The following is a 106349-nucleotide window of genomic DNA, read 5'->3' as shown; positions in this document are numbered from 1 at the left end:
CTTCCGACATTCCACATGGAAAAATACACTTCACTGTTATTTGAGCAGTCCTAGTGTTACCTTTTTTCTTGAGCTTTAGAAAATCAGTTATGTTAATTTTTTTAATCTCTGCTTCATTTTGCTGTTATTTAAAGTTTTGCTTGCAATTTGTTTGTGTTTGTTGATGTTTTCCTGTCTGTATGCATGCTCACATTTATTGGTTCGAGAATGCCTTACCCTAAGCGCACTTCCAACCGACTAAACGTCGATTGCGGCGGTTGGTAGACCTAAGCGGCAGAAACGCGGCCGATTCGGGCATTATGTTAAAGTCCCCACGATCTTTAGGTTTTCAACCTCTACTCCTGTTGTCAACATGGACCAGTTATGGGACAGCAACTGTCTGTCACTTCTGGAATTGGTGAGTTTCTACTTTCAATTTTGATTTAGTAACTGCACTCTCTAGTAAAAGGTACATTCCTAAAAGGCAATTAGTCATATTTACACCTAAAGTAGCCGCTTAAGTTAGGCTTTACACAAAACCAAGAAATGGAAAGCAAATTAACATGATTCAAATAATCAGAATGTTTTGTTTTTTTAACTGTTAGTCTTTGAACTTAATCTTTCAGAGCCAGAGATGCAGCTGTTCCCCAAATCAAGTGCAGAGGGAATCAGCTCTACTGACATCGCTGAAGGCTACACACAAGGGATAGCAACTTTTATGAAAACATCAGCATCTAGTCATTAGGACACACTAAAGCTGTTCATTGTCAAGTTATGAATGAACCACCCTGTAATTTGTCTTAAATTTTTTTCATTTATTCTAGATGTGTTATTAGGCCTGACATGTTTAATGGTGTTTTTCAATTAAGTTTTTAAACTACTTAAAACATTTCTGTAAATAAGTACACCATTGCAAGCAAGCACATATTATGCGTTTTTATGCGCTACTTGGCGATCTTAGGGCCTTGGTGTTGCACCTAATTGTTTGGAATCCGGAAGTACAAAGCATGGGAAATTCCAGACTTATTGCGAAAAGGGACTTGGACACATGCACGTGGCATGTGGGGTCTTAGCCCGGCCGGTTGTTTCACATCTGGTGGTTGATCTTAAAGGTGCATCATTTGGTGTTATCACAAACTATGGTTGACCAAACGGGTTAGTTCCTAGTCTAGGCCATGGGGCTAGGGACCGCGTTCGGGAGTAGGGGGTGCCCCCCTCAGACGGGGGCATGGACCTGGGCGCTGATTTAATATAGTATGAGGGCCCTTATGATCTCCCGGGCGTGGTCGGGGCTGGTATCCTGGGACCTGCACGTGGTGGCCCTGCTTTTAACTAGCCTTACCAGGATGATATAGGTAAAATTATGAACCAAATAAATTAACTGCTTGCGATGGTGCATTTATACAATACCTTGCCTTTACTCTCATGAGTGTAATATCCAATGTACTACTGGCACAACTGTTTAGGTCATCAATTTTCTAATTGTGGTTTTTCAGCTGTACTGTTTGAAAATAGGTTAAAGTACATTGCTGTGCCAGACATTCACTCTTTTGGTCATTAAATTTTGGTTGCATGCCTGTTGCAACTAGTCAACAGAAAAAAATGTTTGCGTTCACTCTTTGGCTCTCACGATGAATAAAAAAATAGAGGAAAAGGGCATTTGAGAGAACTTGAGAAAAAAAATAATATAAGTGCATTGTCATGAATACATCTGTATTGTGTAAACAAATTGCTCAATAAGTTTATATATTCATGTTGAGTCTGTCTTTTTATTTAATCTTGTTCTTTTGACTGATTTGGGACCATTTTATTTTTCGGCCAATTTTTAAAAATGGGCCTTTTTGGGTCACGATTTTTGGTTTAAAAAACTGCAAGGGGTTAAACTTGTTCTTTTGACTGATTTGGGTCCGTTTTATTTTTCGGCCATTTTTTAGAAATGGGCATATTTGAGCCAGGATTTTTGGTTTAATAAACTGCAAGGGATTAAACTTGTTCTTTTGAATGATTTGGGACCATATTATTTTCTGGCCAATTTGTAAAAATGGGCCTTTTTGAGCCAGGATTTTTGATTTAAAACACTGCAAGGGGTTAAACTTGTTCCTTAGACTGATTCTGGACCATTATTATTATCAGCCAATTTAATGAGCCTTTTTGAGTGGATGTTTTTGGGTGCGGGATCGCAGAGGTCACGATTTTTGGTTTAAAAAACTGCAAGGGGTTAAACTTGTTCTTTTGACTGATTTGGGTCCGTTTTATTTTTCGGCCATTTTTTAGAAATGGGCATATTTGAGCCAGGATTTTTGGTTTAATAAACTGCAAGGGATTAAACTTGTTCTTTTGAATGATTTGGGACCATATTATTTTCTGGCCAATTTGTAAAAATGGGCCTTTTTGAGCCAGGATTTTTGATTTAAAACACTGCAAGGGGTTAAACTTGTTCCTTAGACTGATTCTGGACCATTATTATTATCAGCCAATTTAATGAGCCTTTTTGAGTGGATGTTTTTGGGTGCGGGATCGCAGAGGGGTTCATTAGGGCAGTTTTTACAGCAAACCATGTAAGGTATAGTCAAAAGAGGGCGCTATAACATATTTTTCATCGTGTGATTGCCTAACCGTTTCTGTTATAGCGCCCTCTAATGGACGTGAGTACTCGGCATCCAAAAGTTTTTGCTCTAGCGCCCTCTTGAGTGCGGAAGTACTTAGCCTCCAAAATACCTTGTAAGAGCGCCCTCCCCGGCTTGAAATTCATCGGCCAAGGCCGTATTCAAAGTCATTCTAAAGAACAAGTTTAACCCCTTGCAGTTTTTTAAACCAAAAATCCTGGCGCAAAAAGGCCCATTTTAAAAAATTGGCCGATAATTGAAATGGTCCCAAATCATTCAAAAGAACAAGTTTAACCCCTTGCAGTTTTTTTAACAAAAAATTCTGGCTCGAAAAGGCCCATTTTAAAAATTGGCCGAAAAATAAAATGGTCCCAAATCATTCAAAAGAACAAGTTTAACCCCTTGCAGTTTTTTAAACCAAAAATCCTGGCTCAAAAAGGCCCATTTTAAAAAAATGGCCGAAAAATAAACTGGTCCCAAATCAGTCAAAAGAACAAGTTTAACCCCTTGCAGTTTTTTAAACCAAAAATCCTGGCTCAAAAAGGCCCATTTTAAAAAAATGGCCGAAAAATAAACTGGTCCCAAATCAGTCAAAAGAACAAGTTTAACCCCTTGCAGTTTTTTTAACAAAAAATACTGACCAAAAAATGCCCATTTCTAAAAATTGGCCGAAAAATAAAATGGTCCCAAATCAGTCAAAAGAACAAGTTTAACCCCTTGCAGTTTTTTAAACCAAAAATCCTGACCCAAAAATGCCCATTTCTAAAAATTGGCCGAAAAATAAAACGGTCCCAAATCGGTCAAAAGAACAAGTTTAACCCCTTGCAGATTTTTTAACCAAAAATCGTGACCCAAAAAGGCCCATTTTTACAAATTGGCCAGAAAATAAAATGGTCCCAAATCGGTCAAAAGAACAAGTTTAACCCCTTGCAGATTTTTTAACCAAAAATCGTGACCCAAAAATGCCCATTTCTACAAATTGGCCAGAAAATAAAATGGTCCCAAATCAGTCAAAAGAACAAGTTTAACCCCTTGCAGTTTTTTTAACAAAAAATCCTGGCTCGAAAAGGCCCATTTTTAAAAATTGGCCGAAAAATAAAATGGTCCCAAATCAGTAAAAAAGAAAAAGATTAAATAAAAAGACAGACTCAACATGAATATATAAACTTATTGAGCAATTTGATTACACAATACAGATGTATTCATGACAATGCACTTATTTTATTTTTTTCTCTCAAGTTCTCTCAAACGCCCTTTTCCTCTCTTTTTTTATTCATCGTGAGAGCCAAAGAGTGAACGCAAACATTTTTTTTCTGTTGACTAGTTGCAACAGCCATGCAACCAAAATTTAATGACCAAAAGAGTGAATGTCTGGCACAGCAATGTACTTTAACCTATTTTCAAACAGTACAGCTGAAAAACCACAATTAGAAAATTGATGACCTAAAAGTTGTGCCAGTAATACATTGGATATTACACTCATGAGAGTAAAGGGTAAGGTATTGTATAAATGCACCATCGCAAGCGTTTAATTTATTTAGTTCATAATTTTGCCTATATCATCCTGGTAAGGCTAGTTAAAAGCAGGGCCACCACGTGCAGGTCCCAGGATACCAGCCCCGACACGCCCGGGAGATCATAAGGGCCCTCATACTATATTAAATCAGCGCCCAGGTCCATGCCCCCGTCTGAGGGGGGCACCCCCTACTCCCGAACGCGGTCCCTAGCCCCATGGCCTAGACTAGGAACTAACCCGTTTGGTCAACCATAGTTTGTGATAACACCAAATGATGCACCTTTAAGATCAACCACCAGATGTGAAACAACCGGCCGGGCTGAGACCCCACATGCCACGTGCATGTGTCCAAGTCCCTTTTCGCAATAAGTCTGGAATTTCCCATGCTTTGTACTTCCGGATTCCAAACAATTAGAGTGCAACACCAAGGCCCTAAGATCGCTAAGTAGCGCATAAAAACGCATAATATGTGCTTGCTTGCAATGGTGTACTTATTTACAGAAATGTTTTAAGTAGTTTAAAAACTTAATTGAAAAACACCATTAAAACATGTCAGGCCTAATAACACATCTAGAATAAATGAAAAAAATTTAAGACAAATTACAGGGTGGTTCATTCATAACTTGACAATGAACAGCTATAGTGTGTCCTAATGACTAGATGCTGTTTTCATAAAAGTTGCTTTCCCTTGTGTGTAGCCTTCAGCGATGTCAGTAGAGCTGATTCCCTCTGCACTTGATTTGGGGAACAGCTGCATCTCTGGCTCTGAAAAAATAAGTTTACAGATACAAAGTTGTATGGATGCCAAAAAGTTAAATTAGCAAAATACCCTGCAGAGGTATCAAATCTAGCTTAAAAAACAATGCATAATGATAATTTGCAATTTGCTTGCCATTTCGATTTTGTGTAGAATATACATCAGGTCTTGACTAATTTGCTTTTAAGGAATTTACCTTTTACTAGAGAGTGCAGTTCCTTAATCAAAATTGAAAGCAGAAACTCACCTATTCCGGAAGTGACAGATCGCTGCTGTCCAATGAAGGCTCCACATTAACAACAGGAGTAGAGGTCTAGGTTTAGGCTGAAGCAGACACTGATGAACTCATGCAGCGTAGTGACCTTAGCAGAATGCCCCGATGGGCCGCGATTCTGCAGCTTAGGTATACCCATGGAGCTATAGCTCCATGGGTATACCAACCACCGCATTCGATTTTGGGTCGGCGGAAATACGCTTTGAGCGGCAGGAGTTCACATTCACAAACAAAACAATTTAAGCATGCACACAAACAGGAACACATCAACAAACTCATACAAATTGCAAGCGAAAATATAAATCACAGCAAAGGAAGCAGAAAGGTGTTTAAAATTGAACAAAACTGATTTTCTTAAGCACAAGAAAAAAAAGGTAACACTAGGACTGCTCAAATAACAGTGAAGTGTATCTTGCCATGTGGAACGTCGAAAGCCTTCCTGTAACAAAACAAACAGTAGATGTAAAATAATTAATTACTTTCAACTGAATTGCTTTCACTTTAGAATTTTTATCAAAAATACTTGCAGAACACCAACAGTTTAGAAAAACTACTCCAAGAAACTTATGCGGATCCAGTATATTTTCAGTGTTGAATGTCTTGATTTGGATCAAGTTGATATTTTCCCTCAAACAAGTTTCAGACTTACAGAGAAATGTGGCACAAAGTGGCCCCTTTGTATTTTCCAAAGTTCTAGAGTTATTTTTATGAAACTTGCCACAATTGTACATTTTACAACTTGTCCTTACTTGAGATAAGACTAGTCTTAACTCTTCGTGAAATCCACCCCAGGTGACTAGCACTGCCACTTTCTTTGGAAAAACACGTGGAAAGTTTGTAGTAAAAGACCCCCAAATCATTTGTTTTATTTTAATCAATTGTCCCAAGGTCAAGCAAATGCTTGCCATGCTGGCAGCTGATCATGATAAGAACTATTTTTTTTAACAATTATTACCATAGATAAGTATGGCTTAAAGTAAACAAATGTAGTGGTGGTAAGATGCAGCAAGAAAAAGCTAGACACAATATATTTTGGTAGTGGGGATCCTTTTCTTTTTGGGAAAAGAGCATAGGAATTTTTTGCCAGCATGTGGCATCAACGTTTCCATATCCTCTTCTTATATGTCACTCCACAAATTGGTTGTACTTTATAAGATTGGAATGAGACCCTACTGGCCCAAGTCCTTAACCCTTCACTTTGGACACTGGGGAAAGTATTGGGATTGTAGGGTTTCAATTAACCTGTTTACAGAGAAGGTAGTTCTTTATGCCAAGATGTATGATGATAAGTGGGTCTCAGACATTCATGTTGACATGTTGAACTTTTGGAGACTGGAGCTGCAGGCAGGAAAATGAAACAAAAACATGGTTTGTTAAAAAAAACTAATAAAAATCTGACAGTTATTTCATTGTTGTATCACCACTAAAAGTTTTTTTTACAATCTAGAAAAAAATATAAATAAGGTATTTTGTGCTTACTCTCAATTTTTCTGGAAACAATACAACCTTGATTAATAATGAGGAGAGCTCAGAACCTTTATTAGTTTAAATGATCTCTGCTTTTCACCCTTTCAAAAGATTGTAAAAGAACTGCTGGATCCTTACCAATATTAATATGTCTTGATTAAAAAATGTAAGGAAAACTGTTATTAAATATCTTCAAATTTGAATTAAAATATGTATTAAAGGAGTAATTTAGTAAAACCCAGTGCCTCATCAATGTGATTTATCAATGTGATTTACTGTTAAGTGGAGCAAACAGCTTTAGGCTGAAAAAAAAAACCCAATATATGTTATGTACTCCAGACATTTGTTGATATTTTTGGGGGCTGGCTAAACTATCACAAAATGTATAACTGGGTTGGCACAAATTAGCCTTTTGTGGTAAGGTTTTACAAAATCTGTAAAAATGCAGCATCAGCCCAATTGAAAGATAATTTACAGTAAAAATTATCCATGTGTGCACTTGCTACAATTTCCCTACAGATTTGTCTACAGATATGCAAAAAGTGTGTGAATATATTTTTTTGTTAACACACATGCAATTATTTTTGTTAGAATACATTAGCCCCAGTAATAATAGCCAAGAATGTTTGGAATTAGGTGTGGCCTTTGTGTGAGTGTGTAGTGAAATGGAATTGAGTTGGCCAGGAGGGTGAATGTAGTTTGACCAAGAAACACCCAGTCATCAGCTGCATGCATGGGCTCAATTTCATAAAGCTGTTCAACAACAAAAAACTGCTTAGCAACTTTGCTAAGCAAAAAATGAGCGAGGCATCAGTTGTTACAATGTAAACTTTATAGAATTCTGACTGATAGCCAGTCTCAAGCAAGACTTTTCTGCTTACAGGCTTTAAGAAATTGGGCCCTGATCTATGACACTACATGCAGTGGTTTCACTTCTCTCATGAACCATCCCTTTTGCTCATTAGTAGTGCGAGACAGGGATTATTAAGCCTACTGGCCCAAGTCCTTCTGAATCCTTCACTTTGGCTACTGAAGGGATTGGGATAGTAGGGTTCCAAGTTACCTGTTTACAGAGAAGGTAGTTCTTGGAGCCAGGCTGTATGATGAGACTGGAGCTGCAGGCAGGCAAACGAAACACACCTTTTGTTCAAAACATCTAGCGGCCTCACAAAGTCATTTTGTACAAGAAAACGGGTATGCATAACATAGAGATTGATGTGCTCACTTTCTGAAACACTAGAGCTGCAATAAATCCTGGGGAGATTGAAATTGTACCCAGTCAGTTTGCCACATTGTTTACAATTTTGTATTTATAATTTTGTGGGTCTATCAGGTTTTTTTTCATCTCAACTTTTTTTTCCACTTCCAGATTGACATTCTCAATGGCCCAGGGTGCAAAAGTAAAAAAACTGGTGGAAAGTTTGTAGTCAGACAAAAAGACATAAACTGGAGGCTGTTGGTTCAATTGTCTTTGTTCAACCGAACAATAAAAAAAAAAACATACATGATTTGCATCTTGTATAATCACTTCTCATTCCTAGATTTTGTGTAATGTTTACATCAGGCCTAACTGATAATACTAATTTGCTTTTAAAAACTTACGTTTTACTAGAGAGAGCAATTCCTTAAGGGGACACCCTGCCTTGGACCAGGCGAGTTGGTCTCGGATGAAAAGGATTTGAAACATTGTGTTATGAAATGCATATTATGGTTTGAAAGATGTTTTAAAAGTAGAATATAGTCCACACAAATATGCCTTGAAATTACAGGGCTTTCCTTATGCGTTGTGAACTAACATGGCACGCCATTTTGACTCCAGACCGTGTTAGATCGCAAAATAAAAGGAAAACCGTGCAATTTCGAGGCATATTTGTGTGGCTCATTATATTCGTCTTTTAAAACATCTTTCCAACCATATTCATTTCATAGCAAACGCTTTTCATAAACCAATCCAAGGCAACATGTCCCTATAATCACAGCCCATATACTTGAAGTGTAGACAAGTTGAAGTGTTGAAGTGTTGAAGTGTAGACATCTTTGGAGATGGCAAGCCTTGCTGTAACAAAAACAAAGAGTAGACTTTGCAAATTAATGTTTTGATTACAAATCATTCAACACTTTCAAATAAATTGCTTTCACTTTAGAATTTGTATAACAAAATCTTACAGAAATCAAACTTCCTGAAACAATTTTCTTGAGGATCGGTGTTGGTGGACATTTATTATCAGTTAACACAAACCAACTTTTTAACTTCATTTTAGTTTTTTTGTTTTGCTTGATTTTGGTCAAATTGATACTTCCCTCAAACAGTCACTTAAATCAGGACTGGTCTTTTTTCAGAATAACAGGGAAGAGGGCAACGTGGTGATACCCTTTTTATGTTCCCACTGTTTGGGGAGCTTTTATGTATAATAATTAATGAACTGAAAACAAACTTTGTTTTTGTTTTTTTCACTTAAAGAGTGTAAAACAAATTTAAAAAAATAACAAAAATGGAGACAGTTAATTTGAACCCAAAGAGATTGAAAACCCAAAGATTTGAACCCAAAGATTTAAACCAAAATCCAAGATGGCTGCCGCAAATGGTGGCCATCATATTCCCACAATGGATATAACAGGTTGACACATTACTGCCACTTTCTTTGGAAAGACCCAAAAAAGTAAAACGGGTGGGAAGTTTCCAGTAAAAGACCAAAATAATTACTAAAATGTTTGTTCAACTGTTTGACCCAAGGTCAAACCAAAGGTTACCATGGTAACCGCTGACCACAATAATAACTTTTTGTTCACAATGCATGACCCTAGATAATTTGTTGAGTAAAGTCATAAAATTTGTTGGTGGCAAGATGCAGCAATAAAAAGCTAACAAATATGGTAGAGTGCACCCCCCTACAGATAAGGTTTAACTGAACTTATAGAGTTGTCGTTCCAATGTGGAAGTGATACAAAAAGAGCAGCATTTCAGTAGGAATTTTTGCCAGCATGTGGCCTCTATTTTTCCATATCCTCTTCTTATAATAATGTTACTCCACGCCAAAATGGTCTTACTTTAAAAGATTTGAATGAGACCCTGTAATGAGCAACTGTCATTTGAGCCTACTGGCCCCAGTTCTTCTGAATCCTTCACTTTGGATACTGAAGGAATTGAGACTGTAAGGGTTTCAATTTACCTGTTTACAGAGAAAGTAGTTTCTATGGTCAGATGGTTCGATGATTGGGTCTCATCAGTCTTGTTGACAGGTAGATGTTTTGGAGACTGGAGCTATAGGCAAAGGAAACAAACACACCTTATTGTTTAAAAGTAATATTTCTTACACTTATTTCATCGTAGCACCACAAAAGTAATTTTGTACAATCAATAAAACAGGACCAAATTTCATGGCTCTGCTTACCGTAAAGCAAATAATATCTTATGGAAGCAGAAAATTCCGCACTTTCATCAAGTGAATTTAACAGCTTAGCAGGGACTAAGTAAATAATATCTTATGGAAGCAGAAAATTCCGCACTTTCATCAAGTGAATTTAACAGCTTAGCAGGGACTAAGCAAATAATATCTTCATGGAAGCAGAAAATTCCGCACTTTCATCAAGTGAATTTAGCAGGGACTTTTGGCTTGTGCTCGTACGTACTCCAGGTTACTTGGCATTTTTGCTTACACAGCTAATGCAGAAATTTGGTGCTCAGCAAGCAATCGAAGAATGGTGATCAAGGCGATCCCCGGAGCATTCTATTTTGAGCCCATTTTGATCCCATGTGTTGGGATACAGTAAGTGAGGATACTTTCCTTGACAATTACAAAAAGTATACCCTACCTTTTAATTTTGACTACAGCTGAGGTGATTTAAAAGGAAGGTATATGTTTGGTAAATACTCTTGAAATGAATGGCAATAAATAAAAGTTCACCGATTTACAAATAACTTACAGGGTTTACAGAAGGTAGTGGTGAAAGACTTCTCTTGAAATATTATTCCATGAAATGCTTTACTTTTAGAGAAAACAGTAAAACAATATCAATTCTCAATATCGAGAATTACGGATTTATTTTAAAGACATGTCACGACACGACGAAACGTGCGGAAACAAGAATGGGTTTTCCCGTTATTTTCTCCCGAATCCGATGACCGATTGAGCCTAAATTTCCACAGGTTTGTTATTTTATATAGAAGTTGTGATACACAAAGTGTGGGCCTTGGACAATACTGTTTACCGAAAGTGTCCAATGGCTTTAACTTCAATGAGTAATATGCTTGTGAAAAATATTATCTTTTAAACCCACAAGTTTGAATCTGAGAAGTGTTTTGCAGAAACGCTTCTCACTAAGTTCGGGTGTTCCTATCAGACATATCAACAGCGTTTTCACGAAGTAGCACGCTACGTGCTTTAAGATTTTTTTATACATTTTAATTTTTTTGACATTTTTGTTGATAATGCATGAAGACCTACAATTCCGTGAAGTTTCAAAGCTTTTTTTTTTTTGGGGGGGGGGGGATAACAATCCAGTTCCATAAAAGTTCTCAAGGGGTTTGGAACCTGCCATACATTTTTATTTTACAAAGTTTTACATGATGACACCAACATAATCAAAACAAATTACCATTATGGGGCAATTTTTGTTTTTCCTCAAATTATTTGTAAAAATACAATTTTCCAAAATTTCTTGATATTATATTAAATTATGTGCCTTTGCAGTGAATGCTGTTAGTAACTTTGCCAATCACTGTTTTGTACACTTTTACATCTGTCAAATCAAAGTTGACAAATTGCATTTCAATTTGTACTTTCCTCCAGTGTGTACAAATAATATTCAAATAGTGGGTAAATATATTCATAAAGTTGTGAAGACATTTGAATATTGCAAGTAGCTGTTTGAATTAGCCCAGAAAGGTATAAGATTAACTAAGTATGTCTGGAAGAAGCCTTTTGTGTGAGTTGTGCAGTGAAGCACGGGTGAGTGGGCATGGAGAGTTGCAAGTGCCTAGACACACACCATACTAGTCTTTTGCTGCATTTGATCTATAATAAAACAAGAATGGTGTAACTTCACTCTGCAATGTTTAACTGTTGGGCACATGGCTCCATGAAATCTCCTTGGGATTTGTTCTACAAATAAGCAATGGAAGACTAAGATGAACTTAAGGAGCTTGAGGCCAACATTATGTGATGGAAAGCAGACAGAAAGGCAACTCATTCAACAGCAAACCAGTAAGTTAATTTGCTTTATTTGAAAACAGTTTTGTTTTCAAGCATGAAAGTGGAGATCCTAAACCTTGTAAATATGTTTTAATTTTAAATCACAGTATGTTTATTTAACCCATTGGTGAACAGACTAATGTTATTGTTCTAAATGTAAAGTAAAAGGAATCAATCAATGCAACTCATTTATGGTGCTTGGTGCTGTAGGCCTACCTGGTTAAGATACAGATCTAAACCAGTGAAATTATTGTTAGCCAAGGAGATAATCTTTGAGAATAAGCAACGTTTTTATAATTATAACCATGGCAATGGATTATACTGCAGTTTTGTAAACATCGTTTCCCATAGCCTTCTCAATCAGAACCATTTTGTGATAATTTAAAGGTATTCCTGTGCTTCATCTGGTCTAAAACGAGACGCCATGTTGAGATAATGGTCGCAAAACACGTTCAACCATGTTTTTCTTGAAATTTGTCAATAATGCCCCCTATTGATTATTACGTCAAACAAAATTGATCGTTCTAAACCACTGAATGGGCAGTATGTGGGTTGTAGTTTTGACCGATTCTCAGTCCAATTTGAATGTGTTTTTGGTGGTCGCTAGAGACTGCCTTGTGCACGTAAGAGCTAAATAATTAAAGTCACCTGGAAATATACTTTTTTTCCCCCCAAACATTAGAGTATATGTTTCTGAACAATAAAATATTTTTTTGAGTAATTGTTTGTAATGATTTATATGTTTAACAAAATTTATAAAGTTGTGGGGGGTCGACTCCGCCTACCCCTTTTGTGACGTCAATCGAGGCAGACTTTGCATCGATCGAACATCGAACACACGTGCAAGTACATTCAAGTCCTAGTCGTGAGTTTGCATGTTTCGAAAAAGTTTTTTTGTTGCATTTTTCCGGCAATGTCACTAAAGATGGGGTCAGTTTGCAAGTCTTTTCCAGCGCTGTGCAGCAAACACTTTGAGCCGTCGTGCTTCGAGAATCCGGAATACACTACACATTTTGACATGAAGAGAAAAGTTCTTTTCTAAGAGAGTACGCCATCCCGACAATTTTCCAGCTAGTGGGGAAGTCGAAGAAGGTACCTGAAAGACGTAACAAACCTAAAAGAGCATTTGCCTAACGTGAAAAAAATCAGGTATTGTTTCAACTTTGAGGGCATGTTTTTAACTTGCGCCAAGCGTCACTATCTTGTGTTGGCACTGCATGCGATTCATCGCGCCTTGATTGATGTCACGAACAGTACCCTCTCGGGTCGGGCTTATTTTCAAATTTGTAAATAACATGGACACCAACTTTTTCAAACCTTAGTTAATTGTTTATTCATATTCCACTTATCAAAACACATATTTTAGTGACAAAAGCTTTATTTTGACAAAATACCACTTCCAGGTGACTTTAACTGTCGAACACTGTCAAACTTTGCGAAAACTGCGCGGGGAGAACAAACAAATTCGTAAACGACGAGTGTCTCTTTATTGAAAATTTATCTAGGTCAAACAAATTGTCCCTTTGTGAAAACTAAAAATGCGAAGTAGTTGTTTTTTTTGGGCCCATGCCGGCACTTCAATTTAAAATTGGGAAGTCTCAGTGTGTCTGTTTGTGACAACATAAAGGGGGAATCACAACATGCAGTGAATTTTACCAACACACCATTTTTAGGGTGTCAACTGAGGGATTTAAAATGAGGGTAACAATTTGAAATTCTTTTATTGACACAGAGTACATTCATGACATGTTTCCAGTAATTTCCAGGCATCTTCACCTTGTTGACACATGTTCCCAGCATGGGCTCGAATCTGGGGTAAAAATATAATTTGTTTAAAGACCGAAGGGCTTGCGACTATAGCAAATTACTGACCAGAATTGTTTATACAAGACCAGAATAAAAATGAGAAAGAGCTTTCCAAAAAGTGTGGTGTTTTTTATTATTCAATTGAAAAACACAAGACTACTTTGAGTTTACTGAGCCGATGCTAAATCACTGGCCCCATGTTTGAAGTCCAGTGTCAAATTCGAGCCCTGTCAATGATTCTAGGTTCGCAGAATGTCATTCTTTACAAATAAGTTAAGCATGATGAGTACAACATACAGATTGATGATAGGGGGTTGAGGTGTAAATCAAGGTTGGCAACCTGTAGGCGAATTTGACAGACCCCCTAAAAAACTCTTACTATACAATACTTGTTTTTGGGGGGTGTATTTTCCCTTTTTTTTTTAATTAACAAAATGATAGTGTATAAAATGGGTTGTTCTAGAGGCCTTAGAAAAAACATTTCATTCAAGGGTGCGTCTTTGACTTTTTTTTCTCTAAAGCATGTTCACGCGTTTACTCTTTACCTCATTTAAACCTATAATTTTGCATATTTACAAGAAAAGTATTTAAATTTTTCATAGTTCTTGCTCAAGAAATTTGTTTTGCAAGCACAGGGCTCTTCATTAGGGTCATCATGTGGATTTGAGAAAGAAAGTTCTTATCATTGGAAAATATTTTTCTTTTCAAAGTATTGGCCATGAATTTAAATACTAATAAATATCTTGGAGAGTTTTCGCTTTCTGATTGGTCAAAGACTATTCATATGGAGGTTTTCAAGCAATTTAGAGACTGGCTTTGTGTACTAAACAAGCACATTGTGTAAAAGTTCAATAAATACTCGAGTCTTCTGATATATATGGAGTTTCAGTTGAACGCCCTAGATGGAAGTATTTTTCTTTAAAAACAAAAAATGAATTCCTGACCACATACCTAGTCCTTAAAATAATTGTTTACTTCATATACTTATCTTTAATTCAATACTTGTTTCTAAAAATGATTGTCAGCCAAAAGGTCATTAGCGAATATTGTTGCTGTTTCTTGATCTTTTATGTTGGGGTGTTGATTTGTTTGCTGTGGTGTTTCGTTTGTTTGTTGTTGATGGGGTTTTTTTTTTTTGGGGGGGGGGGGTGGGGGCAATTTCAGTTGGTTTGATTTGTGAATAAGAAAGAAGATATGGTAATAATTATTATTTTTTTCGAAAACATTGGCAATTAATGACATTCAACGCCACATATTTATTTTGATTTGTTTGTATGCATCATGTACATAAATTAACTTTTTAAGGGAAAACAAAAGTTTAATAAAGTTTAATAAAGCTGTTTGAAAAGCAGAGAATTGCAGGAAAAAAACACACCAGTTTTTTGTATTGCTAGGCAAATAATGATTAGGGCCACCAGTTGCAGCAATGTAAACTTTATGGAATGTTGGCTATAGTAACCAGTTTCTGTCAGGCATGCGTTTTCTGTGCCTATAGCAAATTGTTAAGCTTAGCCTACACTGACAGGGCCCAATTTAATAAAGTTGTCAAGCAGAAAATACTGCTTGACAATATTCTTTGCTCAGGCAAAAATTGAGTGGGGCACCAGTCAAAACAATGCTAACTTGTCATTGTTTTAGCAACACTTTTCTGTGCTAGGCTTTGAAAATGGGCCCACACATGGCACAGGCCCTACTCCTAGAACTATTTCGGTTTCATCCGGCTATCGTCTCCCATAACCTCATAGGTTTATATCTTTCACGCGTTTAACAATGATGGTTCAATCATTGTTCAATGAATTTTGGAATCGAAAATCTCTCTTTATTTTAATTTTAATCTCGACAAAATTAGGCTCTATGCTGATTGTCCCGAACGCATCGCGAAGTCACGACACGTGACGAGCGTGCCCATATTATTTTTTTCCCAGGACAAACGTGGAGAATTATCTACACACGTTTGTCCTAGAATAAAATTAAAAAAAACACTTGATCCGTGCTTTGCGTACAAAAACATATGGACACGCGTCTGGGAACCAGACGTCTGATTCCATGTTTTGTACGCAAAGCACGGATCAATTGGTTTTTTTTTATTCTAGGACGGACGAACGTGTGCGAAAATTATCCACGTTTGTCCTGGAAAAAAAAAATTATGCGCACGCTCGTCACGTGTCGTGAATTCGCGATGTGTTCGGGACAATCAGCATTTGTAGTGTAGTGGTAACACGGAGTATTTGGGAACTGAATTACGGTATGAATTTATAATTTTTTTATAATAGTTGGTTCTCTGGTCGCCCCCTTGGAGATTGAGATTTTAAAGGACACATAGAGCCTAATTTTGTCGAGATTAAAATTTAAAAATAAAGAAAGATTTTCGATTCCAAAATTCATTGAACAATGATTGAACCATCATCGTTAAACGCGTGTAAGATAAACCTATGACTCGAGGTTACGGGAGACGATAGCTTCTTTTGCAAAATGTGTTTAAATATATTATTTATGTTTGTAAGACTATAGTATTAAGAGCTGAATCGTCATGACACTATTCATGTCAAATAATTTTAACAATTCTCAGCACAATTTTGTTTTATTCAGTGACACCAGGCATGAGAAGCAAGAGCCCAATTTCACAAAGCCTGGTGGTAGGTACACAAATTTGCTAGCATAGACAAATCTTGCTTAGCGGGAACAAGAATACCAGCAGCCACTTTTCCATAAAGTTTATATTGTTGCGACTTGTGCTACACCCACTTTTTATTCAAAGAAAATTTCGAAGAAATATTTTCTGCTAAATAACCGGCTTTATGAATTTTAGGCCCAGTTTCAGAACAAACTCGCTTCACTTTGCATGCTCTTTTGGTTGGACGGGTTGTCATGGACGAATGTGAAAAAGTAAGTTTTAAAATTAAAAACTCAGCCTCAAAAATGTTAAAACTAAAGGTTACGGCAAACTCACACAAACGGAACGAAGTCCTTCTTTTCTAAAGGGCCCGTAGCACTTGAGCATGCTTTTAAAAGAATTTTAGTTGTGCAAAATACTTTTCAATTTGGAGAAGTTTCAGACAACTTATTTAATATTTGGTAATTCTAACCTGCACATTTCAACAATGTCGTCTGCGCACCGAATAATTGAGTCAACACATGTGGTTTTCTTTTTTCACTTTTCGGCCTGCGGGTTGTATTGTAAAATCCAACATTTCTTCAAATTCTGTGAATGAAAATTCTTTGCAACACTTCTATTCTGAAGACAAAAAAAATCTCAACTCACCTTCGCACTTTTGTAGTAGTTTGAACTTGGAAATCCGGTGAAAAGCTGAATTTCTTGGAGATAAAAGACATGGAAACTTTTCAAAGTCGTCCATTTTTTCTTTGAAATGTGCCAATCATGCAGATTTTCAACTACGACCCCGGCCGGCGTCCTCCGTCCAGCCCCCAGCCAATCAGCAACCAGCTTTGACAATTGAATAACAAAGCCGGACCGTCTAGAATTTTCTTGCACAACTTTTGCAACCATATTAGGTACTAAATGGGCGGGCCTTAAGGGATGAAACTATTTATTTGAAAAGGGGTGATCGGGTACGTCTTCTTGCATGGGGTAAACTCGTTAAATTATAAACCAGTGTTTACATGGTGAGACTATTATTGACTGATATGACCCTTGAAGAAAATGGAAGACACAAAATAATAGGTCTTAGATTTGTTGTCTTAAGGTATGGAGAATTTAGAAGTTGATCCATACAACAATCCTGAACAAATGCTGAACAAATTGCCCGTGACTGAGAAGTAGGTAACACTTGTTTTTGATAGACGTGTAGTGAGAAATTAAAAGTTTATCAATTGGATTATACTATTTGTATGGTTTCAATATCCCAAATCACTTTTCTTTTTGTAAGACAGTTTTTTCTTCGCTCTTTTCATATAATTATTTTTTAACAGATCAACCTTAATTTGATATCTGCGAATTCCCAATTTGTTTTCGGGTTATTTGGTCAGTTTCTTTTCACCCCCGTTGAACCAAACTTTTCCCTGCCATTCATCCCCATTATTATTATGGAAGGATCCCCTTCCGAATTCCCCACGTGGGTGCCCCAACACTTCTCTACTCTGTCCCTACCAAGTAGTCTGTACACTTTCTGTACAGCCTTTTGTTAAGTTGTATTAGCATTTGAAAAGTCAGGGAGATGATCAACCAATGTTGTTGTTTTTGTTTTACACGTGTTTGACATCACGATCGAAACATGGGACTGATTTCATAAAGCTGCTAAGCAGAAAAAACTGTTTGACAAATTTCTTTGCTAAGCAAAAATTGAGCGGGGCACCAGTCACAACACAACCTAATACTTTTCTGTGATTAGCACGATTTTTTTCTTCGTAAAATCTGAACAATCGTCAGTAAATATGCATAATTTACAACAAAACATCTTCAAGCCAGACAAGAACTCTAAGCCAGGATTTATTAATTATTCGTTGAACATATCAAACAATATTTACTCATTATTAGGTAGGTTATGTTGGTTCCATGACTGCATGGGCTAATACTCTCCTTGCCAATTTATAATAACTTGTCATGAAAACAATTTTTGAGTAAAACCATTCACAAGAAAAGGGGTCACATGGTTCAATCATATAACCCACACCAACGCCCCCCCCATTCCTACCCCAAAATATCAAAACATTGTTGTAATAAACAAAATATCGCAAGAATGCTCATTCACACCAACTTGTAAGTAAAGGTATGCTTTGGGTAATTTTTAAAGACCAGTACCCCTTACTAGGCGTAGCCTATCCCAACAATGTTATTAAAGCAGACCTGTGAAAATTTGGGTTAAATTGGTCATCAACGTTCCAAGTAAATAGCAAAAGAAAAAAAACACCCTTGTTGCACTTAGAATTGTGTGCTCTCCTGAAGATAATTACCTCTTTCTCCTAGACTAAACTACTTCAAAGGTAGTCATTTCTCACAATGTTTTATACTATCAACATGACACACAATTTAAAGGATAAATTGTGGCATACAATTTAGTTTTCAGCTGCCTTGAAAAATCATACGAAACTTTTTCTTTCTCGTTAGTAAGTTCTGGATAAAAGTATAAAAAACTTTGATTGCACTTTTGGTTTGGACCGAAATTATGGTTAGGTCGAAGTGAACATATTTTAACAAGATTTTTATTAATTCATTTCATCGCTCAGCGCTACCTCCGTATTGCAAAATATACATACAAGTAAGTGTAGAGGGCAATTTAACAAAATGTACATTATTCAATATTTTTTGGTAATTAACCTTTTGTTGCCATGGGAAATTTGTTTTTAAAGAATAAACCATTAATGAATGAATGAAGGAAAAAGAACAAAGACGTAGAAAGAACGTAAATATATTATGCACTTAATAAAGCAGAGGCAAAAATGGCGGAGTAGTCAAAAGGCCAAATAGAAATACTTTTATAAGAAAAGACACTTGACCAACCGAACTTACAACAAATCGTACAAGCAAACAAAGCAAAATCGACTAGGATATAACCTCACACAAACTTCTTTCAGATGTATAAGTTGGAAAAATACATCATGTAGTTCTGGAGTAATAATGTCATTACTTTCAATTATTAAGAAAACACAAATTTTACTGGAAACCTGTAACAATAAAATGATGTCAACTTGAAATAATGATTTGACAGATAGGAGGGTCGATTGTGTGCCATGTCCATTTAAGCTAGATGCAATCAGCACATTATATCATAATATTGCAAGCTTGCATAACTGATATATAATTCAAAACCCCTGGGTACATGACATTGAATGGTCACACAGTAGGAGGGTTGACTTTGTACTGTGTAGATGCAATCACCACACTCATAATACTAATTAGTTTGTCTGTCATTCAAAACCACAGTAGATGATCAGACAGTAGGTGGGTTGAAAAAGGTTGGTACCTCAAAAATAGCTTGTGTTGCACTTCATGCAATTAATCTTAGCATGTAGGTGGTAACTTGTGATTATAGCACGTCATTGTACCAGAACAGTATTCAAATCTAACTCGCAAATGGCTTTTAACCCAACACTTTTCACTGGCTCCAACTTATTTCACCATACATTCAAACAGTACACACTGGTACTCTTAACTTGTTCATGAGCAAGTTGCCTGGCACAGAAAACATTGTACAGTGTTTTTAAGTTCCACTTTCTATGTCACTTAAATTGGTGAAAAACAAATATCAGCTGCTTAATTGATAAGTTGCATGCCTGCATGAAACTTGATAATATTTAATTGCATAAATCTGGTATTCTCCCCTATAAAACATCCATCAAAGTTCAATTTGAAACAAAAATCCGAGAATCACACTCCCATTTAAAACTATATAACTATTTGTAACAAGAGAAAAAATAGTTATCCATAAAGATTACAAAAATACTATATCATTTTATCGTTTTATAGAATACAAATTACTCAGTCTCATCACTTTGGTATAAATCAGTGAAAAATATTATCTGATTACAATTGGTTTATGTCAGTCCTGATTTAGATTCTCCAACTCACTGGTTATCATCTTTTAGTTTTCTCCAATGACTCTAAGTATCTCTTGAATCTTCTTAGTGTGGACGTCTTGAAAGGACAGTCCGTCCACATTCCTGACATCCGTCCCTGTCATGTCAAAGAACTCTTGGCTGATCAGGATGTCTAACATCTGCCCCTCCTAAAAAGACATATGAAATGGTTCAGGTCTAGCTGTTGTATTGATGTGGTTTGGGTGTAAGTTGTGCCCAGTTTGGGTGACAGGTGTCCCCAGTTTGGGGGTCAGGTGTGTCCCCAGTTTGGTTTTCCGGTGTGCCAGTTTGGGTGTAAGTTGTGACCAGTTTGGGTGTCAGGTGTCCCCAGTTTGGGGTCAGGTGTCCCCAGTTTGGGGTCAGGTGTGTCCCCAGTTTGGTTGTCCGGTGTGCCAGTTTGGGTGTAAGTTGTGACCAGTTTGGGTGTCAGGTGTGCCCATAATGGCCGAGTTCGGGCGGTGTGTTCTTGGATGCTTGAGAACAAGACGGATCGCTGTTCTTGTTTCATCCGCTCAAACGACAATGTGATAAACGCACCACAAAAAGAGGTTCGGTACTGGTCATGTGACAACGTGGTTCGTCAGTTAAAAAGGATGTTTTTTAACAGTTGGAAACCCGACAGTAGAAAAGAGACCACTTTCATTATTTTCTTTGGGATGACTATTAACTTTCAATTTTTTATTTTATTAACTTTAACAATCTATTTGAGAGTCATTTTGCATCTAATTTACTTATTCTCTTTCTCTTCTCTTGTGCTGCTTTTTTGTAAAGTGTTGTTCTCGAAACCCCCGATGAAAGGTGGTGTGTGATCTTGTTCTGAGTGAATCATTCTCGGGTCATGTTCTCATCGTTCGGGCGTGAGAACAGCCCACTCGGGCCAAGAACACACCACCCGAACTCAGCCTTTGGGTGTCAGGTGTGCCCATTTTGGGGGTCTAGTGTGCCCATTTTGGGGGTCAGGTGTGCGCCCAGTTTGGGTGTCAGGTGTTCCCAGTTTGGATGTCAGGTGTGTCCTGACAAAATTGACTAAATAATTTGTCACTAATTCCGTCAAAATATAGGGGGGGGGGGGTGCAATGAAAATCATAAACTCTTACCCGCTCAACATCCGGCAATGCCTTTCTAGACCTCTCCAGCTCTTTCTCCGTCGGTGGGTACCCGACTGCCCTCCTTCTGTATCTATCATGGATAGGGCACCTACTGACTAGGTACAGGGCTGTAGCTAAGGCGTAACCACCCCAGTTAGATACCCCAGCAGTGAGTAGGTAGCCTGAGGCAATGGCACAGGCGATGGTGGGTCCATTGGGGATGTCACGGTGGATGATATCTTTGACTTTACCCATGCCCAGTTCATTGCCTCCATCTCCGATGCCTTCAGGGTTAAACAAAATATAAATTTATTTGTATAAATTTGATAGATTGATACGAGGTTAGCAATATAAAAATTATGAAGGAGTACAAACCTGAAAGTATGCTAGTTCACTACGATCAGCATGATTTAAGTTAGCAAGAAGCTACTTTTTCAACTGACAATATGTACAAAAAGGATTTTAAACTTTGCATTGTTGAAGTACGATATGGAAAGGAAACATCATGTAATGACTATCTCTAAATGAGTTGAGGTTGTTATGAAAAGATCTGTTGGTTGAACTCAACGTTTCGATCACTATGCTAGGACCGTCTTCTGGAGAAAGCTGTCTTTTTTTAACATTGCTGAGATGCAAGCGTGTCATGGCCGAGCGGTTAAGAGCACCGGATTTAAGCTCTGGTGTTTGATCAGCAGGGTGTGGGTTCGAATCCCGGTCGTGACACTTACTACGTAAAATTGGGAAGGTAGTGCTTTCTGCTCTACCGGCCAAGCTTCAGACTGATGATACCCAAGCCTACATCCGTATGGACTGTCAAAGGGGTCACCCTGTTTCAGCTCTAGGAGTAGGTGGCAATGGCCTCTAGACAAAACATTGTAGCCCACACCTTGAAGTGGCCTTCAGGCCTTGTGTGTCTGGCGACTTGCGTAAAAAATAAAATTAAATAAAAATGTCACACTGGCACTACATACAGAAAGCACCATGTGTTTCGCCTGTGTAAGGGTTTCTATCCCCGCCGTTCAAATGTGTAACCAAAGGAGCCTGTCATGCAACAAAACAACATGAAATGATGGGTGCAGAGCGTGAGACCGCCTACCTGCCCTAGTGGCAGTAGTAACTTGAATCAGCCCTTTCATGCACCATTTATTTTAATGATGCATTGATCATATGAACACATAAATTTTTAATTATTTTATTGTGGAAATGGCGACCCCCAAAACAGGTCACACAGCACACTCAAGAGTCCTCTTTCCTATTATGTAAACTATGTGGCTGTGTGATCTTTGTATTTTTATTTTACAACTATTTTTCTGAAGGGAGCGGTCACTAATGACCTGTCGGCGCATGAAAGAGTTAGCCAAAAGAAATAAGTTTGACACTCACCTGTGGTATGAACCAATGGCATCTCAGCAGCTGCCATGAACAACCAATCCACACCTCCAACCAGCTTGCTAATATCAATAGCCTTCATGGTGTAGTACCGTCCATCCTCTGCCCTGCCTACTCTCTCAATAGCTAGGAGATGATCGTACCGAGGGCTGCTACCTTTTAACATGAATGTCTTGGCTGTTTCCATGTTGTCTTCTTGTCCTTCAGGTGGGTACAGCACTACGGGGATGGGGCTGTGAAGAACTTCTATAGTTTACAAAGAGGATTACAAAAAAGGAGTGAAACCTTGCTGTGAAACCACCGTTAAATCTCAGTGAAGTGCAGGCTTTTATTTCTATTTCACCTTGCTTAAAAAAGGGAATTGCAAGTCCCTTAACAAGCGGCTTGTACTGAAATGCACACAGCACTGGCTGCAAGGTTGACCTACTTTCATTCACATAAAGAGATTTAAGTAATAATTATGGCTAGATATGATATCTTCCAATGTAATATGTTTACACGTACACATGTAGTATCCCCATTTCTAAACACAAAACTAAATGATAATTCTGTTGACATTTTTACTGACAAAATGTGATGAAAGAATGTAACAATATTAACAACTTGCTGGGCATTTCGTGATGATTATTAAGAAATGAATGGTCACTCAGTTGTTAAAACACCTTGAACGAAAGAGTGTCCAGACCATTGACTGGCCAGTGAATTCCAGCAAATGCTCTTTGCCCACTCAGACAGCTATAATTGGTGAATAATTCTCTGGAATGTCATTTCCCACTTCCCCCACTCCATGGTCTCATGGGGGTTATTAGTCTCTATTCTAAATGTAAACATTGGTCTCTACCCACAGTGTGCTAAACAGTACATTGCTGACCTGAAACAAGGTCAAACCAAAGGGCTGAGCAATTAACAAATTTATTAGGTTGACTTCCCCTCATTAAATAGTAATCTATCCAGCTGTGGTCCTAACCAAGGACACCATGAAAACATGGTCAATACACCTTGAATTAAACCACCCTTTACATACACACAAACCCAAGATGGATGTTTTGGGAAACACAGCACAGTAAAACAACATGAGAACAAAATGACTTATATGCTCTGCTAGTTAGATGTTCAAGATCAAGGTTTTCATAGTGTAAACAAATAAATAATAATTGATTATTTCAAGATGAGCATGAAATAGTGCTCTTAGGTCTTGTCTTTGAACTGGCACAGAATGCAAATCTCTTCTCAAAACTTATCTTATGTCACAGGTTTTCAAGGACTGTTTGTCTGTTTTTCTATATTTTTGTTTATAGTTTTTTTTTTTACTGTGCCACCACGGTGGATGTGTGCACATTACAACAGTCTTTATTATTATTTTTATCACAATTTTTTTATTTATAGAAAGAAAGAAATGCTAGAAGACCATGAAATATTGACATCAGTGAGGAAAAAAAAATCAGATTTATACTTACGTTTTTCCACCAACGTTTCCATCAATGTAGTCAGGGGTCCATAAAGCGTCTTATCAGCAAGCAAATCCACCTTCTTCCCGAGAGCTTGTAGCATCATGGCAATAGCAATTGCCCCCGGCGGTCCGTCATCCTCATACGGATTCCTGTTATTGATGAAACAGGGGAAGCCTGTTGTCACGGCAACTGATGAGGCATGGGAGAGAGCGAGGGCCGACTTCAGGAGATCACCGGGCACAACGAGATTTCCAATATTCCTGTTGCCTGTCGGTGAAAAAAAGAAATGTTACACGAATGTCCTTGCATGCCTCGAAATTAACCCATGGCACCAACAGCAATTGTCACAGTGCCCTGTGCTTCTGCTCTGGTGCCCTTTGCAAGGTTTACATTTTCCTCATTGCGTGCCCTTTACAAGAGGAAAATTGCTGTGCCTTTTTTAGAGCGAATTTCAAGGCCTGTCCTTAATCAAAGCAAGCTACACACATGAAGGGCCATTTCTACGTATTCATTGGAAAATCTTAAAGTCTAAGGGAAACTTTTAAAGGGGCACTAAGGCCAAAACCAGAGGCAACGGAGGTCATGACCTCCCTTGCCTGCATGTAATTCCAGGCCTGGCGCTGCTTCTGCCACAGTTGCCAGCATTATTTTGTGATGGTGTTGGTTAATGTTGATGGTTGTGGTTGTTGCTTGTTCTTTTTATGCTGCTGGTACCACAGTTATCCTATGAGTGAGATAGTCCAGTTGTGGCGGTGCTCTTGCAAGATCACTGCTCTCGCGCGAACTGCTGGTTGCCGACTTCTACTTCCCACTAATGGGACCGTAGTCATAAGAGCAGTAGGAGAATATCGCGGGAATCGCGGGGAGATTCAGAATAGAGTGGGAACGCTATCACTGCGACAGATATTTAACGACTTGTCCACATGTGTACAGCTATCTATGTTATGATATTGTGATTGTCTTCATTACATCCGAAGCTGAATTTAAGATTACTCCCCAACTAAAGAGTTACTGTTACCTAAATCTTCAGCCATAGCCACCTCTAATTGCTGAATCTTTCTGACGACCGCCTCACTAGTCACACTCGCCCAGTAAGGTTTCTCACTTAGAGGAATGACTTTAGGGTTCTCTTCTGGGTTGTCTTGATCAATGGTTTTATCATCAAGGTCTGTCGGGGCGTCTGAGATGTACATGCTTCCCGGATAGTGGGAGAAAGCTATCGGACATTCTAAAATACAAACAAATAAATAAAAATTGAAACATTTCAAACTTAATTGCTTAATTAAACTGATTAAGCAAGTTGCCTGTCCATTTCAAAGCAGTCAATCCCCTAAGTTTTATGTGGTGTACAACTGTGCACAGAACTATGTGTAAATGTATGTACTAAACAGTTACATTCACTACACGATCAAATTATAGGCTGGCATGGTTTTTTTAAACACCACGGTGGGTGATATTGAATGGTTGGACAGTAGGAGGGTTGAATGTGTACTGTGTAAGGTTGTAAATAGTGGCACAACTGTGCACATAAACATCTGTGTACTGTATAGATGCATTCACCACATAATCATATTGTAAGCTGGCATGGTTTATCAATTATTAAACACCACGGTAGATGATATTGAATGTAGGAGGGTTAACCGTGTACTTTGTAGATGCATTTACCACATGACCATACTCTAGGCTGGCATGGTTTATCAATCTTTCAACAGCACAGTGGATGATAAAATGGTCAGACGGTAGGAGGGTTAACTTTGTACTGTGTAGGGTGTAGGCTGGCATGGTTTTGTCAATCATTAAATACCAAAGTGGATGATATTGAATGTTCAGACAGTAGGAGGGTTAACTTTGCACTGTGTAGGCTGGCATGGTTTTGTCGATCAATAAATACAATAGTGAATGGTAATGAACAGTCAGACAGTAGGAGGGTTAACTTTGTACTGTGTAGGGTGTAGGCTGGCATGGTTTTGTCAATCATTAAATACCAAAGTGGATGATATTAAATGGTCAGACAGTAGGAGAGTTGACTGTATACTGTGTATGGTGTTGGCTGGCATGGTTTACCTATCATTAAATACTACAGGGGATGATAAAATAGTCAGACAGTAGGAGGGTTGACTGTGTATGGTGTTGGCTGGTCGGACCGTAGGATGAAGAAAAGAGAAGGTCAACTCACTGAGAGACAAAATGGCTTCTGTTCCAGTAATACCACAGGCCCAGAAGACAGGAACATCTCCTTCTTGGAAGTTCAATGGATCACAGAATTCTGGCTTGGTTATGTCAGATATCCCAATCAAAGCTGAAATTCAAGAATAGTAAACAAAATCACCATAAAATTGGTTTTATAATGTTGAGTGCTACTAATGACTTGGGATCAGACTATTTTTGCAGACTTTGTATTGTTTATCTTGTTGGTGAAGGTCTGCAGCCAGTCTGTCACTTCCACAGATATTCTCAGTGTGGCGAACCTTGTTTCTCCTATATAAAGGTTTGAGCTTAAAACCAGACTTTCTGCTTCTTCTTACCCAAACACTCATGATGTGTTGAGACATAGAACAGAGAGCCATTTCAACAGCTTTGTTCCACATATTGTATCGTTTTGGAACTCCTTGCCGTGTGCTCGTTTCCCTCCATCCTACAATCCAGACTGTTTTAAGAGGAATATCAATTCCTATCTCCAGCTCCCCAAAGATATTTTCACCCTCACTGTTTTTGTTCTTGTAGCCCTTTACCAAGAGTGGCTTTGATAAGCCTTGTTTGGGGCGAACTTGCGCAAAAATGTTTTCACAAAATCTGTAAGCTGTCTCAAAAACAACAGTTTGAAAAATGATTAAACTTGAATCATGGTTTCAATTTTGGCAATATGATGGCTCAGATTCGCCACTTTGTGAAACTGGTGATGATATACTCTGCTAATCTTTACATGTCTCTTCTTGTAGCCCCTTAACAAGAGTAACTTTTAGTCTTGTTTAGGGCAAACTTGCATTAAAAGAAATGTTATTTCTTAAGACACACTAACCTGGATCTCCAATATGGATGGGAGCACCATGGTTCCGAGTGAGTGGTAGAGTTACACGGAACGCCGTCTCGACAAGCTCCTTTGGTATCGGTCTCATGGATACAGCTATATGGCCTTTGAATGGCGCTACCGGATGGCACATCACACCAGTCTAGAAAACACAACGTGATTTATACAATACACTTTAATTGCTTCGTGAAAAGTTGGGAAGTTAGTGCATTCTGGGGTGCGTTTTCGCAGTTGTATCTAATTACTGTTTCGGTCAAAGACAAGTTCAACCAATGGCAAGTTCAACCAAAACAGTTATAAACCATGTGACCTTGGTTTACAATAAGTGTGACCTTGTTCATTCTTTGGATTTTCTGGCAGGCAATATACTGCACTTAACCTATGGGAAAGTTGACATTGTGTGTCATAATTTCCACAAAAATCCAAGAGTCAGAAAAGTAAAAGCTGGAAAAGTTTTGAGATGTGCCCCCTTTCATCATAATAATTAATTAATAATTAAAAGTTATAAAGCGCCATCTATCTAAGACTAAACTTATTCCGAGGCGCATCATATCAAAAGTTTATAAGAATTAGACAGTGCAATAGCTATAAAATATAAGATTTTATGTTTTCTTCCATTAGATTGTGTACAAATCATGCCTGCAAGAGGTCCAGGCTCTGTGGCTCTTTTGTAAACATGTGATGTCACAGGTCATATCGTCTATAGGTTATGACCACCCTGTGAGCAATACACATACCTACATCCTTCTGGACTGTAAAGGGGTAACCCTGTTTCAGCCTCAGGAGTAGGTGGCAAGGAGGCCCTGGTGGAAATTTTGTTGGGTGATGGCCAAATTCCAAACCTGTTAAGTGTAACCTCAAAAAGGCCCTCTGGCTTTGTATTGTTCTTAGGCACATCCTCTTTAAAAGTACAATGACCATCTTTGGAAATGAAATTTTCACTTGTTGTATTGTATACAGCTACATCCACGAAGGGTTAAAACAACAAACGATACCAAAAACCTTAGGTATACTTTGCAGGCCTTGAATTTCGTACTTGAATGGGCGCACAAATTTTGTGTGTGTAAAGGGCGCTTCTATTAGGAAAACTTAAATTTGTATTGGAACTTTGTAAAGAGACCACACCATAAGGCATATTATAATTATAATTTTGGGGGCCTAATCACCCTTGCTCGCAGCTAAGAGCTGAATTTTGAAGGATGCGGCTACATAGTGTTCGAGAAGCAGGCATGCAAGGGCGCCTTTGGCTGCCAGCCACATAAACCCATTATGACCACGGAGCACAGCCAAGATCAAAAGTGTTTGATTTTTCCAGAGGGAGGAAAAACCCAATAGTCTGGAAAACCCTCGTAGCACAGCAGAGAACCAACGCACAACTCAACTCACATATGGCCCCGGCCGGGAATCGAACCGGGGTCACCTTGGTGAGAGCCGAGCGCTTTACGCACAAGCCAACAATGCCACCATATTGAGATAATGGTGGACACAGCACTATGACACACATTAGGTTTATGATAAAATTATCTGAAAACACCCAAACCAAACAGTGCACTGCTATAGTGTCCACCATACCTCAAAAAAGCTAATAGCAATTGCTGTGGTTGCAGTGGGTTATTTCGAGGCCGCCTTTGCCTTTACTTACTCTGTATGCACTGACACAACAATTCTGCTCCAGGTTTCTTAAAGGTACGCCTGCAGAGAGTAAGGCTTTGTCGAAGGAGAAGCTACATCCCTGGTAGAAGGAGACAAAGTCTTTCAAGATCTCCTTGAAGCCCAGAAGGCTCTTCACTGTATGGGTGACTTTACCGTCTTCAATGATGTTGTAAGCTGGCAAGTCTGTTCTGTTGAAGCAAAAAGGTAAGTGTGTGGGGGGGGGTAAAACCATATACCTTTTTCCATAACCCCATTACTTTGAAATGAAAAGATTCTCAAAAGGCACTGGACACTATTGGTAGTTACTCACTGATAACCGATATCAATTTACTTGGTAACAAGCAATGGAGCGCTGTTGGTAGTATAAATTATTGTGAGACATGACTCCTTTTAAATTAATGTGGTTTTGAGAAAGAGACAATTTCTCACTAAAATCTTCAATTCTGAGAAAGACTTTAGGCTTGAAGCTTTTTTGAGGCATCTGAAAGCACACAAATTTGTATCATTATTTTCTTGCAAGAGCAATGACCAATTGAGCCCAAATCTTTACAGGTTTGTTATATTATGAATATGTTGGGATACAACAAGTTAGAACACTGGTCTTTGACAATTACTAAACACTTCCATTGCCATGAAATGTACTGAAAGCTCATGTACTTTTAACCAAGTAACATTTAATAGCCCTTAACTGTAGAAGTGATCACCAAATGTATGTACACCTTCCCTTTTAGTGCTACATTAAGAAGTTTAGCCAAGTTGTAGACTTAGGCTAGGTTGGCATTGTACCTGTAACTGAAAACAATAATCAAATTGTTCTAGAACCCCTGTAAAAGTATTTCTAATGAAAAAAAATGAAGATATTGTCCTCTACGTTTTCTTGTGGTCAAGCCAGTCCCTCCCCTTCACCCCCACTTTTATTCATTGTTAACCCCTTGCGTTTTCTGTATGTTTTTTAACCCCATGCATGTATTTCCACTTCACTGCTTATGTTACACTAAGTTACCTCATGTTTGTTGTGTTGTCATTTAGCCTTCGACAAAGACTCTGCTAGGGTCGAAACGTCAGGCCATTAACTATTTTTTTTGCATTTATACCGTCGGTCCATTTGGTTGGTAAGTTTTTTACAACCGCCTTATTCTATTTTCCCGAAAAATGAAGTACATTTTTAGAGTTTAAAACTTTTTTTTAAAGAACCGTTCTCATTTGGGAGTGTATAATTGGTCTATTACATTATCAGCAATTAGATTGTTTTTATGGTTGTTTTGTTCTCCTCCAATACATAACACTTGTTTACCTGACATCCGAATCTGTTTGTGTGATTCCTGGTGCTGTAACTTGCCCAATTTCTGATTGATACAAAACCGGAAGGGGTCCTTTATTAGCGGCACAGAACTTTGCAAAATCCTCTGCTACGTTTTTTTCCAGTATGACTAGATTGGTCTGTCCATAACCTGCCAGGAAAAGCAGAAATATAAGAATAAAAATGCAACGAGTAGTGAAGTTTCGATGATGTCATTAAGAAGAGCACCCCCTTGTGACAGGTGCTAAAAAAAGGTTTTATTTTGAATTTTATAATTGGTGTATCACCCTAGTCTAGATGCTGCATCTAGGCTTTAACAAGTAGCTGGATAGATGTAGATGTAGATTGTGGTCAATGATCTGCCACATTGTATTTGATATTTCAACTGAGTCAACACAAAATTTTAAATCCTATTTACATACATATGTCAACTGCTAAATTTAGCAACGCGAAGATTTTACTAGAGACCTTGGACAGTCCAAACAGTGTTGTCCTTTCACACTGAGTGAAAATGTACTTGACTATGGTTTTTTTTCTTTTAATCATTAAATGTGGGTTTATCTCTCTTCTTTTCCTTTTTCTGGCAGAATAAATTACAGCTTTGCAATGCAACCTCCCTCAATGATTTGGTTCATCACACATACCAATCCAAAGCATATTGATCAATAATACAAGGGATTAAACAAAATTGAATCAGTAAGTCTTCTTTCAATACCTTCCTTTTATTGGTTCAACAATGAAGTTATTGTACCCTGATTGGTTGCAAGTTTTACACACTTGTATCTGATTGGACGAAAGTCAGACTCTAAAAAGAATATGTAAATGTCACCAGAGTGTTCGATCTCCAAAGTTTTACAACCTTGATAAAGACAAGCAAGGGACCCCTGCTAAATTGCTCTCATGTGAAAAGGGCTTGGCCATTCAGTTATTGAATAACGACATTTTATTGCCAAATTGCAACATTTTCTGCCTCAAGCAGCTCTATGAAACTGCGCCCAGCAGCTCTTTCTTGAACCAAGCCATATCTTGTTCCTACCTTGACACATTCCAGAAGTACTTTCCCTGAAGTAGTGTCCAGAGCGGAATGCTTTTCTGGCCACTTCTGGCAGCGCATTGCAGAGTTCTCCCCTCATTGGAGCTGGCATGATGGCCACACTCTGCCTGTTGGCGATACAGAGATGGTATATTATTGAACATATAATTATTGATTTTTAGTATGACATTCTCGGGCAATCAGGGGGGGGGGAAATAGACATCCCTCCCCCACCCCTGAGAAAAACTATAACAAATCGGTATATGGGTAAAAACCAAAACAGTGCTATAACACATGTCGGTGTATGGGTAAAACCAAAATGAACATTCTTTATCCCCATGCAAATTTAACAAAGTTTTACATTTAGAGCCACAGTTGGCATTAAGCCATTACAAGTAGTTGAGCTTTACACCCCTTCAAAAAGAATCAATGTCCAAACCACTGAACATACTGTGGTTACTGAATAGCTATTCCATTCCCTTTATAATCCAGGCAGATGGTAACACCCCCGCTCAGAACCCTTGAACACCCCAGTCCCCTCTGCTTTGCTGGAGGTGTTTAGTTCATTAATTTACAACAAATATCCCCCCACTAAAAAAAAACACCACAACTATTAACAACAGATGATGAAAATCCTTTACGCAAATATTTCGAAATGTAATGTGGGTGAGGGTGTTATACGCTTCCCTTAATATTTATGCATGGCGTCATAATTCTAACCCAAAATGAAGCTATTGCGCACGTCCGCCACTACTTGCAGTGGCTGTGCCCACCTTGTTTTGGGTTAGACGACGAACCTTATGCATACTTCTAGAAACTATAAGGCTCCCCCGTAAGCCTTATAGGGGTCTAATATTTTGGGCCTCCTTAACGCTGTACGTTTTTCAAATCAGCATTGATAGGTGAAAGTTTTACGACCGTTAGCCAGCAATAACTAAAGTTTCTTTTGTACTACACTACCAAAACTTTCCCCACACACTCAATATACATTCATAATGCTTGCATTTCCTTTTTGTTGAGTGAAATTAAAAAACATCGTCAAAAAACTACATTTTCTGCTTGGTCCTCACTGTTGTTTTTCTGCTGCAACGCACCAGCCTACTACATGTAGATCGACGAACTTCCGAGCCGTGGCCGAGTCGGACTAAACCATTCTGTGAAAGGGTTGTTACAAGGCAGTGCAGCAGTGCGTGGGTGCTGTCCGTTTACAATACCCGCCGTTCGCGCATAAAGCTTGCAGGCACTGTGGCGGCCATCTTGGATTGGGGATTTTGAGGCATTATGGGACATTTTTGAGCTTGGCATACAGCAAATTCGAGCTCAGCACCCCTCCGTACTCCTTAACGAATTTGTATGCCATAAATTAACACAATTTGCCTTCAGGGTTGATTTTTTTTTAAATTGACCCAGTCTATCTTGGACCCTTTACTTATTCATCACAATTTATGGAGCGTCACGTCCCACGATACAAAGCGTTACTTTATTTGTGTAAGCCCCCCAACCCCAAAATGTTATTAATGTAAAGCTCCCTTAGACACCTTACAGGCTCCTTCCAACCTATAGCCCTCTACCCAATGTTTCCAAATTAAAGCTTCCGTTTGATCCCATCCTTGTCCATCTCATGCCGTTTGGAAGTGAGTGCTTTTTTTAATAAATATTCTCCATTTAATCTTTTCAACAAATGAGTCACCTGTCAGAAGGATTTCTAGGAAGTCTGGTAACAACATCGACCAGTAGTTGACACATGGTCGCCTGTGAAACATCAATCTGTGAGTTACTTCATTCATGCAATGCAAATTCGTGAGATTTGTTTCGGTTTTGTCCTGGCACCCAGCCTCTTCGACCCTGCACGGCAATGAATGAACCAATCCGGAGAACCATAGCTACATGTAGTACAACACGAAAGTAACCCGACTGTCCAAAAGAGGGGAATGGCAGGTGGGCGGGCAATGGGCAATGAGTGAACCAATCCGGAGAACCATCTGCGAAACACTGTCCAATGAGTCACCTGTCAGAAGGATTTCTAGGAAGTCTGGTAACAACATCCACCAGTGGTTGACACACGGTCGCCGCCCAAACTTCCTCCAATCAGATGACTTGTAAGTTGGAGTTTGGGTCAGGGTTTTGTAGACTTGCAACCCGACGTCTGAAAAGACACAAACGTGTTGAATTCCACCCACACAACCGTGTCGATTTCCACAAGGATGCCATGCCACTGGACCTTCTAATTTCAATCCAAGATGGCGCGGGTTACGCTTTTTACACACAAGTACAGAGAGTAGTAAATGACAGTAGGCCTAAGCTAGAGACCTTGAATTTAATTGAAGCAGACAAAGTACCAAAAAGGCAATACAGTTGGTGCAGGTATGTCCAACGCCCCCCCCCCCCTCCATTATGTCTTCATTGATGATTGTGTATTGTCTGATTGTGTTATTGTTTGTGTAGTTTGTAATAGTAATAATAGGACATGTAGTCTAGGTTCCTAGACCATTGGTGTTGCGTGGTCACACACAACCAACGTTCCGATTATGCACGGCAAAAACTGTACACGCTTGTAATGAACGAACGCTAGCGGGCGCTCTGTTTCTCTGATTTCCGGATCTCCCCATGTCCTGTGCTCACCAAGGTCTAGGACATTTGCAAATTGAAGGCGTGGCCAGACTATGCAAATGAATCGATTATTCATATCACGTGACGGGTTGAAGATGACTATTCAAACTAGACCGAGTCAAAGGTCAATGTGATCGGCGCGCTATTTTTAATAATCTTTGCTCAAAGAGTAATTCCGTGGTCATTATAGGCCTATTAAAAGGAAACAGTGAAATTTTAAGTATAGACTACCTATTCAGATTATGGATACGTGACGATTTGAAATCGTAAATAATGGTCAAAAATCGAACGTAAGATTAGCATTCAGAGAGTTCGTGTAACGGACGCTTGTATGGCCCCACGGCGTGGAGCAATCGGAACGTGAAATAAGCCTTGTGGAATATCATGTACCGCCCATGCCGTGTCTCGTGGGGGTTGGAGGTGTTAAATCCCGGGCGCTATGAACTCCCAGCTTGCGGGTGTCGACTCCGTTGTTTCTTATGATCGCAACGTTCCAATATGCTCCATTTTGATTCATGGCCCCCTAATTTCTTTTTGTTATGGGTTTCAGGTAATTTTGATGATGTCAAAACGTAGGAAAATCGCATCTACCTCCATGGTTATATTGACAGTGTTATTGTGTGAGTAGCTTAAAAATATTATGAGAATTTTTTATAAAAGGTTGAAATAAAAATAATGCTAAAACAAAATTCCCTCAAAGCATAATTTTGCCAAACAAAGTATTGTTTTTTAATTCTGTGAATGATGAGTTATTTTTGAAGTAATGATTAAACTGGGCAACTAGTGGAATTTATGACCTGACTATTCGCCTCAAATAACTGGGAGTTGAATAGCAGTAGTCGCCACCCGACAAGCAATCAAAATTCGCAATTTCTCATGAGTTGTTCCAAAAGATATTGTTACGACTACATTCCAAAAAATATTATATGGTTACGTTCCAAGATGCGCAGCTACTCGGCTACGTTTACGTTCAAAGATACGCTTAGGTCTACATTCCTTCAAGTTACCTATAATATCAAAAGGTATGTTTTCAAGCCCGAGTCAAGCTACGCTTACATTCCAAGATACGCAGCTACGTTTACGTTCCAAGATACGCTTAGGTCTACGTTCCTTCAAGTTACACTATAATATCAAAAGGTACGCTTTCAAGCCCGAGTCAAGCTATGCTTACGTTCAAAGATACGCAGCTACATTTATGTTCCAAGATGCTACGCTTCAGTCCAAGATATGCTTACGTTCCAAAAGATGTCAACGTTCCAAGCTACACAGCTACTCAGCTGCGCTTACAGATCTGCTTATGTTCCTTCAAGTTACGCTATAATATCAAAAGGTACGCTTTCAATCCCATGTCAAGTTACGCTTACGTTCCAAGATACGCAGCTACGAATTACAGTCCAAGATATGCTTACGCTCCAAAAGATACTGTTACGTTTTAAGCTACGCAGCTACTCAGCTACGCTTATACACTCCAAGATACGTTTAGGTTACGCTACAATATCAAAAAGTACGCTTTCAATCCCGAGTCAAGCTACGCTTACGTTCCAAGATCTGCAGCTGCGGTTACGTTTCAAAATACATTCTCACAAAGACGCTTTTGAATCCCTCAAGATTTCCTTCCCCCAAGATTAAAAAACTTTCACTGTGAATAACACTACAGGGCCCACCAGTTAATATCTGTTTGGCAGAAAATACTGTACAAAATTTCTTTACTATCCAAAAATTTAGGTGGGCACTAGGCATAAGTCTACAACATTTCAAATTTAATTAAAAATTGGCTGGTAACCAGTTTCTGCTAAGCAATACTATTTTGTGCTAACTATAAGCAAATTGTTTAGCCAATACAGGCTTCATCAGTGTGGGCCCTGGCACGTCGGGAGCATAACGCCACGATCGCATTTCAAGCTGCATCATGGCAATGCAGTAGTCTGGATCTGGATATTATACATAGAAAGGTTTGTGGTGGTACCGCAAACCTTTCTTTATCGTATTTCCACCATGTGGCAAAGTTTCAAATCCTACTGATCTGGACATTATTATACTCCGATAGAAACATTATACCCACACACACATCATAGAGTAAGGACATGCAGAGTAGTATAGCAAAAGTCATGCAACGCATTACTGCATGCATTTACACTGCATGCACAACACTGATGAATTATTCATGAGCCACCCGCAACACAGCCTCTGATTGGCTCCACCGGAAAGTCGGGGGAGATTTGCCGAAAAACAATAAAAAAGTTAAGACCCGTCGTTGCAAATGTCCTAGACCTTGGTGAGCACAGGAAATCAGAGAAACAGAGCGCCCGCTAGCGTTCGTTCATTACAAGCGTGTACAGTTTTTGCCGTGCATAATCGGAACGTTGGTTGTGTGTGACCATAGAGTAAGTGGTGTGACCACGCAACACCAATGGTCTAGGAACCTAGACTATAGGACATGTAAAATATGCCCCCTTTTTAGTGTTTTTTAGTTATCCTAGGATTCCTAGTCAGGAGTCACACTACACTAAGTACATGTATGTTCTACCATGGTTCTACTGTTTCACTTTATAACACCCATGGAGATTGTTGCAGATAATTGACGAACGTAAATAGCTATTAGAGATACAGAAGTTTGCTATGCCAAATCAGTTGAACCATGCAGGAATGTATGGAGGTAGTAGAAATAGATTGAACATTGGCCGTGCACACGAGAGTCACGGGGGCCCGCCCACACAGGCCACGGCCCAGCAGTTCTGACTCCTAACAGTTGATCGTGTTTACACGCCACACAAACTACCTGTTCCACTGTCTTTTCAATTGTAATTTACACACAGACTGCGGTCAGTGTGGTGGTCACTGATTGCTTTAAACGCTTTCTTTCAACTTACCTTGTCTTTATTGTTCAAAGTTGACCACAACAGCAGAAAACTTTGCCTCAAAATGTATACATTGTGATCGACTCGGTCTCGGGTGGGTTGCGCTATCTACAATTGTGTACATACAATGCCAACCCACACGCACTTAGCCTTGATTACGAGGCTGTTTATTTGTGACCTTTGCCCGTTTAGTTAGCAGTCACTGTACTTTCTTACGCGTGGCGTCGACCATGAAGGATTTGCATTGTGACGGCTTGTATAAAGGCTAGCCAGCCCGCGCCATAAAGCATGCGTAAGCACAAAAACTTTCTATAAAACACAGAAAAGTATTGCTTAGCAGAAATAGGTTACCAGCTAAAATTACATTAAGCTTACACTTTTGCTACAGAGAAAATGACTGAACTTTATGACATTATAAATAGTTGCTTAGGCATAAAATGCTGATAAGCACACCAAAATTATGCTTACCAAAAAAAACAACAGAACTAAAACAAAAGTTAGCTAAAAACTAGGTAGGTCAAAGATCTAGTAAAGCTCAACTTTCATGACGCCAGACGATAGTTTATTATTTATTTATTACTTTTATTTATTCATGTATTATACTTTGTTTAAAAAGAAATTACGACCGACGTGTTGATCTCATAGAGGGCGCAATAAGGAGCTAAGCACAACAAAATTATGCTTACCAGAATAAGGTTACCAGTCAAACTATTACGTCAGATGTACAATTTGTGACTGGTACCCTGCTCATTGCTGCCTCGCAGAAGATTAAAGCAAAGAACGTGGGCTGTCCATTGATCTCCATATTCCTTGCAAAAACAAAAAAAGGTCGATTTTTGCCAAGAATCGATTCCATGTTTTGTTATCTTTCAGCTACTTTTGCCTATCGATTAGCGTTATGTTTTTAAAAATTAGTGTTCTTGAAAATATCGACTTTAGTAACCGGCTTGTGTTTCGGTTACTTCTATAAATCGGTACTAATCATTGGGTATGTTCTTCGCGCGCGCGCGCCAGACTATTTACAACGAGGCGAGCATCGATGCGAAGTGATCAATCTGAGACCGAGGTAAATGTCCATTATTTCTTCATTAACCACCACTTTTCCTTCATTTAAATTAATCTAACATATCTTCAGGTATTTCTTATTTGAATAATTCAATTGATACTTGTTGCATAGGTTGTTAGACTTCCAACAAAATGAGTTTATTTTTTTAGGTCAGCGCGGATTCACTTTTTAAAATGGCGATTTTACCCGCACCGTATAGCCTTTAGCCTACGTTACACACTGCAGCCATGCTGTTACGACCTAATTATTTTTTTCTCTAGAAATATCAATTAATTCTTAAAGCCAAGAACAGACACGTAACAACAAACAATATCATGATGTTGTCGGAATTACACAAAAATTACCAGCCTCCCCCCCAAAAAAAAAAAAATGTAAAAAAAAATCAATCATTGGAGTTGGACATTCACATTGCATTGTCAATCAATGACTGCAAAATGAAAAAAATAACTATATAAATAAATAAATGTATAATACAACGAACGGGTAACTTTCCGTATGGCGCCACCACTTTTTCACTCATTTTTACAAAAGGGATATATCAATGAGGTAAATTAGATACTATATTATTTCATATCGAATGAAAAAGTGGTGGCGCCATGCGGAAACTTTTCCCAACGAACAAATAAGTAAAATTATTTAAATTAAATGAATAAACAATAGACAGAATAACTTCACTCCGTCAGAGAGTCTGTAATGTTTTGAGCAAATTACCAACAGCTGAGTTGTTTATGCTCACTCAACTATCGCAGGGTCATATGTTATCGATCCTCATTGTTTTCTAACCCAAACTTTATTCTTGTTTACCGTGAGACTGTGCAAGTACCACCGGTGACAGAAGCTCTGCTGTTTACTCACGGTCTGTATTTTCACCAGGCTTTAATCATGCTGAGAATAAAGTTTCCTGTTGTAGGTTATGCTCAAAAATTTATAAAATAAATGATACAGTTTTGGCATAAGGCGCTAATGCATTATTATGGCAACAATCAAACAAGTCGAAGAAACATCATCCAATCTCTAAATTTCAAAACAAAATTATTATCTGCTAGAATGATTGAGTTTCATTCTCCTTTAGTCACTGGATCGATAACGTGATGTGGTTGCTTTTGGGATTCTATATATTGTGCCAATATGGGGAACAAATTCAAATGGGCCTATTTTTTATTTTACTTTATTTTTTATTAACGGCAAACTGTAATAAATTCTGATAAACGTAATAAGTAGAGAGAAAATACAACATTGGTTTCTTACTCCTGAAACCAAACATTGCTGGTCTGAAATGGGAGGAAACAGATTGTTTTGAAGTGTTTGGTTTACTGTCATGCCCAGTGATTTCTCCGGGTTCTAATCAAGTAACCATATGTCTTGGGACAAAAATGTAATGATATCCTGGTGTCATGTGTTTTCAGTAGGATAACTAACATGAAAATTGTTTACTTTAAAGAACTAAATGATATTTTTAAAAATCATTTATCCAGAACCTTTTTACAATGACACTTACACACTTCATCGTGTGTTGAAATCTGTAAAAAAAAAAAATTCTGTTGCGAGAGATTGTCCGCCATTTACATTGCTAAAGCGTGTACGACATTGGAGCGACGACATCATATGTTTTTAAACCTTTCATTGTTTGGTATTTTATTGAATATTCAGGAGCTAGTATGGCCTACAAAATGAATAAAAAATCTCATTCAATTACTGTACTTAAAATATCTAGATCAAATTTAGAGGCTGGGGTGTTGTACGTGACAGTTTTATATTTAGTTCCACATGTTTATTATTTCCGTGCAACCTATCCCTGTGCAGCAATAGTACGTGCCACAAACATTTGAGCGTTGTCGTCAAGCTTGCAGTGTGTGTGCCGTGTGTGTCAAGCATGCTGGAAAACCCATAATTTAGCAGTTTTTAACGAAAGAAAAACACCAAATTACAAACCTCTATTTCGAAAACTTCAGTTGGCCACCAACTCAGTGTCTTCCTCTATCTTCTAATTCCTTTAGTTTCAGGAAAACTGTTTAAATGCCAATAAAAACCTGGATAATATTTTGATCGAAAGGCATGTAGGCCATTGAGAAAGGGCTGTTTTGAGCACTATTGCACTTGCACTGACACACACTGGGTTTCTGCCCTCACGCGCTATCAGTCGCGCTATAGCAATTGTGCATTATTGCGAAATAGTCATTTTGCAGGTGCACTGTGCAAAATTGAGAAGTGACTTAGTAAAGTTGAATACTGGCGGTCAATGCGAGACTCGGCGTGTACAAACTATTTGTAATGAAACAAACTCACAATTTTATGGCATAACACTAATTCCAAGTGAAAATGCTTGGCCGCAGCACTTTCGGCTACAGCGGTGGACTGTGGAACAACTTTGCCCGTCCAAGCTTTGTGTTAAAGCTAAAAGGGAATCTGGGATTTGAGGCATTGCATGGTGAGGTATCCACATATTTTGATTAAAGGGAATAATTATTATTATTATTTTTGTGCATGTTACAGGATCCAAGAAGATGTCTGAGACCTGCAGTTGATGAGCTTCCTAACAATGTGCAAAGAGTCTGATAAATGAACTGCTCTCTCCTTGATAAAAGGTAAGGGAAACTCCCGAGTCTTGAACATTAGAACAGCTGTTAGTTCATAAATCTATCATAGTTTCCTTCATTTCTTGGCACACTTGCCACCTTTCTTCTATTGTACCTTCTACTGGCAACCAAACTGTAAAATTGAGTGAACTTTATGTTTGGGGGGGGGGGGGGAATTAACAATGTTTTTGGGAAAATCAAATATCAAATTTTCCTTGCATCAAAATTTAACACCAAGAGTGATAACTAGTTAACACAAATGGTAGTGTGGGGGTTGTTTTGCTTAGCGAAATTTGCATTAAAAAAAACATGGAACCAGATTTGCTATCATTTTGACCTTTTGTTTGTGTGGCAGCTGGTTAACTTTTTGCATCTGTTTGCGGTTGCTTTCAGCGTTATTTTTGGTACAAGCTGGTTCCGGTTGCTATGGTCTCTAAAGTATTCAAACACCTTAAAACCAGTGCCATTATTCTAGCGCACAGAGATTCACCCGAAAAACAGTGGAATTGTCACCTACTCGATTCCTCAACCAACAAAATAACCCCCAGTGGACATGCAAGAGGGAAACACAAACCACAGAAACATGGGCCATCTTTTTTATTATGCTTTAATTGTTGAAAGATGTTGAGATGACTTGAATGGGGCCCTCTGGTCAAAGCATTATTAAACGAATGCTGCAGATGAAGAAAAACCACAACACACCTCTTTTACATAATATTGTTTATTCTTGTTAGCTACAGACAGATGCCAATGTCGGATGAAGTCTACCCCTCCAAAAGTAGATGCATGATGTCCATGCTGCCCAGTGTCAAAGTACAACGATGTCTTCCCAAACAAAAGGTAAGAACCAGTTTCAACATGGAGGTTCAATAGTGTTGCTTGTTTGGACTGTTTAAAATCCTGGCCAACAAAGGCCACTGAAATAAGGGTTTTATAAACATACATTCTAAAGAATCAACAATGTCTTCATTAACAGTTAAATTGAACGACCATTAATTTGAGATGCTTTAAGAGAAGTGTGAAGTTCTCCTCTTTGTAGTATTTGTTGAAATTTGATTTGAAAAAAAACAACCAAACCGCTCCCGTCATTTGTTTAACTAAAAGCTAAAAGGGAATCTTGGATTTGAGGCATTGCATGGTGAGGTATCAACATATTTTGATTAAAGGAAATATTTGTTGTGCATGTTAAAGGAACCAAGTAGATGTCTGAGACCTGCAGTTGAGGAGCTTCCTAACATTGTACAATGAGTTTGGTGAAGGAACTGCTCTCTCCTTGAGGTAAGGGAAACTTCCGAGTCGTGAACATTAGAACAGCTGGTAGTTCATAAATCCATCATAGTTTCCTTGGCAAACTTGCCACTTTTCCTCTATTGTACCTCCTACTGGCCACCAAACTGTAAATTTGAATGCACTATTTTAGGTGACGCAGTGACACTGTTTTTAGGAGAATCGAATACCTAATAATAATAATAATAATAATAAACGAGACTTATAAAGCGCATTTTACAAAATTCAATGCGCTGGAAGAGTGCTACGAAAAAGACGATTATGAGAATAGATATGTTTTTAATTTACTCTTGAATGTCTGGAGTGTGTTGGTGTTCCAAATATGACTTGGTAGGGCGTTCCAGCACCGGGGACCAGCGACTGAAAAGGACCGGTCCCCTGCCATTTTGTGTGTGCGAGGGATTGTTAGATTCTGGCCGGAGCGGAGCCCACTCCGGCCAGGTTTGTTGAAATTTAGCGACTCTGTAAGGTCTTGTGGAAGTACGTTAGAGAGTGCTTTGTGCATGTTCACTGATGTTTTGAAGGTGATGCGTTGTTTAACTGGTAACCAGTGTAATTGTTTGAGAAGAGTGGATGCGTGTGTGTATTTGGGTTGCAAGAAAATGATACGTGCAGCATTGTTTTGGAGCCTTTGTAGACGGTCAATGTCAGCTTGCTTAATACCATTGAGGAGAGAGTTACAATAATCCAGTCTAGACAACACAAGGGCTCTGGCAGCAGCGTGGCATGTGTTTGTGTCAAAATATTTGCGTATTTTGGAGATGTTTCTGATGTGATAGTTGATGGACTTGCATGTACGTGTGACGTGTGTGCTCATTGTCATGGAGCTGTCGAAAAAGACGCCTAAATTTCGCACTGTTTGAGATGGCTTAAATGTTGTGTTGTTCACGTTCACAGTCAAGTGAACAAAATGTTAACAGTAGGAGTAGTAAAAATTGAACACAAATGGTTGTGGGAAGATTGTTTTTCTTAGCAAAGTTTGCTATAAAATAAACCAATTAGTATGAAACCAAAATGGTTATAATTTATTACTTCAATCTTCTGGTTGTGTGGATGTTGATCAACTTTTTGCGGCCGCTTTTGGCATTGTGGTACAAGCTGATTCCAGCCGCTATGGTCTCTAAAGAATTCAAATGCTTTAAAACCTGTGCCAATGTTAAAGTACACAGAGATTAACACGAAAACAAGTTGAATTGTCACCTACTCCATTTATCAACCATCAAAATAACCCCCAGTGGACATACGACCGGAAAAAAACCTCAGAAACATGGGCCATCTTTGTATTATGCTTGAATTGGTGAAATTGAATGTGTTGAGATGACTTGAATGGAGCCCTCATATGAGCAAAGCATTATCAAATTGTTGCTGCAGATGAAGAAATACAACAACACACCTCTTATACAAAATATTGTTTATGTTTGTTAGCTACAGACAGATGCCGTTGCCAGATGAAGTCTACCTCTTGAAAAGTAGATACATGATGTCCATGCTGCCCTGCGTGTCAAAGTACAACAATGTCTTCCCAAACAAAAGGTAAGAACCAGTTTCAACATGGAGGTTATAGTATTGCTTATTTAGACTATTTAAAATCCTGGCCCAACATAGGCCACCGAAAAAAAAGGGTTTTAATACATGCTAAAGAATCAAGGAAAGTTTCCTCTATGTAGTTTTTGTTGAAATTAAATTTACCAACCCCTCCATACATTTGTTTAACTATTGTGTTTTAAAAGCTAAAGGGAATCTGTGATTTGATGCGTTGAATGGTTAGGAATCAAAATATTTGTGTTAAAGGGAATCATTATTATTATTTTGTTTTTGCATGATACAGCGAGGGTTGTCATCTCCACAGAGATTTACTCATCAACCAAGTAGCTGTCTGAGACCTGCAGTTGATGAGCTTCCTAACAGTGTACAAAGAGTCTTGATTAATGAACTGCTCTCTCCTTGATAAAAGGTAAGTAAAACTCCTGAGTTCTGAACATTAGAACAGCTGTTATTTCATAAATCTATCATAGTTTCCTTCATTCCTTGCACCTCCTACTAGCCACCAAATTTAATGATCATTTTTGGAGGGGGTGGGGGAAGGGGCAAGTGACACTGTTTTGGGGAGAATCAAATATTAAATTCCCCTTGCATACAAATGGTATAAAAAGTGGTACAAAATAAACACAAAATGGTGGTGTGGAGATTGTTTTGCTTAGCGATGTTTGCTATAAAAAAAAAAACCAAATATGAAGCCAAATTTGATACTATCATTTTGACCTTTTGGTTTTATGGAAAGTGGTCAACTTTGGCAGCTGTTAAGTACAAGCCATTTCCAGTCGCTACTTTAAAATCTGTGCCAATGTTTTAATACACCGAGATTCATCCCAAATAGAGTGGAATTGTCATCGCTGCCTGATTCTCGAACCAACAAGATAACCCCCACCCAGTTTCGAGAAAAAAAACACAGAAACATGGGCCATCTATTTCATTATGTTTGAATTGTGTTTTCTAAAAGATGACTTGAATGGTCAAAGTATTATGAAATTGTTGCTGCAGATGAACAACAACAACACGCCTCTTTTACATATTTTTTATTGTTTATTTTTGTTTAGCTACAAACAGATGCCGTTGTCAGATGAAGTCTACCTCTTCAATAGTAGATGCATGATGCACATTCTACCCAGTGTCAAAGTACAGCAAGGTCTTCCCCATCAACAGGTAAGAATCAGTTTCAACATGTGGGTCCAATAGCTATAATAGCTCAAAGTGTTGCTTATTCAGACTTTTTACAATCTTGGCTCAACAAAAACCACTGACAAAAAGGTTTCATAAACATACATGCTAAAGAATCAGGGCTTTCATCGTCAATAGTTAAATTAAATTATATGAACCAACATTAATTTGAGATTTTGGACAGTTCAAAATAATTTTGTTTGAACCATTTTAATTGAGTTTTACTCAATGGACCCTTCCCATGAAATATGCTAATTACATACACGCATGCGTACAGACCCTGTTGATTGGCAAACGCCATAGAGTTGTGCACTGAGCAGACGCGCAATCGCGTCTGCGTCACGCAACCATTAGTCGTGTGCAAAACAGCGCGATGTTCCCTAATTTTGCCAACCAAAACATTAGTGCGCACGCGCTAAGTGCAATTTACATATTTAATGGGAAGGGTCTATTGTATTTAATCATTACACACTCTTTCACCTTTCTATAAAAAAAGAACATACTGTTCAAGTTGACCTAAACAAATGTTGAAGTTGATCTTTGCTGTTATTTCAAAGCTAAATAAAGCTTTATTGTATTTTCTGTTTGCATTGATAGCTGGTGCAGTCATCAGACAGCGAGGGTTGTCATCTCCACAGAGATCTACTCATCAACCAAGTAGATGTCAGAGACCTGCAGTGGATGAGCTTCCTAACCATTTACATTGAATCAGGTAATTGAACTGCTCTCCCCTTCCTTTATAAAAGGTTGCACAAATTATTTTGCACATTACGAAAGCTGATGGATCAATCATGAATCTATCCCAGTTTTGTTTTCATTAATATTTTCACTACTTTGTCTTGATAGTTCATGCAATAGACCGATCCATTAGGCTCCGCCCTCGGTGCTCATGTGAGCAAGAACACAAGAGCCTCTCCAATGCCTCTCCATAACCATTCTGCACAACTCTGCCGTGCGCGCCAAGCATACACGCACGCATGTCAGACTTTATATTGTCGTACTTTTAGTTGTGCATTGGGTTGTGATTGGTCAATACGCAATGGGGTGAAGCTTAATGGATGGGTCTATTGGCAGTAGAGTAGCTAGACTTATAAAGTATGGTGTAAAGAGTTGGTTGTGAATTCCACTGTATCATTCAAGCCAAACAAATCTATTCAAAACTGTGAATGTTGTTCTAAATATACATGGGGTTTTTTGGGGGGGGATTTGGGAAGCAAATAATTTAAAAATTTTTTCTGAGAAAAATCCTGATACATTTAAACAAACAAGTTAACACATACCTTAACATAATGGCTGTTGCTTCATACGCTTCTATCTCATTGTTCGGTCTCGATCATCTTTATCGTTTTTGTTGAGTACATGAGAAACTAAAATTGATTGTTTAGTATCACATTCTAATTATAACAAACATTTGTTTGTCTTAATTTGTAGATGGTGTCTACCTGTTACACAGAAGATTTCCGAGACCTGCAACTGCGTATAGTCAGCCCACTGTCTATATATCACCAGTTAAGATGTGTGAGGGTTACGCAAGAGGAAGGTAAAATCCCTGTGGTTGTTTTACACTAACATCAAAGGGTGGTCTGTTTTTGCAGCACTCATACCAACAGAATATCTCGTCACATACCGCAACATTTTTGGGGATGAAATGCTGGCGCCAGCCTAACCCGAAATGAGAGGTCTGTCCCTACAGATTGATAACAGATTTAAAAGATAGGAAACATGTTTTTGATTAACAAAACCCCTTTATCTGTACAAAAATACAATTTTAAATAGTTAAAAAGGTTTTTAGTACATACCATTGATATTTCTTCTCAAGTTTAAACCATAAAACTAGGAATGAAATTATTTTGCATCGTATGATAAGTAAAAGTTCTGGAATGTGCTGAACACCATGCCTGACCTAAAACAAATTTACACAAATTTAGTTCAGGCAAATCAGATCCAATTTGTTTAAGGTACACTTTGGCAAAATTGATCTGAAAATTTAAATGATGAATAAATGGAGTCATCATTACTGAATCACCATATTTTAATGACAAGGGAAATTAAACGCCCCTAGTTAGGGCTAGTTCATTTAATTATAATAATAAATAGTAATAATAGCAAATATTATAATAATGGCAATTTATAATGTGCCATGTCTGTCTAAAAGACACTCCTGGCGCAGGAGAGATGCAGAAGCAAGATTGCAATGAGTTACATAGTTAAGCATAAATAGAAGTTTTTGACTTCCTTTTTTGTGTCCCGTTACATCTTAGGACACCTCAATGTTTCCATTTCACAGCATAAAAAAAGCTGATATCCTAAAACTTAGAGAGTAGCAACTAACTCTCCTTACAATCTTGAAAGCTTCAGAGTTTGAGAGAAAAAGTAGTATTATTGAAACCTCACGGTCTTCAAGGCATTATATATATGAAGAAATCCTAAATGAGCAACAAGCTTGTTGATTTCATTTGTAAGTAGACATGTCAATTATTTAATGTCGGAGGTAGATGTAATCTAACATTCAAGTAAATGTTCTTGTAAAAAGTAAGTGTACCATTTGCAAGCAAGCACACAATGTGTGTATTTTGAACTCACAAAGTTGGAGGAAAATGTACTGTTTCTCGGGGTGGAATACTTCTCGAAAGAGTGGCTTTAAGATTTCAGAAAGATTGTGGGTCTGGTATAGACTTTTGTTACCAGGAGGAAAAAACCTTATCTTAAAATCAGATTTCTTGCAAGGTACACTTATTTTACTCCACAAACTTAAAGCTTCACAAAATTAAACTCATAGCTCAATAATTATAGGTAGCCATAATCTTTTCTCTTAATGTTGTTGACTTAAAGACACTGGACACTCATGGTAATTACTCAACATAATTGTTAGCATAAAAACTTACTTGCTTGCTTACGAGCATGGGAGTGCTGTTGATATTATACAACGTTTTGAGAAACGGCTCCCTCTGAAGTGACATAGTTTTTGAGAAAGAGGTAATATCTCACTCAAATCTTACGCAAGGTGTACAGTGCCTTTAAGAGGTATTGTTTGCATAGTGGACAAAGATCTTAAAAGCAAATTATTTTTTTATATTAATGAAAAGCTAGACATTAAAAACAAAAATGTCCTTGACAAGTTTTGCCTTATTTGTGACTGGCTGACGAAACCCTAATCTCTGAGCCAATAAGTATTTTGATATTTTCTTGATAAATTATTTAACTGACCAAGTGAAAAAACATGATTTAAAACAAAAACCCAATACCAGACATTGTAGTTTCTTGACAGGAATACCTGATACGATGACAGAACTGTTGCACCATAATCAATTGGGCAAGAAAACATTCCTCATAGTAAAAAGTGTTACTAGCATACAATCTGTTGCAAAAGATTTTTCTATGATTTCTGGTATTTGGATTTTAAAACTTGCACAATTTCATAGAGTGCTTAAAGCCCAAAAGTAGCTAAGCACAAACATAAATATGCTTGCCAAAATATGGTTACCAGCCTAACTACCATGCTATGTGAACAATTTGTGATTGGTATGGTATCCTGCTCATTTCTGCTGAGCTGAAAACTGCTAAGCAATATTTTCAGCTGAAGCAGCTCTGTGAAGATTACTTTGTTGTGCTTAGCTACAAGAAGGGTCATGAGAGTGCATAAAGCATCACTCTGCAAAAGATTCAAAGTTTTTGGGAAAAAAAATAAATTAAAACTATTGTCTTACATTGATAATGTTAAGATTACTTTGTTTACATTATAATATACTCTTTGAAGTTTGAGTTGTCAAATAAAATGATTCTATAAATGAAAAAAAGAAATCTCTCTATTTCCCTTACTTAATGTGCTATTGTTTTACATAAAATGTGTTGTGGATTATAAGTATCAAAAGTAACTTAAAAGTATTTAACTAAAAAGTATCATACCACACCTTTAATATGAAAAACCCCTACCGTCAAATTACATGTAAGAACAACCACTTTAATAGAAATAGTTCCACCCCATTAAATACTTCGAATAAAAAGTACTACACCACACCTTTAATGTGAAAAACCCACTACTGTTAAATTAATTCTAAGAATAACCCCTTTGATAGAAAAAGTTCCACCCCATTAAATACCTCAACTAAAAAGTACCATACCACACCTTGAATACGAAAAACCCCTATCGTTGAATAGCATTTAAAATAATCACTTTAATAATAAAAGTTCCACCCCATTAAAAACTTTAAATAAAAGGTACCATACCACATCTTTATTACAAAAAAAACCTACCGTCAAATTACATCTAAGAATAACCAATTTAATAGAAATAGTTTCACCCCATTAAATACATTAACTAAAAAGTATCATACCACACCTTTAATACGAAAAACCCCTACCGTCAATATACATCTAAGAACAACCACTTTAATAGAAACAGTTCCACCCCATTAAATACTTTGAATAAAAAGTACTACACCACACCTTTAATGCAAAAAAAACCCTACCGTTAAATTAATTCTAAGATTAACCACTTTAATAATACAAGTTCCACCCCATTACATAATTTAATTAAAAGGTACCATACCACACCTTTAATACAAAAAAAACCCACCGTCAAATTACATCTAAGAATAACCAATTTAACAGAAATAGTTCCACCCCATTAAATACATTGACTAAAAAGTATCATACCACACCTTTAATACGTAAAACCCCTACCGTCAAATTACATCTAAGAATAACCACTTTAACAGAAATAGTTCCACCCCATTAAATACATTAACTAAAAAGTATCGTACAACACCTTTAATACGAAAAACCCCTACCGTCAAATTATATCTAAGAATAGAGTCACCACTTTAATGGATACCACCCACCTCCCCCGGATACCCACCATCTCATCCCAACGTACCCCCTAGTCCTCGCAAGCTTTATTATGCCCGTCTCAGCCCAACACAACACTCACCCTCAACCCAAGTCCTCATCTCAAACAGGCCACCCCATTACTCCTACCATCACCCAAGCCACCATCCCAACCGCCCATCCCACTCTCCTACCATCACCCCAAGTCCTCATCCTAAACAGTCCAGCCAATTACTCCTACACCATCACCCAAGCCCTCATCCCAAACAGTCAAGCCCATCACTCCTACCATCACCCCAAGTCCTCATCCCAAACAGTCAAGCCCATCACTCCTACCATCACCCCAAGTCCTCATCCCAAACAGTCAAGCCCATTACTCCTACACCATCACCCCAAGTCCTCATCCCAAACAGTCAAGCCCATCACCCCTACCATCACCCCTACCATCACCCCAAGTCCTCATCCCAAACAGTCAAGCCCATCACTCCTACCATCACCCCAAGTCCTCATCCCAAACAGTCAAGCCCATTACTCCTACACCATCACCCCAAGTCCTCATCCCAAACAGTCAAGCCCATCACCCCTACCATCACCCCTACCATCACCCCAAGTCCTCATCCTAAACAGTCCAGCCAATTACTCCTACACCATCACCCCAAGACCTCATCCCAACCAACCGAGCCCAATGGCTAACCAGCAAACTCCCAGCCCCTTGCCCGGGAGTCTCAGAGCAGAGGCAACCCTTACCCTAGCCCACTGAGCAACCTCCTTGGCCCCTCAGCACTTAGAAATTTTACTCCTCCAGCCAAGCTCCAAGGCCCTTAGTAGGCCCTTGGTCAACTCTCAGATCAGCTAAAAATCCAAGGGTTGAGCCAGGGAAAATAAATTCTGAAATATTTTCTAAGTCAGCCATTTTTAAATTCATCACTCCAAAAACCGTTAGATTTTTATAACAGCTCAGTAGCACAGTAGTGAGAGAGAGTGCTTACAGAGTGGAAGGTCCCCGGTTCAAACCCTGCACATTTTTACAAGATTTATAAAAAAAGTCTTTTTTTAATGGTAAAAGGGTCCCTGGAGGGATTTGAACCCACCCTGCTCACAGCTCCAGGATTCCTGGGGCTGTGAGCTAGCCCGCTGCGCTACGGCGGCTCTTGAAAAAATTTGCTCGGAACTAATATTTAAACCTTAGAATGGAAAGGTCGTATAAAAAAAAAATTGAGATGCACCATATGACCTTTGACCTTAGCAAGAGTCACAAGAAGAAAGATAGAATAAAGACACGTCAGTTGGTGTACGTTAAATAAAGGTTTATTTCCAGAACAAAAATAAGCAATACAAATATTACCAGGTGTATTTAACTAGTAAAGATATACACCATTAAGACTACATTACATGTTAAGGAGTTTAACATTTAAAAAGATCACAAATTTACAAAGGATTTCCAACAAATTTGTTTCTCAACTTAACCTTGACTACAAACCTTACAAGTAATTTTACAATTTAAACTAACAACATAAATAATACAAAATAATTAACAGAGTACCATAATGGACCTTATGCACATGACATCATTTGCGTAAAGCGCAATCAACTACAGGTCTAAAGAAGGTTGCGCATTGGCCCAACCACTACAAAGTGTGCATTGCCACCATTTAATATCTAAAGTCTATTAGTGCTTTATTTTAAGTACAAACTAAATTTGAATAAGTTACTTGTCTTCCTTAATAACTTTAAAGTAAAATTGAATTTCCCTAATAACAGTTCAAAAACTGCATTCCCCATCAAGTTGCCCCCCCCCCCTCAATTTACTCCATCAGAGTTGAAAATAATACTAGTTAATTTAATTAATAATAAGAACTACACAGAGCTTGCACTGCAAGCGTTTTATACATCCTTAAATTTGCATAAATTACTTGTCTTCCTTAATAACTAAGTAAATTTAATTCCCCCTAATAACAGTTCAAAAACTGTATTCTCTTATAAATTCCCCCCCCCCCCCAGTTTACTCCATCAGAGTTAAATAATGTACTAGTTAATTTAACTCATAATAAGAACTACACAAAGCTCGCACTACAAGCATTTTATACATACTTCAATATAGTATAGTTTTAAATTCAATTTGGTTACTGCATAGAGGGTGCTCCGCTATCTTGCTGTCATTTTATTCGTTCTTGCTAACCGCACCCTCCTACACATGCCTCAGTAATAATAAAACACTTCTAAAAGTAATGTTTCATATAATCACACAATAAAAATAGTTTTATAGGTTTAAAGCTTACTTAAACTTTATTTCTTTATCCCTAAGTCAAATGTTGTCATTTAAACACACCCATTTAATATTCATAGCATTTATTTACATCATTTATTCTTTTCCTTATCACAGTTTATATTTTACACAACACCATTACAGAAACGAGGCTGCTTTTTTGCCCGAGTTAGTACATACACCGACCGCGTATAAATTGCGCATACTGTCTGATATCCGCAGCGCACGTTAATAAAAAACAAGCCATATTTTAATTACCGACGTAACATGAGATTTTATCTTACACTTTTGTTTAACTCTTTCAGTCTCAATTTCTATTTATAAAAAATAAATTAGTTTATTATTTATTTCATATTATAGCATCAATTTTTGAATTTGATTAAATGTTGCGCATAAATTTGAAAGAATAGAGTACACATTCAGCTGGGTTAGCTTGTTTTTATAAACAACAGAGTTTCCTGTTTGTGATGCACAACATTATTGCAGACAATTTTATTTTAATTCATAATGAGAACTACACAGAGCTTGCACTGCAAGCATTTTATACAGAATTCAATATGGTATAGTTTTAGATTTAATTTGGTTACTGCTAAGAGTTGGTGCTCCGCTATCTCGCTGCCGTTTTATTCGTTTTTTGCTAACCGCACCCTCCTACACATGCCTCATTAATAACAAAACACTTCTAAAGGTAATATTTCATATAATCACACAATAAAAATAGTTTGATAGTAATAATTTAAGTAAGCTAATTCCTACGTCAATTTTGTCATTTAAACACACCCATTAAATATTCATAGCATTTATTAACATCATTTTTTCTTTTCCTTATCATAGTTTTTGTGTTACATGATACCCTTACAGAAGCTAGGCTGCTTTTTTGGCCCGACTTAATAGATGCATCGACCGTGTTTAAAATGCGTATTAATGTCCGATATCTGCAACGCGTGATCATAAAAAACGAGCAATATTTTCTTTTACCGACGCTACCCGCATTTTATAAACTCCTCAAAGCCTATCTTATACTATGAAGTAACTCTATCTGTTTCACTTTCTATTTATTTAAATAAATAAGCTCTTATTAAGTATTTTATATTATAAAATTAATGTTTTTAATACGATTAAATGTGGTGCATAAATTGGTTAGATTGTTTTTAGTAACAATGAAATTTCCTGTTTGTGATGCTCAAAATTAATGCAGATAATTTTGTGAAGTTAATTTCCAAATTAAACAGTTTCATAAAAACTAAAACATAATATTTATCTACATGTAGGCCTGGCATCCCCCACTGATTACATATAAAGTTCATACCCAAGTTCATAAGTATTTATTGTTTAAACTTTAGTTAAATAGCAGTGTCCTTCACCCTTTTGTCCTAAGGTTATCATAATATATTTTTTGCCTGAGTTAATAGATGCACCGACCTCGTTTTAAATGCATATAATTGTCCGATATCCGCAGCGCACGCGAATAAAAAACAAGCAATATATTCTTTTGCGGACGTTTACACATCATTTTAACTAACAATTTTGTGAAAATTTTTTAAAGTCTCACTTTTTATTTATAAAAAAATAAATTAGTTGTTTACTTATTTCATATAATAGAATATTATAGCATCAATGTTTGAATCAGGTTTAATGCTGCGCATGAATTTGAAAAAATATTGTACACATTCAGCTACATGTTAGTATGTTTTTTTTGTAATGCAGATAATTTTATATAGTTAATTTTCAAGTTAAAGTGTGTCATAAAAACTTAACCATAATATTCATCTACACATAGGCCTGGCCCCCACTGATTGTATAATATGAAGTTCATACATGTGATAAATTAAATTAAACTGTATTGTTTTAATTTTAGTGATATAATTGTGTCCTTCCCCCTTTTGTTAATGTAATTTTAAAGTTGTCATAAACATGTTACCAGAGGATATGTTATTATAAGTGTCAATTTTATTCAAATGATATTGATAAATGGTAGTTCTAATTTAATTGTGGAATGTTAGTAGAAAACACTACCCCTTAATTACATATTGTCAAATTCATAAATTAGACAAATGACATTCTTGTAAACTATAAATTATAAATTGTAATTTTCTCTACTGATTTTTAATTTTTTTTTGTATGATTAACATTTCATAATGCTTCTTTGTAATGTGGTAGATTGTTATAGTAGTTACAATAATTAAACTATAAAAAATATTAAATTCATTTTTTCCATGTTAGTGGTAAGATTTAGTATAATGTAAAAAAAAAACCAATCAAAATAAATTGTTTTGTGAAACAGACTTTGTTATTTACAAAGCCCAGATAATTAAAAGTAAGTTTCATGATTTATATTTTTATTGATTAAATTTTGTAATTTATAATTTGTCTATGAATTATGAAGAAAACACGACAACACGTTCCAGTGCAAGTCTTTCATAGAAAAAGACCTATTTGACGAAACAAATGTGATATTTCCGCAACATTTTCAACGAGTGACAACGTTATGTTCGCACGACTCACGCTCAAACCTATCAGCAGCAACCTCGTTTCTATACCAACAAATTTAACCAGTGGATACTTATTTAAAATCTAACAACTAGCCAAAGGTACTGTAAACACCCATGATAAAGTTTAACATCACAATTCACAAATGGTAATGCATACAGTTAAACTTAAACTTATGTAAACACCCCTGATAAAGTTTAACACCAAATTCACACAAATGCATAGTTAAACATAAGTACACGACTGCAAGCATTTTATTTCAGTTTGAAACTTGGCCCTTTTGGGGGAATTCTTTAACATAGTAAATTGATGGGCTATCTTTGCCTGAGCCTAAGGGAGTTTGACCGTTAAGAAGCAGCACACACCTCCGCACAAGGCAGAAGCGACACACACCTCCACATAAATGCAGAAGTGGCACGCACCTTCGCATGATAAGTGCATTCTCACAATGTCACCATTATAGGAGCTGATACTCCCATGATAAGAGACAGACTATAATGGGATACACTGCAAGACATCATACTGGGGTGACACGCCTTCAAAACGCTGTCGCCTCCCATCGTTTATGTATTTTTTAGTTGCTAGGATTAGGGTAGGGTAGTTCTGTTTTATTCTATATTAAATTTAAAAATTTTTCTTGGGGGAATTTCTTCAACATAGTTTATTGATGGGCTATCTTTGCCTGAGCCTAAGGGAGTTTGACCGTGAAGAAGCAGCACGCACCTCCGCACAAGGCAGAAGTGGCACACACCTCCGCATCAATGCAGAAGTGGCACGCACCTTCGCATGATAAGTGCAATCTCACAATGTCACCATTATAGGAGCTGACACTCCCATGATAAGAGACAGACTATAATGGGATACACTGCAAGACATCATACTGGGGTGACACGCCTTCAAAACGCTGTCGCCTCCCATCGCTCATGTATTTTTTGTTGCAAGATAAGGGTAAGGGTTATTCTGTTCTATGCTATTTTAAATTTATCATTTCTTTTGGGGGGTTTTATTCAACCTAGTTGGTTGATGGGCTATCTTTGCCTAAGCCTAAGGGAGTTTGACCGTGAAGAAGCAGCACGCACCTCCACACAAGGCAGAAGTGGCACACACCTCCGCATCAATGCAGAAGTGGCACGCACCTTCGCATGATAAGTGCAATCTCACAATGTCACCATTATAGGAGCTGACACTCCCATGATAAGAGACAGACTATAATGGGATACACTGCAAGACATCATACTGGGGTGACACGCCTTCAAAACGCTGTCGCCTCCCATCGCTCATGTATTTTTTGTTGCAAGATAAGGGTAAGGGTTATTCTGTTCTATGCTATTTTAAATTTAACATTTCTTTTGGGGGGTTTTATTCAACCTAGTTGGTTGATGGGCTATCTTTGCCTAAGCCTAAGGGAGTTTGACCGTGAAGAAGCAGCACGCACCTCCACACAAGGCAGAAGTGGCACACACCTCCGCATCAATGCAGAAGTGGCACGCACCTTCGCATGATAAGTGCAATCTCACAATGTCACCATTATAGGAGCTGACACTCCCATGATAAGAGACAGACTATAATGGGATACACTGCAAGACATCATACTGGGGTGACATACCTTCAACACGCTAATGCAATAGCAATGCAGCACATGTACTTAATAAGCTTTTATTTATAAAACTAAAATATTAATTTATTTAAGTAAACCATTATACATAAGTGCACCATCGCAATCATTTTTTTGTCATCAGATTTTGCTGATTGTCATCCTGGTTAGCTTAGTTCAATTAGCAGGGCTACCAACGTGCAGGTTCCAGGATACCAGCCCCACACGCTTTCTGAGATCGTAAGAGCCATTGCACCATCCCTTAAGGGGATGGGTCCGGTCCACTGTCCCAACTTCGGCGCCAGGACAGCCTCCCTACTCTTAGTAACGCGGTCCCTAGTTGAAAGGACTAGGGACTACTTCCGTTGGTCAACCATATTTCTGATAACACCGGCACCATCCTGACAGATGAGGAGCCCAAATGCACCTTTAAGATCAACCACCCAGTGGCCCGAGCCGGAAGTAGGACCCCACATGCCACGTGCATGTGTCCAGGTCCCTTTAATTTAACCGCCGCACCACCAAGTCTCTAAGATCGCTAATTTAAATTTTGCTTAAAAGCGCATTATGCAATTTTGCAATTTATCGCAATTTCAAAGCGCAAACAAAATCGCATCTGTGCGTGCTTGCAATGGTGTACTTATTTACAAGATGTTCAATTAAAATCATAATAACAATATGAAAGATACTTATTAAAGGCACTGGACACATTTGGTAACTGTCAAAGACTAGTATTCTCACTTGCCCAACATACATGTATGCATAAAATAACAAATTTGGGCACAATTGGTCATTGAAGTTGCAAGAGAATAGAAAAAACACCCTTGTTGCATAAGTTTGTGTGACTGCTTTAAGAATGATGCATAATAAAAGGCTTCAGCTGAAGTCTTTATTATTTCAAAAACTACGTTACTTCAGAGGGAGCCATTTCTCACAATGTTGCAAACTAGCAACGGCTCTCCATTGCTAGTTAGCAAATAGGTTTTTACACTAAAAATTATTTTGAGGAATTACCAATAGTGTCCAGTGCCTATACACCTCTACACAAAAGTAACATACCAATACTAGAAAACATATTTAAAAGGGGAGAGGTTACCAGCACTTACACCCTTAGCCAAGATCCTCAGCATCTGGCTATAAAAACAACACAGGAATGTTCAGCTAAAACAAGAACTAAAAAGCACAATAAGTGCATCATTAATTAGAAAAGTTATGAAAAGGGGAGAGGTTACCAGCACTTTCACCCTTGGCCAAGATCCTCAGCATCTCGCCATAAAAACAACACAGGAATGTTCAGCTAAAACAATAATTAGAACGACTTTTGAAGGAAGTGATCGAAGTAGCTTGGCTAACAATAAGATGAAGACTGTTTCATAAGGTGGGAGCAGCATTGACCCCCATATTGCAAAGTAGAGACTCGGTGGGGAGCTTGCAGTAGAAACTGTGATGATGAGCGAAGACAACGAGGATGTGTTTTATACGAGGTAATAAGTTCGGAGATACAAGTAGGAGTGAGACCATACTGAGACTTGTAAGTGAGCAACATTGGCTTGAACACAATATGGTCCTTGATCGGCAGCCAGTAGAGACAGCGAAGAATAGGGATGATGTGCTCATTTCTTGGAGACCGTTCCACAAGGCATGCAGCAGTGTTCTGAATACATTGTAGCTTATTCAGTTCATAAAAACACATTTATAATACCTTACTGTTAAAGACAACATATTGATTGTTACATCCATATTTGCTTGCAGCTTAGATGTCTTGGCGATGTTTTCATATGCGTTGCTCTCCTTTATACCCAGTATCCTTGTTGACATCAGTAGTGGTGATTCAATTCTCACTTCTTTTCAGGAAACCATTCCTCACATCTCCGTCTCTGAAAGGTCAAGTTTGAAGACAAAAAACTAAATATAAGCCAACCATTTTAAGTTGCATGATACAATGCAGGGTATATAAAACTGGAAAGGCCCCCTAATTGGGTGTTAAATCTTTATTAAAAGTGTCATAAAATTAGTTTTTAAACCAATTATGAACCGATATCAGCAACCCATGGAATAAGACAAGAGGCATGCCACTCAAGAAATGACAGTGAATTGACAACGGCAACCAGTGGCATTGAACCAAACGCCTGTCGCTCAAGAAACGACAGTGAACCGACATCGGCAACCAGTGACTAGCACCAGAGGAATATTGCTCAAGGAACGAAAGTGAACCGACATCGGATACCAATGGCATAGCAACAGAGGCCTGTCGCTCAAGAAACGACGGTGAACCAACATCGGACACCAATGGTATAGCACCAAAGGTCTGTAACTCAAGAAACGAAAGTGAACCGACATCGGACACCAATGGCATAGCACCAGAGGCCTGTCGCTAAAGAAACTACAGTGAACCAACATCGGACACCAATGGCATAGCACCAGAGGCCTGTCGCTCAAGAAACGACAGTGAACTAACATCGGCAACCAGTGACTAGCACCAGAGGCCTGTCGCTCAAGAAACGACAGTGAACCGACATCGGACACCAATGGCATAGCACCAGAGGCCTGTCGCTAAAGAAACTACAGTGAACCAACATCGGACACCAATGGCATAGCACCAGAGGCCTGTCGCTCAAGAAACGACAGTGAACCGACATCGGACACCAATGGCATAGCACCAAAGGTCTGTCGCTCAAGAAACGAAAGTGAACCGACATCGGACACCAGTGGCATAGCACCAGAGGCCTGTCGCTCAAGAAACGACAGTGAACCGACATCGGACACCAATGGCATAGCACCAAAGGTCTGTCGCTCAAGAAACGAAAGTGAACCGACATCAAAAACCAATGGCATAGCACCAGAGGCCTGTCGCTCAAGAAACGACACTGAACCGACATTGGACACCAATGGCATAGCACCAGAGGCCTGTTGCTAAAGAAACAACAGTGAACCAACATCGGACACCAATGGCATAGCACCATAGGCCTGACATCGGACACCAATGGCATAGCACCAGAGGCCTGTCGCTCAAGAAACGACACTGAACTAACATCGGCAACCAGTGACTAGCACCATAGGCCTATCGTTCAAGAAACGAAAGTGAACCGACATCGGAAACCAATGGCATAGCACCAAAGGCCTCTCGCTCAAGAAACGACAATAAACCGACATCGGCAACCAGTGACTAGCACCAGAGAAATATCGCTCAAGGAACAAAAGTAAACCAACATCGGAAACCAATGGCAAAGCACCAAAGGCCTGTCGCTCAAGAGTCGACAATGAACCGACATCGGCAACCAGTGACTAGCACCAGAGGCCTATTGCTCAAGAAATGAAAGTGAACCGACATCGGAAACCAATGGCAAAGCACCAAAGGCCTGTCGCTCAAGAAACGGCAATGAACCAACATCGGCAACCAGTGACTAGCACCAGAGAAATGTTGCTCAAGGAACGAAAGTAAACCGACATCGGAAACCAATGGCATAGCACCAAAGGCCTGTCGCTCAAGAAACGACAATGAACCGACATCGGCAACCAGTGACTAGCACCAGAGGCCTGTCGCTAAAGAAACTACAGTGAACCAACATCGGACACCAATGGCATAGCACCAGAGGCCTGTCGCTCAAGAAACGACAGTGAACCGACATCGGACACCAATGGCATACCACCAAAGGTCTGTCGCTCAAGAAACGAAAGTGAACTGACATCGGACACCAGTGGCATAGCACCAGAGGCCTGTCGCTCAAGAAACGACAGTGAACCGACATCGGACACCAATGGCATAGCACCAAAGGTCTGTCGCTCAAGAAACGAAAGTGAACCGACATCGGCAACCAATGGCATAGCACCAGAGGCCTATCGCTCAAGGAACGAAAGTGAACCGACATCGGATACCAATGGCATAGCAACAGAGGCCTGTCGCTCAAGAAACAACGGTGAACCAACATCGGACACCAATGGTATAGCACCGAAGGTCTGTAACTCAAGAAACGACAATGAACCGACATCGGACACCAATGGCATAGCACCAGAGGCCTGTCGCTAAAGAAACTACAGTGAACCAACATCGGACACCAATGGCATAGCACCAGAGGCCTGTCGCTCAAGAAACGACAGTGAACTAACATCGGCAACCAGTGACTAGCACCAGAGGCCTGTCGCTCAAGAAACGACAGTGAACCGACATCGGACACCAATGGCATAGCACCAGAGGCCTGTCGCTAAAGAAACTACAGTGAACCAACATCGGACACCAATGGCATAGCACCAGAGGCCTGTCGCTCAAGAAACGACAGTGAACTAACATCGGCAACCAGTGACTAGCACCAGAGGCCTGTCGCTCAAGAAATGACAGTGAACCGACATCGGACACCAATGGCATAGCACCAGAGGCCTGTCGCTAAAGAAACTACAGTGAATCAACATCGGACACCAATGGCATAGCACCAGAGGCCTGTCGCTCAAGAAACGACAGTGAACCGACATCGGACACCAATGGCATAGCACCAAAGGTCTGTCGCTCAAGAAACGAAAGTGAACCGACATCGGACACCAGTGGCATAGCACCAGAGGCCTGTCGCTCAAGAAACGACAGTGAACCGACATCGGACACCAATGGCATAGCACCAAAGGTCTGTCGCTCAAGAAACGAAAGTGAACCGACATCGGCAACCAATGGCACAGCACCAGAGGCCTGTCGCTCAAGAAACGACAGTGAACCGACATTGGACACCAATGGCATAGCACCAGAGGCCTGTTGCTAAAGAAACAACAGTGAACCGACATCGGACACCAATGGCATAGCACCATAGGCCTGACATCGGACACCAATGGCATAGCACCAGAGGCCTGTCGCTCAAGAAACGACACTGAACTAACATCGGCAACCAGTGACTAGCACCATAGGCCTATCGTTCAAGAAACGAAAGTGAACCGACATCGGAAACCAATGGCATAGCACCAAAGGCCTGTCGCTCAAGAAACGACAATAAACCGACATCGGCAACCAGTGACTAGCACCAGAGAAATATCGCTCAAGGAACAAAAGTAAACCAACATCGGAAACCAATGGCAAAGCACCAAAGGCCTGTCGCTCAAGAGTCGACAATGAACCGACATCGGCAACCAGTGACTAGCACCAGAGGCCTATCGCTCAAGAAATGAAAGTGAACCGACATCGAAACCAATGGCAAAGCACCAAAGGCCTGTCGCTCAAGAAACGACAATGAACCAACATCGGCAACCAGTGACAAGCACCAGAGAAATGTTGCTCAAGGAACGAAAGTAAACCGACATCGGAAACCAATGGCATAGCACCAAAGGCCTGTCGCTCAAGAAACGACAATGAACCGACATCGGCAACCAGTGACTAGCACCAGAGAAATGTTGCTCAAGGAACGAAAGTAAACCGACATCAAAAACCAATGGCATAGCACCAAGGGCCTGCTGTTCAGAAACGACAGTGAACCGACATCGGCAACCAGTGACTAGCACCAGAGAAATGTCGCTCAAGGAACGAAAGTGAACTGATATCGGAAACCAACGGCATAGCACCAAAGGTCTGTAGCTCAAGAAACGACAGTGAACCAACATTGGCAAACAGTGACTAGCACCAGTGGAATGTCGCTGAAGGAACGAAAGTGTACCAACATCGGAAACCAATGGCGTAGCATCAAAGGTCTGCCGTTCAAGAAACTATGGTGAACCGACATCGGCAACCAGTGACTAGCACCAGAGGCCTATCGCTCAAGAAATGAAAGTGAACCGACATCGGAAACCAATGGCAAAGCACCAAAGGCCTGTCACTCAAGAAACGACAATGAACCAACATCGTTAACCAGTGACTAGCACCAGAGAAATGTTGCTCAAGGAACGAAAGTGAACCGACATCGGAAACCAATGGCAAAGCACCAAAGGCCTGTCGCTCAAGAAACGACAATGAACCAACATCGGCAACCAGTGACTAGCACCAGAGAAATGTTGCTCAAGGAACGAAAGTAAACCGACATCGGACACCAATGGCAAAGCACCAAAGGCCTGTCGCTCAAGAGTCAACAGTGAACCGACATCGGCAACCAGTGACTAGCACCAGAGAAATGTCGCTCAAGGAACGAAAGTGAACCGATATCGGAAACCAACGGCATAGCACCAAAGGTCTGTAGCTCAAGAAACGACAGTGAACCAACATTGGCAAACAGTGACTAGCACCAGTGGAATGTCGCTGAAGGAACGAAAGTGTACCAACATCGGAAACCAATGGCGTAGCATCAAAGGTCTGCCGTTCAAGAAACTATGGTGAACCGACATCGGCAACCAGTGACTAGCACCAGAGGCCTATCGCTCAAGAAATGAAAGTGAACCGACATCGGAAACCAATGGCAAAGCACCAAAGGCCTGTCGCTCAAGAAACGACAGTGAACCAACATCGGCAACCAGTGACTAGCACCAGAGAAATGTTGCTCAAGGAACGAAAGTAAACCGACATCGGAAACCAATGGCATAGCACCAAATGCCTGTCGCTCAAGAAACGACAATGAACCGACATCGGCAACCAGTGACTAGCACCAAAGGCCTGTCGCTCAAGAAACGAAAGTGTACCGACATCGGAAACCAATGGCATAGCACCAAAGGCCTGTCGCTCAAGAAACAACAGAGAACCGACATGGGCAACCAGTGACTAGCACCAGAGAAATGTCGCTCAAGGAACAAAAGTAAACCGACATCGGCAACCAATGACATAGCACCAAAGGCCTGTCGCTCAAGAAACGACAGTGAACCGACATCAGCAACCAGTGATTAGCACCAGAGAAATGTCGCTAAAGGAACGAAAGTGAACGGACATCGGCAACCAGTGACTCGCACCAGAGTTCTGCCATTTACGAAAACTACAGTGAACTGTCACAGGCAACCAGTGACTAGCACCTGAAGCCTGAAGAATTACTCAAGGAACGAAAGTGAACCAAAATCAGAAACCAATGGCGTAGCACCAAAGGCCTGTTGCTCAAGAAACGACAATGAACCAACATCGGCAACCAGTGACTAGCACCAGAGAAATGTTGCTCAAGAAATGACAGTCAACCGACATGGGAAACCAATGGCATAGCACCAAAGGCCTGTCGCTCAAGAAACGAAATTGAACCGATATCGGCAACCAGTGACCAGCACCAGACAACTGCGCTCAAGAAATGACAGTGAACCAACATGGGAAACCAATGGCATAGCACCAAAGGCCTGTCGCTCAAGAAACGACAGTGAACCCACATCGGTAACCAGCGACCAGCACCAGACAACTGCGCTCAAGAAATGACAGTGAACCAACATTGGAAACCAATGGTATAGCACCAAAGGTCTGTCGCTCAAGAATAGACAGTGAACCGACATCGGCAACCAGTGACTAGCACCAGAGGAATGACGCTCAAGGAACAAAAGTAAACCGACACTGGCAACCAGTGCCATAACCCCAGACGAATTTCGCTCAAAGAACAACAGTGAACCGACATCGGCAACCAATGGCATTGCACCAAAGGCCTGTCGCTCAAGAAACGACAGTGACCCGACATCGGCAACCAGTGACTAGCACCAGAGGAATGACGCTCAAGGAACAAAAGTAAACCGACACTGGCAACCAGTGCCATAACCCCAGACGAATTTCGCTCAAAGAACAACAGTGAACCGACATCGGCAACCAATGGCATTGCACCAAAGGCCTGTCGCTCAAGAAACGACAGTGACCCGACATCGGCAACCAGTGACTAGCACCAGAGGAATGACGCTCAAGGAACAAAAGTAAACCGACACTGGCAACCAGTGCCATAACCCCAGACGAATTTCGCTCAAAGAACAACAGTGAACCGACATCGGCAACCAATGGCATGGCACCAAAGGCCTGTCGCTCAAGAAACGACAGTGACCCGACATCGGCAACCAGTGACTAGCACCAGAGGAATGACGCTCAAGGAACAAAAGTAAACCGACACTGGCAACCAGTGCCATAACCCCAGACGAATTTCGCTCAAAGAACAACAGTGAACCGACATCGGCAACCAATGGCACTGCACCAAAGGCCTGTCGCTCAAGAAACGACAGTGACCCGACATCGGCAACCAGTGACTAGCACCAGAGGAATGACGCTCAAGGAACAAAAGTAAACCGACACTGGCAACCAGTGACATAACCCCAGACGAATTTCGCTCAAAGAACAACAGTGAACCGACATCGGCAACCAATGGCATTGCACCAAAGGCCTATCACTTAAGAAATGAAAGTGAACCGACATTGGCAACCAGTGACATGGCACCAAAAGCCAGTGGTTAAGAAACGACAGTGAATCGACATCGACAACCATGTGACATAGCACCAGAGGAATGTCGCTCAAGAAACCACAGTGAACCGACATCGGCAATCACTGCCAAACCACTAAAGGCCTGTTGCCCAGAAAGAACAGTTACTTAAAATTTGCAAACACATGGAATACCCATTTGTACTCCTGGTTGGAGAGAAGCAATTAAGGCAAAGTGCCTTGTTCAAGGACACAGTTGTTGCGACTAACCAGGATTTATGATTGGAACCCATATTTCGTAAATTACAAAAATTGAGTCCACCGCAGCAGGATGCTAGGCCCAGACATGTACAGTGCCTTTAAACAAGAGTAACAACATGCATTCTGCCTAATTATTACAGAGCTTTGGGTAAATACATAGAGTTATATATAAGAACTAGAGGGCGCACTGGCCGTTACATGCGGCCAGGCATGTGCGCATTTTCTAAGTTGACAAAACAGCATCGCGTAGCGTTCAATAAACACAAACTCCAATGTGTACTTCATGTTCAACCCGCGTACAGAATGGCGCGCGTGTCTCCTTGCGATCCCATCGCGTTTGTGCAAGCAGTATCATCAGTGCATCTCTAGTTCCTATACATAACTCTGTGGGTAAATATTAGACGTAATCTTGTCATGAACTCGCCTTTGACTGGAGAGTGTAGCTCCTTCATCATCGGCTGGTCTTGGAGATCTACTTGAAGTCAGAGAGAAGTCTTTGCAGATGTTAGGCCTGACTGCAACACAAACAAACAAAATACACAGTTTGTAACAATTGATGTTTAAGACTACCATCATCAAAACAGTCAAAGTGCAGAAAACTTGCTTTCAACTCTGGATTTGTAAAAAAAAAAAAAACTTTTAATAAAAAATAAGTGAAAAAACAACAACAAAAAACCTCAAAATTGTAAGCAACGAATGGTTTCAAATAGTGTTGTAACCAAGACCTTTTCCTCAAGTCAATTCAAGTGGCAAGTAATTTTTCCCCAAGTCAAGTTAAGTCAAGTCACAAGTCAAATTTTTGTTTTTCAAGTCAAGATAAATCACAAGTCACATAATGTCCCCAAAAAAGTCCACTCTCATTAAGTTGTGACAAACTTAAAGGAACATTACAGAATTGGTTTTGCTAACAACAGTGTAAGCACTTTATGTAATCCACCATATACATAAACTGACAAACCTGTAGAAGTTTGAGATCGATCGGTCATCAGGGTCATGAGAGAATAGTGAAAAACTGATTACAAATTTTGCATTGCATCGATGCCAAAAATGAATAAAACGCTCACTGAGCGATAAACTCCAATCGCGATATTTGATTATTTATTTCTCATCAACTATGACAGAAATATTTCAATGGATGTTTTCTGCTATCATCATCAAATTAGACCGTGTAAGTTTTATGTAAATCTGTGATCTTCTTGATTTTTATTTCTTACCAATTCTGTAACGTTCCTTTTAGTAAAATCAAATTTGTTCTTCAACTACCTTTGTTTTGCCCAATGGGAACCACTTTTGATGGGTTAAATAATGAAAAGGCATGAGTTTAATAAAAAATAACTTTAAAATAGACTTGATTATTAATAACCATGCAGAGAGGGATGGCTGCGATTGATCACGATCATCGCAACACACAAGTAATTTTAGTTTTATGTGGCATCAACAAGTCAGCACACAACAATCCACGTATGTGTGTGAAGGTCAAGTGACAGTAGTCTGATTGCTGACCGTACAGTACATGCTGGAGATACACCTGCCAATGGAGGTGAAAACTAGACATGGACCAAAGTGTGGCCAGCCGGTGGAATCAATATTGTGCCTGTTTTATGCACTGGGGCTGGGGCATGAGTCGAGTAAAATTAATTCAATTTCAATGTGCAATTTTCAATGTATAAATTTAGGGGAGTGGCTTAGCTATTTCACATGTTTTTTTTTTTTTATCACCAATTTGCCTTCTATTTAATTTCAAATTTTAAATTTATGTAAAGATGTTGTAATTCAGCCTTTGTGCTGCAAGGACAGTTTTTTAATAAACCATTTTATCTATCTATCTATGATAACTTGATTTTTCATGAAAACATTTGAAGATAATTTGCAAACTTTATATTCAAGTCAATTCTAAACTCTCAAGTCATTTTTGCGCAAGTCAAGTGAAGTCAAGTCGCAAGTAATTTTTGTCCAAGTCACCGACTCGAGGCAACAACAACTGGTTTCTAGGAACTCATGCATACAGGAGCATTTTGATTGCTGCATTCCAAATATACAACAGTTAAACTTGGAAATGTCAATTGCCTGAAACAGTTCTCTTGGGGATTGGTGCTGTATGAACTGTTTTAATCATTGATCTATATCTCTCCTCCCAAACAAAAGTTATCCTGCAAATAGCATGCAATTTTAAAATAGAAAAATCTATGTGAACTTGTCTTGATATTTATGTTCCAAATAATTATAGCTTACTATAAAAAGCACTTTTCAAAAATTTTAAAAAGCTGACTGAAAAACACAACCCAGCCTGTCATTACTGCAAAATGGCTATAAGGATAAGGGGAAATGACTGATAGTTTGTATTGATGCAAGAAAATGACTCACATTTATTTTTGGTTAACCCAACACGGCAACAACAATTCTGCACATTACTAAGGTGCTCTTTTAAAGACTAGAAGTAAATATTAAAAGTTTTGTTGTTAGAAATTCACCTTTGACTTGAGAGTGCACCTCCTCAATTGAAGGCTGGTCTTGTAGATCTACTTGCAGATGGGTAGATGTCTTTGGAGATGTTGAGCCTTTCTGCAACAAAAAAAAAAAACAAATCTAACAATTTGCAGGAAAAAGATCTTCTATGAAGTAGTGCAGATATGAACTTAATTTTTTTATCAGTGAGCTTTCAGATAACTTGCATTTACCTTTAATTTTTTTTTGTACTCAAACAATTAACAATAAATGAAGATACATGCAAAACTTTGAAAGCAGCAACATAATGGATTTATTCAAGCTCTCAAAATGAAACTACATGTATTCCAGCAAATGACTTGCACAGTTTAAATTACCAACAGTTAGGAATTTGACTTGATATTTTGGTTTAACATGAAGCTCACTCAGGTACCTTCCCAAAATCTTTCAAACCCAAAATCTTTCAAACCCAAACCAAACACCGATATAAATGTATGTATAAACCAGGACAACTGAATAGGCATTCTGCAAAGAAAACTATAGTTGGAACAGGGCCCAGTTTCATGGCTCCTTAGCGTAAGCACAGAACCAGCGCCTATGGAAGCAGGGAATTCTGTGCTTACGGCAAGCGGATTTCACGGCTTAGCGGCGGATTTTGGCTTCTGCGTGTGCATACTCCATGTTACTAGGCATTCTATGCTTACAAGGCTCAAGAATCATGATCGAAAGCACGGAATTCAGCTGTCAGCAGAGCCATGAAATTGGGTCCTGGTCGGAACATGTTTTAATATTAAGTTCACTGTTTGGGAATTCACCTTTTCTTGAGAGTGTAGCTCCTACGTCTTCATCATCAAGTCGAGCGCCATGTAGTAGCTCGAGCCTGCCCAGTGATTCTTGTCCAGATGTTTTGATCCAGCATGCAGGAGCGTCTAGTTCCTCAGCGCTGGCTAAGCCAGTGTCTCGTCTCAGGGTGTCTATGAATGAAAGACATCTTCTCCCACAAGAAGCCTCGTCTTGATGATTGGGCTCCAAGAGGATGGTTGGGCAAGCAACAAGCTCAGAGGGGATGAACACAGTGCCCAGCAAACTTGAGTCGGTGTTCGCAGATCTCTTCTGTAGTCTTCCGCCAGCAAACAGATGGCAGTCTCTCATAATGGTCCTGCCAGGAGATGTTTAGGGCCATACGCAGCATCCTGGTGTAGCAACCGTAAAGAGACTCCGACGTCTTAGGTTGGTCTTGGACATCTGCTTATTACTGGGTAGATATAGTTGGAGATAATCAGCCAGACTGAAACACAAACAAATTCAAACGATTTGCAACATTTCGAGTTTCAAACTAGGATTTAATATTAAAGCAGAGATAGGTTTAAGCTTTTTGCTTTTATATTGACACTTTCATTCATAAACAATTGAAAGGGAAATATTGAAAGCAGCAGCAGCAAGCTTGCAGATAAAATATGAATCCAGCAAATGAATTGCACACCTTAAATTACCAACACCTACAAGTTTGTTTTGATATTTTGGTTTAACATGAAGCATCCAAAGGGACCTTCCTAAAATCTTTCAAACTCCAATAAAAAAAACACAGCCCAGACAACAGAAAACCCCTTAAGAAAAAGCCCACAACTGAACCTATCAACTCTACAATGCTTGCCAGAGATATACATCTTTGAATAATTTGGAAAACTGCAAGAAAAATACTTATATTGACTAACTTCTGGTTAACCCAACACAGCAACAATGTTCTGCACAGTTACTTGAGAGCTCTAATAGGATCAGAAGTAGGTAATAATTATTTAGGATTTGAGGCATTGCATGGTGAGGTATCAATATATATTTGGGGTTTTTTATTTGGTAACATGCGTGCATCTACTCGCCAGGTAGAGTTTGTTCTTAGAGAACTGTCTTTCTTTATTCTACTATACGCGGAGTAGATTATCGGATGTTCAGGAGACTTTTCAGTTCTGAAAAGAACTGTCCTGCTTTTGAACTATTACTCGGTCGGATGGTATAGAAAATAGGCTGGGACTACTACTTTAGCTTATAGGATCATAATTAACTGTACTACCATGGAGTCAGTTCTTAATTTGTTTCAACGTTTCGACTAGCTTGCTCTAGTCATCGTCAGGAGACTGAAGAGGTAAGAAAGAAGTGGGCTTATTTATAAATGTATTGTTGTGAGAAACTCAACTTTTACTTGACAGTGCAGCTTCTCTATCAAAGGCTGGTCTTGGAAATCTACTTGCTGATGGATAGATGTGTTTGGAGATGCTGAGCCTTTCTGCAACAAAAGCGAATAAAAAACAATTTGCAGCAACAACAAACTGAAAACGGCAACAACATAGTCAATTGGGTTTTAGCTAAATACACTGATTTGTTAGCACTGTGTACTCCTGAGTTGTGTAAAATAATAGCTGGAGGAACTAATGCAAAACAAAGTTATTATCAAAACAAGTGAATGTAATTGGAAGGGGGGTTCAAATGCCTGAAACAGTTCTCTTATGAAGTACCGCTGATAGAACTTTGTTTATATATCAGTGATCTTTCAGATAACTTGCTTTTACCTTTAATATTTTCAAGAATAACTGATGAAAAGCATTCCAAGCAGCAACATGATAGTTTAACAATGACTGGCAAAATGAACCTAATCTAGTAAATGACATTCAATTTAAATTTATAGCAACAGTTAAGAATTGAAACCCCCTATACAAAAGGCCCACAACTGAACCTATCAACTTTTAAATGCTTGCCAGATAAATAAAACATCTTTGAATAATTTGGAAAACTGCAATATTAATTACTTATATTTACTTCTGGTTAAAACCCAGCACAGCAAAAATTCTGTCTATTACTATTTGCTCTGTTTACGACCAGAAAAAATATATAAAACAATTCTTTTAGGGAATTCACCTTGGAAGGTGTAGCTCCTCAATTGAAAACTGGTCTTGGAAATCAACTTGTGGATGGGTAGATGTCTTTGGAGATGATGAGCCTTTCTGCAACAAAAGCAAACCAAACAATTTGCAGCAACAAAACATTGGAAACAGCTTTAAATATTAATAATTGTTTGAAGCTTACATAGTGTGGATAAATGGAGGCACAGAGATGGCTGACAGAAATAGTTTTAACATGCATGTAAAAAATCAAAACTGCCTGAAAACATTTCTCTCACAGAGTAGTGCTGATATGAGTTTTATTTATTAACCAGGGAGCTTTCAAGTAGCTGGTTTATTCCTTCAGTTTTTTATTATATCAATCAATTAAAACTAAATGAAGACAATTTTCAATTTAAAAATTACCAACAGTTCAGAATTTGTCTTTTTCTTTTGGCTTAATAAAAGTACCTTCCCAAAATTGTTCAAACCCTACAGAAACCCAACTTGTTAACTCTGAAATGACTGTCAAACAATAAAATAATCAAATAAATAAGTGGGGAGGCTAATCATCCTTACTCGCAGCTCAGAGCTGATTTGTGAAGGACGCGGCCAGAAAGTGTTCGAGAAGTAGGGTGCACTTGGAAGCCAGCCACATTTTCCCGAGGGAGGAGAACCGGATGGTCTGGAAAATCCTCGAGGCACAGCGGAGAACCAACGAACAACTCAACTCAAATATTGCCCTGGCCAAGTATCGAACCAGGGTGACCTTGGAAAAGGGCGAGCGCTTTACACACTAGCCATCCATGCCCCTAGCTGTACAACATTTACACATCCTTGAACGAATTGTAATATAAATTTTAAGCAACAGTTAAGAATTTGTCTAGATATTTTGGCTTAGTCGCTGATTATTACAAGACATTCAATCTTCGAGTCAATGGCTTTGTCGATTGATACCATGCTAGAGGAGCATGTGAGCAGCCAATTTGTCGCAATTTCTCACTGGGCGGTTGCGGACCGTACGACCATGCATTGCCCCATGGAATCGCAATAACATGAGCAACAGTAAACTTGGAAAATATCAATCGCTTGATTATCTTAAGGATTGATTATCTTGGGGATTGGTGCTGGGATAAACTCCAATGAACTGTGAGCTCTGTCTCTAATCTAGCCAACTGCATACTGTTGAGCTGTCAATGGCTCCGCTTTTAACATCGGTCTCATCACTGTCACCATTACAGCTCACCTTCGATACATGTCTTAAACGCCAAGTTTTCAAAGGTCGCAAAATGCGAGGTAGTTTGATTGCAAATTTCTCCCATTTAAAAAAGTCCTATACTACTCCAACATACCTCATTTTATTCCTTACATTTGTGGAATTACTATAACACATAACAGGGCTTAATAAATGATGACTTTGTCAAGATGTGATTATTTGAAAATTGCAAAATACCTGTCGATTTAAACTATTAGTTTCAGATAAATCTATTTGTTTGCGAGGATTTATCGTGTATTTTCGATTAAAAATAAATGAGGAAAAAAGTTTTATTGAAAGCAGGAACAGTATGATTGGAGGATTTCGTGCACACTAGGAATATTTTGGAAATTATTTTTGTCTTATTTTTGAGTTCAATTACTTAAAACAGTTCTCTTGTGGATTGGCACTGGTATGAAATAAGTAGTTATAAGTGAACTCTCCATAAGAATGAAAACCTAACAAAAGGTACACATTTTCACAATTTAAATCACCAAAAGCTTAACATTTGTCTTGATGTTTTGACCAACCTTAAGGTTTTTCCCAAATCTTCAAACCCTACAAACCCAACTCTGCCAGTCAACTCTGATACAACTGCCAAACAACAAACAGACCCGCTTGCAGAAATAGTATTGCTGCATGAAAATGACTGATGTTTACTTGTTTTTAAAGACCTGCTTGAACGAAAATGTCAAGTCGTGAACTTTGCTGAATTCCATTTAAAATGTTTTCAATGAATAAGGAAATCGAGTCATATGATTATAAATAGATTTTGATTGTGTAAAAAAACAATCATTTTGAATACCCTTATCCAGTGCATTTCTGAGAGATTTGCGAAAAGCCCCGTTACGTAATCACTCTTAAAACGTCATAGTTGGGAGCTCCAATTTGTAAAGCCGCTTTGTTGCAGCGTGGAGGTATAACAAAGCAAACTCCCACAAATGACGTCAGCGGCATTGTCCTTTGGCGCGCACTCTCAACGGCAGAAGTGTTTTTAGTTTTTCAAAACCTTTAGGTTGGGGCCTGATTTTTTAATCGATAATTACGAAAAACTCAGAAATTACATTAAAATGGTCAACAAGTGCATTATAAACAAGTCTAAATACCATTTCCGTTAAAAACCTTCAGCTCAGGTAGCTGTTTAAACAAGAACAACATGCATTCTGCACAATTATTACAGTGCTCCATTTTGAAAATGGGGTAAATTAAAAGTTAAATATTGGGGGGGGGGATTCACCTTTTACTGGAGAGTGCAGCTCCTCCATCATAGACTTGTCTTGGACATCTTATGGTTGGCAGGTGGATGTCTCAGGAGATGCTAAGCCTGACTGCAAAAAAAAAAAAAAAAACACAACCCAGCCTGCAAACTTTGAAATGAATGCAAAACAACAAACATGAGAAGGAATTAGCGTGCTGCACGAGAATCACGGATAATAACTTCCGCTTAAACTAAAGCAACAGCATGCCTCCTTAAGTGGCCGTTCAGCCTTATGATGTTAGACCATATCTCATTAAAAAAAATTCTCAACTTTCACAGAGCTCCATTTTGGATCAGGGGTAAATATTAATATTAGTGAACCTTTCGAGGATTCCACCTTTACTGGAGAGTGCAGATCATCTATCATAGGCTGGTCTTGGACATCTATTCGTCGACGGGTAGTGTCTTTGGAGTTGCTGTTAAGCGTGACTGCAATACAAACAAAATAAAATACATCTTGACAAATTTAGTGGTTTAAACACTACCCGTCATTAATACCCTAGAATTTGGTTGAACTTTTCAAATGAAAGAAAAGACAAATAGCAACACGAGCTCATGCATATCAGGCGTAGATTGTTGCAATCAGAATAAGCAACAGTAACATTTGGTGATGTTAAATGGCTGAAACAACTTGAGGGTTGGTACTGGTAAGAGCTTTGTCAGTAAGCTCTTTATTAAAAAGGCTTTTAGTTTTTCTTAATATTGGTGGTTATCAGGCTTGATACTTCACAGAGGCGACCGTTGCCTCCATGCCAACTGGTCATTGCCTTGGTGCTCTTGAAATGCTTCAGCTGAACATTAAAATGTCCTTATATAGTGCCCTATACCAAGGCAAAAAATGCCTTGGTGCCCTTGCCCTTCCAAAAATGAAGCATACAGGCTTGTATCAACATGGAGCATGCTGATAGACTTTTCTGAATTCTTTAAATCATACAAACATATGGCAGCGTTAGTGCAAAATCTTTGATTCTTAATTGTGCTGCTTTACACACAAAAAGGCCCGGGGGCAAAATTGTTGTGTAATGACACATACTTGTTTCGTGTTTTCATCAAAGCTAATCTAAGCAAGATATGCCGCATTGACGATACCAAACTAGTGTGTAACGTTAGGGCTTTTTTAGGAGACACACTTCTTTAGCACTGACATGACATGTGGAGAAAAATACTTTGCCTCATTCCAGTCCTTGAAGATTACCCACTTACACACATGCACCATCTGCAAAGAATCATACGATATTGAACAGTAATTAAGACAAAAAAAAACAACCTGTTGAATGCAGATAATTTGTGGTAAGAAACAAGTATTCTTTGTGTTCAGCTTCCATAATGATAATAATAATAATAATAATCGGTTCTTATAGCTCTTTATACACCCAGAGGGAATCCAACTTTAGTACCCATGGATTCAGGAATATGAGGAAAAAATTCATGGAACTTTAACCCTAAGTTATAGTGTAAGATAATAGTTCCAGTTTTTGGGCTGAAAAGTCAGGTAGTTCAATGAATTTTTATTTGTTATCAAAAAATATTGGTCAATTGGTGTTTGGTAAATCAAAGCATGAAACAAAATAACAGAGCAAGGTCTCCCGACAGTTACATACCTACATGCAAGTCCTTGGCGTGTAAGTAGCTACACACAAAAACACGTACGGACTTCTTGAACTTGAGTAGCCTCATAATCCCAACTCTGGACCTCACATTCTGTCGTAAAGCTGACTTATGTGTATCAGTTTACAGAAGTTTGGTGCCGTTTCCATCACACTGCTCTTGGTCTGTCTAAATTTAGCTCCCTTCCCTGCACATTCACCGGTTGGGTTTGGGGACTCATGAAGTTTCAGGGTTTTCAATCTCATCAAGTTGTTGTCTCCATCTCTGCCCTGGACATTTACATGTAGAGTCTTTAATTGTCTTGAACTTCACAAGATCATCACTTGCTGGTGCAGATCTTCTTTACAAAACAATTCAAGGCATCTTTCCTGGTCTATGTGTTTGCAGCTGTGTTCCTTTCTGGAGAGTGCGCGACTGTGTTCGTGATACATGTTGTCATTAGATAGTCCTTCAGATCTCATCCAGGTCTGAATGGTCATACTTCACCACTCTGGTGGGATGACAGTGTATCATCAGCTCCATCCATCCTTTGCATCACTCTCAGCATTATCAATGGAGATGTTACTTTCTGGGGAGTGACTGTCTTCATGGTACATGTTGTCATTAGATAGTCCTTCAGATCTCATCCAGGTCTGAATGGTCATACTTCACCACTCTGGTGGGATGACAGTGTATCATCAGCTCCATCCATCCTTTGCATCACTCTCAGCATTATCAATGGAGATGTTACTTTCTGGGGAGTGACTGTCTTCATGGTACATGTTGTCATTAGATAGTCCTTCAGATCTCATCTAGGTCTGAACAGTCATACATGTACTTCACCATCACTCTCAGCATTATCAGTGGATTATATTCAGATTTTGGAGAATTCCAATTATATGGCAGGTATTCACCCTAGTCATCAGACTCATCCTGTATGGTTCAACACTTAACGGAAGCCAGGACAGCTGTCCCAAACTCTGACGTTGACTAACTTCTCTCTTGTAAAACCTTGGTCTCTGATGAATGACCCATCTGCAGCTTTCAGGATCTGTACTGTAGATACCCCTGCTCGAGCAGCTGCCGAGGTGGCTGCTCCCCTAGTAGAATGTGCCCGGCAATGAGACACATCTATACCAGATGAAGCCATGATGGTTCTCAACCACTGTGCGATAGTAGCGGACACCAAAGCATGAATAGATTTCAAACCAGACTGGTAAATTTGTCCTTACCCTGTCCTCGGACAGGCTTTGTCCTCTGAAGGTATACTTCCCAGGCTTTTCACTTCACCTGTCAGGAGGATAATGTGTTAAAATCACTTTCTTGGTTGGCTGTAGAACACTTTGTTGGTTTCACCATGGTAAACACAAAGGCTGTTCTAGTATTTCCATAAACAGCAAGTCCAAAGCGATTAAAGATGAACAGCATTCAGCCGTAACAAGTGCAACCAGCATAGCTGTTTTCAAAGTCAGAAGCCGAGAGAATGTTGACCAATGGAAGCTCCTTCCTCCGGAACATGTGCTGAAGAAATTGCTGATCTATAAACATTAATTGTTCTATGTTGTAGTCCTTGCTGAAAAAGACTATGCAAGAACTCGAGGATGTCAGCTAGAGGTGCTCAAATAGGATCAACTTTGCGTTGACACGCCAGCAGTTCCATTGGTTCCATGATGAATTGAACTGGGCCATAGTGCCATGGTGTCAGTATGGTAGGATGGCGGCGGACACTTGCTGCGAAGTACCTCCTGCTGATAAGGATTGCCTGATAGCTTCTATGTGGCTAACTGCAAGGTTTTCCACATTTGATGATATTGGTAGAACTTAGTGACACAACTTCACAAGCTCAAGCTTACGAGGCAATAACACTGGAGTTTTCACTGTGATTTCAAACAGACATGGCTACCAGGGCTGCATTTTCCCAAACAGGAGCTATCAGAAGAACTGTGGCATTGTCTGGAAGGACCTTTTGAAGACATCTTGCGAATAGGGGAAACAAGTAAGCCTCTAGGTTTCTCCAGTTGATAGTGAGTGCGTCGCTCTCCAGGGTCAGGTAGTCATGACACGTGTGTTGAGACGTGATGCAAACAGATCTATTGATGGGCAGACACCCATCGACTGTGTGACTTTTCTGAAGCTTCCTGGAAGAAAACGCCATTCTCTGTCGTTGAATGTGCGAGACAGTTTGTCAGCTTCGATGTTTTGTACCCCTGCCAAATATTCTGCTGATAGTGTCATGTGCTTAGCTGAACACCGTTTCAACTTCTGTACTGCTACATACAGGCTAGATAGTTAGTGAGAATGTGTGCCACCTTTGTGATTGATAATGACAGGGCTGTCATGTTGTCTACATTGTACCTGTACCCGAATGTGGATGTCTCGCTTCTGACTCACTAAGGACTTGAGGGCATAAAATACTGCCAGCAATTTCAGATGGTTGATGTGTACAGACTGTTCCTGTAACGACCATCTGCCCTTGCACTGCAGCTTCCCTAGGCAGGCACCCCAACCCTGGAGTGATGCCTCTGTCTGAATTGTCAGATCTGGAGTTGGGTTGAGAAGGGTTTGACCATTCCACACTGCGATGCAGCTTATCCAAGTTTCCAATTCCACTCGAGAGGCCAGGTAAAGTATCAACTCAGACCCATACGAAGTTTTCTGTGTAGGGCAATCCCCTTGTCCTGTTTTAGGCTTCGGTAGAACAGCGGTGGAGGAAGCGACTGCCTGAATGCTCGAAGATAGGCAGCGGAGTAGTCGTGCAAGATCTCTCACCACCAACTTTTTTTGCTTTAGGAATACTTTTGTGATTTTCTACAATCTTGTTTTCTCCCCTGGCATTGCCAAAGTCATTGTAGATGAATTGATGAGAAAACCAAGGTTAGTTAACTGGTGTGATGGGACAAAATGAGACTTGTCGTGATTTATCAAGAACTCTAACTTCTGAAGTTGGCGCCTTGGCCGTCATGTTCAAGTCGTTGCATTCCTCTGAGGTTTTGCCTAGAATAAAGATGTCGTCTCGGTAAAACATGACATCAAATTCCGATTTGACGAAAATGTGCAGCAACTGGTTTAATGAGGACTGTTGTAAATGTTCTTGGAGCAATTGAGAGGCCGAAGGGGAGACAGACTGTCGATTGATTAGATCGATTGAGATCGATTGAGCCCAAGAAGTCGTCTATATTTAACAAATCTCTACTAGATTGATTACTTCCATCTTGAAGTGTTGATAAAGCCCTAACTTGTTTAGTGGACGAAGATTTATAATCGGACGATGCTCTCCTGATTTCTATTGAATTAAAAACAGAGAGGAAATGAATTGGCCCTCCACTTTTGAGTTTTTGCTTGCACTAACTCTACTTGAGGTGCGGAGTCTATACGATTGGCAGGTACTCTTTCCTGCAACTGAAACGGTGACTATATATCGACATCCTGTGGCAACAAACTGACCTGAGAATTCAGCTGTCTTGCATTCGAGTTCTCCAGTGTTAAACAAAAAATACGAGATAACCTGTCTGAAGAAATTGAGCTACTTTTTTGACTTGTCATCATCATTCCGGTTGCCCTTGAATGTGTTGCTACGGGTAGACCACGATGACCTTCCATTTCCATAACTGGTGGAACTGATGAAGAATCGTACTATCTCCTCTGAATCTTTTCGCCACTGCTAAAGAGTACAGAGAAAATCTACTCTTTTTTGCTGAAAGAGATGTCGATCCAGAAGTTCCTTTGATGACTTTGGAGGCTAATTTATTCGCCTTTTCTGCCTCCTCTATATCTGTGACGAGATTACCACCGAAGAAGAAATCCACAGAGAATGCCTTCTTTTTCAAAGAGTCAAAACGCTTGTGAAGTAGATCCTCAAAGGCATGTTTGGGAGGTAAGGCGAGGCTCTGGCTAACTGATCCCAATGGAATAAGAGCTGAAGTAAAATGTTCCTTCACCATGGTTGTGTCGATTGTGTCAGGGCACATGGGATCCACAAGGGCATCAAAGTAATGTAGTACAAGGGAAGGGCAGACTTGAGAACATGGCCATGTGAATCTGCGCCATGTTGGTTTATATACTGCCTTCTATAGCGTCGGGGTGGGGGGATTTCCAGTGTTGGGCGTTCGTTAACGACACGTTTTCCGGCAGTGCTCGGGAAACCAAGGGCGAGGTAAAGCCAGTATTGGTGTTAGCAACAAACTGTGCCTAAGTAACTCAAGAAACTTTCGGGGCCGAAGATGAAGAATGCCGTTGGGTTCTGTAGCTGTGAGCACTATACATGTATGGTCTCCCGACCAAGGCAGGGCTGGGTTGGTTTCTCTGTATCTGACTACGTATATAACTGTGGGGGTCCAAAAGCAATAGGCTTCTGGGGGATCCCTAGACCAATCCACAAACCAGGTTTGGAGTTGATATGCCAAGTCCTTTTTGAGTTAATTGCTCTGATGATATTTCTTTTGTTTTATACATAATGACCTTGAACAATTAGGCCTAACTGATCATGAGGGGTCCAAAAACAATAGGCTTCTGGGGAATCCCATGATCAATCCACAAACCAAGTTTGGAGTTGATATGCCAAGTCCTTTAGGAGGTATTGCTCGGACAAAATTTCTTTTGTTTTAGACATAATGACCTTTACATTTGATCTAGGGGTCTAAAAACAATAGTCTTCCGGGGGATCCCTAGAACAGTCCACAAATTAATCAAGTTTGGAGTTTCTAAGCCAATTGTCCTTAATACACTTGTTTGACAAATAATTATGCGTTGTTTCTTTGCCTTCAAGACAACCTACTACTGGACAAAAAATACCACATCACAAAAAACACTGAATAAAACCAGTCCCTTAACTTTGTACATAAAGTAATTTAGGGTCATGATTTCACCAATTCATGAGGATCAGCCAACCCCCCCCCAAAAAAAACAAAAGAATAAGTTATTCTAACCAAACAAAATGTACCCTGCTGACTTGTGTTGCCTTAGTAGAAGTGCCTCAGTATTTCTTGAGTGATGCACTCCCCTGATAACATGCATACTATGGGTCGTTTCATTTGGCATTTGGGTACAATTTAGGACACTTTTGGGGTTCATAAATAAAACTGTTGTACATTATATGTACAATAATGACATACATAAAATAGATCGAACCTGTTCGACATTGGCACCAAAAAGAGTTAAATCAGTTGAGTTGTCCCCAAGTTGCCTAGCCTAAATAATAAAACCCTTCCATGAAATATGCTGATTACATTCGCGCATGCGTACAGAACCTATACGCCTCTCTTAATATTCATGCATGAGGTACGGTATGCATATCTACATGTAACCCAGGCTATAGGCGGAGCCACTGCAAGTGGTGGCGGACGTGTGCCCATAGTCTCATTTTGGGTGAGAAAAATGTCATGCATGAGTGTTATGAGTAGGCATGTTGGTCTGTGTAACACCATCATCATCCCTATACAAAAAGGCGCGATGTTCTTTCATTTTGCCAACCAAAATGTAGTGCAGTATACATATTTCATGGGAAGGTTCTACTGCTCTGAGCGACTGAGTTTTATATATTGACTCACCTTAACAACTTGAAGTTGTAGACTGTGACATGCTGTTCATCAAGTGTGTGCTTGCATGCTTCAGTGCAGCAAACAGATGTGTGGTAACAAGCCTCCTTCATACTGGTTGGTTGACACTGCATTACAAAATAGCCAAACATCAGTTAAATACATGTTGGGCCTAAAACATGTAAATAAAAAAGAATTTTAAACCGCTTAAGGCATTACATTGAGCACAAGCTCTGACTTAATGGTAATACAATGGTGCAGAGTTTCAGGCTTTAATCACAGATTTTTTATTTTGTTTGAAGAGCCCAACAAATGTTTCACTCAATTCATGGGTGTGTATGTAGACAAAGTGGTGGTTAAAAAAACACAACAAAAAACCCCACATAAAACAAATGTTGTTCTATGCACAAAATATTTTATAAGAATACCAAAATAATTTTGTTTTTCTGCTGTAGAACAACTTGCTTTTACCGGGGCCCAAAAGAAATGGTGCAAAAAGATGAAATCTAAAATTATGTGTATTTTTTCATTTAAAAGTTTTCAAAAAAAACTTTATGTGGGCGCCACCATGTTTCCACAATAAGTGGCGCCCACGTTTTCATGTTAAGTGGAGCCTGCACCATGCTGAATTGATGTGTCCTGGGGTAAACTCTGGGATACCTGTGGGTTGGGGGTCTGTGTTGTTTCATACCCCTCAGGTGCCCTTTGTGATTTACAGTCAAATTGCCAGCATGCAGTTGGGTTGGGTTTGGGGACTCATGAAGTTTCAGGGTTTTCAATCTCATCAAGTTGTTGTCTCCATCTCTGCCCTGGACATTTACATGTAGAGTCTTTAATTGTCTTGAACTTCACAAGATCATCACTTGCTGGTGCAGATCTTCTTTACAAAACAATTCAAGGCATCTTTCCTGGTCTATGTGTTTGCAGCTGTGTTCCTTTCTGGAGAGTGCGCGACTGTGTTCGTGGAACATGTTGTCATTAGATAGTCCTTCAGATCTCATCCAGATCTGAATGGTCGTACTTCACCACTCTGGTGGGATGACAGTGTATCATCATCTCCATCCATCCTTTGCATCACTCTCAGCATTATCAATATGGAGATGTTACTTTCTGGGGAGTGACTGTCTTCATGGTACATGTTGTCATTAGATAGTCCTTCAGATCTCATCTAGGTCTGAACAGTCATACATGTACTTCACCATCACTCTCAGCATTATCAGTGGATTATATTCAGATTTTGGAGAATTCCAATTATATGGCAGGTATTCACCCTAGTCATCAGACTCATCCTGTATGGTTCAACACTTAACGGAAGCCAGGACAGCTGTCCCAAACTCTGACGTTGACTAACTTCTCTCTTGTAAAACCTTGGTCACTGATGAATGACCCATCTGCAGCTTTCAGGATCTGTACTGTAGATACCCCTGCTCGAGCAGCTGCCGAGGTGGCTGCTACCCTAGTAGAATGTGCCCGGTAATGAGACACATCTATACCAGATGAAGCCATGATGGTTCTCAACCACTGTGCGATAGTAGCGGACACCAAAGCATGAATAGATTTCAAACCAGACTGGTCAATTTGTCCTTACCCTGTCCTCGGACAGGCTTTGTCCTCTGAAGGTATACTCCCCAGGCTTTTCACCTCACCTGTCAGGAGGATAATGTGTTAAAATCACTTTCTTGGTTGGCTGTAGAACACTTTGTTGGTTTCACCATGGTAAACACAAAGGCTGTTCTAGTATTTCCATAAACAGCAAGTCCAAAGCGATTAAAGATGAACAGCATTCAGCCGTAACAAGTGCAACCAGCATAGCTGTTTTCAAAGTCAGAAGCCGAGAGAATGTTGACCAACGGAAGCTCCTTCCTCCGGAACATGTGCTGAAGAAATTGCTGATCTATAAACATTAATTGTTCTATGTTGTAGTCCTTGCTGAAAAAGACTGTGCAAGAACTCGAGGATGTAAGCTAGAGGTGCTCAAATAGGATCAACTTTGCGTTGACACGCCAGCGGTTCCATTGGTTCCATGATGAATTGAACTGGGCCATAGTGCCATGGTGTCAGTATGGTAGGATGGCGGCGAACACTTGCTGCGAAATACCTCCTGCTGATAAGGATTGCCTGATAGCTTTTATGTGGCTAACTGCAAGGTTTTCCACATTTGATGATATTGGTAGAACTTAGTGACACAACTTCACAAGCTCAAGCTTACGAGGCAATAACACTGGAGTTTTCACTGTGATTTAAAACAGACATGGCTACCAGGGCTGCATTTTCCCAAACAGGAGCTATCAGAAGAACTGTGGCATTGTCTGGAAGGACCTTTTGAAGACATCTTGCGAATAGGGGAAACAAGTAAGCCTCTAGGTTTCTCCAGTTGATAGTTAGTGCGTCGCTCTCCAGGGTCAGGTAGTCATGATACGAACTGTAGAAGTTGTGTGTTGAGACGTGATGCAAACAGATCTATTGATGGGCAGACACCCATCGACTGTGTGACTTTTCTGAAGCTTCCTGGAAGAAAACGCCATTCTCTGTCGTTGAATGTGCGAGACAGTTTGTCAGCTTCGATGTTTTGTACCCCTGCCAAATATTCTGCTGATAGTGTCATGTGCTTAGCTGAACACCGTTTCCATTTCTGTACTGCTACATACAGGCTAGATAGTTAGTGAGAATGTGTGCCACCTTTGTGATTGATAATGACAGGGCTGTCATGTTGTCTACATTGTACCTGTACCCGAATGTGGATGTCTCGTTTCTGACTCACTAAGGACTTGAGGGCATAAAATACTGCCAGCAATTTCAGATGGTTGATGTGTACAGACTGTTTCTGTAACGACCATCTGCCCTTGCACTGCAGCTTCCCTAGGCAGGCACCCCAACCCTGGAGTGATGCGTCTGTCTGAATTGTCAGATCTGGAGTTGGGTTGAGAAGGGTTTGACCATTCCACACTCCGATGCAGCTTATCCAAGTTTCCAATTCCACTCGAGAGGCCGGGTAAAGTATCAACTCAGACCCATAGGAAGTTTTCTGTGTAGGGCAATCCCCTTGTCCTGTTTTAGGCTTCGGTAGAACAGCGGTGGAGGAAGCGACTGCCTGAATGCTCGAGGATAGGCAGCGGAGTAGTCGTGCAAGATCTCTCACCGCCAACTTTTTTTGCTTTAGAAATACTTTTGTGATTTTCTACAATCTTGTTTTCTCCCCTGGCATTGCCAAAGTCATTGTAGATGAATTGATGAGAAAACCAAGGTTAGTTAACTGGTGTGATGGGACAAAATGAGACTTGTCGTGATTTATCAAGAACTCTAACTTCTGAAGTTGGCGCCTTGGCGGTCATGTTCAAGTCGTTGCATTCCTCTGATGTTTTGCCTAGAATAAAGATGTCGTCTCGGTAAAACATGACATCAAATTCCGATTTGACGAAAATGTGCAGCAACTGGTTTAATGAGGACTGTTGTAAATGTTCTTGGAGCAATTGAGAGGCCGAAGGGGAGACAGACTGTCGATTGATTAGATCGATTGAGCCCAAGAAGTCGTCTATATTTAACAAATCTCTACTAGATTGATTACTTCCATCTTGAAGTGTTGATAAAGCCCTAACTTGTTTAGCGGACGAAGATTTATAATCGGACGATGCTCTCCTGATTTCTATTGAATTAAAAACAGAGAGGAAATGAATTGGCCCTCCACTTTTGAGTTTTTGCTTGCACTAACTCTACTTGAGGTGCGGAGTCTATACGATTGAAATTGAGCTACTTTTTTGACTTGTCATCATCATTCCGGTTGCCCTTGAATGTGTTGCTACGGGTAGACCACGATGACCTTCCATTTCCATAACTGGTGGAACTGATGAAGAATCGTACTATCTCCTCTGAATCTTTTCGCCACTGCTAAAGAGTACAGAGAAAATCTACTCTTTTTTGCTGAAAGAGATGTCGATCCAGAAGTTCCTTTGATGACTTTGGAGGCTAATTTATTCGCCTTTTCTGCCTGCTCTATATCTGTGACGAGATTACCACCGAAGAATAAATCCATCGAGAATGCCTTCTTTTTCAAAGAGTCAAAACGCTTGTGAAGTAGATCGTCAAAGGCATGTTTGGGAGGTAAGGCGAGGCTCTGGCTAACTGATCCCAATGGAATAAGAGCTGAAGTAAAATGTTCCTTCACCATGGTTGTGTCGATTTTGTCAGGGCACATGGGATCCACAAGGGCATCAAAATAATGTAGTGCAAGGGAAGGGCAGACTTGACAACATGGCCATGTGAATCTGCGCCATGTTGGTTTATATACTGCCTTCTATAGCGTCGGGGGTGGGGGGATTTCCAGTGTTGGGCGTTCGTTAACGACACGTTTTCCGGCAGTGCTCGGGAAACCAAGGGCGAGGTAAAGCCAGTATTGGTGTTAGCAACAAACTGTGCCTAAGTAACTCAAGAAACTTTCGGGGCCGAAGATGAAGAATGCTGGTGGGTTCTGTAGCTGTGAGCGCTATACATGTATGGTCTCCCGACCAAGGCAGGGCTGGGTTGGTTTCTCTGTATCTGACTACGTATATAACTATGGGGGTCCAAAAGCAATAGGCTTCTGGGGGATCCCTAGACCAATCCACAAACCAAGTTTGGAGTTGATATGCCAAGTCCTTTTTGAGTTAATTGCTCTGATGATATTTCTTTTGTTTTATCCATAATGACCTTGAACAATTAGGCCTAACTGATCATGAGGGGTCCAAAAACAATAGGCTTCTGGGGAATCCCATGATCAGTCCACAAACCACAAAGTTTAAAGTTGATATGCCAAGTCCTTTAGGAGGTATTGCTCGGACAATATTTCTTTTGTTTTAGACATAATGACCTTTACATTTGATCTAGGGGTCTAAAAACAATAGTCTTCCGGGGGATCCCTAGAACAGTCCACAAATTAATCAAGTTTGGAGTTTCTAAGCCAATTGTCCTTAATACACTTGTTTGACAAATAATATGCGTTGTTTCTTTGCCTTCAAGACAACCTACTACTGGACAAAAAATACCACATCACAAAAAACACTAAATAAAACCAGTCCCTTAACTTTGTACATAAAGTAATTTAGGGTCATGATTTCACCAATTCATGAGGATCAGCCAACCCCCCCCCCCCAAAAAACAAAAGAATAAGTTATTCTAACCAAACAAAATGTACCCTGCTGACTTGTGTTGCCTTAGTAGAAGTGCCTCAGTATTTCTTGAGTGATGCACTCCCCTGATAACATGCATACTATGGGTCATTTCATTTGGCATTTGGGTACAATTTAGGACACTTTTGGGGTTCATAAATAAAACTGTTGTACATTATATGTACAATAATGACATACATAAAATAGATCGAACCTGTTCGACATTGGCACCAAAAAGAGTTAAATCAGTTGAGTTGTCCCCAAGTTGCCTAGCCTAAATAATAAAACCCTTCCATGAAATATGCTGATTACATTCGCGCATGCGTACAGAACCTATACGCCTCTCTTAATATTCATGCATGAGGTACGGTATGCATATCTACATGTAACCCAGGCTATAGGCGGAGCCACTGCAAGTGGTGGCGGACGTGTGCCCATAGTCTCATTTTGGGTGAGAAAAATGTCATGCATGAGTGTTATGAGTAGGCGTGTTGGTCTGTGTAACACCATCATCATCCCTATACAAAAAGGCGCGATGTTCTTTCATTTTGCCAACCAAAATGTAGTGCAGTATACATATTTCATGGGAAGGTTCTACTGCTCTGAGCGACTGAGTTTTATATATTGACTCACCTTAACAACTTGAAGTTGTAGATTGTGACATGCTGTTCATCAAGTGTGTGCTTGCATGCTTCAGTGCAGCAAACAGATGTGTGGTAACAAGCCTCCTTCATACTGGTTGGTTGACACTGCATTACAAAATAGCCAAACATCAGTTAAATACATGTTGGGCCTAAAACATGTAAATAAAAAAGAATTTTAAACCGCTTAAGGCATTACATTGAGCACAAGCTCTGACTTAATGGTAATACAATGGTGCAGAGTTTCAGGCTTTAATCACAGATTTTTTATTTTGTTTGAAGAGCCCAACAAATGTTTCACTCAATTCATGGGTGTGTATGTAGACAAAGTGGTGGTTAAAAAAACACAACAAAAAACCCCACATAAAACAAATGTTGTTCTATGCACAAAATATTTTATAAGAATACCAAAATAATTTTGTTTTTCTGCTGTAGAACAACTTGCTTTTACCGGGGCCCAAAAGAAATGGTGCAAAAAGATGAAATCTAAAATTATGTGTATTTTTTCATTTAAAAGTTTTCAAACAAAACTTTATGTGGGCGCCACCATGTTTCCACAATAAGTGGCGCCCACGTTTTCATGTTAAGTGGAGCCTGCACCATGCTGAATTGATGTGTCCTGGGGTAAACTCTGGGATACCTGTGGGTTGGGGGTCTGTGTTGTTTCATACCCCTCAGGTGCCCTTTGTGATTTACAGTCAAATTGCCAGCATGCAGTTTCTTTGGCGTTCAGTGTGAGCAAAGAACGACGACAAAGAACTACAACATGTATGACAATGCTTGATGGAGCGATCGCACGGGTAGAGCAGGTGGAAGGGAAGAGGCACATCCAGTGGTATGTGGGACTGGGGACAGGAGACCTACACAAAAATGATGGGGGAAAATGGAGAGGGCTGGGGAAATAATACAGGAAAGAAAAAAGACAAGGGACTATGATGAATGGGACAGGAAATTAATAAACAGGAAAAAACACACACAAAAAACAGGGTATAAAACAGGACAGGAAAAAAAAACTAGCGTGACCTGCACAAACTGCAATGCAAAGAACAATTTCAACTGATGTGAAACGGAAAGAGGAATGGGCACAGAGTGGTACATGTACGTGAGACGGGGGCAGGGCATTGGGGACGAGGGAACAAATTATGGATAGAAGAGGAAATAATAGGAAATAGGAAATAGGAAAATAATGCACTAAACAGGGAAAACATAAACAAAACCGGCTACAATTTTTATAAATTAATGGGACTAGAAACTAGAAAAGATCCAATCTACATCTATTCAGCTACTTATCAAATCCTATTCTTCTGCATCTAGACAGAAATAGTGCCAGGCCCCGAGTGAGACTGGAAAACATGGACGGGAACGACAAAGAATAAGCAACGGAAAAAAAGACGGGCCAGTGTACGATTTCATGAACTAACTAAGAATAGATTCGTCCCAACTTAGGATGGGTGGTTTGCCACAGTGATCTGTAGCCGGCCTATCATCATGTGTATACAGTGACAGCATGTGCCACTCCCCCCCCACCACTGCCCTCCACTCACACCCAAATCAACCTTTACTGTTACATTGTGTAATGAAGTTGACAACCTGAGAAAGTGAGTGTGACTTTTTCCCAAAACATCCATAATAAATAGTAATAACTTACATGGACAATAAGCCGATTCACTATTACAACTGCGCATGTCCGTTACTGCTGACAACGCAATTTGTTTATCTCCCGTGACCTTTTGACAATAAACCCGGGTTTTGTCAAAAGGTCACGGGAGATAAACAAATTGCGTTGTCAGCAGTAACGGACATGCGCAGTTGTAATAGTGAATCGGCTTATTTCCGTAAGCTAGGCGTATATTGGCTATCAGTATCATGGCGCCACCACTTTTTCACTCATTTTCACAAAAAGAAAAAGGGTCGTGGATAACTTTCCGTATGGCGCCACCACTTTTTTACTCATTTTTACAAAAAGGGATATCTCATTGAGGTAAATTAGATACTATATATTATTTCATATCGAATGAAAAAGTGGTGGCGCCATACGGAAACTTTTCCAGGGTCGTCTCATTGAGGTAAATTAGATACTATATTATTTCATATTGAATGAAAAAGTGGTGGTGCCATACAGAAACTTTCCCTTGGCGGAAAAAAAACACATTATCATTTCCAGTAGTCTGTACCCACTGTCTGTGCAGTAAAATCAGCCGGCGCCACATTCGAAACAATTTCACCGCTGGCTAAACATTTTAACTCGTAATTTTGGGGTACTTTGAAATTCTCCACAATAGTATATGTTTGATTATTTGAAGGAGAAATACTTTAAGATACTATTTTATGCATTTCAGTTAAGAAACAAATGTGATAAATGAAGAAAAAAGAAGAAATTTACCTCGCTCATTTTTTGGTCACATGTTCTCGTCGTCGCTGAAGCCCCAAGAAGGGTGTCCCACGTCGTTTAAAGGGCCCCGCTCAAAAGGGCGCCCTCTTGTGATTTTAAATATTTATCAATCGAGTATATAAGGGGTGCGTGTACGTGTATGCCCTACTCGTAATAAACCTATTAGTAATACAGCTTTCTTTTTAAACTCTTATAAACTAATTTTATTTATTCTGAATTCTGTATAACCGGCCTGTATTTGAGTCTAAACTTGTGTAATATTACACAGGGTTGTATGGGCGACACAAAGGTAAAAAATGCCACTGGGAGTAGGAAATGGTTTTAAAATTATTTTATTAACAACAGATTTGTACAACAAAACACACATAAGATTTGTCATTGTTAAGGAAGCTTGACCCCCCCCCCCGAAAAGCCGTGCCCATGCACACACGAACAAAGAAAAGTTGCTCAAAGTGTTGTTCACTGTCAAAGGGGGGTGCGGAATCCAAAAGGAAACATACACAATCGTTATTCATCTGAATTAATAAAATAAAAACTCATTTTGTATGGCAGGCGTAGAAATTCCTCTTTATTTGCAAACCCATTAACTTTCGTTAGTCAGTCAGTGGCGTACTGGTTTAATTTTGCTTAGGAAGAGTATGAAATAAAATGACATTGTACACCATTTTAACTTGATGTAAGAGACTTAACAACCCCCCCCCCCTCCCTCCCACTTTCATGGGGACGCCATTGGTTGGAAAATGGGTGCATCACAAAACTGAATTAATAGACCTGGGTCTGGGGGCCTCTGTTGAAATATTAATTGTATGTGAAAGGCTGGATTGCTAAATAAAATCGGTATCTCGGCTTGATAAGACGATAATCTCACATTCTACAATAGTATCTTCCATAAACCAAACCAACTTGTATTGGACTAGTTGGAACTTGTAGTGTGACGTCATAATAATATTGATTGATAATTAATAAACATCATTTCTCAGCAAGGCTGGTGGGACGTTGCTCAGGGCCTTGTATCGACGTCTTCTGAAAGTAAAATCAGAAAATAATTGTTATTAAGTAACTATTATGGGCAAACAAGTATTTCGTGAGTCAACGAACTTTTTTTAACATAATATTTTAGCGATATGCAATTCAATTTAAATACATTTAAATTGTATTTCATATGTTTTTCTTCAGAATAAATCATTTTATTTATTACACATCCCAAGGCGATAATTATACCACCAATAACAAATGGGAAAACCCGGTCTGAGTTGGGATTTGAACCGAGGTCCACGAAAGTGAAAGTCAGAAGAAAACTCACTGATAATCGAATCGAGGGAAGAAAACAAATGCAACATACTGAATAATAATAGGGCTGTTAAAGACAGTGGACACTATTGGTAATTGTCAAAGACTAGTCTTCACAGTTGGTGTACCTCAACATATGCATGAAATAACAAACCTGTGAAAATTTGAGCTCAATCGGTCGTCGAAGTTGCGAGATAATAATGAAAGAAAAAACACCCTCGTCTTACAAAGTTGTGTGCTTTCTGATGCTTGATTTCGAGACCTCAAATTCTAAACTTGAGGTCTCGAAATCATTTTGTGGAAAATTATTTCTTTCTCTTCAGAGGGAGCTGTTTCTCACAATGTTTTATACTATCATTATCAACCTCTCCCCACTACTCGTAATCAAGTAAGGTTTTATGATAATAATCATTTTGAGTAATTATCAATTGTGTCCACTGCCTTTAAAATGTCCAAGCTTGAACAGAAAACCCAAAGACAAACAAACACAAACACGAAGATGAGACAAACAGAATAAACAAGACAAAGTATTGAGTCTCACCTTCTTGTACCACGTGATAGTTTGTCACCGGATGCAGAATTCTCTTCGCCTGACCCTGTGAATAATGGATGAGATTTATAAGAATGATCGACAGACAATAGTGTTGGCACGGCAGACGGACGAACAGACATTCAATGTGGGGTCCGCCGTCCAAGTCAGTACCAAAAACAATGGGCCAAAATTATGGTAATGGAATTCGTTATTGAATCAAAACAATATAATATATGAAAGTATTAAAATATTGTGCTTTTACGATCTTTCTTTTCAGGAAACCTTATTGTTTTGTTAAATCGGGGGTATTTATTACAGACCCGACTTTTTCTATCAATCATTTTTCAACTATCAATTTTTGAGTGCTACTTTTTCCCAAATACAAAGACAACCTGTTCTACGTTACCTGAGGCTTTAAAAGCGCTGCTTAAAAAAAATGTAGCCAAGCACAAGAAAATTGGGCTTACCAGAACCTACCAAAATACCACCCACATTAGTGGTATTCTGGTGATTTCTACTAAGCAGGAATTTGCTAAGCAATATTTTCTGCTTCAGCAGCCCTGGTTACAAAACAAATAAATAAAAAGCATAATACATATAAAGCCATTCTTAATGTATACCTTTCCCCAGACCAGGTTGGTTTTCATCTTCGTCTGATTTCTCCTTATTTTCACTCGATTCCGATCCGTCTGGAGTTGCCTCCTCCGCATCCTCGTTTTGCTCCCCTGTACCTGCTGCTCCGCTCTCGTCCTTCTCTTGTGCAGTTTTGTTCTTGGTAAACAAAATTGAATCCGTCAATAATGGAAGCAAATAAATTATTATATAGTCCATGGCGTGGGACAATATTTACAGGCAACCAGTTCCAGGCAATCTCCAAGAAGAAAAGCTATTAAATTAAAATTGCTAGAATTTTTTTTTTATTAGGGACTGATATACGTTGTGTGATCGTGATAGTGTCATTCTTCAATCACACAACGTATATCAGTCCCTAATAAAAAAAACCAAAGTGTTCATTTTGCATACACTGTACTTGGTTGCCTCCAAGTTGCATGTAAAAGTTTTTGTGGGAACGCTTCTCAGAAAGTCAAGTTTCGTGGCAATACAAAATTATGTTCTTCCCGTCTGATTATGAAAATGAGGAGGAAGTTACAGAAAATATACCTTTGATTGGTCAATCTCCATCATAGTTGCAGCACACGTGACACAAGTCACCCCCTGGGGAAGATCAGGATGATTGGTGTCAACCTCGTCGACCCCTTGAGGCATTAGCTCATGAATATGACCATCCTCTCTTCTCAAATTCTTCTCCGTTTCTCCGCTCACATCAGCGAAGACCTCTTTCATCAACTCCTTCTGATGCTGAGAGTCAATGTCTTCTCGTATGACTTGAGTGTTATCCTCGAAGTTCCTCCTGTAGCCAAGATAGAACGCGTCATCCTTCACCCCATAGTCGGAGAAGGTTGCGAAGACACCGTTTCTCCCTACGGGGCCATGCGGCTCGTTGACCCTATACTTCCCCCGTCTTGACTTACGTAAACACGCACTAGCACTACCACCCATTATTCCTCGTTCAATTGCTCCTAAAATATTCAAGATTTGTTTGAAGAGAGTGGCAGTTAACTTGAAACAAGTCGTCCCCTATAAATGTCGAGTGTTTGATAGAACGCATTTCATCACTTTGCTGACGCGCGGTAGGAGCGTAGGAGTGAATGCGAGCGCCCATCGGTCAAGTGTCTTTTTAGACACCGCGTTTACATCTCGCGCGTCATAAAGTATCGCTTTCATTGCTTTTCCCCGACCGCCATCCAAAGTGGTAGAGCTCAAGGGACCGTTCCGGCTTTCCACTAAGCTCCGCCCACCGCGCACGTGAGCAAGACTCGTGTACGGAACACTCGATCCCAATGACATTCTGCACGATTCTGCCGCGCGTGCCAAATATACGCGCACGCATGACCGAGGTTGTCCGACCACAATCATTGCTGTGATTGGTCAAATGGGTGAACGCGCACAGTTTGATTGACAGGCCGGATCGGTCCATTTCATTTAAGGCCTTGTCACACAAAGCTTTATCTACAGGCAACTTGGAGGCAACCTACTGCGGTGCTTGCTAAAGGAACACTTTGGCAGCAAATAAGAAAAAAAAATGTATTTTTTAATAAGATCCATAAGAAAAATAATGTGAACTTTCAAACGTGAATGCCTTCTCTTCATGGATATTGCCTTATGGTTTGGCCTGCAGTAAACTATTTTTGCTAAGCAATACTATTATGTGCTTAGCAAGTGTTTGTACTTACAGGCTTTTGTCAAATTGGGCCCAGTTCAAATCAACATTAAGCTCTTTGTGAAACCCAGCCCAGTCACTAAACTATGAGGGATGTACCATCAATGGCGAGCAACGCCTGCAAAAATGCGTAGCGAGATCGATCCAGACAACTAAATAAAAATACAACAGGCACACATCAGAAATTGTTGTTTGTTATTCTGTTATTGACAGAGATGATTTTTTTTCACAAGTAAAAACATATAGAATGTACACGTACAACTACGATCTCTTTTAGTTTTATCCTATCTGAAATAGCAGCTCAAACTCTACATTAAAAGAAGTCTGGAATGGGTTGATTGCAATCACGTCACAAATTTCAAATTTCTCCCAAATCCTCTCTGAATTTGTGAAATTTTGCAATCTTTTAAGTACATCGAATGCTATAAATCTTCAAGAATGGCGAACGTAAATTGCATTTTATATACTTATTTACGACACTACAAACAATAGATTAAAAAAAGTATACACGCATTAGCCTATAGTACTCGTACAACATTAGTACTCAATTCAGTCAGAAGTTTTGTGCAGCACGAAATTTGAGGTGAAGACGATAACAACAAATATAACATGATTATTACAATTTAAAAAACTCATGGTTAAACACTGTCTGTTTATAAAACACTTTAAAATATCACATATACAACTCGTCACGGGAGTTGCTTTACTACAAAAAAGTGTAAATTTGTTACTCTCTAAGTGCAAACAAGTGAAAAAGCACTCTCTGAAGAGCCATATAAGTGACAACTCTTTATCGAGTGGTCTTCCACTCTTTTAGATTGAAGTTTGCATCTTTAGGGGTGTTTTTTTGTTCACTCTGCCCTGGAGTGAAGCCCCTCTAAAGCAGTGAAATAACCACTACTCTTTTTAACGAGCCATATGAGGGACAACTCGAAGTGTAAAGATTGGTGTTTTTTAATCTTTTACATTCAGGGAGTATGCTCAGCTACTTTAAGCAGCTCTATGAAATTATGCCACGGAACTACAAAACAATTATAAAAATTACACATATTAATGATTATCTAAGGATACTACATCTTAGCACTGAAACACAATATGTAAAACCGGACCTAAACGCTTTAAAAATTTATGTTCAGCCGTTATTTTAGTTCACTATAAAATGTGAAAGTGGACGTAGGAATCTCAAATTAATATTCATACACAAAATACTTTTGGCAAATAAAGTTGTAATTTGGTGATCCTCTTTGGAGAAACTCTAACTATTTTACATCATTGCAATAAAGTCCTTGTCACACCCAGGCCCCAGGCAAGTTTTACTGACATCTTAGAGGCAGCTAAATCACACTTCCAGAAAAGGGAACACTTCGGCGGCACAAGAAACATTTTCCTGTAAGTTTCTTTAATTTTCCTTACGATAATTAAAATTTGAGATTTGTTTTCTTCTTAGAGATTGCCTGAACTGCTTGCCTGGGACCATATAGCTGCTGAAGCAGAAATTGTTGCTTAGCAGGAAACCAGTCGTAGACAGTACGTGTCATAAAGTATTTCAGCTGGTACCCTATTTTGAAAGGCAATTTTTTTTGTGATTAGCTACTTTTTGTGCTGAAACAGCTCTAGGAAATTTGCTGACCAGATTAAGGTTACTAGCCAAAATATCATATCAATAGTGTAGCTAGTATACTGGTTGTCTGGGTTTAGCAGAATTTCAAAAAGTTATTTGTATTTTGACATAATATTTCGCTTAGCAATTAAGATTGGTTGGCAGTTATATTGTAAAATCGAGCCCAGGGCCAAATTGTATATAGCTGCTTAAAGCTGAGAATATTGCTCAACAATTTTCTGCTAAGCAGAAATGAGCAGGATACCAATCACTAATTATACTTGAGAAATTGTAGTTTGGCTGGTAACCTTATTCTGGTAAGCATAGTTTTGTTATGCTTAGCTACTTTTTTGTGCTTAAGCAGCTCTATGCCAAGGTGTGACACAAAACAACAACAAATCAATACATCTGTAATACTTATAGCACATTTTTGATTCAAACACGCATGCATCTTTTAACAAATAAATTAACACAATAGATAATTTTAACATAATTTAATTAGTTTATACAATCTCATACCGTATAATTTCAAACAACAAAATAGTAATTTTTAAAAATCCATTCAAAAATGTGCTTTTACACATCTTCTTTAAATATTAATGCTGAAGTATAACGCTTTGGCAAGAATTAATGCCTAAAAGATGCCCTTTACAAAACAACCGCTTCGGCTCCAGATTCGGTTAAGGTTACAATCCCGGCCATATCTCATTGGGCCCCCCTGCCCCCTTTAAATGCTGGTTCTGATTGCACGGTCTTCTGTGTTACCGTCAACATCGAACGGGGAACGGGGAGGGGGGGGGGGGGGGGGTGAGAGAATGATTATTGTCAGTGGGAAGTGTACATGGAAAGGTTTTATGTAACGTTAGAAATGGGTGACCCAAGCATTTTGGCTCAGGGCCTTCAGATGAGGGAGCGAAGCCTGAAGCCGAATCCCTATGTGATGAATATTCATAAACTTAATGACCTTCGACCTTTTGTTGACCAACCAACTACTCTAAAAAATACAGTGGTTACACGCACAAAAATACAACACTTTTTAAAGTCTCTCAACCCCCATTAAACATTTCTTCATCTTAACAAGTTTTCTGCTAGGCAAAACTAAGCAGTAAAACACTGAACAGCCTCAAACAGTTCCTTGACAAGGTATTTTGGCTGGCAACCTTAAAGGAACACGTTGCCTTGGATCGGTCGAGTTGGTCTTTGAAAAGCGTTTGTAACCGTTTGTTATAAAATGCATATGGGTAGAAAGATGTTGTAAAAGTAGAATACAATGATCCACACACATTTGCATGGTTTTACTTTTACCTTGCGAACTAACACGGTCGGCCACTTGTGGGAGTCAAATTTTGACTCCCATAAATGGCCGACCGTTTTAGTCGACAAGGTAAAAGGAAAACCAAGCAATTTCAAGTGATACTTGTGTGGATCATTGTATTTCAAACATATTTCTAACCATATGCAATTTATGGCACAAACAGTTACAAACGCTTTTCAAAGACCAACTTGACCGATCCAAGGCAACGTGTTCCTTTAATACATGAGTCTGGTAAGCACAAATTATGCTTAGTAACTTTTTGTAAATAAGCAGTAATTCTATGAAATTGGGCTCTGGTACATGGTTACAGAAGCCAGTTACTTAATTTGTACTGAATTATGGAATATAAAAAAATCACAATGCTGGAAAGAGGAACATGTACATTACTTAGTGAATCAGGGGTGGATTTTACAAAGAGTTAAGATTTGTCTCATCTTGAGTTAAGACTAGTCTTATCTTGAGTTAGGACAAGTTACGCATCCTAACTTAGAACCAGCCTTAAGTTTTAAACATCTCCTAGGACTAGAAGAAGTCCTAAGTTAGAACTAGTCCTAACTCTATGTGAAATCAACCCCTGGTCATATGAAAATTTTCCTGGGTATAAATGAATATATACACTGGTCAACTCCTGATTATATTCTACAACAATGCACTAATATGCATTTAATAATTGCATAATATACACTGGTAACCTGTATTACATTGTAGTTGGTAACTCAAGCATCCTTACACACTTTGCTCATCCTTTATGAAGCCTGGTTCATACTTGAACGTGAATTTGACGTCACATCTCTCCTTTTGCAGCGATATTCGGAAGCGAGTCGAGCAGAGTTAAACTGCTGCAAAATTTTAGTTGCGAATTTGTGACGTCAACATTCGCTTCGCATTCACATTCGCAGGAAGTATTATAAGCCGGGCTGAAGTCTTCTTTCTACATTTAAGACAAGGTATACCTTTGGTTTCAGGAACCATTCAATTGCTTTAAAACAAAAGTGTAGATGTACACATCAAAACAAAAATTTCAATTCAAAGAGTGGTCATGTTTTTTGAGATGATATGCCCTCTCATGATCAAATGTATATGATTGGGTTGCACTTACATGATTTATGACACATTTTGATTACATACCAAAAATCGTACATATATCTGTACATGTACAATAATGGTGCTTTTGGAAAATTTACATTTTTTTTACGTACAATTTTGATTATTATCTGGTATTAAATTATTTTTATGTTTCAGCGCTTAGGAACCCTGTATTAAGTGCTAAATCACTGCATGTTATTATAATTATTAATACATTACATAGATCGTACCATATAGCATTAAAGGCAGTGGACACTATTGGTAATAACTCAAAACAATTATTAGCATAAGACTTTACTTGGTAACGAGTAATGGGGAGAGGTTGATAGTATAAAACAGTGTGAGAAACGGCTTCCTCTGAAGTGACGTAGTTTTCGAGAAAGAAGTAATTTTCCACGAATTCGATTTCGAGACCTCATAATTAGAATTTGAGGTCTCAAAATCAAGCATCTGAAAGCGCACACTTTTGTGTTTTTTTTCTTTCATTGTTTTCTCGCAACTTCGACGACCGATTGAGCGCAAATTTTCACAGAGTTTGTTATTTTATGCATATATTGAGGTACACCAAGTGAGAAGACTGGTCTTTGACAATTACCAATAGTGTCCAGTGTCTTTCAAGACTCAACGTGAGTCTACTCATTCAATCACAACTTTGGCCCCTCGTTATACATACTGTTTTCAGGCAGATAATAATTAAAGAAAAAAAAACCCTTGTTAAACTTACTGTTGTTATGAATTCATTACTGCTAAGACTTTAGACTTGTGGACAAGTCGTTAGTGGTCTCACGCGGTGAGATAGTCGAGTTGTGGCGGTGCTCTCGCGAGATCACTGCTCTCGCGCGAACTGCTGGTTGCCCGACTTCTACTCTGACCGTAGTCTCGTGGAGGCAGTAGTCTTGCGGAGCCAGCAGTCTCGCGAGAATACCGCGAGAATCGCGGGGGGAGTTGGAACGCTATCGTCGCGACAGACATTTAACGACTTGTCCACAAGACTGCTACCACTTTGATATTATTTTTTAGTTAATAAAACAATGTCCACTATAATAAGTACCAGATCAAACCTGCGATCATTCACATCTCGTGATTAATTCTGGCTTTTCTTGCCGATAAAAAGATCTTTGTGAGATGATTGTCCTGAGTATACAACAACTGACTAAAAAAAAAAATTCCACACAAGTTCCTCTTCCTTTCTAACTCTAACTATCACAACTGTGAGTGCTTTTATTTTTTACCCGTAGTATCTCTGACACGACGACATTATAATGCTTTCCATTCCACCGTTTACAATAAGCTGGTACGTGCAGAAACAAGAAACGATGACTACGAAACACCACGCTACATAGCAGTTCATTAAAAGCAACACCACAGCAACTAAGAACAGCATCCAGGAGACCAGCACCATGTATAGAATCATTCGTCTAGATCCCTCAGACTCCTGGCAAGCTTTAGGCAACCCGTCCCCTTCACATCCGGGGAGTAGCAACCGACTCTTGTCCCCAGTGTAAAACGCCTCCAGCGCCGTTTCCTTCTCCTGCCATCTCTCGACGCACCAAGACTCTAGATTTTCCTTCGTGGATGGGAGGGACGAGTTGGAATGTTTCCTGATGTGGAACCCTACTTTGGACGGCAGCGAGCCGAAGATAAAGTTAAACTCCCCGAGCTCGGGTATCGTGTCTGGGTAGGTGACTGTCACATCATATAGACTGTCAAGAAGATTTTCTAAAACAGATGATATTTTAAAACATAAATTTATAATTATATATGATTTGAGCCATTGCATGGTGAGGTATCAATAAATATTTGGTTTCCGATAACACCATGTGTGTGTCTACTTGCCTGGTAGAGTTTGTTCTTAAGAAAACTGTCTTGCTATTTTTTATTCTATTACTCTAGAAACCAATTTAAGAACTGACTCCGCGGTAGCGCAGTTTATAATGATCCTATAAACTAAAGCAGAAGTCCCAGCCAATTTTCTATACCTTCCACCAAACTAGTAGTTAAAAGCAGGACAGTTCTTTTCATAACTGACAAGTCTCCCGTGGTATTAGAATATACAGCAAGACAGTTCTCTAAAGAACAAACTCTACCTGGCAAGTAGGTACACACATGGTGTTACCACAAACCAAATATATATATCATAGAGATGATAGACCTGGAGCTTAGAGAAGGCAAGGCCATTTTCATTTTGCAAATGGCACTTCTATAAGTAACTAAAACTTGGGGCAATTTTGTGCTTATTAAGAAAGCCATACATGTACTCCAATAAAGCTTCAAGAGTTTCCAGAAGGGGCACCAAGGCCAAGACCAGGGCAATGGAGGCCAAGACCTTGGGTCCTCCCTGTAGTTCCAGGCCTAATAATGATTAAACCTCTAAATTGAAAAAGGAACGAGAGCTTTTCAAGCATCTCCCGCCATAAAGCTTCAAGGGGTTTCAAAAGGGGCACCAGGGCCAAGACCAGGGCAACGGAGGCAGTGGGTGTAATAGGAGACGTTTGAGACGCTTGGTGGCAGCAGATTACCAGGTAAAATCCATTGTTCTCTGTAATGTGCGCATCCTAAGAACTACCTAAACAATAGACCTTATCGCAAATACCAATGCGCAAGCCCAGACTGTTGAATGAGGTGCATTGTGGGATATATATGGATCAAATTTGGATACCAGCAAGACCACAATGCACCTAATTCCAAGCTTTACGCGCGCGCCCCGGTATTTGCGAAAAGGTCTATGGACATTTACCTGGTAAGTCTGCTGCCACTTAGCGTTCCAAAGTCTCCCATTCAAGGCCCAATATAAAACTTGCACTTACTTTGTCTGAGTTCCTGTGTGAGAAACACAAATCCTGTGGTCCTTGGATGTAAGCAATAATTATATTCCGGACGGTTACTCTTCTTGGCAAATTTATTGCTACTCTCCTTTGTTTTCATGTCAAAATTTGTGCCTGCAATTCAAACAGAAAGTGAAATTGTTTTCATATACATTGTGTACTCTGTAGAGACTAACTGGCAGTTTTCTCTAGGAATGTGAAAATGAAACTATATACAATGTACATGTTTAACATTGATCCTGTTGTATATTTAGGTTGCAGTAACACCATGTGTACATCATCTACCTGCCGAGTAGATTATGTTCTTAAGAGCTTGTCTTGCTATTTGTTTCAGTAGTATCAATAGCGTACGTATCTACCAACAATGTGCTCAAGGCGCTGAGTAATATACATTTATACAGAAAGATAGACTATTGAAATGATGAATTCTTAGACCCAATTAAATAGCACCTTATTATGGTGTACAAGGTGCTACTGTGCATCCAGCAGCCACAGCCAGGAACACCAGGGCGAACCCCTTCTCTTTTCGATAAGTGCACTGGGTTCTTTTACATGAGTTAAATAACACACTGGACCAACGGCTTTACGTCCCGTCCAAAGGACGAAACAATGGTTAAGTGTCTTGCTTAAGGACAACTGGGGCAAAGTAGATTTATCAGAATTTTTTAGTTCTGAAAAGAAATCCCTTACTGTTTGACCAATCAATATCATCCACCGCAGTTTTAAAATGGTAGATCATGAACTATGTCAGCCTGCAATATTATAAGTTATCACACAAGCGCGAGTGGAATACGGAAGTATATAGCGCTTCTGTGTCCTATATTTTCCGTATTTCCACGAGCGCGTGTGTGATAACGTATTTATCTTCAAGCAAACTTGGCGCGTGACATAGAACACACAATACGCAGGTAGTGATATTAGCCGTGCAATATAGGTTTTTATCACCACTCCATTCTGCCAATCTGACTGGTGGATTAACGCGTACTTGAAGATAAAATATCATATGAAACACATCTCTACAGTTTCAAATAGTTGGCCAGCTCACCGGAAAAAGAGTGAAAGTGGAGGACCGGCTAAGCCTGGTTCATACTCCCTGCCACATTGAATGCAAAGTGAGTTACATGAAACAAACAATCTGGAACGCGCTGTTTTCCCAAGGGGTATTTGCTTCACTTTCACAATTCCAGGCTTTAGTAATTAAACTTAAGGAAGTTTAAAGGGAAGGTATACGTTTGGTAATCACTCTTTAAATTAATGGCAATAAAAACTAGTGGTTAGAAGCATACAGTAGCTTTAGATAGTATAAAGCAATTTGGAAACATTTCACTAGAAAGGATGGTAAATCAATCTTTATTGAGCAAATCAATACTAAACAAAATATCAATAGGCAGAGGTTAAGCCCAGGTCATTTATCATGGTCAACCACAAAGTTGGCCATGGTAGAGTGCAGGGCAGACAAAACAAGATAAACGCAAGACATAAGACCGAGTGCAACCAAAATAACTTAACTTCTACGAACAAAAACTACAGATGCAGGTGGGGTTGGTCAGTAGACCCCCAAGATGGTTCGTGGCGAGCATTCCATATGGTGTAGCTACAGAGGATGGCAATTTTACTAAGTTCCTTTTTAAGAGACTTAGGAGCTTTGGTTATAGTGAATGAACAAATGTCCGAAATCCTAGAAGTGGTTTCAGGAGTGACCAGACCACCCATTTTGTGAGATGTCAGCTACCAGGTTGGGGTATTTTTGGTGTTTTCGTTCATGAGCCTTTTTGTTCAAATGGCACTGTCAGTTCAACTAGATGGACGTGTTTTGTTTGGGTATTGTGTAGTTGTACAGTTTTTATGCCCCAAATCTGATTCTGAGAAGTGTGTCTGTCACATATTAACTATTAGATTGTGCATTCATAGGGATTAATCTTCCTGTGTGGACATGACCCCTCCGGATTTTCGCAATATCTCAAAAACGTGAAGTATGAACCAGGCTTTAGAGATTCAAGTAGGGAGTTTGAGACATTCTAAGTAGAAGTGTCATGGCCGAGTGGTTTCTGATCAGCAGAGTGTGAGTTCGAATCCCCAGCCGTGACACTTGTGTCCTTAAGTAAGACACTTAACCATTGCTTCCTCCTACAGAGGGGATGTAAAGCCGTTGGTCCAGTGTGTTGTGTAGCGCACAAAAAGAACCCAGTGCACTTATTGAAAAGAAAAAAAAGGGTATGCCCTGTTGTTCCTGACTTTGGCTGCTGAATGCGCCGTAGCACCTTATAAACCATTACATGGTGTGCTACGGATTAGGTCTCATAATTCAAAAACTTCGTCCAACTCACCTTGAAGTAAAAATACTTGGCACTTTGTATCCTTTGGAAAAGCGCATTATAAATACAGTTAATATTCTTATTATTACAAGTACCTTCTGGGAATATAAGAAACTGTCCCTTGTAGCGGAGAAGACCATAGTACTCCAGGAGAGCCGACAGCCAGGGTTTGTCCGTATCCCAACGTCGCTTTAGAAAGATGTAACAAGCAATCTGCATTGCCCATCCTGAAATAATTGACAATATTAAAAAACAATAATAATATGTGAGAGTAGATCTGTTACAGAAGGTGCCGCTTTTGAGAATAGCGAGGATCCTGCTGCCGATGGCAACAACCTCTTCCTAACTTAGGATTAATTTTTGGACTTAGGACGAGTCCCAGCCTTACACTGTAACATGTACACCTTAAGATTAATCCTATTTCAGGATAAGTTACTCGTCCTAACCCGTTCGCGTTTCGTGAAATTGGCCGCTGAGAAAGCATTTTGAGGTTCGGCTCATGACAAGATCGACGTGTGAAACCAAGGAGCTCTAGCTCGTCCAGTCGCTCCAAACTGTTTCAGTCATAAAACTTTTCATGTACTTAATTCTGAATTTGGTTCGGCGCGACTCTGGAGCGCCTGTATGAAACGGGTGTTACTTGAGCAGGACGTGAACCAACGACATCCAACTTAACATACCTGTGCTCAACCAACTGAGCTATCCAGATATCCTTGTTAGGTGGTGCAAGTCAGAAGCCATATAACAAGTGCAAGGTGATCCCCAGGCTCCCGCTTCCCATACTGTATCGTAAACCTTGGTGTGATCCCTGGCCACGCGACAGCTGACCATTGTATGGTTTCTGACTGTCACCTCTGGATGACGGAGATATTGACTGGTTTATACTTCCTGCAAATGCGATAAGAATCTTGAAGCCACAAATTGGCAACAAATAGTTCGCAACAGTTGAGCTGTGCTCAACTCCTGCGAAACCTTCGCTTGGAAAACAGGGCCGAGACGTCAACATTCTGATCGCATTGGCATATATGCAAGAAGTACTTGTATGAACCGGGCTTAATAGAAAGACCAACATAAGGCTAGATAGCTCAGTTGGTAGAGTGCTGGTACTTTAATCCGGAGGGCGTTGGTTCAAGTCCTGCACCAGTCACTATGTCTTTGTTCAAAACCAAAGCTACTTATTTATAATCACACTGACCGAATCCAGGCATGAACTTGGGATCACTCTTCAAGATAATCTTCTCTGTGCGTAAATTGCTCTGACGATGAAGGACCAGCCAGAAGAACATCCAATCAAGACGTGTGCGGTGATTCATGATGAATATACTGCCCTCGTTGGCAGCGACAGTGTCGCCTGTCATCGATACTGTTACACCAAACACTATTTCTGTGTCACAAATGATTACAGGCAAAACGACCGATGAATGTTGAAAGTTTTAAAAAAGAAATTAAAGTTGAATTAATTAAAATTAATGTGGACAAAACGACAAACATTTAAAATCATTCTAGGATACAAATATATTCTTTCAACGAATGCTTACAGAAATTAATTACAACCAGTGAACATAAAATATATAATAGATATGTAAAAATGAAACATTTAAAATACAACTTAACCAGGACAATAATTACATAGTAGCCACAGAAGCCAGGGCCTCCGTTGCCCTGGTCTTGGCCTCGATGCAGCTTCCAGACCAGGAACTTCATCTTTGAGAGGGCAAGGTATTTTTCATTTTGCAAAAGGACCTTCCACAAGTTTGTGGGAAACTTTTGAAGGGGCACAAAGGCCAAGACAAGAGGCATTGGAATCCATGTCCTCTGTGACCTTAACTTAACTGTAGGCTTTCCCATTGACTTCCCCAGTTGAAGTGTCCTTTGAAAAAAACCCAAAAAACAATGGCCTTGCCCCCTCAAAGATGAAACTCCTGGTCTGCATAACTTTTACATGAAGCACTTGCAAATTATCAAAAAATGCCTCAATTTCTTAAAGCTGTTTAGTCAAAAACTTGCCTATTGAGTAAATCTTCTCAACAAAAAATAAGTGACAAGTCACAGGTAACTGGTTTCTACGCTAAGCAGATTTTTGTGCTTAACAGCTTTGTAAAATACTGGATTTCAGATACTGGTAATGATTAAAATAAAGAGGTATCCAAAAAGGCTTACCCATTAATGCCTGAATGATGCCAATCAGCGACGAACATGGACCAAAAAGAGAAGAAAAACATTTCATAAGACAACATTTTGGTTTGGTATCAATGAAATCAACAGTATTGTTCTTTTGATAAAAATGTAAGCGAGTGCCTAATGATTACATGAGTAAAACTGAACAAAAATCAGCTTTATAATAAGGGAATCAAGTTGCTGTCATGTTTATCTATTTGCTTAAATGATACCTGTAAATGGCAAAAAGTGACAGTTGGATATTAAATGAATAAATGAAAATAAAAAACAGGACTCTATTACACCATGCTGGAAAAGTATCAGTGTATTTGGGTAAAACACAATTGTTGCTCTCTTAAGATTAAAATGGGCTGGTAGAAGCTTTCCCATCTTTAGTCCTTAAAACTCTGCTCTTGAAAAATCACATAAATTTTTTTAATAAATTATGTTGGTACACAATTTCTCTCTGTTCACAAATGTTTGCAAAAGAAGATTTTTCAAGGAATAATCGTCTTGCGAAAGGACATTGTGTCAATAACCATTGCAGATAGCTAAGTGCTATCCATAATCAGCACTACATGCACAGCATCAAGAAATGTTTGCTTTTAAAAAAGTGTTTGATTTTACTTTCTTGTGACTTAAAGGTAGGGTCATACGCATTTTTTTAAGGACAATTATACAGAGAGATAAATAAGAGTCACCAGTGAGAGTTTTAGCTGAATACAATGTCTTCTTGCTGAGAAAACAGCTACAACAAATGCAAGATCTGACAATTACAAACCTGGAATTTCAATTTTGAGAGAGCATGGCCTATTTTCATTTTTTATTTGCAAAGGGCACAACCATTGAACAACTTTGAAGTCTATTGGAAACTTTTGAGGGGGCATTTAGTTAGACAAAGACCAGGAGCAACAGAGGCAATGGTCTACGTCACCTACGTATTATATATGATATCCCAGGTCTGAAATAGCACCAGACAATAATGTCATGCAGTTACTGCAATCCTAGCACCAGACAATAAATTTAGTTTCATTCGTTGGGATAGCATCAATGATGGGAGTTCAATCCTGGCCCTTATCCAAAGTTGTCATTAAAATAATTCAGAAATTGAATCATTTTGTCGTATAGTGTAATCATTGAGGCTGTTCTTAGAATGAAACTGTTTTTCATGCGGATGAGCGAAGCGAAGGAGCATGAAATGACATGCAGTTACTGCAATCCTAGCACCAGACAATAATGTCATGCAGTTACTGCAATCCTAGCAACAACAATAAAGTCATATAGGCCTACATGTGCAGTTAACTAGGGTGTCGTGGCCGAGCGGATAAGAGCACCGAATTCAAGCTCTGATGCTTCTGTTCAGCAGAGTGTGGGTTCGAATCCCGGTCATGACACTTGTGTCCCTGAGCAAGACACTTAACTATAATTGCTTCTCTCCACCCAGGGGTAAATGGGTACCTGTGAGGGCAGAGATGGTTCTTGTGATTTATTTAGCCGAGTAGCGCATATTAATGTTGCACAGGCTGCATACTCCCCACCAGGGAGCTGAGATGGTTTAAGGAGTGAATTAAGGCCCAGTGACCAGGGGTAATAATGTGAAGCGCTTTGGGACGCCCTCCGGGTGTGAAAAGCGCTATATAAAAACCGTGTATTATTATTATTATTATTAACTGCTATCCTAAAGAACAAAACATACAAAATTAGCAGTTCATTTGCAACAAAATTTAAAGGCAGTGGACAGTATTGATAATTACTCAAAATAATTATCAACATAAAACCTCACTTGGTAATGAGTAATGGGGAGAGGTTGATAGTATAAAACATTGTGAGAAACGGCTCCCTCTGAAGTGACATAGTTATTGTACGAGAAAGAAGTAATTTTCCACGAATTTGATTTCAAGACCTATTTTAGTTATTTTAGTTTCTGATATTTTTGCCAATTTACACTTGGCAGTATGCTCTGTCTAGTCAAATATCTGCTAGCAGCCTCACAAATATGGCCACTCTTAACGCAAAATCACAACAAACAACTGGGCTGGCTTTCACAAAGCACTCAGTTCATCTTTAATTGTCAACATCACCATGGTGATTTGCACTGTGAGATCACACATTGCTAAGCAATTCAGATTGATTCACAAACAAGATCAATCCTAGCTCTTTGTGAAATCAGCCCCAGGTTGCCCTGTGACAAAGCGAGTCTTGATCATTAGTAAAATCATGTACATTACATTTACAACAAGTGAAGGCCATCTACGTATGCGATGGCGTACATGTACGTCTTGGCAGAGAACTTCAAAATATTCAACCATAAATTACTTCCCTCAACCCAGGTGTATAAATTGAGACATAATCTATGAGGCTCAAGTTGGTTAAAGGCACCGGACACCTTTAGTAATTGTCAAAGACCAGTATTCTCACTTGGTGCATCCCAAAATAATAACAACAAATCTGTAAAAATTTTGACTCATTGGTGTTCTGGTTTTTTGGGGGGTTTTTACAAGCAGAAAATACTTAAAGCCATTGGACACTTTCGGTAAGCAGTATTGTCCAAGGCCCACACTACGTGTATCACAACTTATAATATATAAAATAACAAACCTGTGAAAATTTAGGCTCAATCGGTCATCGGAGTCGGGAGAAAATATCGGGAAAACCCACCCTTGTTTCCGCACGTTTCGCTGTGTCATGACATGTGTTTAAAATAAATCCATAAATCTCGATATCGAGAATTGATATTGTTTGAATGTTTTCTCAAAAAGTAAAGCATTTCATGGAATAATATCTCAAGAGAAGTCTTTCACCATTACCTTCTGTAAACCCTGTAAGTTATTTGTAAATCTGTGAACTTTTTTTTTTTTTTTTAATAATAATATAATAAGCTAGCATTTATAAAGCGCCTTTTCCATAGGTTACAAAGCGCTTGGATATGTCCAACACAGATCAAAAGTCAAAATCAAAGACAAAACAAGTGAGTCTTTAGAAATTTCTTGAATGAATCAACTGAGCTTGCTATTCTGCAGCTATCAGGAAGTGAGTTCCACAGAGCTGGGCCTGCATTTGAGAAGGCTCGGTCTCCTGCACTAGTGCTTGTCCTATGCTCAGTGAGAAGGTTGCGTGAGGAAGAACGCAGCATGCGTGATGGTTGATGTTGCTGAAGCCTTTCACAGATCCGAAAGCAGCTCCAAGAAATTGGGCCCTTGTGAAGACCTGTAGCACTAATACAGTAATTAGTGTAAAGCCATTGTCAGTATGGCCATGGAGCAAACTTGCTCTGTGGTATGGCGTAATTAGTCAAAGTCTGATGCCTCATTTCATTTCCAATTTATTTTCAACCGTTATCATCAGATTGTAAATAATGACGAGCCACAACAATACCAATAACCTAAATGGTTTTTGCAGTAGAAGGAACTGTCAACTAATGAGCAATTATTATAATCATCATTAGTCCTTTTCCTCCTCTGAAGCAAAACATAAATTTGTAAAAAAAAAACTCAGAAACTCTACATTATGTATTCAAGTTACTAGAGAACTTAGATATTCCGTGGGTGAAATCAAGGCGAGAATTTTACATCATAACCGCATTACTTTGAAGGGAAATGTTTCTCATAATAAATAATAATAAGAATAATAAATAATAATATTGAAGTCTTATGTAGCGCACATATCTACCAAACAAGGTACTCAAGGCGCTGAGTATTATATACAAACTTTCAGAAAGATAGGTTATTGCAGTGATGAATTTTGAGACCAAATTAGTTAGCACTTTATAAGGGTTTACAAGGTGCTACGGCGCATTAAGCAGCCACAGCCAGGAACACCGGGGCGAACCCCCTTCTCTTTTCCAAAAAGTGCACTGGGTTCTTTTACATGCGTTACACAACATGTAACCAAGGGCTTTACCAATGGGTAAATGTACACGCCATTGTCCAAAGGGAC

At 39.3% G+C, this 106349-nt stretch overlaps 4 protein-coding genes and 1 long non-coding RNA gene across 11 annotated transcripts in view; 1 reads left to right on the top strand and 4 right to left on the bottom strand.

The window, feature by feature from the left end:
* Positions 1-18013: 18013 nt before the first annotated feature.
* Positions 18014-36685, bottom strand: LOC117290761 (D-glutamate cyclase, mitochondrial-like). Its single transcript, XM_033772310.1, has 11 exons — positions 36554-36685; positions 31077-31201; positions 30035-30191; positions 28730-28928; positions 27079-27229; positions 26236-26358; positions 25078-25287; positions 24066-24326; positions 22603-22854; positions 21229-21503; positions 18014-20280 (listed from the first exon to the last, which is right to left on the bottom strand). The coding sequence occupies exons 2-11, from the start codon at positions 31183-31185 to the stop codon at positions 20137-20139; spliced, it is 1881 nt and encodes a 626-aa protein (XP_033628201.1). The 5' UTR covers positions 31186-31201; positions 36554-36685; the 3' UTR covers positions 18014-20136.
* Positions 28863-46087, top strand: LOC117290770. Of its 6 annotated transcripts, none has more exons than XM_033772328.1 (9): positions 28863-28944; positions 40101-40192; positions 40918-41023; positions 41375-41461; positions 42896-43003; positions 43299-43424; positions 44068-44173; positions 44786-44900; positions 45620-46087. In XM_033772328.1, exons 6-9 carry the CDS (start codon positions 43399-43401, stop codon positions 45730-45732), a joined length of 360 nt encoding a protein of 119 aa, XP_033628219.1. In that variant the 5' UTR covers positions 28863-28944; positions 40101-40192; positions 40918-41023; positions 41375-41461; positions 42896-43003; positions 43299-43398; the 3' UTR covers positions 45733-46087. The 6 variants fall into 6 exon arrangements, with proteins under 6 accessions (XP_033628219.1, XP_033628252.1, XP_033628237.1 ...); XM_033772361.1 differs by lacking the exon at positions 28863-28944 and adding an exon at positions 37519-37607 and having other exon boundaries at positions 40924-41023; XM_033772346.1 differs by lacking the exon at positions 28863-28944 and adding an exon at positions 37519-37607 and having other exon boundaries at positions 42902-43003.
* Positions 46088-56894: 10807 nt separating this feature from the next.
* On the bottom strand, positions 56895-68348 carry LOC117296605. 2 transcript variants are annotated; one of them, XM_033779626.1, is made up of 3 exons: positions 67147-68348; positions 64311-64401; positions 56895-57242 (listed from the first exon to the last, which is right to left on the bottom strand). In XM_033779626.1, exons 1-3 carry the CDS (start codon positions 67481-67483, stop codon positions 57197-57199), a joined length of 474 nt encoding a protein of 157 aa, XP_033635517.1. In that variant the 5' UTR covers positions 67484-68348; the 3' UTR covers positions 56895-57196. The 2 variants fall into 2 exon arrangements, with proteins under 2 accessions (XP_033635517.1, XP_033635525.1); XM_033779634.1 differs by lacking the exon at positions 56895-57242 and adding an exon at positions 66358-66448 and having other exon boundaries at positions 64333-64401.
* Positions 68349-72028: 3680 nt separating this feature from the next.
* LOC117296873 lies at positions 72029-79574 on the bottom strand. The gene is made up of 4 exons (XR_004519808.1): positions 79499-79574; positions 78851-78966; positions 72921-72933; positions 72029-72146 (listed from the first exon to the last, which is right to left on the bottom strand). It is a non-coding gene; the product is annotated as an uncharacterized LOC117296873 (long non-coding RNA).
* A 16085-nt stretch (positions 79575-95659) lies between these two features.
* The window catches only part of LOC117300908 (lysocardiolipin acyltransferase 1-like), a 19637-nt gene continuing 8947 nt past the window's right edge, over positions 95660-106349 (bottom strand). The window contains exons 3-7 of the mRNA XM_033784809.1: positions 102417-102426; positions 101452-101640; positions 100352-100483; positions 97924-98055; positions 95660-96835 (exon numbers count right to left, since the gene is read on the bottom strand). Of these exons, the coding sequence (XP_033640700.1) occupies positions 96345-96835; positions 97924-98055; positions 100352-100483; positions 101452-101640; positions 102417-102426 (954 nt within the window). The 3' untranslated portion in view covers positions 95660-96344. The remainder of the gene's footprint in view (positions 96836-97923; positions 98056-100351; positions 100484-101451; positions 101641-102416; positions 102427-106349) is intronic.

Source organism: Asterias rubens, chromosome 1 (genome assembly GCF_902459465.1).
Source record: "Asterias rubens chromosome 1, eAstRub1.3, whole genome shotgun sequence".
In the NCBI taxonomy this organism is placed as follows: Eukaryota; Metazoa; Echinodermata; class Asteroidea; order Forcipulatida; family Asteriidae; genus Asterias; species Asterias rubens.
This window is presented reverse-complemented; position numbering and strand designations above follow the sequence as displayed.

Coding starts and splice junctions, on each gene's coding strand:
- LOC117296605 (XM_033779626.1), bottom strand. CDS start 67,483: ATGAGAGACTGCCATCTGTTTGCTGGCGGAAGACTACAGAAGAGATCT. Junction 64,402..67,146: donor AGCTACACTCTCAAGAAAAG/GTGAATTCCCAA, acceptor TTTGTGTTGCAG/TCAGGCCTAACATCTGCAAA. Junction 57,243..64,310: donor GCTACACTCTCCAGTCAAAG/GCGAGTTCATGA, acceptor TTGACCTTTCAG/AGACGGAGATGTGAGGAATG.
- LOC117290770 (XM_033772328.1), top strand. CDS start 43,399: ATGAACTGCTCTCTCCTTGATAAAAG. Junction 43,425..44,067: donor TGCTCTCTCCTTGATAAAAG/GTAAGTAAAACT, acceptor ATTTTTGTTTAG/CTACAAACAGATGCCGTTGT. Junction 44,174..44,785: donor AAGGTCTTCCCCATCAACAG/GTAAGAATCAGT, acceptor TTGCATTGATAG/CTGGTGCAGTCATCAGACAG.
- LOC117290761 (XM_033772310.1), bottom strand. CDS start 31,185: ATGCCAGCTCCAATGAGGGGAGAACTCTGCAATGCGCTGCCAGAAGTG. Junction 27,230..28,729: donor GTTGTGTCAGTGCATACAGA/GTAAGTAAAGGC, acceptor TGTGTTTTCTAG/ACTGGTGTGATGTGCCATCC. Junction 25,288..26,235: donor AGAAGCCATTTTGTCTCTCA/GTGAGTTGACCT, acceptor TTTGTATTTTAG/AATGTCCGATAGCTTTCTCC.